This window comes from Lissotriton helveticus, chromosome 4_1 (genome assembly GCF_964261635.1).
Source record: "Lissotriton helveticus chromosome 4_1, aLisHel1.1, whole genome shotgun sequence".
NCBI classification, from domain to species: domain Eukaryota; kingdom Metazoa; phylum Chordata; class Amphibia; order Caudata; family Salamandridae; genus Lissotriton; species Lissotriton helveticus.
Window position 1 is genome coordinate 964,074,706 of NC_136063.1, and position 144,179 is coordinate 964,218,884.

A 144,179-nucleotide genomic window follows, 5' to 3' on the forward strand; every position below is an offset into this window, starting at 1 on the left:
AATCTAGCTATTCTGGCTGTAGCATTGGTGAGACCATCCGTTGTTAGTAATTTAGTCAAAGGTTTGTGGTCACACCAAACAGTGAATTTCCTTCTCCACAAAAATTTCCTGAAGTGTTCTAAGGCCCATACTACAGCAAGTGTTTCCCTTTCAACAACTGAATAACGTTCTTCAGTAGGAGTAAGGGAACGTGAAGCAAACGCAATGATAACTTCTTCATTGTTATCATTGCATTGGGTAAGGACACTGCCTAAACCTTTGCTGCTGGCATCAGTTGTAACAATGGTATTAGCTCCAGGATCAAAACCTTGTAAACCAGGTGCTTGAGCAATGGCTTTTTTTATCTTCTCAAATGATTTTTGACAAAGATTACACCAATTAAACTGTGTTTTGTTTTTCAAAAGAGACCTCATGATATGAGTCTTTTCAGAAAATGTGTCCACAAATTTTGCATAGAATTCTGCAAGACCTAAGAATGATCTCAGATCTTCTTTGGATTTCAGTGCAGGAGCATCTCAAATGGCACTTACCAAACTGGACTTTGGTCTTATTCCTGATGAGCTAACCTCGTGTCCAAGGTAAGTGACACTTCTTTCTGCAAATTTACATTTTGATGGTTCTGCTGTAACACCTTTACTCTGCAGAATACACATTACCTTTCTCAAACGCTCATCATGTATACTCTTGTTTGACCCCATGACAAGGATGTCATCTTGAAAGAATATCACCCTTTGCATATCACCAAATAACTCGTGCATAAGCCTCTGAAACACTGCCGCCGCGGACGCAAGTCCGAAAGGCATGCAGCAAAATTAGAAACATTCAAAAGGGGTACAAAATGCAGTGAGATGTTTACTCTTTGGATGCAGGGAAATCTGATGATATGCACAAGATAAATCGATGGTTGAGAACCATGTAGCTTCCCTTGTTAGAGTAAGCATCTCATCGATCCTGGGGGGGGAAATTGATCAATTATAATGTTATCATTTAAATACCTTAAATCTATGCACATTCGGATCTTACGATTGGAACGTCTAGCGATCACGATCGGAGAAATCCAATTGGACGCTTCCACGGGTTCAATTATTCCAGCACTTAATAATTTATCAATTTCTAATTTTACTTCATCACTTGCAATTAGAGGTATGTGACGCACCTTATGAATTTTTGAAACAGCATTAGGTTTGACTCTGATCTTGTGTGAAAAACCTTGGAGATTTCCGATACCTCCATTGAAAACCTCGGGAAATTCTTTCAAAACCCAATTCTTTGTGGTTTGAGATTCACACATAATCAACACTTGTTCAGGGCTATTAGGGTTTAGGATTATATCAAGCGAACGCTGATCCCTCCAACCCAAAACAGGTGGTCCATCCTCAGCTACATAGAGTTTACATACAGCCCTTCTACCCTTGAACTCAAACATTAAAGATCTAAAGCCTAACATGAGAATTTTCTGTCCAGTGTAACTTTCGGGAATCACATCAGTAGGTTGTAATTGTGGACCAATTTCACCTACAAATTTCTTATCCCAAATAGATTTGGGGATAATAGTAAACGGAGATCCGGAATCAGCTGCAACTTGTAAATCTATACCACCAAAAGAAACCGTACATAATGGTTTGTTATTATCATCACATGTAATGTTCAGAACTACATGTCTAGCTCTGTTGCTTGAAGTATCCAAATCCTCATCACGATAACTCTCATCATCAACAGATAAGTCAGAGTCATTATTCGTTACACAAGTTACCCTTGTTTTCTTTTGAGATTTCCTTCTACGCTGTTTAGTAAAAAGACCAATTAGGCCACAGGCTGCGCATTTCGATGACAAAGCAGGACCTTTATCAAATCTAGCAGTGTGTGATGTACTGCCGCATCTGTAACGAGCAAAGAATTGAGCAGATTTATCTTCTTTCTTGAAATTTGAATTTTGTTGTGATTTCCAATTGTGATATTGTTTTGACTGTCTAACACTAGGATTCTTGTCTCTCCTAGTATCACTGATCTTATTAACAGTCACTGGATCATTTGAAATAGAAACTGCTTTAGCACATCTATCTGAAAGCTCAGCTTTCTTAACCAATGTATTATATCTTTAAGACATGAATCTCCTTCTATCCACAACTTGTCTTGAACATTGTTATTCTTATTGCACATAACCACTTGGTCCCTAATCATTTCATCATGTAGTGGTCCAAACTTGCATTTGATGGCCAAATTTTTCAACGCAGAGACATAATCCTCAATGGTTTCATTTGCATTTTGTTTAAGCTTGTAGAAAGTGCGTCTGGAAACTGCCACACATACAATTGGGGAATAATGATCATCAAGATCTGCAATAGCACATTTAAATACATCAAAATCTCCACTCCTTTCAATGTTATGCATCTGTAAATACACTCTGAGACCTTCAGGTCCTAAACAGTGCATTCAAATCCTTTTTCTTTCTTTCTGGAGACATAATGTTGCCATTATCTTCTAGAGTGGCAATATAATTTAGGAAATATTCTTTCCAATCCAGCCACTTGATAATAGGTTCACCTGGATTCACCAAAAATTCTTTTGGATCACTCAAAGTAATACTCATGTTACTATTTGAAGTAGAAGCTGTAATGTTGCTTTGTGCAGAAGACGCTGTTACTGACTCTCCATTCATTTTAAAACAAAAACATAAAATAAAAATCTGTAATCTTACTTTATAAGAACGATGAATACAATTCCGGGAAAGCACAGGTAAATTCCTTACAATTCCTGTTGTCAGCGTGTTAAACGATTAACTATCAGCTGGAGAAAACACAGCTTAACTACTCGAATTCCTTCTTGTTCGCGCTGAATAAAGAAAGAGAAAGAAAAAATCAAATATGGCCAATACGCTGCGCGACCCTTGCGTGACCTTTGACGTCACTCCGCTGAATCTCCTGTGAAAGCAGCAATGCGTAGGAGCTCTTATGCACGCTCCGATTGTTTGAACAACAAGAAGCAACGATGGCAGCTAACACGCGCTTCGTGTTCAGGACAGTTATCGCCCAAGATTTCAAAGGTACACAACGCGCTCACAAAATGCTGGAATCATTTGAGATCAAAGAAATTGCTTAAAATAGACGCCGCTGGCACACACTTGTCATCAGCATTCAAATTTGCCATGAGCCTGAACGCTCCTTAATTTTAGTTGCTTTCAAACGAAAAGATCTCGCAACAAATAGCAGTCTTAAAGGGCAAATAAAAGAAAACTCACTAATAGGATGATGTAGGAGTAATCTTCATCCAAGTATTGTTCAATTCTTTAAATTTTCCTAGAAATTCGTTCTTTCTTCTTTTGTTAAGAAAAAAAAAAAGATCATTTAAATTCCTTTTGAAGCTTGCACTAAGGGTTCCTGGTCCTCGTCGCCAAATCGGTGTAGCAATGAAAAGTACACCAGTAAATCCTTGCAATTAGGTTCTTTATTTAAACCCCCAGCACAGAGGAATAGATTGTACAGCTGTAAAGATACAGAGCTTCTCTAATAACAGCTCTTTAAGAATGTACAAACACATACAAACAATTCTGGAACTTACTCAATGTTCCACACAATACACAGATCTTAAAGTGATATACTACAGCTGTCCTCTAGTGCCATTGATCTGGTAGAAGCACCATACAACGATGCTGTGAACAGAAGAAGGAAGAGAGTACTTCCTGATTGGCTAAAGTAGTATGTAATGTGGTTATAATTAGTTTTTCCTTATTTTTGTATTATTTACTGTATATCTAATTGGAATTTCTATTGCATATTAATTTGGCTATATTTTTGTTTTTCTGTGAAAGGGGGGGGGGGCGGATTTGTTGTGTATATGCTTCTGTTGTTTCCCTGTTGGGAGCGAGGCATGGAATGCCACTGCATTCTTACGGTGTTCCAGGCCATGGGTCAGTTGCTGCCTGGACCTTGGACTGGAAGCTGTGCTGCCTGGCTCTGGCCTGTTCCTACTTCTGCAATAAACTCCTTACAAGGCGTAACTGCTGTCATAATTCTTAACAACTTGGCACTATTCAGGACTGCGGCAACCAGGATTTAATTCTTTGGCTGTATGGTTACCAGCACACACATCTGCCGTGATGCTGCTAACCATTTGCGCTTTCATAACGTAACGAGTGCATTTCTCACTGATATATTTTTTTTTTCACAACAGATTGTCTCACTGTAGAGTGCTTAGAGGTATGTATTCTGTTGTAAGCTGTCATTTGCACGCGCATTTTGTTCTAACTTCTCACACGTGCTATATGTTCTAGTTTTGTTGTCACGCATCTCTTGAGGAATGTTTACCTTCAAGAGATGCATTTCCTCGAGACGTCTTCAACCAGTAACTTCCAACTGTGACTTTAGGCACTTGTACAGTTGGAGGTTGCTGTGTGCAGACGTGCTCCCGTGGATATGCTGTTTGGATTGAAATAAACCGTTCTATTTCACCTGCTAGACTCCTGACTGTTCCTGCCTAAAGCTAAATCAATCTTCCTTTACATTTGGCGACGAAGGATTGTTTTTCACAGAAAACAGCATATCACCTACTTTGCACGACCTTAAGACGTCCGCATCCATCGTCTGGAAACTTCGTCTCAACTCCATGTCCCGAAAATCCGCTTGAAAACGACTCCCTCGACAAGAAAACTGATATTTTAATCCATTTTTAGGATTCACAAGCTCATTGGCCGTTTCCCTGTGACGTGTACAAGATCTCGGTCTCACCCCAGACAAACGTCATCACACGCATACACGCAGGAGCGTAACCACGCATCGACCCCATTTTGTCTCCTTCCAAAGAGTTTGTGTAAGTTACCATGGTTACAGTTTACCGATCGTGAGGAGATTAACCGATCGGAAGGCGAGAGAACCTTATTCATGAGCAGCGCTTTCAAAATTTAAGTAAATCAAAGTGCATAACTCTGAATTTTATTTCTAATTGAGAGACATAACAATTTTAAATATTTTGGGACGTTTTCTTTTAAAAAAAACAACAAAAAAACAAAAGAGGAGTTGTGATTTAAACTAATTCATTTATTGTTCCAAGCAACATAATTTTAAATATTAGTTAAAATTTTACTGTCTAAAGCTTAAAGAGATTTCAATAACTTTTAAACAAAAAAAAGGAGAAAATGGCTACAAATCAACAGATTGTAACTTTGAATTATTTTTTACCAGTCCCTGGTAAACCAAAAGAACCATGGAGATTTTGGTTTAAAAATTTTGAGAGCTACTTAGTTGCCATAGGAGCGGATGAGTACTCCGCAAAGAGAAAAATGGCAATTCTTTACAGTAATTTGGGCAAAGAAGGAAGACAAGTTTTTAACAATTTACCAAATCCACTTCCATCCTCTGGCAGTGGAGATGCCATGAATGAATATGCTGCTGCAATTTTAAAATTAAATAGAACATTTCTTGAACAACCCAGCGTCATGCTTGAAAGGTTCAATTTTATGAAAAGACGTCAGGAGCAGGATGAGACTGTAGAAGAGTTCATTTCTGCATTAAGGAATCTTGCGTCAGAGTGCAACTTTGGGGCATACTTGGACACGGTTGTAAGAGACCAATTTGTGTACAAATGCTGCCACAAAAAAATACAAGAAAGAATTTTGAGCTGTAGAGACCCTTCATTGTCTGAGGTTTTAGAGATGGCAAAAGGGATTGAGAGATCAATCATCTCTTCAAAATGCATTACTGAAAACATTTCACCTTTTCATCAACCTGACTCGAATGTAAATGCAGTATTTTCCAGGAATAGACCATTTCAGAGACCATTTCAGAGGAGGTCGAGTACATTTCGCTTTCGGTGTGGATCTAAGACACACCTTGGTAATAGTCCTGTATGTCCGGCTCAAGGCAAAAAGTGCACCTTTTGTCAAAGAAGTGGACATTTTCATTCTGTTTGTCGAAACAAAAAAGATTTTCAAATCAATAATATTTCTTCCTTTACAGGTGAAGATTCGGATGTTCAAGTTATTGACTCTGAAATGAAAAATGCAACCATTAGTTCGGTTGATATTGGTGTTTCTCAAGAGGTTCAACAAAGAGGTTTAGTAAAAAAGGAGATTCTTTCTATTCACTTAGTTTCCATTCTAATGGTTGATTCCACTGGTATGGAACGAGTGAAGGATCCTACTTGTGAGGTCATTGTTGATCACATAGCAATTAATATGATGGCAGATTCTGGCGCACCCATGACAATTATATCAGATGTTTTATTTAATACACACTGGTCTTGGAAGATTACACTTGATCCTTTGGATGTTATACCAAAGGGATATGGGGGAAAAGAGATTGAAATGTGGGGTTTCTTCATAACAAGTGTGACTTGTTTGGGCAGATGTATTTTTACAAAAGTTTACGTAGCCACTGATGGAAAATGCATTGTAGGTTGGCAGGATCTTGGCAAGATGGGCCTCAAGTTAGTCCCTGGATCCGAATTTCCTGTACAGATAAATGAAGAAAGTAGTTTTTGTTCAGTTAATTCTGTTGATGTGGAAATTGTAAACAAAATTGTTTCTGAATTTCCAGAAGTTTTTAATGATTCAGTTGGCATGATCAAAAATTACGAACATCGCATTCGTCTCAAGCCCAATGCAGTCCCTGTGATACATAAGTTGAGAAATGTACCTCTTAGTGTAAGGGAGGATTTAAAAAAAGTGTTAATGAAAATGGTAGAAGAGAGAATAATTGAATCAGTAGACTCATCTTTGTGGGTCAGTCCTATTGTGGTCGTAAAGAAAAAGGACTCAAGTATTCGTTTGTGTGCTGACCTTAGGTCATTGAATCAAAACATTTTAGTTGACTGCTATCCTTTACCAAGGATACAAGAACTTCTCACTGGAATTGCAGAGTCAAAGTTATTTACACTTTTAGATTTGAGAAGTGCTTATCACCAAATTCCTTTGACAAAATGCTCAGCAGAACTCACCACATTTATAACCCCTTTTGGGGCTTTCAAATACTTAAGACTCCCTTTTGGGTTAGCGAGCGCCGCAAGCGTATTCCAAAAATTTATGGATAGCGTTTTATATGGTATTAAGGGTGTTCAAGCGTATCAAGACAACGTCTTGATTCATTCAAAGAGTGTTGATGAGCATGTCAGAGATCTGCGAATTGTTTTGACACGTTTCAGAGATGTTGGCACTACTCTTAGTGAAAAGAAATGTAAATTTTTTGTAGAAGAGTTAGATTATTTAGGTCATTCTATTTCTACTACAGGTATCAGACCTAAGCTATCACTTACCCAAGCTATCTCAAACGTGCCCACACCAGAAAATAAGGATGCTTTGAGATCTTTTCTCGGTCTCACTGAGTATTACTCAAGATTTGTTATGAACTATTCCCAGTTGGTTCAACCCCTTAGAGTGTTAATTAAAAAGGAGATTGCATTTTTGTGGAATGCAGAAGCTGATATGGCCTTCAATAACATCAAGAAGGTAATTGTAAACTCGCCTGCGTTATCATCTTTTACACCAGGTCTAAAATGTGGTATTTATGTGGATGTAAGTCAAAAGGGCCTTGGCGCAATTCTTTGTCAGTGGAATGGTTCTTTAGAACATACTATTGGATTTGCTTCTAGGTCACTTAATAGTGCTGAATGCAACTACAGTACCATTGAAAGAGAAGCTCTTGCTTGTGCGTGGGCAGTTGAAAAGTTTAAGGTCTACATTTGGGGTTCTCACTTTTTGCTTTATAGTGATCATAAGCCTCTATTACATCTTTTAAATGGAAATGGCACTGGGAAGGCCTCTTCAAGGTTGGTTAGGATTCTGTCCAAATTGCATGAATTTAATTTTACCATTCACCATATTGCTGGAGGCAAAAACATGAGAGCTGATGCTCTATCAAGGTTGCCTTTAAATGATAATGATAAGGTTCTGGAAGATGATGTAGAGTGTGTTGTGGCCTCTTTAGAAGACTTGTTTTTTTCTCCACTGTCCATTTCAGAAGAAGATTGGTTTAAATGCTATTCAGATGACGATGTTCTTGTCGCTGTGAAGAATTTGATAGTATCCGGTTGGCCCAGGATACGTTCCCTTCCTGCCTCTTTAAAATCTTTTGCGCAAGTATCTGGTGAATTGACAGTAATTAATGGAGTCATCTTTAGAGGTGATCGATGTGTTCCTCCTTTGGCCTTGCGTAAAAAATTGTTTTTGGCAGCTCACCAGGGTCATTTAGGTGTCGGTGGGACGTCACGCAAGCTGAAGGAACATTTCTGGTGGCCTGCCATGGAGGGAAATGTAAATGAATGGATTAACTCTTGTAGTACTTGTTTGGTTTCAGACAAACAATGGAAGTTACAGAATTTACCATTGCACAGTGTTCCAGTACCTGAGGAGGCCTGGAACAAGTTGGCCATTGATTATTCCGGTCCGTTTGAGATTCTTTCACAATCTCAGCGTTACATAGTTTCTATTGTGGATTATCATTCAAAGTGGTTTGAATTTGATTTTTGTGCAAATTCAGATTCATTGTCAGCAATACGTTTCCTGAAATGTGTTTTTAGGACTGAGGGTCCTCCAAGAGAAATCGTCAGCGACAATGGTTCACACTTCTGCTCTGGTGTCATGGAAGAATTTTTAAAGAGCTTTGATGTGAAACATTTAAGGGTTGCTGGTTATTCTCCCTCGTCTAATGGTTTGATTGAGCGCATGAACAGATTTTTGAAGGAGGGCATTCAGACTGCAACTTCCTGTGATATGGATGTTGAGGATTTTTTAAGGGAAAAAGTTTGGGCATACTTAATTACTCCTCATTGTACCACAGGCATATCCCCTTTCAGACTACTAAAAAAAAAAGAAATCCACTTGGTATTGTCTGTCCCTCCTGGATAAAGGATCTGACTTCAGAAAAGACCAAATGCATAGCCTGTTCAGATAAATTAGTTGTTAAAAGCAATGTTGAAAAACAACAAGAAGTGCAGAAACGGAATTTTGATTCCAAAATAATTTCAACCCCAGATTCATTTGTGGTAGGTGACTGGGTCATGGTGAAGACTGTTGATAGAGTGAAGAAGGGCTTATCAAAGTTTTCACTTCCAACTCAAGTTCCCAAAGTATCTAAAGGGTCACTGTTTCTAGATAAAAGAGGGTGGCGCAACAAACGTGCTGTTGTAAAGTTAACTTCTGAACAGGCTAAGAAGGTTCTTAGAACCAAACATGGTGATGAGAGCCCCTCCTGTTCATTTTATGACTTTGCAACTCAGCCGGAAGCTCCAGTCTTAAATGATGTTCCTTTACCTTCTCAAAATGTGTTAAATGATATTACCTTTCCTTCTCAAGACATGTTACAAAATGCGGAAGCTTCATGTTCTTCCTTCCCTGCCCCCTCTTCTGATTTACCTTCTAGGTCTCATAGGAATTGTTCATTTCCTTCACGCTTTAGAGATTTTTATTTAAATTAAGTTTGCTTGTAAATTATTTATTTATTCATTCTATGGGGAGGGAGAAGATGTAGAGTGCTTAGAGGTATGTATTCTGTTGTAAGCTGTCATTTGCACGTGCATCTTGTTCTAACTTCTCACATATATGTTCTAGTTTTGTTGTCACGCATCTCTTGAGGAATGTTTACCTTCAAGAGATGCATTTCCTCGAGACGTCTTAACCAGTAACTTCCAACTGTGACTTTAGGCACTTGTACAGTTGGAGGTTGCTGTGTGCAGACGTGCTCCCGTGGATATGCTGTTTGGATTGAAATAAACCTTTCTATTTCACCTGCTGGACTCCTGACTGTTCCTGCCTAAAGCTAAACCAATCTTCCTTTACACTCACTGATATTTTTAACATGCGGTATTGTTTTATTTAAGGTGTATGGGTTATTTTACGGGAAATGCCCATTAAACAGCTGCAATATTTTGTTCTTGTAGCCACCCGGCCATCTTGCTAACAGAACACCCGAACCAACCACCACTCCCTTTTGCACTCAGGTTCACCGTCCACATACTTTTAAAGCACTTCGAGCGCACAGCCAGAAAACCATTCTTCTTGATTACTCAATTGGTTTTCTGTATTATCAATGACAAGTTGCCAACACAACCCACTCGGCGATTATAGGCAATCAAATAGTAGGAAACGTTCCACTATTGGAGGGAAAGTGTGATGGCGTTGGATTGGTTAATGTCTCGCCTAGGAGGTAGCTCGGTATTCATTGGCTGTTGGGCAATGAAACGTGACGTCGCATTGGAATCCTAGTACATAGCTTAATAAAAAGTGACATACTTTGTCTGCTGCTTTGCCTATTTCTGTCAGTGTGCCGACAACCTGAACCACCTTGTGACTGGTGTGAGCTGGTTCGCAGTCAGTGAGCAGAATTGGCACCAAAGCGGAATTAGGCGCATCAACGACGTTTGACTTCTCAGACATTTTGTGGCGCTTTCCTGCGCCGAGAGCCGTCCGGTCCGTATGTGAGTCACTGCGCGTCAAGCCCTCTTCCGGCAGATCTGCATTGAAGCCGCGTGAGCCGGTGAGCATTATATACAGTGCTGGTGCTAAATGCTAAGCCACATGTGCGCGAGTCTGGGACTGCCCCTCTGCTGTCTGCATAACGGGGGCTTCATTACGCCCGGTCATGATGTCCGGCTCGCCCTAAAGCAGGCATATAATATTATAAAGTGCCAGGAGTTTGGCACTGTGGGGGACTGCAAAGTGGCCAATACAAGACACGTAGCATTACAGTGTATACTAGTTAGCATTCGTAAGTCTCCGATCGGTCGTACGCCTCTCTATACCTTCGACCTGAATACCGGCTTTAAGGGTGCAGCACTTCCAGATTACAAGGACGGGTCCTAGTGGCCAGGTGTATCATTACAGGTAGTAGGAGACAGTAAATTACTTCAAGGGACAACCTTTTGGGATTTTCAATTGCCCATATACAAATTGTTTATAAGCGAAAGATTCAGATAATCGTATGCAGTAGCACAGTTATGAAGTAAACCAGAAAGCCAGGCATGTAGTCTCGGTGTGCAAGTATGCTTTATTGTTGTTTACGTTCTACAAAGTAAATATATCAAATGTGAAGCATTTTAATAAGAGTTCAGGGTGTTATGAGGTTTAAAATTAGTTTTAGGGTTCAGGTGTGAGTTAAGGAAGTGGATAGTAAGGTTAGTGTAATGTCGTGTACATTAGGCCCACATGATGGATAAAGTAACAACACAAACACTGTGTGTAACGTTTTCGGGCTACTGTCGCCTGTCTTGTTTTCGTCTGTCAGATTCCTTCTGACAGTGGTGAGTTTTTGGATACCAGGCAGTAGCCTCATTACTCCACATTTATTTTGAATTTTTTTGTCGCTGTTTAGGTTGTCTTATTGATGTGTGACGCTTTGTCACAGTTGAGGTTTTATCACAAGGTCAGCTCAGTGATGGGCCGCGGCTAGTGGTCAATTTAGTTTGCAGAATTGTCAGCATGTTTTCTCAAAGAGGCGCTCGAACCCTTTTATTTGCAGGCACACGTCACTGTGACGCCTGTATTGGATGGGTGTGTTTAGTGGGAGTGAAAGCCAGTCCTCAAGGGAGTGGCTGGACGAAACACTAGCATGTGTCCGGTAGGACACTACATGTCCTCCCACATTTTATTGGAAAAAATTCAAAATAAGTTCAACCTGTGGATATAAAACAATAATAAACTAGATACCACATGAGCCACCAGGCTCTAAAGTCAAATCAACGGGACAGCGGCGATGTGGGCTGACTGCAACAAACTGCACCAGTATGTCTCTGCCTGCATTCATATTTTAACCTGAGGGGCTCAGGACACAAATGCTGTCTAGGAGACGTCCGGCACTCTGCTAGCCTACTGGGTGGAAACCTGTCCTTACTTTAAAGTTGGTCCACTCGGCTAACGTTGAGGATGATGTGTGGTAGTGTTCAATAATTCAGAAACCGGTTGCGTCAGGAGCGAGTCCATTGTGAATTTTCACTATGGTTTCGCTTGATCCACTGAAGACAGCTTTGCCTTATTGGCACCTGTTGGAGTTTCCATTACACAGCCTGGCTACATCATGGAATCCGTCGATGGGGCAAAGTCGAGTCTATCTCCTGCGCCTGTGGAAGGCCCCTTAGTTGGGTTGCCACAGGACTGACATTAGGTTGTACTTGGGCCTGTCTGACTCGGGGCAGCTGTAATACTGCCTAGGAGCCACTGCCTAGTCGGTCGTGTAACCTCTGGGGTAGATGTGTCCTGGTCAGGAGGTGCTCTCGCTACTGTCGTCTGGATGCAAACCAGATGAGCAGGTAGTCACTGGTTCTTCAGATCGTCACTGGTACTTGTCAACTGATATGGCAACGGTGCAGGACTTCTGTCTGGCAAATTTTTGCTCCGGGGGTGGTAATAATGAAGCACTAGATCTGAGTTGGCATGAGGGGATTGCCAGCCGAGTGGTTAACCTGGACGACGCTAAGAAGAATAATGTATGCTGGAGTGTGGCATTGTGTATATGTGGTGCCTGTGTTTGTATGTGCACAAGTGTGATTTGTGAGGGTGTATATCTGTGGTGCTTGTATCTGCACACGTATAATTTGAGATTGTGTCTATATCTGGGGTTCTTGCTTTTGTATGTGCGCATGTTTGATTTTCATCTGCAGTCAGGGCAGGGGGAGGGCATGTTTCCATTTTTACTAAGTTTGAGCTAAATATATCGGTAAGAAATATATTCTCTTATGGGGCTGGGCTCTAGTGTTCAGGGGTTCTCTCACTTTCTCCAGCTCCAGAGTCTAAGGTAGGGGTCATGCAAAGCCCTCCCTGTGCCGTCCTCCCACTCCTTGTGAGTTTACTCAAACACCCACCACACTTCGATGTCTTTACCACCCTCCTCCATCGTGTTGTTCACAGCATGTTTTTAGAAGAATTGGAGGTTGAGCTTTTCCTTTCCCCTGCTTCTGCTGTGCTCTGTTAGCAAACACTGCACATAGAGGTCAGGCGCCGGAATCCTTTGTGTTTCATGCTGTTAGTCCGTGGCTTGGCTCCTTCCCGTGCCATGGCTGCCCAGCTTTCCCTTCCATGTCCTGCATCATTTGGAACCTAAATGTCCACATTGCCGCATGGAATTCTGGTATTTATCCTTCCTGGTGGAGCGGGTAGTTCTGAGGAAAATGTGGATGCAGCCCATTGCACGCAGCCTGGAGTACACCGATCCTTACTCTAAAACATATTCTCTGATGGCTGGCTGCTTGTTTATATTATTGTGTTAAGCGTTTTCCTCTTTGATGAAGTGGACTCTCATTCATTTAGGGGTGTGTGTTGGTTATTTTAAGGTATTGAGCAGCTTATCGACACTCAGAAGTAATATGGACAGGAGCAATAATGATTTTCTTCTTAATAACAAAAGAGAAAAGCAGGAAAGCTCACTAACATTTGGCAGATCTCCTGGCAAAACCAGAAGGGCATGCTCACAACTTGGCTTCTCTTTCCAGCACCTCGGCATCACTCAGCACCACCTCTATCTAGAATTCATTCACCACTTTGAACACAAACTACCTATCCCTCTCATTCTTTGTTTCTATCTATTCTGTGCAGCTCTGACCCCTATCTATGCAACATGTCACATAATTTCACTACACATCACACAACTAACAATTCCAGTTCAACCCACGTAATTCTACATCAAACCACATCCATCCACTCCAGTCCAAAACACATAGATTAAAGATATTGTCATTTACAATGGCAATAGCTCTAACTCTCACAAATGCGAGACGTATTGCATTGCAAATGTTTATTTTTGGGACCATGCATTTGCTGCACAATCACTCGGCCCTAACCTCTTGCTAATTCCATCTCCCGCCTCATCTGGACCATGTGGTTTGTGTTGCTCCACCACCCCAAACCCTGTGCTACTTCATTTGAAATTCCACCCATTCCACAGTGTGCAACAACCCCCTCCAGGTTGGATGTAGCATTTGTATCCGCACCCCTGTGCTTTTACAGCCTCCAGGCCCTGTACTGCTTGAACTTCATTTGCCTCATCGCTCTGCCTTGCCCCTATAAACTGCCTCCACCGCCCCCGCTCTTTTTTTCCGCACAAACCCCTGCCCTGCTTTTGGCCAACACCCTCCCATCAAGTGCCTATCGTTTTGCCTTTTCTAGCTTTGCTAAATGTGTTAATAAGCCATACAATACTGCTTCTCCTGTTCTACTCCTTACTTATAATAGTCAACTTGGAAACATAATTTCATTGTACAAAAGCCAAAACAATTTTTCTGGCTTTTTAAAATTTTGTGTATTGATACCATTGCATGTAAAAAGTGATAGTTTGGAAAAGATTATATTTTTCTTCGCATGTCATTTACTTTGTTGTTTTTATTAATTTTCTTCTCAGACATGGCATCTTACACATGCATCACGTGTCGTGTGGCTTTTGCCGATGCAGATATTCAGCGCGCCCACTATAAGACTGACTGGCACAGGTACAACTTGAAAAGAAAAGTGGCTGACATGCCTTCTGTCACAGCTGAGAACTTCCAGGAGAGAGTCCTCGCTCAGAGGGCAGTTGTGGAAGAACAGAGTCGAGAAACCGCCACATATTGTGCAGCCTGCAGTAAGCGATTCTCCACGTACAACACCTATGAGAATCACCTAAAGTCCAAGAAGCACCTGGATCTAGAAAAGAGAGCTGTTGAAGCTGTGAGCAAGAAGGTAGAACTACTTAATGAGAAGAACATAGAGAAGGGTCTGGAACAGGAGAGCGTGGACCATGATGCAATGAATACCGCCATTCAACAGGCCATCAAGGCCCAGCCCTCCATGTCTCCAAAAAAGAAGCCCTCTGTTCCAAGCACAGTTGCCGAGGGTACACCCACTGCTGCTTCAGGTGCCCAGGAGGTGCAAGGGAAATGCAGGCCCGAAAAGCCTCCTCGATTACTTTGGTACGAGCAGCAAGCCAATAAACTGGCGGAACATGAATCCGGTAAAGATGATGTCGATGACATGGAGCAAGATGACGAAGAAGGTAAGGAAAAAAATGGTTTTTGCCAAATCCAAAATCAAACAGCTGGAAATGAATGTTTCTAGAAAACATGGAACAGTGGCAGTTTGCTCTCGTAAACTTCACTTTCACTGTCTCCTCAAATCTGTTTTCTTAAATCATATCTCCTTTCATCCTAAACATAGACTTGTAGTTAATGCCCATCTTACTAGTTACTGACCGAATAAACTTCTCCTAAACCAATTAAAGATACTACATGTTGAGCTCACAAATCAATATTATGTTCTCCCTTGACTTGGCGTTAAATATGAGCTCTTAACTTCTTCTTGACATCTCCGAAGATGTGTAGTACCTCATCTAACCGTTTGTGTGCCTTTGTGATGTCTGAATACATTATAAAAAGTATCTTTTTCCACAAACTCAGGAAATCAAGTGTTTGTATGTGCAGATACTATGGGGCTATTGACTCTCCACCCTCACTCAGTAGTGCCGTACTTTTTTCTGCAAACGTTATGTGACTTTTGTTTTAAAGTCTTTATTTTCATTGTTAGTAAAACACAAATACAGTTTAGCACTGTTCCATGGCTAAGTGCATCCTTGTTACTATACACATCATTAGATGTACAATCCAGGCAGCATACCACAATTAATATTTGTATAGTAAAAAAGGTGCTAAGACATGAAAAGCCTAGACGAGCACAAGGTGCAGCAAGTAGAAGATGATTAGGAAATCACAGATCAGGAAGGCAGTAAAAATGCCTGTGTGTTCTCAAGCTTGGGTTCAGACTGTAATTCGGGACATTGCTATTGGTGGGGCTTTTGAGAGGTCAGCACTTGTCTTGGTCGTACTGATAATAAATGCCCTAAAGCGATCCCATATACTTTCCAGTCTGCTATTTATTGGTTGCATGGATGAACAGATGTCCACAAAATCATTGCAACTTTGTTAACCAAGCTGCCATAGTAGATGGTACATGAGTTGCTATTTTGATTTGAGAAGATGGGAGCACTATAGCAGTTAGCTTCTTAATATGGGAATTTTAGCAATGTATCCCAGGTTTGCAATCAGTAGGGACATATCAAGGGGATTGGTTGTAATATCAGAGTGGTTTGAAGCCTGCTTTCCAGTATTCATGGATCTTGATACAATTCCAATCAAGGTGTATGAAATCTGCAGTGGGGTATGCTCAGTGATAGCATGCAGAGCTTATGTTTGAATCACCTCTGTGTAGTTTTGAAGGAGTATGATAAAATCTTATTAAAAAGGTATACGTGTATGTCTATATTTCCTAGAACTTAATTTATTTTGTCTACAACCGTATGCCCATGTCGTGTCATCTCCGCTACAACTCAAATCTAATTCCTACGACCCCGGAGCTTAGTGTCCTGTGTTAATGAATACTTCAGCATAACAAGCATTTGCAATACAATAGGTTTCGCATTTACGAGAGTTTGAGCTATTGGTATTGTAAATGATAATGCCTTTTATTTGTTGTTTTTAAAACAGATAAAAAAGGCATTGTCATTTACAATGTCAATAGCTTAAACTCTCCCAAATGCGAGACCTATTGCAAATGCCTTCGTGCTATAAAAAAATGCGTTAGAGAGAATGTCCTGCCTGCAACAGCAGGGGCAGGACGAAACTATTTGTGAAAATAGTACTCGAAGTCTGTAATTAAAGCCTACAGAGAAACAACACACGTAACCGGGGGTGTCACCATGGAAGGTTACAAAATGAGGCAAGGCGGTACTAAGGTGGGTCTACTAAGGCTATTGACCAATGAACAGCCACAGTTTACAGCGGACAATGACACAAGCCAAGGAAAAATATGTCTGGAGAGTAGTCAGAGATTTAAGTCCCTACCTGAATACAGCATGCCTCGCAGAGCAACACATGCGCTGCCCAGGCTCGACCTAAAAACCTGAACGCCCATCCTCTTGAGTTGGAGAAAGCTGTCATATGCTGTACGAGAGTGACGTTTAGTGGTTTGTTGGTGAAACACTAAGTCAGATTTTACTGCTTTTCATATTCTGGAGTAAATTAATGTGTTCACCATGGAGTTGGGTGCTGAGGTATTAAACTGATTGAGTGTTATAAAGTCCCCATTTATAAAAAGAACTCCCAGGCGTTAGATGTTTTTTTCTGTCTGGATTTCTCTGATGGTCTTTTCTTGTGTCGAGGTTGTAAGAGTTTCTCTAACAGTTGTATATTGGTAGTATAAAACTGAGTAAGGCCATCTTTTCTGTTCGAGTCCCACGGAGCCTAGTGCATTCTGCTGCATGTGCGAATCTGGGAAGAAGGTCTAGGCAGAGCATTGGAAGGTGCAGTGTGTAAAGTGCCTTTCTGTGGCTGATCTTTCTCTGCTGCTAGATGTGGAGCTTAGCAGTCTTGTTTCAGCCAGTATACAGCGAAGTGGGATATGGTAGCCTAACTCTGAATATCCCCTTAGATGGTAAACAGACTCCATGAGATATCTAGGCATCCATATGTATGAGACAGAAACATTTTGAAATTGGAGTCTTTGCTCAGCGACAGGACGTATAGCTACTATTAATGGCCATTTTCTCATAGTTACCATAGTTATCAGTATGACTATCCCAGTGAATAAAGTGTTCTTCTCCAAAGTTCCTGCAGAATGTCTCGACTGGTCTGGTTAACACAACAGAATAGAATGGGACATATTAACGCTTTCGTTTAAAAGTGGGGTTTGCAGTCCGTGCTATGGAACGTTAATATCCATATGCAGACTCTTTTCATCGAAGGGGTGGGGGGGAGAGATTCAGGTTTATTTCAGTTTAACTCCCGAAGTGGTGCAATATTTGATCATTTCTTTGGTTACTAAGGACAGATTGGACTCTGGGTTCTTAATAAATACAAGAATGTCATCTGCATAGAGCCACTAGCATTTTCCTGGTGCAGGGGTGTGGACATTTTTCAAAAATCGACTTGGCCAGGGGAGAAAATGTTACACAAACCTACTTGTCCTGGGAAGGTAACTGCGTGCCCCGCCTATTCCATAAATTACTAAGGGAGGTCTGCACAAAGACAACCTGCACTGCAATCAGTGCAACATACTATGCAATCTATATTTCAAGTGCAATTCCAATTATGCAGTGCATGGTCCTGCACTCTTAAATGCACCTGTTGTAGTGGGTGGTTGTACAGCATGCGTGCAGATGCGTCGTGTGCACCGAACCCAATTATCAACTAATTTGCATGTAACGGTTTCATATGAAGAAAAATAGTACCTAAAGGCAGAGTGCAGATTTATAATTGACTACATTTCTTGAAGTGTTTGGCACAGACAAGACGTTGTCGAAATATGAACCTGTAGGACAGAAGGGTGTTCTCCATCATAGCGCGAACTCATAGCTGTCCAGCTTCAAAAATACTCGGATCTGATGCTCGGATAAACTTGTGAATGGGAATAACTGCACTTCTTGGCAGAGCTTATGAACGGTTACCGGGGCAGCAAAATTACGTAGCAGATGTGCCTGTGGCTCACTGAGGCAGTATTCGTAAGTACAAATACATTTTTTTTTTTTTTAAACATATTTTTATTGCAGAGTTAGAAACCACAGGATACAAACAATCAACCCGTGCCCCCGCGACACCCCACTGTCCAATAATAAATCCAAACTGTACACAGCCATTCAGCCCGCATCCCGGAGGCCGGGCGGCATGTTGATCCAAGCAATAGGAGAAAATCACAGTGCAAGTCCCACAGGGACCATGGTCGAAAAGCCATCGTACGTATCTGCTTTTTACCCCCCCCCCCCACAACAAAATCTCCGTCAGCCATCCCAAAACTAATGCAGTAACATCCCGCGCTTCGGGGCTCCCCCTAAGCGCCCCCGCCCCAACTCGCCTGGCCGCTCCCCCAGCCCTCCCCCACTGCCACAGCACGCAACCTCCCTAATAGAGCCTAGGCACCCAGGCTAGCCACCCCCTAATGGCTTCCGTCCCACCCCAAGTCCCACAAACCAGTCCCCCCCAAGGCCCCCCCCCCTGGCAACTGCTAGGAGTACCCCTCGCCCTGTCGAGTTGGATGGATCTACCACAGCGCGGAAATTAGCTCTTCTGTGTGCGCCCCGTGGTGTCCACCGGCTCAGTTCTCTCCATCCCCGTCATCCACCATAGAGTCACGCAAGGCCTGCACCACCTGCTCCCATGCACGCGCCGCGTCCAGAACCCTCTCATTCCCCAACTTAACAGCCTGTTTCATCCGGAGCACACTCTCGCAAGCAGACCACCGCAGCAATTCATTCCTCCACCTACGCAGCGAGGGCCCCCCCCTGGACTTCCAGTGCCACGATATCTCCCTCTGCGCCAGTATCAGACCCAGGTCAATAAATTTGCTCGTCACCTTGGTGCGTTTGGTGTGCGGGAACCAGAGCAACAGGCACGCCGCCATATCAAAGTCCACCTCCCTGGCAGACACTTCATTCAGGAGTTCCCCTACCTCTGCCCAGTAGGTCCCCAATTGCGGGCACCCCCAAAACAAATGATCCATGTCCGCACCCAAAGACGAACACCGTGGGCATCGGGCATCCGGCACCCGGAAGTACCGCTGTAATTTCTCCGGGGTTAAATAGGCCCTATGAAGCACATAGAAATGCACTTGTTGAAAGCGCGCATTTCTCGTGCCCTTCCACGTACGCCGCAGGATGTGTCCCCACGCCGTATCCGGTATGGGGCGGCCCACACTCTCCTCCCATTTAGACTTGAGCCCCAGGAGCGGCTCCAGACCCTCATGCAGCATCCTATTATGGAGGCACGTCACAGCCTTAACCGTACCAGCTGCCATCACCACATATTGGCACGCCATAGTCGTCGTTGGTTCTACGAGCCCCCCTTTCCAGTGCTTCTGTACGGCAGCCACCACTGCCGCGTGTAGGAGGAACCCCCCGTCAGGCAGCCCAAACTGGTCCCGGAGCACCTCAAACTGTGCCAACGCCCCATCTATGTACAGGTCGCCCACCACCTGCAATCCCATCTCTTCCCAAGCCAGCAACGGGGACCAATCACCCCCGTGCGGCAAGGCCGTCAGCATGCCGATCGGAATCTCCGGTGCATAAGGCCGCGAAGCCCTCGCTCTCCGAAGGCTCCTCTGCCAACACAAACGGAGCGTCCTTTCCTCCACGGTGAGGGCCCGCAACTCAAGCCTCTGCTGCATGATAATATAGGACAACACATGGCGTTGCATCCCCCGATCCCGGTCCTCCTCCGGACCCCTGAACACCCTAGCCACGTTCTGTGTTAGAACCTGCAGCTGTGCCGCTAGGTAATACAGCTCAAAGTCAGGCACAGCCATACCCCCTTCCATCTTCGGGCGGAGGAGCGTGGTCAGGGCCACTCTACGGCGGCCATGCCCCCACAGAAAGCCAATAATCATCGACCTCAGGTCTCTGAAGACCCCTTGGGGAATCCATATGGGCAGCGTCCGGAAATAATAGAGAAAGCGGGGGAGTGCCACCATCTTCAGAAGGGCAATCCTGCCTAGAACCGTCAGCGGGAGGGTCGACCAGAAAGACAAGCTGCCCCGCAGTGCCCGGACACAACGACCAATGTTGCCCTCCAATAGGTCTGCGGTAGCGTGGTAAATGCGAACACCCAGATAGGTGAAACAAGATGGCTCCCACACCACGTCCAAGTCTCCGTCAGGAGCAGGTGAACCCGCTCGCAGCGGGAACACACAAGTCTTCGCCCAATTGACCTTAAGGCCCGACAGCCGGCCGAACTCCGACAGCAGCTCCATAGCACCGGCCAACGCCCGGGAGGTGTCAGCCAGGTACAGGAGCAAGTCATCCGCATAAAGCGATATATAATGCCACTGCTCGCCCCTGGCTATCCCCAAGTACACGACACCCGACCTCGCATGGACCGCTAAAGGTTCCATTGCCAGAGCAAACAACAGGGGAGACAGAGAGCACCCCTGCCGCGTGCCCCTGCCCACCGGGTACGCCGCAGACACCAGGCCGCCCAAACGTACTCTCGCCGTCGCCGATGCATACAAGACCCTTGTCCACCTGCGGAACCCCTCGCCCATACCAAACCTCTCCAAAACTCCGTCCAGGAACGGCCATTCCAAACTATCAAAGGCCTTCTCGATGTCTACAGATAGGACCGCAGGGGCACCCTCCCCGTCCAAGATGGCGTCCATTATCCCCACCAGTCGGCGAACATTCAGCGCCGTGCTCCTCGTGGGTATGAACCCGGCCTGGTCCCTATGTACCAGGCCCGTCATATACGGGGCCAGCCTGGTGGCCAGTATCCGGCTCAGAATCTTATAATCCACCGTCAGCATGGACAGCGGGCGGTAAGACCGCACGTCCGCTGCGTCCCGGCCTGGCTTCAGGAGCGGCACAATCAAGGCCTCCCGCATGGATCCGGGCAGCGCCCCAGCCTCGAATGCTTCAGCATACACCGTCAGCAATCTGGGTGTCAAAATATCCGCATACAGCTGATAAAATTCAATCGGTAATCCGTCCACCCCGGGCGTTTTGTTGCGGGCCATATGCTTTATGGCCGCCCGTATTTCCGTGAGCGTTACCGGGCCGCCCAGTTCCTTCGAGTCCTCCTCAGCAAGGACCGGAAGCTGCCTCTCCCCCAAGTATTCCACAATGTCCTGGACCCCCACCTCCAGCTGACTCTGGTACAGTTCCTCATAGTACCCCCTAAAGCACTCCAATATCGCTGCCTGGTTGTACACCATCTCCCCCTGCGCAGTGCGAATGCCGAGGATCGGGGAGCCCCTAAGTTCCGGGTTGGCCAGTCTGGCCAAGAGGGTACCCACCTTGTCCCTTTCCGCATGCGCCCTGACGATATACTGCTTATAGTCATAGCATCGCAAACGTTCCGTCTCAGTGGCAACCACCTCCTTCGCTTCTAATAGCTGGGCTTGTAAGTCCGGTCTAGCCGGCCTGCGGCGCTCCAGGTCCCTCAACCTATCTTCCGCTGTCACGAGGTCATTCAACACAGCCGTGCGAGCATTCGAGAACCTGCCCAGACACACTCCCCTCGCCACCACTTTCATTGCGTCCCATTCAATGGACCTACTCGTGGCCGTGCCCGCATTCATTCCGAAATAGCTATCAATGCCTTGCCGAACCACGTCTTGGAAGACAGGATCCTCAAGTGTCTCCGGCCGAAGCCGCCACGTTGGTATAACTGAGCGCTCCCTCTGCCACTGAATGTGCACCAATAGGGGATTATGATCTGAGATAGTCCTAGCTAAGTACTCCGCATGGGAGACCAACGGAGCTAGGGATCCACCACAGAGCACCGAGTCAATCCTGACATGCAGGTCATGAAGCGCAGAGTAAAAGGAGTAATCCCTGGTCTCCCTGTGCCGCTCCCTCCAGACATCCAGCAGCCCCCACCTATCCTGCCAGTCCTTCCTGTGCGCGGTCAGCCTGCGCACCGGGGAGTCCACCAGAGGGGGATGGGACCTATCCAGAGCCACATCAGTAATCGAGTTAAAGTCCCCCCCTAGCACTATCGGGCCCGCCAGGAAGGAGGCTAACGCCCCTGAGAGGCTATCAAGATATCGAGCTTGATCAGTGTTTGGCGCATACACACAGCAGAAAACCACATCCCGGCCATATAACCTCCCCTCCACCGCCACAAACCGGCCATCCGGATCCACTACTTGATTCAGCAATTGAAAGGGTATCCCCGCCCTCACCCAGATCAGCACCCCCCTGGCATACGCTGAGTAGGTGGTGCCAAACACCTGGCCCCGCCATCTTTTCTGCAAGGCAGTACATTCCTTCTTAGTGAGATGAGTCTCCTGAAGCATAGCAATCTGAACCCCCCTGCGTACAAGATATGCATGGACCTTATGACGCTTCACCATAGTTCGCAGCCCCCGGACATTCCACGTTAGGCATTTCAGATTAGGTAATGTCCCCATTCCAACTTCGTACAGTCCAAATCAAATAACGAATGTTCATAACCCCCCCAGTGCAGTTGCCCCCCCCCAAACACACCCAAAACAGAAAAACTTCCCAAACCCCGCTCCCCAGGACAGAGCACACGAACCCAATGTCCGCCCCCATCCAAACCTTGAAACAACTTCTCACACTCATAACCCTGTGGTCTCCACCACAGGCGGCCTTAAGGGCCCAAGGGGGGTGAGTCACCGCCGACCTCAGCGAGCGGAGCCCACGCCCCGCGCCTCCATCCCTCTTGAAGCACAGATCCCCCCCTCCCGGCGTCCCGGCCCCCTATCAACAGGATACCACCCCACCATGAAGTCCCGATCTAGCTCAATCCAACCCAATGTCAGCCGCAAAAGATACCATCCGAGGTCTGTGGGGTCACCTCCGGCCCCTTCGAACTGTCCGCTTCTGAAAGTTCCTCTCCCGACCTGCCGCCTTCTCCTCCCGAGTCAGTGTCCGCACGTTCACTGTTCTGTTGCGACCCTGTAATGGCCGCCGTCGCTGCGAGTGCATCCCTCTTTTCCGCCGCCATTTGGGCCTCCCGCCTCTCCCGTTGGCGCCTGTTGCGGGATCGGATGCGTTGCGATTGTCTCACCCGGGGCTGCTTGGGCTCATCTCGCCTGCTTTTATGCGATCTGTCCGTACCCGCCCTGTACAACTCCAGCCATTGCCAAACCTCGTCCGGAGTCTGAAAAAAGTGCGTAGACCCATCCAACATGATCCGCAACTTAGCTGGGTAGAGCAAGGAGTACTGAATGCTTTCCTCCCTGAGCTCCTTTTTCACTGCCAGGAACGACGCCCGGTTTTTCTGGACCATTTGGGTGTAGTCCGGGAAGATCGTAACCCTACTATTCTCCACGTCATAGGGGCCCGACATCCTGGCCCGCTGAATGAGAAGATCCCGGTCTTTGTAGTGGAGGAGTCTCACCACCATCGGGCGGGGGGGGCGACCAAGCCCCGGTGGGCGAGCAGGTACCCGGTGGGCCCTCTCTAGCGTAAAGAAAGGAGTGAGCCCCTCCGGCGCCACCACAGTGCGGAACCAGTTCTCCATATAGGCCACTGCATCCTCCCCCTCAATCCGTTCCGGAAGGCCGACGACCCGCACGTTGTTCCGCCTATTACGGCCTTCTGCATCCTCCGCCCTCCGTTCCAACGCGTCCAACCGGGCCAACATATCAGTGATCTTATGTTCCGCGGCCACCACCGACGGTTTCAGGTCCAGCAATAGTTGGTCATGGTCCTTAACTTTGTCCGCTAGCTTCGCGTGATCTGCGCGCAGCAGCCCCAGGCCCACGGCCACTTGGGCGATGTCTTGGTGCAACACGTCCTTAGTCGAGGCGATCGCATCAAGTATGGCATCTAGTCGCTGGTTCAGCCGTTGGTCTCGATCGAGCTCCGAGGAGGGACTCTCGCCCAGCTGGGTGGAAGTTGCCGAGTCCCCCTCAGTGCATCCCGCGGCCATCGACCCACTCGTCGCCGCCATTCCAGAGTGCTGCGTCACAAGTCCAGGAGCTCGGTTACCGTCAGCGCCCGTGGGCAGCACCGGTCGCCGGCAGTGCAATGTCTCCACCGACACTCACAGGCACAAGAGCCACGGCCTGCGACGCCCACTCCACTCGGCCGCCCCCACGGGAGCCTGAGGGGAAGAGGAGAAGTCCCAAGACGGTATCCAGCTAGGGTCCCCAAGCTCCGGACGAGCCAAGGCAGCGCACCACGGCCTCAGATCACAGTCCCGCCGACCCTAGCGCCCCAGTCAGCGGCTTGCAGGATCTCTCGCCAGGATCCCTCGCCAGTCGGCGACAACTCGGCTCAGGGCTGAAGTTCGGGGCCTTCCGACCTCCCCGCCGCCATTTTCTTCGCACCCTCGGCAACACCTCAGCCGCTGCTTCAGCACGGTCTCCTCGGGGGCGGCAGTCCCCCAGCAGTTCATCAAGTGCACCCAGCTGTCCCCTCACACTTCAGAGGGCAGGAGAGTCGTCTCCGGGCCGCCCAGGGTTCCGAAAACAGGAGAATTAGCGGGATCCTGCGCGGAGCTACGAGCTCACGCCGCCATCCCGATCGGCGTCCAAGCCACGCCCCTCGTAAGTACAAATACATGAGGCAGTAATAGGCAGTTAAAATAATCTCTCCTTTTACACTTCTGGTCTGGTGTAGTGTGTTTATATTATTGTGCACTCATGCTAGATCTCTGCATCTTCTCCCACACAGAGAGCATATGCAGCACCGGCAGTTGCAGTGCAGGGTTCTCTCTTGCATATAGCAATGGCAGCAGCTGATTAAGCTACCCTAACATGAAAAAGTGCAGCTCACCAATTGAGGTTCAAATGTATCTCTCTCAGATATGTAGAACATGTACCAGCAGTGAAATCTTTATACTCCCACAGCTGGAAAGCAAGCATTTGTCTCACAGCGGAGGGAGTGTTAGGCTAAAAAGACAGAAAATCTAGCAGTGCAGAGCTGAGCATCATCGAGACAGGGGCTAGTGAGTAACTGCAACCCCTCAAAATCTCATGTCACACCTAGCAAGGACGCCTAGGCTCAGTCACAGTAGAGTTGGTTACACTGTCCTGACCTCTTGGATAGTCAAATGCTATCTGGTGAATGAAGTGTGTTTATTCTTCAGCTGATTTAGATCCAATAATAGCTGAACAAACACCCAGAAGCGCCACTACTTTATTTTACTATCCTCTCGGGACATATCGGGACTGGTAGCTTAGTGGACTAATGCGTCCACTGTAGGGCTCTGTTTTTGACCTTATGGTCACAGGTTTAAATCCTGCTGGGTCCACTCAGTCTTTCATCCTTCTTGGGTTGATAAAATGAGTAACATGGAGTTGGGTAACAATAAACATCTGTTATTCAGCGCCAAGATACCCTTCTGGGTGAACTTACGCTTAAAAATGCACATGTTAGGTTATCAAGCCAGGGCACAGGCCGAAACACTGTGGCACTTTCCGTACACCTCTTGTACTGATCGTGGTAAAGCCAGAGTTCATGATTCTTTCCTTTCACCTTTAAAACTGGGAAAGGTTCAGAATCTGCTTCATCTGTGAAAGGAAAGCACCATGCTTGTCATGTGAACCTGGTGTGGGTATTTTTTTTTTTTGCATTTTTTTTAATATAGCACGATCACGACCCAAAAGTATTGGAGTGCTTCTCATGAGCAGCAGTTACATTACACAAGGTCAAACTCATTTTTTTAGGCCAGAGCAAATTAAGTGATATGCCCAGAATCACAGGATGTTTAGCAATGCTGAGACTTGAACATGGTCCCCAAGGTTCAAAGTCAGCAGCTCTGGCTGTAACTGAGGTGTTGGGAGCTGGGTGGGTATGTGTGGGGCAGAGGGATGGTGGTTGGTAAAATGATGAGGCAGACCCACTCTGTCTTTAAAATAAGGGGACTCTTTGCTCCCTTCACTCAGACTGGAGTCTATGACAGGAGGCCCTCACCCTACCCCTTCTCCTGCCCTGCTCTCCAAACCACATGGCAGCAAGTCCTGAATACTGTATTCAGAGACTACTGAGAGTGCAGCAGTGGTAGCAGGCACAGCCTGCGAGCTATCTGCTCAGCGGTTGAAGTGCATTAAAAAAACATTGGAACTGTGATATTGCACGAAACGGGGGAGGCAGGGTTAGAGAGTCTGGGGCCGTGGTCAAAATAGTGGCAAAAACCCCCCAAATATTTTCAACTTTTTGTGGTCTTTCACCTTCTGGCAACTACATGTATAATAATGGACAGCTGTAGTTGAAAGGAAACTTATGTTAATCAGTGGGACATTAAGAAATCTCTATTAGTTCATGCACTGACCAACCCATTAACTATTAACACAGCAAGCAGGATTCTCTCTGACAGACCGTCCTTGGCACTGGCACCCACATGTGCAGACTGCACATGCAACCCTATGCAAAGGAGACTGTGCAGGTTTCGCTGCAGAGTTCTGATGCTAGCTACAAGCATCCATCCAGCAGGTCACTGAACTCCACCAGAGACAACAAACTGTCAAAAGAGCCGGGCCAGCCCTTGATTACTTGGGGTAGAGGTGGAGGCTGTGAGATACCTGTACAATGGGTCTCTGCTGAAGGAGGTTCGGGTCACCGCAGGTGAAAGTGGCGATGAAACAGCTCTTTATACGCAGGGGCCTGTCCTGGAGGCTTTGATGCCAGATAGTAGAGACACTGAACCAGTGACAATGTGGGGTTATGACAGTGAGATCCCCTGAATATCATGTCTGTAGTCAGAATAAAAAATAATGTGGATGGGCGAGTGCAAGCATCGAGAGGGATTTTGGGCTCGGCATGAGGTTCAGGGGCAGCAATAGGGGGAGGACAACAGTCTAAACATTCTTCATGTACCTCTAACGTACCCAAGCATTGAGGGCTCTTTGTCTAAAGATAGCTTGAGAAAATCTGATCACGTCACAGGCAAACTGTGACACTTCCTGATTACAGCCTCCATTCCCGATAATAGGACAGGTAAAGAGCTCGAAAGTCTGCTGTAGTGATCGATTTGTAACCTACTTGTCATAGATGGCTATGAGTATGGTGGTTTGGTGGGCTTTTGAACCTGCTACCACATACAAGGTAAAGAAACACCTGCAATGCCCTTGCTCCGGTCCCAGTGGGTTAGATCAGCAGGGTCAGTGTTTTCTTCAGTGTGATCTGTTTGCCATGTGCCTGTCTCTGGCTCCAAACCCAGTACGCTAGTTTGAAGGGTTGATGCACCTGCTGGAGAAGGAGAAGGGGAGGGAAGAGGGAGAATCTGAGCAATAGACTGCATGTGAGCCTGTATGTGGAGTAGTGTGGCTCACTGGTTAGAGGCGGCAGACCCGGGAGCAAAAGTCGGCCCGGGACCAGGGTTCAATTCCAGACGCGGCAGGGTCGTGGACTTGGGTCAGCGGACTCGATAATTCTCGCTTCGGTGCTTACTCTAATGTAATGTATGTATGTAAATGTATTTATATAGCGCAAATCACCGACACGGTATCTAAGCGCTTGCTTAGGGAACCCGTCCTGGTATTCCCCTGTGAGATACCCCGGCAGGGTATCCACAAGGTGAAAGCCAGGCATCCCACCACGAGGGGCTGTAGTGGAGATTAAGCAAGCTATTGCCCAGAGTCGCAGAGTGTGACCCCGTGAGTCAAGTAGGCACCGGAGTGAGAATTGTTGAGTCCGTGGAATTTTTTGAGCCCGAGACCCGCCGAGGCGGGGAATCGAACACTGGTCCACGGCCGATCTCAGCTTCCGGGTCTGCCGCCTCTAACCACTGAGCCATCCCTCTAATCAGGGGTTCCACTCGGCAACTCTGGGCATTAGGTTGCCTAATCTCCACAACGGCCCCATCAATTCCAGGGATGCCTGGCTCCACCTTGGGAACTCCCAGCCGGGACCATCCCACAGGGAAAGCCAGGACGGGTTCCCCAGAGTTATACAGCGCCAGGAAACCTATGGACGGGTAGCAGTGCGCTTTACAAGCTCAAATACATTTACATTTACATATTAGTGCAAGGAAGTGTGGAGTAATTGGTATCTTTAGTGCATGTTTATTAGTTGATATAGTCTCACTCTCTGAAGCAACGGGGGATTACAGAGAACATTTATATAACAGCAGGAACACCCTACCTTGAGGTGCTTTAGCAAGAACTGAATTGTGTGCATGGAGTCTGTGAAGCCGGTGCAAGGACTAATAGTTAGTGGGGCATTACTGGGCTGTGCACTCCTATACTGTTCATTTTTATATTTTATATATTTTTTTATGACACACAGAGCCTGAGCACCAGGGAGAGAGTAGTTTTAGAACAGAATTGCACCTGTTACAACCAGAATATAACCAAGGTGTGCAGGTTCCAAGACTGAACGGAGTACATTTCACTATGATAAAGTACCTAAGTTTGGCTGCTGCTAGGCGACTCGTGACTGGGAGCTCATGGACCGCTACTTCAGAGTGCTGGGGTGTCTCGTGCAACCTCTGCATGCCTCCTGTGCTGCCCACAGGCAGGACATTTTGTGCCAGGTGAGTGTCCGGGGAAATTACCCGATTTTCAATGCAATAAAATGAATTCCACAAATTCCGTCGTAGCTCGTAAATACACACAATTATCACAAACGACGTTAGAGCACTAGTTGGAATTTTTAGGTCTCGCCTACGCAGCTCGCAAGCACTACTTAGGAGGGACCTCTTGGCATCGCTCTGTACTTTCTTGGAAACTCGTGCATTTTTTTCACTGTTTCCAATGAGTACTCGTACATCCAGAGCGTTTGCCTTGCGGGAGCGAACAGCGGCGCCATCTGTTTGCAGCTATCGCACCTGCCGCTGCTCGCTCCCGCAAGGCAACCGCTCTGCATGCACGAGTACTGTTTAGCTTTCGCTGCCGGGGGGGGCGCTTGTTACTGTTTTGCATACGTGTGCTGTGCGCAGCTATGATAGGCCCCAACAGGATCCAATCAGAATATACTACCAAGGGGGTCAGTGAGTTCGCTACTCTCTAATTGGCCGCTTCTGCAGACCAGGCTTATTCATACCAAAACACGCAAGGCATTAGTTAACCGATTGATCTGCCACCTATCACTTTGCAGCCTTGGTGTATTTTTTGTGTGCATTTTTAAGTAGCGCTAATTTAACCCGAAGTAATCGGAGCTCTTTACGCTAGCACCACTTACATAAACACAAAGACAGATTGTTTGTAGGCACGCAGAGATTAAAATAATATGCCTAGAATGACAGGATTCTGAGCCGACGCGAAGATTCAAACCTAGCTTCCCGTTTCCAAAGTCGGCAACTCTGGGCGTTTCTCCACATCTGCTCCTTAATAGCCTAATGAATCCTGGGAGTCGTAGTCTAGCTGAGCGTTAGTTCATACACTAGGACTAACAAACCTGGAAACAATAAGGGGTACATTAAAGGACCAGGATTGAAGAGGTGTGTTTTTGGCGGCATTGAGCCATCTGGTAACATAACTTAAATTTTTTTTTTTGCACTCTGTGCTGTGAGCAGTTGAGAGGCCCCAGCTGGATCCAATCAGAGAGTACGACCAAGGGGTCAGTGAGTTCACTACTCCCCTATTGACCGATTCTGCGGACCAGGCTCATTCATAACAAAACACTCCTCTTTTTCTTATTTTTTTTTAAAAACAAGTTTATCTTTCACGCTATTTAGAAACATGATACTCAGCCGAGTTCTTGGAAAGCGCTGCCCCGCTGGGAATTTCTTTGACTTAAAGGGTAAACTCCAGGCAGATGTAAACATTCCATAGTATTAAAGTGTTATTCTTCTCTTCTTGCAGGCTCTACGCCTTTTAGTCAAAACCTTTGCTGGCTCCCCTTTCCTTCTCAATCTGATGGACTAAATTCCTTGAAACCAGAGGCACCCTACTGTAAATACAATAAGCATTGGCAAAGCCAATAAAGTTGGCAGCCTTTTAGTTTTGTAAATGCCTGAATAATCTGTCATGGTTCTTGTTAAACCTTTTGAGGGGATAGTTGCTAAGCTGTCGCCAACATTGGAAAAAAACAATGACTGAAAGCAAAAGTAGATTTGGTCTTAAAAAGCACACTGACATTGCAGTCCTTGGCAGTGAAGAGAACTATTTTATGTGTATGTTGTAATTTTAAAGAGCAGAATGCCATCACACCGTGAAGTTAGCCAGTGGCAGAAGTAAGCTGAACTTGTGCCCCAAGCTGTGTGCTGTAGACGCCTGAAGAACAAGCGTGGGCAAAGCCAACAGGTCTCGCCTTTGGGACCTTATAAGTGTTTAGCCATGCAACAGTTGATGTTGTTGCACCAAGGGTATTGTGCTGATAACTAAACACTTATAAGATCCTAAATGCGATACCTATTTGCTATGCCAATGCTTGTTTTTTTGTTTGTAGCCTCCTACAGAAAGCAGATAATGTGTTCCTCTGAGCACGCAACATATGTGCAAAAGGGGGAGGGTGACGGGCGTCCTCTGATCGGACTGATGTGGTTTGATCCATACAAGTCAAAAAGTTAAACTGCAAGTATTAAGATGCGAGAAACATCTTAGTAGGGGGCTTTGGGGAGGAAGAGACCAGGCCGATGCACTTGCAGCACGTGGCTGCAGGCACACTCACGAGCCAAGCAGTTATTTCAAAATGTGGTTAAACAGACACATGTTCTGAAAAATAGCAGAAAAGAGAGCATGAAACATGGGCTCGTGAGAGAAAAATAAGGCAAGGGAGAGTGAATGAGACCAATAGTGTTCACTCATGTCACAGTGTGTGAAATGTGAGGCGCACACACTATTAGCCCACCAATTAATGAGTGTCTGAAATATGTGACTGATTCGGGACACTGGAATTTCAACATATTTTCGTCTTTACATTTATTATGTAACCGCATACAGCGGGTCACTGTTCACCACCTCCAATTCTCATCCGGCAAAAAGTGGACAAATTCGATCAGGCACTTTGCAGTTAACAGATAGCAGATTCTGTCCCTAAAGCAAATTAATATAAATCACCCATCTGCCCCACCACTTTTAAAATCCACCAGCCGTTACGGGTAATATGAGGTAAAACTAACATATTGCTTATTTGCACTAATGCTACTGTGTGGTGAGGCTCCGATAATGATCACAGGAATTTGAAATGTTTACAACCAGGTACAATTATTTAAAGCCACATTTAGTATAATATGAACCATTGCATTAAGGAGCTCCACTTAAAGAACAGTCAGCTCCAAACCCCAAGTTAGCACGCTCTGTTTTCTCTCATGGAATCTGAACAGTAACATAATGCTGTTATTTTTACTGCAATTCTTTGAGCTCTCAGCAGGATGTTTGCATTTCTTCTTTCCTACCCGAGCAGACAGGATAATGTTACCCGTACTCCTACACCCCGCCCGCTGGTTCCGCAAGCTCACTTGGCATTAACCAAGTAACACTAATGCCACCCTTTCTCCTCACCTCTGTCCCAGGTTGCGCCACAAGCAGCGAGATATTTCTGCTACCCTCTTGTGTTAAAATTGAGACCGCTTCCTTGTGGCCATTGAGCTTGAGAAAGCGAGACACCCGATTGCTGAGACTACCGCTTGTTGAGACTGATGTTTCAGTCCCCCAGCCAATCACTGGCTAGAGCCCAGTCATGGGCTGCTAGCCAATCACAGGCCTCAAAAGCGTCTCCGGCCCTCTGTCTGCCTTTCTGATTTCCTGCGAGTCTCAGAGTGCCCACAGCCTGTATTATGTATGCAGTTTAATTTCTACCTGTCCATCGAACAAAATAGACATTAAATCTGCTTGCCCTTGGTAAAAATCAACATGGCTCGGGCGTCAGGCGATATGATTCCCCCACCCCTGCTGGTGGGTATTGATATACAGCAAACACAAGGAGATGATGGACGGAGTGCTGAAACTTTTCAGACACTCAACCAAAGTCACAGATCTGGGTTGAATCCATCATCAATCTTTAGCTCACTTCGCCATCCAGTTCAGACACAGCTATATGCAAATCATTTTTGACCCTGTGCCTCATGGGAACAGTCCAGCCCGAACTGCCAAGCCAGGTCTTCCCTGAATGGAGAAAAGCATCCTGGGACCGGTTTCAGGGTAACACCCCTCATCGTCCAGGCTAGCTTGAATCCATTGTCAAAGTGAGCAAGGTACCCACATCTGGGCATACCCTGCCAACTTAGGGTTAACAAAGCAAACACAAGGAGATGATAAACGGAGCTCTGAAACTTTTTAGCCCCCCCCCCCGTCACAGATCTGGGTTGAATCCATGAGAAACAGCGTCATGACCGTTTTGCATATGGCGGGGTCTCAACTGGGGCGGAAAAGCGAGCTAAAGAATTATGAAGGATTCCACCCAGATCTGTGACGGGGGTGAATGTCTAAAAAGTTTCAGCACTCCGTCCATCATCTCCTTGTGTTTGATCAAACAGAGAACGCAGATCTGTCTGAAAGGAATTTAAAAATTATTTGTTGCTTCAGTCTAGAAATCTTGTGCACTTATGCATGTCATGCATTCCTACACACGGGATACACAGTAAGCAATGTCTGGGGTCATCTCCTCATTGATATGCTCATGTGCTGCTAACGCAGAAGAAAATATAGCTTTTTAAAAGCATTGTGCATTCTCTGTCTTTTCAAGGAAATTTCGTAGAGCTTAGTTTTGTGAGTCCTTCTTTATAAAGTAAAGTTCTAGTAAGACGGGTAGGCACAGATACTTCAATTGGATTTTGCGGACAGAAACCCATTTTCTATAGGTTTGCATAGTTGTTCTGTTGTCTGCCTATCTTTAATGAATTGAACCCTTTTGTTTTCTCTCTATCCTCTCAAAATTAAAGAGACTCTCTGGTCCTTGCTGTACCCCAGACAATCTCTATCCAATTGGGAAGGAAGGCTTTAATTGACCGTCTTTACCCCACAGTTGTCCTAAATTTGGTCCAGACACCAGAAGCCACCTTGAGGATTAATAGTGCTGTTGCAGAGTTGGCTGGTCAAAGCGTCTCATTACTAAATGAGCGATCAAAGTTTGATTCGTCACAGCATAATGGGTATTATTTTTGACTAATATAAATTGATTTTCTCTATGTTGATACCTTCTGACAGGGTTGTGGTGCAGACTCGCTTAAACCTTCACACAGCAGAGCTGTATATTTTTCTGTTCTCTCTTGCAACATAACATAAGGCAAGTAAGGGAGTGAAAACGGAGCCAGATAAATCTCTGCAGAAGTTCTAGTTTCCTGATGAACCACACTGCTTAGTATGGCATAATGTCAGACAAAAGCCAGAAAATCACTATAAATTTGGAGGACAAACTGTCGCTCGTCTATGAGGTCACTAAGACTCATGGAGAATTGAGATCCCTTCGAGGCATTGGAACTCAGTATGTGAATGCCACGGGATTGTACAAATAATCTGAGGGAACTAAGATGTTAACCTAATATTAACAATAATAAATATATTGACATAATAATAGGACACCAAGAGTGTCTTTAATTTTGTGAGCCATGGCGATGGAGCGCTTTCTCGTAACTAGAATACATCCTGAAGTGACTAGCAGGGCACTGAGTTGTGCACACTATTTATAGTTGCAAATTATTCCTTTCAATAGTTAGATTGATTATTCACATGCGTAATGTATCCTAGACCCTAAAGAACCTTATGTGGCACACAGCTTATCTGCAAACTCACTGTTCCAAATAGACTTAGTAACATCTTGTTACTGTTGTGTTTACACCAGGGTAACAATCAAAACTAGGTTTTCTTTTTTTTTCTTCTTTTTATTGACATGATCATACCAGCGTCTGTTTAACTGCAGAACTATAACCAAACAGAGTACACAATCAAACTTGCTAAAAAGTTAAGTACTTCAAGTTTACACCGCATTGGGAAAGACTTTTCTCTTCAAGGAGATTTCCCTTTCCGTTCCGAGAGGGGCACCCCTGAAAGTTCACAATAGAACAAATTAAGGAGCACTACAGTAGTGCAACCAAATTAGACTCGTTCAGCAACTTAAACGGACATTTATTTTGAAAACCTTCACGTGCCAGTGATGTTTGGGTTTCACAACCTTATCCGAGTCAGGATACTTGGATACTTTAGAGGAGGCTGCCCTCTAAGCCTGGTGCAAGCTTGCCAAGTGAGAAACTGGATATCCTTGCACATGAAGTAAGTCCGACCTTTTACAGCGTGCTCCTGTCAAATGTGGGTCGTTAATAATAACCCTAAACTCTAATAAGTGGCCCATCAGACACACTTTTGTCCCCACTCTTCCTGTGTAACATTTATTCAGAAGTATCAGCGATATATATACCTTCTCTGAATCCGAGGAATGGCATACGTCAATTGATGTTGACCTATGCCGTTGACTTTTTTTTCTTTTTACATATCGCCTACTACAGGTCGCTCTTGCTAAAGTAGTCTCCCTCAGGCAAAACGTTAGTGCAGTTAGTGTGTCAGAGAGAATTTTGCAAGGGAGCACATTGGTTATTTCTAAGAAACCGGGGTTGCTGGAAGTTGAGTAACTTTTTATTTGTTTGGATACTCTAAGGAAAACTATTTTTCGATGTAGTGATACAAAAAGAAGCGCAAGAAGTTTGTACACAGACATATTATTCATATATTGGTGCTAAATTCCAACGTTCCCCTTTTTTGATTTCCTACTAATTCTTCCTAGCTCCCTGGACATGGCCTTTAGATGCACCCTCATTTACTTAAATTGTGTAGTCTCAAGATCATCAATCCTCTATTTTCTGTTATTAGCCGAGTAGTTCTAGTGGGGGTAATATTAATGAATATACTGTGACGAGACTGAAATATTTGGGTTGAACCCAAGTTTTCTGTCACTGGTATCTTCATGAATCACCCCCTACCAGGTGGGCCGTCTGTATTGTAATACGACATGTAGATGTTTAAGGCTTGTGTCAGTGGCCTTACAAATAAACTGTTGCTTTATTTTGCATACCGATATTATGGCTAGCCTTAGCTAGCTTTATTTGACCACAGCAGGAAATATGGCTTCTTATTGCTTATAGAACCAGGCACTGCGTAGAACCTTCTTGGCTGAAGGTTGTCTGGAGGGCTTTTTTCCACAGTGCCCTATGTAGCGCAAGTCTTATCAATTCGTGGGAAGCTGTGGACAGTCATGACCTCTGATTCAATGTAAAAGATATTCATTTCTACAACAGATAAAGTCCTTTATCATTGTATAGTGCTGTAATGACTGTAATATCTTGATCTGGTTAAATGCTAAACACCAACTCGCTAATTATGCCAACATGTCTACGAGCATCACAGAGGAAGAAGAAAAAGTCTTCAAGTAGAAAAAGGAAGACGTATGTAAAATACTAACCAAATCCACTGGTGCACCAGGTCTAACATCCTAAAACTTTCTTTGTCTACATTGGTGTTTGCTAGCCTTACTAATACCTGTGTTGATGAATCATATATGTCTCGTAGACTGCAGAGTCTTCACTTTGCACTGGAGAATTAATACTTTCTATTCAAATGCTTCTTTTCACCTCCATTTTCAGAATGGTCACCATCTATGATCTACAAGGGATGTGATTTGAGGCCCTCTGCTTTAGTCTAAATGCAAAATCTCTTCGTATTTGCTCGTGGAAATTCCATATACTACAAAGATTTGTACCATACTAGGATACCGGAGGAGGTTACGGTTACAATAAAACACACAGAACTTAATAATTTTTATTTTGCTGGTTTTAGATGTTATGAGTGTCGGTCAGCACCTCTTGCCCTCTATACTTGTGCCCTAACAGGGACATTACATTAACACCATTTGAGGTAGCTTGTAGACCTATCTTATTATTTCGCAAATCTGGGCGTATTGTTACGGAACCCTTTCAAGATCTTCAGGGATAAGCTTGTGATGGGACTAAGTGTTAAAAGGTGAAGCAATGCTATGAGTCGTACTTTGATTGCATTGTTTGAGATCTAATAAAATAAACGTGTGTAGTAAGAAGTAAAGTGTTATAGAAATAGTGAAAATATTTATTATTTACCCTGCTTTTATTTTCTGTTTTGAAGGCTGGGAAGATTTGGATGATGATGATGATGATGATGATGAGGATGACGATGATGATGGACTTGATGATGAAGAGATGGACCCAGCAACAGATGTATCTGACAAGGGTGCCTCCGCGGTAGCCTCAGCTGCTCCGGAGGGTGCACTGCCAGTCACAGACTGTTTGTTCTGCCCCCATCATTCACACTCCCTCATGAAAAATGTGGCCCACATGACGAAAGTGCACAGTTTCTTTATCCCAGATATAGAGTTCCTGCAAGACCTCAGGGGACTGATAACATATTTGGGTAGGTACTTTTTGTGTTGAATATCTATGCAAGATGGATGTCGCCACACAGGTAGATTTTAGATGTGGATGCATGAAATCTCAGTATGTTATTGTTCTTGCTGTTTCGTCTGAATAATCCTTAACATTTTGACTCCTAAGGGTTTGAGACTGTTAGCTAAGTTTATTTTCCACAAGAAATTGCAGACCGCCTTTAGCGATATCTGTACAGGTATGTACTTTTACCAAAAAAATAGGTTGTTTGTGAAATGATGTGGCATCAGCATATAAGATCAATCATAAACCTTAATCATCACTGCAGTCAAAGCGTTGTTGGTCTGGCATTAGCCAAGACCTTTTGATTTTTTTTAAATTATACATTTTATGTACTTGGAGGGGCTTTCAGCGAGCCCTCTTAATCTATTGGTCTGTTGCTGTGATTTACATTTTTATTCTGCCCACGTCAGTATACAACACGGGGCAGTGGGTCAGCTTACTTTAGCCATTGGCTAACTTCACTGCGAGTGTTGGCATTCTTCTTTTTCACATTGAGCAGATCCACACAAAACCGCTTTCTTCCGCACTAGGGGCTACTGTGACAAAGTGTGCTTTAAGAAGCCACAGACTGTTTTTGCTTTTATGCAGTTTTGCTTTATTTTGGCCCTGGATTGGCAGCTCCTGAAAGTTTTACAAAAAATAAAGTAACAAAACCAATATTGGCTTAGGCAAAAGGTAGCCCCCCACAGCCTGACCTATTGTCGGTCCCACTGCTTGTTCTTAGTTGTGACGTGAAGAGGTATTACTGAGTCAGGGATTCCAGTCCATCTTTATTACGAGCCCCTGCCTTTGGAGCATTAATGGAGTTTAATTAGCAGATCAGTTAATGTGGGATTGATAACGTCACCTGTACGATTGGGCCGGAAACAGCCGACTGAAAATCTGAGTCGATGCAGATCAGGAATGGGTCTGGTGATTCCTGCACTAGGGTTCGAGTTACCCAAGTCCTTGTATAATAAACCACTTCTTGTGGTTTCTGAATGGAAAGCGACATATTTACAGGTACACTGATCGTTATTTTAAGCTTTAAGAGATAGCTACTGGCACCGTGTAAACAGCCAGAGAATTCCCCAGAGTGTTGACAGGATTCTTAAACAAATGATGGTTACTGAAGAATGCCTGCTGCAAAAATGAAGAGTTTACCCGTTTTCAAGTAAAGACACACTTCACATGGTCTGCTCTGCAGCAACTTCCGGCACTAAAACTTTAACTGTTATATTTTTGTAGACGGCCATAGTAAAGGTTGTTGCCAGTCACAAGTTATGTCATCTATGCAATACCACTTAGTTTGATTCCGCTTTGGTGGTGGAGATGGTACAGATATTGGACCCTATTAGGCCTGGAAATCCTTCAGACCACCTGACACCTAAACATCTGTGAGTGATCTGGAAAGCAACTAATGGAGACATTTCTTGTTGTCACTTTTGGCCACCCCTTGTGCCTCTAGTGACCCTGGCTAAATATTGTTTCTTGGTTGCTTGGAAGGCTTGTGACCACTTTATACAACACCACTACTGATTAACGATGTGTGATAACCCGGAGAGAATACATGCCACAAAACAGGTTTTCTCCCACCCCCCCTTCTCCTTTTGGCTTCCCCTCCCCAGGCAAGTACACATCTATCCTTGAACGAATAGCGGTTTTGATTTCAACACTGTTTTGACTGAATTATTGCAAGGCAATTGCTGGTTGGCCATGCATATTATTGCTTACCCTTGCTGGTCCACTCCGTAGTAATGCTTAAACATTGTCCAAGCTAACCCACAAAGCAAAAGGCCTATTTGTCCTAAGTGCACCCAGACACTTTCTACTGTTAGCAGGCAGTCCGGCATATCCAATGTCATAGTATCCTTGGATGTTATCTCGAGTATTTTATATGCAGTCACAATTGTCTCTTCTGTACACATCTCATAAATACAGATGCTTCTACTGACCTTGCATCTGGGGATTATACATTATTTCCGCTGAAATTGAGCGTAACATGTAGACCCCATTAATACCGGGCCCAGTTCTGTAAATTTTCTTCCTTTCAGGCAAAATAACAAGTGCAGCAATGCACTCATTTACAGCCTGCCTAAACTCGTCCCCGTAGCACCTCTAGAGGCCTCAGATACATAATCTGGTCATCACAGGGCCAGTAACACCAGGCTTCTGATAATGGCCCAGATACAGCTTTGTCGCAGTCTTTATGAGGGCCTCGCAGTTGAAATCAAAACCACTTTAGAATGCTGCTCAGTCAAAGGTGTATACCTCCAATAATGTTCAGGCTGCTGGTGACTTGAAACTACTTGCCTGTTTGCATTTTCGTAGCTGCTAATATATTTAGTGTCGAAGTAAATTGGTGACAGAACTTTTTAGCCATAATCTGCTGCTATTAGGTTAATTCTGATGATTTTGAGCTTATTTTTTATTCTAAATTGTTTTTACTGTGACTTCTTCTACTTTTGCCCTTTGTGGATCCAGTCATTTGTTTCGTATGCGTGGCAATCGGTCATACTCTTGCCTTTTTCTTCTCCTTCAAAAGCTCTTAAATTTGGGGTTCCTCAAGGTCCCTCATTGAGCCCACACTATTTAATGCTTATGTTACCTTTGGCCTCCACCGTTGAAACCTTTGTCATTTGGGGGATCTCCTATGCGAATGACACACAGCTTATTTTTCCGAGTGTAAAAAAAACAGTTGGGCAGCAGGCCTTTCGGAGATGCTTACTAGAGGTGGTGGAATGAATGAATAGGAACTGTTTGAGATGTCATTCTTCTAAAACAAAGATTCTCATATTGCTCATAGCACGTATAGCTGGTCCAGTGATTGGTGGCCAGCTGAATTATGCCCAGCCCCAACCCCTACCTCTGTAGCAAAAAATCTTAGATTTAACATGTAAAACCGTTTTCAGATTAGTGTTGCCTCATCAATCCCAAAAGTAACATTCAAACCATAAACCTTCAGCTGAGGAATCTGGAACAATATGTGTGTTTTTTGACACAATATACTGATGTACACCGACCTCTCTGATGGGACCTGATGTACTAGTCTTTCAGTCCTTTTTTCCAGCAGCTGAGCAGAGTAATTGGTACGAGTATGGCTCCCTTTTTGTTTGACTTTAGATTGAGTTGCTATGTCTGCAGTGTTTATATGTCATGGAAAGCATGTAGATTAAGGTTTGCACTTGTACTGAAAGTCCTATAATAGAGATCAGCATAATGTTTTTTACTTAAATGTTTTATTATGATTTTTACAATAGAAAACCAGCAGCATCCACATTAAGGTAGCCTATAGCCCATATTCATCAAATTTTTTCTATTACACAGACCCTTCAGTGCGATATATCTGTAATGAGATAGTACATCTCGACTGGCCATCCTGCTCAGTAGGGATATAACTCTACTAAAGGGTCCATAATACTTTATCCCTAGACATGTGTAGGACACACAAAGCTTCAGCAAATTCAAACAATTTTTTAAAGTTGATAGGTGTGGCCTCACACCACACCCGGGCATCATGCTTCATCATCGGCCACACCTCATTCACCAAAGAACCTTACAATGGTGAATTGGCTCCTCATGATGATGAGTACCTTTTATAATGTGGGTGAAAATGGAAGCGGGATCTAGACTCAATAAAAATCCCTGTATCTTATCCCAAGGGTTGTCCTTTAATGTGGATGGGTCTAGGGGATGATTAAAAACTGAAGTGATGCGCAGGATTAGTTAGTATCCCTACATTAGTAGGGGTTGACATGTTTCAGCCTATAAACCAGCCCTCAGGTGAGTCCCAAGCTTTTTTTAGGACACAAGATTCCAATTTTACTGACTCCTAATTCTGAACAAACATTAACAATCATATGTCACCAGGCCCACAATGCTTATTTGTACGGTCCTGTAAACCAGCATACACTGGACATGGATATTTTATGGATCCTGAAAATTTAGAAAGCATATAACATTAAATATCATAATTGCAACCTCATGACTGGATTACATAGACAGACCAAACAAATAAATAAGACATCATTTTGTGTGTCTCTTGTGATCTGCTAGTCGTAATTGTATGTTCACGCGTGTTCAGTGCACACAGCAAGCCACTGCAAACCTGTGTGGGTAGTGCAAACCATGCATGACAGCACTCGTACTGCTCATCATTTCCTTACCCTAACCACTACTACATGAGTCCCCTTGGAGTGGGGAATCCTTATAGTTACACATTGGAAAGTAAAGACACTCAAATTAATTGAAATTCTGACTGGAATATGTGTCTGCCTCCTGCGGTACTTAGCACTTACTTTGTCAGAGGTATTGCCCCTCTGTTTCACCTATACGAGTATAGTGAACCCTCCGATTGTTAATCCGCCATGGAATGGGCTAAGGATTATAAGTGTCACTTCGAGTCAAGCTTATCTGCAACAGGGGACAGAAGTCCGCCCACATGTGCAGCAGCGCAAGAGACACGTTGACATCAAGACGTCATGACGTGCCTTACGTATGGCCCGGAATGTTGAAAGTTGAAGTGCTCCTGGTCTGTTCTGTGTAAGAGTTGATCCAGCAGGACACCAACCTGCGGACAATTATCACTAAGTCACACACACTCTGGCCAATTAACCACACTCACTTACTGAATCCAGTTCATAAACCACACCGGAAATCAATTTAGGGCTTTTCTATATGTCCATTAGCCTAAAGGAATTTGAACATATTTAAATTCTAACCCCTTTCTTCCTCTTGGATCATTTTTTAGTTGAGTTAGAAATGGTAATTAATGACTTTTAAGCATTTACTTATTTAATTTAATAACCAGAGACTCCATTCTAGTTTTAAAAATGTTATAGGAACATATTTAGTGAATCAAATACAAATTACAGTGTTAACTCCATCATTCTGGAAAGGTAAATTCCAATTGCCTAAATTAGACTAATAGACCTTAATAACTAGTACCTCAGGAAGAGAGGATAGAGAGAAAAGGTACATTGAGACATTACAATTATATTTACCTAGGATGGTGTGAGATCAGACCCCTCTGGCCAAGAGTTTGGACCCCACGAATTACCAGGTATTGGTTCAGGACAGGTTTAAGACAGGACAGATCACCCCTTCTGGATTCAACACCAGCGTCAAACCCCTCTCAGATACTAGTTCCCTCCTCGAAAATTCTTCCTCACCTCGTTCCTAGTCCCTCGCCTCCTTGGTCCTCTTCCGCACTCTAGTTCCTAAATTTTATTTGAAATTTCGAAGTCTGTTTCAGGTAGTCAATCAGCGGTCGTCTAAGCTGCTTGATTTTGGCTTTGTGCCCCAGCCTCTCTCTAGTTTCGTTTTTGCTGCTGCTGCCATTTTGTTGTTGTTGTGCCTCGAAGACCGTACCCTACACCTCGCCCCGCCTCCCAGCTGATCCTCCCTCCCACTGATTGCATAGCCCTGCTCCCGCCCTCGGTAGCGCTGTGACCGTCCTGACGCTCTCAGTAGCGGTCGCTCCCCACGCTCCCATCTCTACTCCTGGTATCGTTTGAGCTGCGCTCTTTGCTATCATCAGAGAATTGTACATCTGCTGGCTGCTGTGTATATTCGCGCTATATTGCGATAAGCTTTGCCGAATTTGTAGTAATAATTATACCTTCAGCGCTCGCTGTGTTGCTCTGATTTATAAGTCCATTGCTTGTGTTGTGCTTTGATTATTTGTAGCGCTTTATTCAAAGATCGTCTAAGCTGCTTGATTTTGGCTTTGTGACCCAGCCTCTCTCTAGTTTCGTTTTTGCTGCTGCTGCCATTTTGTTGTTGTTGTGCCTCGAAGACCGTCCCCTACACCTCGCCCCCGCCTCCCAGCTGATCCTCCCTCGCCCCTCCACTTCTCCACTTATGACAGATGCATTCGCGCGCAGCGGAAGCGCCCCATGCGCGCCGAAGGTGCGCCAAAGGTAAGCCCGTTTACGCCCGACCGCGCCTGGACCGCGCCCAGCGCCAGACCCCCTGGCCCCCGCAAACAGCACTCCTCCCGCATAACGTATGACGCCGCCACCCTCTTTGCCCTTAACCCCGGACGCACACCACAATGCTACAATGCTGCCCCAGGACGTACCCACGGTCCCTTCGCCTGCCACTCCTGCAAGTTCACATGCATCAAGACCCACACCAAATCCACTAACTCCAAACACAGCTCCGACTCTAACCACCTGAAGTGCATCCTGCTGAACACCCGCTCGGTCCACAGACACGCCACTGAACTCTGGGACCTACTCGACACTGCTTCACCGGACATCGCCTTCCTTACTGAAACCTGGATGAACGCATCATCAGCACCCGACATCGCCATAGCCATCCCGGACGCTTACAAGATCATCCGGAAAGACCGCACCAACCAAACAGGAGGAGGCATCGCCATCGTCCATAAGAACACCATCAGAATCACGACCAGCTTCGACGACAACCTTGCAACCGCCGAACACCTCAACTTCCAGATCCACACCGACCCCAGGACCACACTTAGAGGCACCCTCATCTACAGACCACCAGGAACCCGTACACAATTCAGCGAAGACATTACTGACTTCATCAGCCCACATGCCCTCACCTCCGAGAACTACATTCTACTGGGAGATCTCAACTTCCACCTGGAAAACAAAAACGACAGCAACACCACCACCCTTCTGGACAACCTGGCCAATCTCGGACTCAAACAACTTGTTGACACCCCCACCCATGTAGCCGGACATACGCTCGACTCTATCTTCACCTCCTGCAAACACATCTCCTTCGATCACACCACAGCTCTCCATTGGACGGACCACAGCTGTGTCCACTTCAGCTACAAAAATACCACGACCCACAACCCCCCACAACCTATTCCTCGAAGAAACTGGAACAAAATCACCACCGACCAACTCCTCACATCGCTCAACCAAAACCCTCCCGCCCTCTCATCGGACCCAAACCAAGCTGCCACCAAACTCAAACAATGGATCACTCACAGCGCTGACGAATTAGCACCCTTGAAAAACCAACAAACCAAACAGGGTAGAAAAAAGGCCCCCTGGTTCAACGATGACCTTAAGAAATCCAAGAAGCTATGCCGTACTCTCGAGAAAACATGGAGAAAAAACCCAACCACTGACAACCTCACCACTTTCAAGGCAGCCACCCGCAAACACCACCAATTGATCCGATCCACCAAAAAATCAGCATTCAAGGATCGACTCGACAACAACGCCCTTAACAGCAAGGAACTATTCAACATCGTCAAAGAATTTACCAACCCCACCGCAGCCTCAAACGACATTACTCCCTCCAAGACCTCTGCGATTCGTTATCCTCTTTCTTCTACAACAAAATCGCCGACATACATAACAGCTTTGAGAACATTTCTAAAGAACAGTCCACTCCACCCACCTCCGAACCTAAACCGCTCCCTAACTACCTTAGCGCCTGGAACCCAATCACCACTGAAGACACCATCCGCCTAATGAACTCCATCCATTCAGGTTCACCAACCGACCCTTGTCCCCACCACATCTTCAACAAAGCAGACTCCATCATCGCACCCCATCTCCGTGATGTCATCAACTGCTCCTTCAACTCCGCTACCTTCCCAGAAAGCTGGAAACACGCCGAACTCAGCGCCCTCCTGAAGAAACCCACAGCAGCCCCCTCTGAACTTAAGAACTACCGCCCCATTTCCCTCCTCCCATTCCCTGCCAAAGTCATTGAGAAAGCTGTCAATAGCCAGCTCGCCGCCTTCCTTGAATCCAACAACTCCCTCGACACCTCACAGTCCGGCTTTCGAGCCAAACACAGCACCGAAACCACCCTCATTGCAGCGACAGACGACATCCGAACGCTACTGGACAACGGAGAAACAGCTGCCCTCATCCTACTCGACCTCTCCGCCGCCTTCGACACAGTCTGTCATAGCACCCTCATACAACGCCTCAGCAACATCGGCATACAAGGAAAAGCCTTGGACTGGATCATCTCGTTCCTCGCCGGGAGAACCCAGAGAGTCAGACTCCCCCCCCCCCCCCCCCCCCCCATTCAAATCAGAGGCCACCGAAGTCATCTGCGGAGTACCACAAGGTTCATCACTCAGTCCCACCCTCTTCAACGTTTACATGAGTCCCCTCGCATCCATCGCGCGACAACACAATCTCAACCTCATCTCCTACGCTGACGACACCCAGCTGATCCTTTCCCTCACCAAGACCCTAACACCGCCAAAACCAATCTTCACGAAGGCATGAAAGATGTAGCCGAATGGATGAAAACCAGCCGCCTAAAACTTAACTCAGACAAAACGGAAGTCCTCATCCTAGGATCATCCCCCTCTGCCTGGGACGACTCATGGTGGCCACTGGCCCTGGGCACAGCACCCATACCTACAGACCACGCACGTAACCTAGGCTTCATCCTAGACTCCTCCCTCTCAATGTCCAGACAAGTCAACGCCGTCTCATCCTCTTGCTTCAACGTACTTTGTATGCTCAAAAAAATCTTCCGGTGGATCCCCACCGAAACAAGAAAGACTGTAACCCACGCACTAGTCACTAGCCGACTAGACTATGGAAACACCCTCTATGCCGGAACCACAGCCAAATTACAGAAAAAACTCCAACGCATCCAAAACGCATCAGCCAGACTCATATTGGACATCCCTCACCAAGCTCACATTTCCGGTCACCTGAAAGACCTCCATTGGCTTCCCGTCAACAAGAGAATAACGTTCCGTCTCCTCACCCACGCACACAAGGCCCTCTACAAACTAGGACCCGAATGCTTCAACACACGACTGTCCTTCTATACACCCACCCACCAACTAAGATCCTCCAATCAAGCCCTCTCCGCAGTTCCGCGCATCCACAGATCCACCGTGGGAGGAAGATCCTTCTCCTACTTGGCGGCCAAGACCTGGAATTCTCTCCCCACCCACCTTCGCCTTACACAGAACCACATCTCCTTCAGAAAGGAACTTAAAACCTGGCTGTTCGATAAATAATGCACCCCCTCCCCCAAGCGCCTTGAGACCCTCTGGGTGAGTAGTGCGCTATACAAATTCCTGAACTTGAACTCAGACAGCATGTCTATCCCTCAGCGTTCTGGCAGCGATTAAGGCTATTGAGTATTGCTAACTGTGAGAAGTTGGCCTGATATATAATGTTTCCAATTCTGGAACCACTGTGTATCAGTCCAAACTTCCCTTATGGTGTCTGGTTGTAAGTCAACCTTATTAGACAAGCTATCCTAGGGGTAGCATGGACTAAGCAGCCTAAAGGCTTAACTTAAGAGGTCGTGTTAAGCGAGCTGTTTTACCACATACAATCCTGTAATATCAAATGAAAGGACACCACACAAGTATATATTATAAAAATATATGTATTTATTACTAAAAACAATCCCCAGTATTCTTTATGAATAAAGGGGCACAAGCGTTAAATCAAAAGCACAGTATAACATACAAAGTTGCACAATTTTGGATGAGGCCTAGGGGCCACTCAAACCATATACTAAAAAAATTGTATAAGAGATACCAATCGATCAGTGGTTAGGCCTAGGGCCTAGGGAATCGCTGGGAGCAGTCAGGACTAGCAATGCTGAAGTCGGGAAAAGCCCGCGGGATTCGGGTGCAGCACGTAAAGTGCGGCTTGCATCAATGTAAAGTCAATGGTGCGTAAAAAGTTACAAAGTTAGAGATTAAGGACACTTCCGCTGAACCTAGAGGAACAAAACTTAAGACACAGACCCTAGAGGTGTGTACCAGTGTGGGAACACCGGCGTTGCAATGTTACCTCACCCACAGGAAGTGGGTGCACAGGGTCGAAGTTGAGTCGGGTTTCGTCACGCAGGTTCTTGGTGCTTGGAGCTGAAAGGGCTGCAGGCGAGGTGAAAGAGAAGTGTCCGGTGAAGTCCAAGGGTGAACTCAAGTCGAGAAGTACCTGAAAGCAGAGGGGACAGAGTCTGGGTCACTCAGCAGTGACCAGGGTGGAACCAGGATGGAACCAGGCAATGTCGGGCGCACTCAGGTGGTTGTCGAGGAGCTTCTCTCCGCTGCCACGTGGGCTCTGGGGCATCTGCGACGTCCAGGAGCGGGTCACGATCTGTCCCACGTAGGCTCTCACCGCCGGCGCTGTCGGCTTCAAGATTGGAGCAAACAACACTTGGTAAGAGCAATCCACGCGAAACCGGGAGATTGCTTCTCACTCGAACCAGGAGGGTCAGAGTGGGGGCTCCTTTTCAGGGGAGCTGGTGCAAATCTGGAGCAACCAGAATCGCAAGTCGAATTTCAAGTTTCGTCGGTACAGGGGCCACAAGCCGGCTGGCAAGTGACCGGACCAACGCGTTGAGCCAAATGGAGCAGAAGGGCCCCACGCAGCACTCGTCGAGTGGGGAGGGCTGAACTTCGGTGCAAGAGTGGCTCAGGGTCGGGGCTTCTCAAACCCCGGTGCACAGCTTCGAGGGTCACTCGTGGGCTGCACGGTCAGCGTCTCGTGGTCAATTCAAGATGGCATGCCCCACGCTTCCGGTCGCCTCCACGGGTCTCAGCTCTGCAGGGACTGTGGATCGGGCTGTTGGAAGGCAGGCAAGCTTGATCTCGTCGATCTCTGTCGCTCGAGTTCCGGCGGGAACTGCAACAAAGCAGACGTCGAAGGCTGGATGGTGCCTGTTTGCACAGGGTGGTCACTCCTTGACCACAAGGGAGATTCTTCAGTCTTCTACGTTGAGCAGGATGTCGAAGGGTCCAGAGTTTCGTTTCTTATGTTTCATCAGGATAATCTGAAGTGCATTGGCACTGCTCCCACTCTTATTCGAATCTGGGGGGCTGGATTACCTGCTAGGTCCCCTCCTATGGGTGGGACCCAGGAAGTGGGTGGATACACCCCCTTCCTTTGATCCTGGCCGCGCTGGGACGGGGCTGGAGTGCCCCAGAACCGGTTTGGCCGGATTATGCAAGGGGCAGCCTTGTGCTCCCCAGGCACTGTCTGGTTTCTTTCAAACCTCCCTGCTACAATCCACTATCTCCTGTCTGAGGGGGTGTAACACCACCCTGCGACAGGAAACCCTTTGTCCAGGCCCCCTTGGCTGAGTTTCGGTCAGCTGCAGGGGGTCAGACCTGTGTCTGTGGCAGAAGCATCCATTTTGTGGATGTGAGGCTCTTTTAAAATTAACCGCATTTCAGCAAAGTAACATGTCTTCTCCCTCTAGAGGGGTGGAATGCTATCCCCGTCGCCAGAACTGGCGAGGGGATAGTATTCCAAATCGCATGACACCTTACACGACATGTTTTGATAAAGCCAAACCAAAGTTGCTATATAACCGCGAGGATTATAATGACTTAATAGTATATGGTATGGCATTATCCTGAAACAGCTTAGGGATTTGTTCCCGACGGCTGCAGACAGGCTCAGCTCATGCTAGAGCTCCATCTCACATTAAACCACGCACTCTGCCTCCAGGATTGATGAGGCCTTCCATAGGAGTGGCTCACAGGTTAATATGTGTCCAGATATAGGTATACTATACCTAAGCAAGGGGTGATTACACCACCTTGCCCCAGCTGAGTGATCAGCCAGTTGTATCAATTTAAGGACCAGCCAGGGGTGGCAAAAGATATGCTGCAGCCCCTGGTAGGCCTTGGTGGCACCTATGCCCTGAGCACCTATAGTGCATGGTACAGGGGCCGACAAGGAGTCCATTTCCAATTGTGGTATGTACCTATAGCACATGTATTAATAATTTAGAGAGAGAACAGCAGGCTGGGGGTCTGATTAGCAGGCCCACAGCCTCAGTAGTCGAAAATCAGTGAAGCAAAAAGCAAAAATTTGGGGTGACCATAGGATAGCAGACCCTACTCTCCTACACCCCCCCCCCCCAAACGCAGGGACATTAAACTAACCTTGACCAGATAAGTCTTCATGTTCTAAGTGGAAGTACCTGGAGAGACCATCTGCATTACCATGGTCAGTCCCTGGGCGGTGCTCCACTGTAAAGTCCATCCCCTGTAGGGAAATGGACCACCTGAGCAGTTTGGGATTTTCACCCTTCATCTGATTTAGCCACAAGAGGGGCTTATGGTCTGTCTGAACTAGGAAGTGAGTTCCAAACAAGTAGGACCTCAACTTCTTCAGGCCCCAAACCACAGCAAAGGCCTCCCTCTCAATGGCTGACCAACGTTTCTCCCTGGGGGTCAGCCTTCTGCTAATAAAAGCAATGGAGGACATGAGCTTGCTCATGGCCACAGATGGGGAACAGGAGGAAGAGAGTGACCCTCTCCCAGACCGGCTTTCTCAGAACCCTGATGATGGTTCAGTTGATGGAGTAGCCTTGGCAGGCAGCCTCACTGACCAGCAACAGATGGACTGCAGACAGGTTTTACAAGCCCACAGACACTTGTTTTCACTCACACCCAGCCAGACAAACTGGTGCACCCAGATCTACAGGCAACCTGACCATGTCAGGGATTGTATCAAGGCTGAGGTGCACAAGATGTTGGAGCTTGGAGTGATTGAGCCATCAGAGAGCCCATGGGCCAGCCCAGTAGTCCTTGTGCCAAAACCTCATACCCAAGATGGAAAGAGAGAAATGAGGTTTTGTGTGGACTACAGAGGCCTCAATGCTGTCACTAGGACAGATGCACATCCCATTCCAAGAGCAGATGAGCTCATTGACAGATTGGCTTCTGCCAAGTTTCTGAGCACATTTGATTTGACAGCTGGCTACTGGCAAATCAGACTAGCTGAGGAGTCAAAAGCCAAGACAGCATTCTCTACCCCCAGTGGACATTATCAGTTTGTGGTGATGCCCTTTGGTTTGAAGAATGCACCTGCCACCTTCCAAAGGTTGGTGAATCAAGTCCTTGCTGGGCTGGATGACTTTTGTGCAGCTTATCTTGATGATATTGCTGTCTTTAGCTCCACCTGGGAGGATCACCTGATCCACCTGAAGAAGGTTCTGGAGGCCCTGCAAAAGGCAGGCCTGACTATCAAGGCTACTAAGTGCCAGATAGGGCAGAGTAAGGTTGTGTACCTGGGCCACCTAGTAGGTGGGGGTCAGGTTCAACCACTGGAGAGCAAAATCCAGACCATACAGGACTGGGCTCCTCCAGTTACCCATACACAAGTCAGAGCCTTCTTGGGCCTGACTGGGTATTACAGAAAGTTTGTGAAAAACTATGGGTCTATTGTGACACCATTAAATGACTTGACATCCAAGAAGATGCCAAAAAAAGTTCAGTGGACAGTTAGCTGTCAGAAGGCATTTGATGACCTGAAGAAGGCCATGTGCTCTGCACCTATCCTGAAGAGTCCCGACTACTCCAAACAGTTCATTGTACAGACAGATGCTTCTGAGTTGGGGGTGGGAGCTGTGCTCTCACAACTTAATCAAGATGGTCAAGACCACCTGTCCACAAATGCTTTCAAACGATTCACATGGAGCACCCTGTGGGGGCTCCTAGGGGTTCCAAAGTCAACCAAGTAGGTGACTTCTCCCTTCTTCTCAATGATAGGGTAGGGTCCAGTCCATTTGTCCTGGAGTGCTGCTGGGGCCACTGGCTCCAACACCCACACCTTCTGCCCTGGCTGGAACTCCACCAGAACAGCCTTTTGGTCATGCCAAGCTTTCTGTAAGTCTTGACTGGCCTCCAGGTTTTTGGATGCTCTTTCCATATACTCAGCCATCCTGGAGCGGAGACCAAGTACATAGTCCACTACATCTAGCTTAGGCTTTTTGAGAGGTAACTCCCATCCTTCCTTCACCAAACATAGTGGACCCCTCACAGGGTGGCCAAACAAAAGTTCAAAAGGGCTGTAGCCAACCCCCTTCTGTGGGACCTCTCTGTAAGCAAAGAGCAAGCAGGGTAAAAGAATGTCCCATTTCCGCCTAAGCTTCTCTGGTAATCCTTTTATCATTCCCTTGAGGGTCTTGTTGAATCTCTCCACAAGCCCATTGCACTGTGGGTGATAGGGTGTGGTAAACTTGTAGTTTACTCCACATTCCTTCCACATTGCTTTTAGATAACTAGACATGAAGTTAGTACCTCTGTCTGATAATACCTCCTTTGGAAAGCCCACTCTTGAGAAAACTGCAATGAGGGCTTTTGCCACCACAGGTGCTGTGGTGGTCCTCAGGGGAATTGCTTCTGGGTACCTGGTGGCATGATCCACTACCACCAGTATAAATCTGTTCCCAGATGCTGTTTGAGGATCCATGGGACCCACATTGTCTATTCCAACACGTTCAAAAGGTACCCCCACCACAGGTAGTGGTATTAGGGGGGCCTTTGTTGTGCCACCTGACTTACCACTGGCTTGGCAAGTGACACAGGAGCGACAAAACTCCTTGACATTTTCTGACATATGAGGCCAGTGAAAGTGTGAAACAAGCCTGTCCCACGTTTTGTTCTGGCCTAAGTGTCCTGCAAGGGGGATATCATGGGCCAAGGTAAGAAGGAATCCCCTAAACTTCAGAGGTATGACCAACCTCCTAGCTGTACCAGGCTTGGGGTCTCTAGCCTCTGAGTAAAGGAGTCCATCATCCCAATACACAGTGTGGGTACCTTGGGCATCCCCTGCAGCCTCAGCAGCAGCCTGCTGTCTGAGGGGTTCAAGTGAAGGGCAATCTAATTGAGCCTGCCTCAGGTCTGCCCTTGAGGGTCCCCCTGTCCCCAGAAACTCAACCTGGTCAGGTTCAACAGGGCTCGAAAAATCCCCAAAATGGTACTAGTCCTGCAGGACAAGTACCTACAAAACCGTCCTCGACCTTACTGCAACCTACTTGACCTCCGTCTCTGAAAGCAGAGCAAATGTGACAAGATAACACAATTTAAATGCATCTTTATTGCTCATTAACTTTGTGAGCAATAGAAATGCCTTTAAATATTGTTATCTTGTCATGTTTGCTCCATTTTCACAGACAGAGGATAAAAGTTGGTTGGCTTTCCTACTCGCCAGAAAGGGCGAGTAGGACCTAAAAATAGCTCGACCTTGTTAAATTTAGCTCGACTATGCAAGCGGTCGAGTGGAATTTTCGAGCCCTGTTCAAGTTCCTCAGAGACAGTCTCCTCTTGGACTGCAGAATCAGTTTCCTCTGAAACTTGATCCTCAACCTGGGGCAAGGTGGAAGGCTCAGCCTTTCCTCTCTTGCTCCTTCTCTTGGGTTGTGGTTGGTCTATTGTTTCCAGATCCACCACTGGTTCAGGAAGGCACTTCTTAGCCTGAGACCTTGTCACGGCAAGGACATGAGCTGAAATCCCTAGCATTTCTGCATGAGTCCTGTACTCCACTTCTGACCAAACTGAGCTTTCAAGATCATTGCCTAACAGACAGTCTACTGGGAGGTCTGCACTCACAACAACTTTCTTTAGGCCATCTACCCCTCCCCAGGAGAAGTTCACAACTGCCACACTATGGGAAGTAGTGGAGTTGCTGGCATTGGTCACTAGGTAACTTTCACCTAGTACAATCTGTCCAGGGTCCACAAAGTCAGGTGTCACCATTGTGACACTGGCACATGTGTCCCTGTAGGCCTGAGCCAGTTTCTCATTGATTAAAGGTGTCTGCCTATATTTGCCCAGGTTACTGGGACTCACTGTAGTGGACAAAGCTAGGTCCACATCATATAGGAGAACTGCCTGAGTAGGGATTCTGACTAGGCCAGATCCTACTTCAGTACCCAGGGTTAACCCTACTACACACTTTGGCTGTGTTCCACCACTGCTTACTGAACTAGGGGGTGCAGGTGCTTTAGGAGCTGCAGTGGTGGGGACTGGATTTGTCTTGGTGCATTCACTGCCCCAGTGTGAAACTGATTTGCAGTTATTACACCAAGGTTTCTTTGGGCCATTATTCTTCTTTTTCTTGTTCCCATTTCCATTTTGGGGACCACCCTCCTTATTATTAGTTTGGGGGCCTGAAGACTTCTGGTCCTTTTCTTTATCTTTCTGATTCCCACCCTTCTGGTCTGTTTTCTTCTGGTCACAACCTTGGTTCTGGGGTTTCTGCTTAATCCTTGTTCTGACCCATTTGTCTGCCTTCTTTCCCAATTCTTGGGGAGAGGTCAGATCAGAGTCAATAAGGTATTGATGCAACAGCTGGTTTGTACAGTTATTAAGGATCTGTTCTCTCATGATAAGATTGTACAATCCTGTATAGTCTGAAACTTTACTTCCCTGCAACCAACCCTCCAGAGCCTTAGTGGCACAATCCACAAAATCAGTCCAGTCCTGAGTCTGTGGTTTTTGGGTGTCTCTGAACAACAACCTGTATTGCTCAGTGGTTAGGCCAAACCCTTCAATAAGAGCACTCTTCAGGACAGAGTAGTTTTTGGCATCCTCAGGTCTAACTGTGAGGAGCCTGTCCCTCCCTTTCTCTGAAAAGGAGTACCATAAAATTGCAGCCCACTGATCCTGAGGAACCTGCTGTACCATGCAGGCTCTCTCAAGAGCAGTCATCCATTTGTGGATGTCATCCCCTTCCTTGTAGGGGGCCACAATTTTTGTCAGGTTTCTATTATCATAGCTCCTGTCTTTTTCTCTAGGAAATATGCTGCCACCAGTGGCATCTAAGCCACACAATTTCTGCTCTCTTGCCAAGGCAAGTCTAGCTTGAGCCAGGGCTACCTCCTCCCTCTCTATTTGGAGTTTGACAGCTCTCATCCTGGCCTTATGCTCTATCTTTTGTGAGGCAGTCGTGCCTCTCTGAGATTCTCTGGAGGCACTAGAAATATGAGAGTCCCCTGATGGAGATCTCACTCTTCTGTTGCCTGGGAGAATGCTCTGGTGGGACCTGGGGAGGTGCTGGCCCTCTCCATTTCCCAGTAGGTTTAAGTTGGCCTGGTTAAGCCTGGCAACTACAACCTGGTTAACCCCTTGATCCTGATCTTAAGGTTCATCTAAGTCTGAACCATCCTCCTCCTCTTCCTCCTCTTCTTCTTCCTCCTCTGGAGTGGTATCAGTTACAGGGGGGTTCACTCCATCTCCTGACTCTAAGGGAACTGCATTCGCCTTTTCTAAGTCATCCTGTTCTAGAATGGCTATCAGGGAAGGACTGGTGGGACTTCTGCCCCTTTTTAACCCTATTGAGATGCACAAGGCAACCAAGTCTTTGTGGGTTAGCTTGTCATAGCTGGAAGTTGCCTTGGTAAGGTCAACTGTCACAGAACCAGACCCTGAGGCCTTTCCTGTGTCAGGCATGACTCTAGTGTGGTGTAAGTGATGCACCTACCTACACTAAGTGTTTCCCTACTGTACCTTACTAGTGAGTTGTAGTCAGGGTGTGCTGATCCCTTTACTCTACAACTACTAAGTTCAGTAGAACTTAATATGCTAAGCTTTTGATTTATATGTACCTAGAGGTACTTGATGTGATCTTTCAATTTGATAAAAAGATTGCAATGGTAAAACAACAGCAAGCTCAAATCCGCACCGCTGCTCACCAATGTGAGAAGTTGGCCTGATACACAGTGGTTCCAGAATTGGAAACATTATATATCAGTCCAAACAACCCTTATGGTGTCTGGTTGTAAGTCAACCTTGTTAGACAAGCTATCCTAGGGGTAGCATGGACTAAGCAGCCTAAAGGCTTAACTTAAGAGGTCGTGTTAAGCGAGCTGTTTTACCACATACAATCCTGTAATATCAAATGAAAGGACACCACACAAGTATATATTATAAAGATATATGTATTTATTACTAAAAACAATCCCCAGTATTCTTTATGAAGAAAGGGGCACAAGCGTTAAATCAAAAGCACAGTATAACATACAAAGTTGCACAATTTTGGATGAGGCCTAGGGGCCACTCAAACCATATACTAAAAAAATGATATAAGAGATACCAATCGATCAGTGGTTAGGCCTAGGGCCTAGGGAATCGCTGGGAGCAGTCAGGACTAGCAATGCTGAAGTCGGGAAAAGCCCGCGGGATTCGGGTGCAGCACGTAAAGTGCGGCTTGCATCAATGTAAAGTCAATGGTGCGTAAAAAGTTACAAAGTTAGAGATTAAGGACACTTCCGCTGAACCTAGAGGAACAAAACTTAAGACACAGACCCTAGAGGTGTGTACCAGTGTGGGAACACCGGCGTTGCAATGTTACCTCACCCACAGGAAGTGGGTGCACAGGGTCGAAGTTGAGTCGGGTTTCGTCACGCAGGTTCTTGGTGCTTGGAGCTGAAAGGGCTGCAGGCGAGGTGAAAGAGAAGTGTCCGGTGGAGTCCAAGGGTGAACTCAAGTCGAGAAGTACCTGAAAGCAGAGGGGACAGAGTCTGGGTCACTCAGCAGTGACCAGGGTGGAACCAGGATGGAACCAGGCAATGTCTGGCGCACTCAGGTGGTTGTCGAGGAGCTTCTCTCCGCTGCCACGTGGGCTCTGGGGCATCTGCGACGTCCAGGAGCGGGTCACGATCTGTCCCACGTAGGCTCTCACCGCCGGCGCTGTCGGCTTCAAGATTGGAGCAAACAACACTTGGTAAGAGCAATCCACGCGAAACCGGGAGATTGCTTCTCACTCGAACCAGGAGGGTCAGAGTGGGGGCTCCTTTTCAGGGGAGCTGGTGCAAATCTGGAGCAACCAGAATCGCAAGTCGAATTTCAAGTTTCGTCGGTACAGGGGCCACAAGCCGGCTGGCAAGTGACCGGACCAACGCGTTGAGCCAAATGGAGCAGAAGGGCCCCACGCAGCACTCGTCGAGTGGGGAGGGCTGAACTTCGGTGCAAGAGTGGCTCAGGGTCGGGGCTTCTCAAACCCCGGTGCACAGCTTCGAGGGTCACTCGTGGGCTGCACGGTCAGCGTCTCGTGGTCAATTCAAGATGGCGTGCCCCACGCTTCCGGTCGCCTCCACGGGTCTCAGCTCTGCAGGGACTGTGGATCGGGCTGTTGGAAGGCAGGCAAGCTTGATCTCGTCGATCTCTGTCGCTCGAGTTCCGGCGGGAACTGCAACAAAGCAGACGTCGAAGGCTGGATGGTGCCTGTTTGCACAGGGTGGTCACTCCTTGACCACAAGGGAGATTCTTCAGTCTTCTACGTTGAGTAGGATGTCGAAGGGTCCAGAGTTTCGTTTCTTATGTTTCATCAGGATAATCTGAAGTGCATTGGCACTGCTCCCACTCTTATTCGAATCTGGGGGGCTGGATTACCTGCTAGGTCCCCTCCTATGGGTGGGACCCAGGAAGTGGGTGGATACACCCCCTTCCTTTGATCCTGGCCGCGCTGGGACGGGGCTGGAGTGCCCCAGAACCCGTTTGGCCGGATTATGCAAGGGGCAGCCTTGTGCTCCCCAGGCACTGTCTGGTTTCTTTCAAACCTCCCTGCTACAATCCACTATCTCCTGTCTGAGGGGGTGTAACACCACCCTGCGACAGGAAACCCTTTGTCCAGGCCCCCTTGGCTGAGTTTCGGTCAGCTGCAGGGGGTCAGACCTGTGTCTGTGGCAGAAGCATCCATTTTGTGGATGTGAGGCTCTTTTAAAATTAACCGCATTTCAGCAAAGTAACATGTCTTCTCCCTCTAGAGGGGTGGAATGCTATCCCCGTCGCCAGAACTGGCGAGGGGATAGTATTCCAAATCGTATGACACCTTACACGACATGTTTTGATAAAGCCAAACCAAAGTTGCTATATAACCGTGAGGATTATAATGCACTTAATAGTATATGGTATGGCATTATCCTGAAACAGCTTAGGGATTTGTTCCCGACGGCTGCAGACAGGCTCAGCTCATGCTAGAGCTCCATCTCACATTAAACCACGCACTCTGCCTCCAGGATTGATGAGGCCTTCCATAGGAGTGGCTCACAGGTTAATATGTGTCCAGATATAGGTTTAGATATAGGTATACTATACCTAAGCAAGGGGTGATTACACCATCTTGCCCCAGCTGAGTGATCAGCCAGTTGTGTCAATTTAAGGACCAGCCAGGGGTGGCAAAAGATATGCTGCAGCCCCTGGTAGGCCTTGGTGGCACCTATGCCCTGAGCACCTATAGTGCATGGTACAGGGGCTGACAAGGAGTCCATTTCCAATTGTGGTATGTACCTATAGCACATGTATTAATAATTTAGAGAGAGAACAGCAGGCTGGGGTCTGATTAGCAGGCCCACAGCCTCAGTAGTCGAAAATCAGTGAAGCAAAAAGCAAAAATTTGGGGTGACCATAGGATAGCAGACCCTACTCTCCTACACTAACTATCCCAATTATGCCTTCTGGTGGCATGTTCCGCCCCTAAATGTTTCAAACTGGTGTAAATTGTGTTTTCTGAGTGGACAAACCAAGGGAGATGATCGTCACACCATACCAAATTTATTACTTTTCTAAAGAGTATTGACTTATATTCCCACCCATTTCATTTGTTTTTCCAAGCTTTAGTCCCACCCGTTTCTTCATTGAAAATAAAACCTTGTATTTCATTTGTACATGTGTTCATCGAGTCTTCAGGATGTTCCGTCCGCTTTCTTTATGAGAAAAGATCGACCATAACCATGTTCCAAAGCTTGCGATCATGACTTCAGGGTTTTTGTCTGAGTCTGCGCACGTTACCCTCGTGGGTTTCAGCCTCGTCTTTCGGTTTAGGCCCAATTACGAACTAACAGAGAAGTAAAAAAGACTAGATGTTAGATTCAAATAAAATGGTTTCACTGTATACCACTTATGTCTACTCTAATCTCATTTAATTAAAATAATTCTTTATGCATTAGCACTTAATATAAACGCAGTTTAGTGTTGAGCAAAGCAGATGCTTAGCATGTGAGTTCTGAGGCGGCCATTTTGGACATTAGTGCGCAGAAGCAAAGCTTTCCGTCCAAGCGTTATGACATCATGCCTTTGGCGCATGCGCAATTTGTTTCCTGCGTTTTTTTTTTTTTAGCACTCATTTTAGGCTCAACCAATTACTTGGTGGTAGACACATATGCAAGCTTCCCCTACTTCTACGTTGTATATGAAATTGGTGTAAATTAGTATAAAAAACACATTTTAGTGCCTTATTATGATTAAATGAGAGGATTCATCCATCACGTTGCTTTTACGCAAATCCTTGCTCTATCAGGGTGATGCTGGAAATTCCATATGCATGTGGTGTCATGTCACAGCATTAGAACCCGTAGTGTCGGAAAGAAGCAGTTGTTCCTTAGTAATTATGTTTGGCCCTCGTTCTTAATTTTCTCTGAAAGATTGCAGGAATGCCTTCTTTTTGTGCGTGGTCACTCCAGAGTTTTTGACTTTTACTGGGCCCTAAGTTTTTTGCTGGCTTTAGAACTCTGTGACCTTTACCCCTGCTAACCAGTAGTAAAGTGCCTATGCTCCCACCTTTGAAACATGGTCAAATTGAAATTTTTCTAATTTGTTTATTTACCTTGCCTATAAGTCCTTAGTATGTGACACAAAGTGTACCCAGGGCCTGGAAGTTAAATGCCATTAGTGGACTTCAGCACCTATTGCGCCATTCACTCAGTAACAGTGCAAACATGGCTACAGACATACCATTGTAGCCTGACTAGCAGTGTAAAAACTGCAGTTCGTCCTGTCAAAATAAAATAAACATCTTTTGCCTGGTAAAAAGCTTGCTTTTAGATAATAATAAGTCACACTTGTGTAGGCCATGTAGCCCAAAAGGAAGAGTGCTAGGTATCTAAAAGTAAGTCATAAAGAAATATTATATTAACGTGTCCTTACAGTGACTAGCATCCAAAATCTATTTTCACTGTGGCAGGCCTAGCAGTCCTAGGTGGAAAACTATAGTATAGATGAAAATACTAATAACATATCTCGGATAAGGGGCTTGTTCGTAAAATTAAGACTACTATTTTTAATAGTTAATAAAAATCAAACTCGATGGTTTAAGTCAAACTTTTAATAAATATTAAGGAAAAGTAACTTTTAGACAGATGCCTTTCCCTTCCTGAAGTTTCTGGAGGCTAATTTCAATGTATTCCCCAGCTACCCTCTGCCTGTCCTTGGCTTTAATAGGGTGTGCCTGTGGGGGTTATATTCCTCCCAGGAGTTACACAGTAGGTCCCTGTGATTGACAGGTTGACCCGATTGCTGAGCTCTGAGGAGTCCTCCCTGCCCAAAATAAACTGGGTGGGGCATGGGCCTCTTTTTGACAGCACTGTGTCAAATCCTACTTGACAGCTGTGCTGAGCTAATTATAACACTTGTGCACTTGAAAGAAAGGGAACAGGATGCCACGGAAATTCTTGTGTATCCACTGGCTGGTTGCTGTAGAATTCTGGTTTTCTCCAAGCAGACGTCTGTCTCTGAGGTAGCCACTGCAACCACAATAAACCCACTCTGGATTTTAATGTTAGTTGTGATAGGACACTAGGATTGCCATAGTACACACACCCAGCCCGCAGAACCCAAGTTTAGTGTATCCAAAGAAGTGGATAGGGTTGGCCTTTGGAACTATTACCCCTTTGGTTAGGGTGTGTCAAGGAGTCATCCCACCCCCTAGGTAGTGCCAGGCATAAATGGGGCACCTCCAGGCTCCCACTTCAGACAGAAATGCTGGCCCTGAGGAAGAACAGAAGAGGAATGGACCTGCTGTCTGCGACCTGAGAGCAGTCGTGAAGGACTGGACTGGTCTCCTATTACACCCAGCAAAAAAAAAGTGGACTCCATCAGGCTACATTATTAAGACAGAATACTAGGAGGGTCGCTTGAATTGAGAGTTTGTAAAAAGAAAATTAGGCCAGTTCTCGGAAGAGTCAGAAGTCTGAAACGTGTGGTGGCTACCATTACCTAACTGGATCAAAGGTGGAGTAACTAAATTAAGGCATGTGCTAGAAAGATTAGAGCTTTGAAGTGGATAGCCGAACCAATCGCTTAGGATTTTAAATCAGTTGGTACAACATTTTCCAAAAGAGTCAATCCTTGGTGGATCCAACTTGAACTTTATGTCCATTGTTAAACAAAGTTCCTACATACCAAGGGTCGGAATGTGGCTCGATTCACCACAGAAACAGGATTGTAGAACTAGGATGTGCAAATAAGAGGGAGAGGATAACGAAAATGCAGGCCAAAAGATTAGATTTATTGATGGCAGATTCAGGCTTCACATTTATACAGACCTGAGTTAATCAGATTGGTGGAATGACCAGAACTGCAGCGCCTGAAAAAGGAATTTGTCCTTTTGAGGGGAAAAAGGCCTTCCTTTGCTTTACAATCTGATTGATTGAGTTGTGAATGGTGGGAAAACATAAAAAAAACTTCCAGTGTCACAAGGCAGCACCTAAACTCTTTACCATGGGCAGACAAGAATGTGAGTAACGGTACACTGCCCTGATGGTCCTACATTCTCCAGTAACCATAAGGGGTGTGATCAGACAAGCATTACTTCCTGCTATGGCTTGTGAATGTGCGATGTTGACAGCAGTGCTGTTGGTTTTGTTTTATAAAGCATTAGTATAGTGCAATGGTCTACTTTTAAAACTTCTCTTTCCCTTCCCCTCGACCTTTTTTACTGAGGTCATAGTATTTCATACTATGTTCCCTATTGGTTATGTTTGAAACATACTCTCTATGGCATTTATAATGTAATTCAGCATTGGTGTTCAGATTGTTTTGTAGTTTGTAAAGAATGCTGAACATCTCCTAATAGTTAGTATAAAGATTTAAAGCACAAAATTAGAAGATTGAAAAAATGTGTTGTGATTAAACAATATATATATATATGTTGGTGTACTAGGGTTCACCCTGGTGGCACACAATAATTCTAGGGATATACATCTATTGAGGTTACCTCACCAGAGAACTATTGTTACAGGTAAGTAATGTTTTTGTTTTTTTCCTTTTCTTTAAGGTCTTAAAATATGTTTATCAATCACATGTTAGCACTAATATTGAAGAACGTTATAGACTTGGGTCAAGATCTAGGCTAAACATATGTGCACAAAATCTCTGATCAATTCCCCAAAACCACATTTCTTCATATTTATTTAATAAGAACTTGTAGACAAGCACTAATGGCGTGCCTAAGCTCGAACGATCTATTAATGAATTCCGCTTTTGTAAAATTTTTATCTGTGATTGCAAAAGGCCTTAAGGCAAATTTTATTTAGAGTTCCGCTTTTTAGAAGACTAGTAAAATTATTTGCTTGATGCTCTTAAACTTTTTTTATTGTTGAAGATATTTTAAAGTGTACTTTTTTGTAAGATTTTAATTAATCAAACAAATAAACTTGAACTTGAACATATTTATTTAATATACCTTTTTGATTTTAGGGGAAAAGGTTGGTGTTGGGAAAGTCTGTCTTTGGTGCAACGAGAAGGGGAAGTCGTTTTACTCTACTGAGTCTGTCCAGGCTCACATGAACGACAAGAGCCACTGCAAGCTTTTCACAGAGGGAGACGCAGCCCTTGAGTTCGCAGACTTTTATGACTTCAGGTAGGAGAAGTTTTCCCAGAACTATAATGCATTATTGGCTTTTAGTGCTTCAGAATCTTCCTGCATACTTGTATCCTTTCCTGTGATCTTTTACACTCTTATTAGCTTTCTTTGTCAAGACCCAGTAACGTGGTATGTTTGTTGGGAGTTGGATGTACTTTTGTAATGGTGAGAAGCTCCCTACCGTCTAGTGTACCACAGCATCCTTTTGTTCTTTCATGGGGCTCCATGTGCAAGACTAGGAAACTGGGTTTTTGTTGCAGTTGTCCCCCGCTCCTCCCACATTTTGCCTCCTTTTTTTCCTTTTTAGGTACTGGGTGCTGTTTTTTTACTCTGACAGTACACGGAGGCCTGCTAATCAGACCTTAGGGCCAGTGCTCTGTACTTAAAACAAGGTGATGTTTAACTGTACACAATTATCAAAGGACTTTGGTACCCCTGTAAGTCCCTGGTAAATTGTACCCCCTGGTATCTAGGGCATGAGTACCAAAGAGGGTCCCTAAGGGCTGCAGCATATCTTATGCCACCCTAAGGGGCCCATACACAAATTCTACGCAGACTGCCGTTGCAGGCTGCGTGACCTGGTGCAAACTATATTTGAAAACATGACATGGCACACTCCTGTGTGTGATGCCAAAGACACTGCATGGGCTACATGTAAGTAACCCCTACAGCAGGCTTTGAAGTCCTAAGGCAGGGTGCATTATAGCACAAGTGAGAACATATCTGAATGAGCAGATCAATCAGATATGCCCCTTTAATGTCTAGTTCCATTACTGGATATTACAAGTGAGCAGGGAAGCCATCTTAAGGTATGTACTGGACACTGGTCAAAACGAGATTCCCAGCTACATAATGGCATCACTGAAACCTATGGTATTTTGGTATCAAACACCTCATATTAATAAATCCACACTGATTCCAGTGATAGATTTATTAATACATGCACATTGAGGGTGTCTTAGAGGTACCCCCTGAACCCTGCTAGTACTCAAGTGTGCCGGCTGACAGCAGGACAGCTGAAATATTAGCATGTCTAGAAAGGGAGCTTCAAAGAGCACACCACAAGAGATGTGCAAGCCTGGCTTCCCTCAGACTTGGAAGACGCTCCCCCCCCCCCCCCCCCCTCCCCCACCCCCCCCCCCCCCTGAGACCCATTTGGCACCAGGCAAGCGCTGTGCAAGGAGGCGTGTTGCCTCTCCAGGCTAGTCACCTGCACAAGGTGGGCAGCCTGGAGTGAACATGAGGGAATTCCACCATCTTGTGTACGGTGGAGTTAGGAACTCAGGGACAGGGTGATGCCCACTACCCACAGGAAGTGGTTATCTAGGGGGGTGTAGTGACCCCAGGGTAAGTAGCCCATTGGCAACTACCCTTCACTCCCCTTAACACCCCTAAATTGAGTACTTAGGGGGCCCCCTGGAACCATAAAATCAGATTACTGCTGGAAACTGAGGAAGAAAGGACTGAAGAGAGAGAGAGAGAGAGAGAGAACTGAAGATGTGCACCAAAGGTTGGCGCAAAACCCTGCAGGCTGCTTGCAATTTGACCATCTCTGGGACCACTTCACCAAGAGCTGAGAACCCTCCCAAAAAACCCTTGGAGGAGTGCTCAGCATCTCAACAACTGGAAAAGATCTCCCCTTAGAGTAGATGAGCTGCTCCCCTGCAGGTGCCACAAAGCATCTGCTGGTCCACCGTGTTGCTAGCAATCAGGCATTCTGAAGGAGTAGCATGAAAGGATAAAGGTCTTGGTGCTCCAGAAGGTCCGACCCATCTCCTTGCCAAGTTGGGAGACACCAGGACCTCCAGGAGCCACCCAGCACCAACACCCTGGATACTGGAGCAGTTGCAACAACCAAGGATTGTTGGTGGTTCAGTCCGGACTCCAACTGCACAAAGCAAGACCTACTATTGAGGGACGTCAGGATCCACCAGGCCAGCTCAGAGAGTGGCCCTGCTGCCCTGTTCCCCGACCAAGGTGACCTTCTGGTGCTGTCTTGGACCTTGCCCTATACTTACTTTAAGTCCAGAAGAACAGTCCTGGAAGTCAGTGGCAAGTGGCCATTGATTGATTGAATAAAATTTATATTGCGCGGACAGTAACCCGAAGGCCATATGCAGTATATATTTTTCTCCATAGGCTAGCATAGGATTTTTCAAGCTAGTTCTTGAAAAATCACTATCTTGAAAAGGACTTGCCCAATTGCGATGATCTTGGTGTCTAAGTTCATATAAAAATCTGTGTTATTTTTATAAATTGGTGCTGGATTCCTTTATTGAGTATGTGTCTCACTTACTCTGTGTGGGCAATTAATGCTTAACACTATCCTCGAATAATCCAAAACTGCTCACCAACTCCTCTACAAAGGAGAGAATTTGGGATTATTATTATTATTATTATTATTATTATTATTATTATTATTATTACCCCTGTAAACCAGTAAGGGTTGCCTGGACTCTTTGCACAGTGTACCTCATTTTGGTGCTCTATATAGTCCGCCACCTACCTACAACGCCTGCATGTCGATCTTTGGTTTGGCACCACATATGCTTTGGTTATAATTTAATACTCTAGCTTTTTAGGTGTTTTGGTCTGCTTAAGCCCGCTGTATAAAACACTGATGTAAACTTTAGCCACTCACCTATAAAACGTGACATTTTATGACCCAGTACATCCTTGTACTAGTTGCAGAAAAGTCGTTTTTTTAACTTTACTAAACATCTATATCTCTAAACTGCTTTGGCCTGGGAAGAGAATTACGGGCTTGCCTGTTGAAGAGCTGGACTTTGTGACCTGATTTACCAGAAGAAGTGCACAATTTCCAGTTGATTGTAAGGACCTCCTTGAGGACAGCTCAAAGTATTGAAATATTCCCACAGTCCCTGGGTTACCCCAGGCCAGTTGTCCAGGAGGAAAGAACCAATAAGGACACGTGGGTTGAGAAGTTTCTGCGTGACTTGTCAGATTTACAATGGTGAGCTTGCATCAAACCCACACCATATGGGTAGGATCCCCAGCTTACTTCACTGCAGGCCCAAAGGGAATCAGGAAATAGTGAATCTTCACACTTGACATCGGGTCTGATCCCAGTGGTTGGAAGAGATTGTCCTGAAAACTTTGTTCTAGCCCTCATGTTTTGTAATAGATTTCTTTCCCTTTCTTGTCCATAGGTGCTCACCCTGACTCTGGCTCCCATTAGCTCTATCTCGGTGAGCGTTCTTCCGTTCTTTTGCTTAAGGACTTTATGTAAATCTGAGACAAGCTTCTTAACCTCCTTTTAGGAATGTCCATCTCTTGAAGGGAGCCAGGACTCAACTTGCATATGACCTGGTGAAGACTTGCATCACCCAGTGTTAGACTTCCTGGTAACAATATCTCTCTTTTCTGGGAGGATGAAGGTTTGCGTGAGATGTTTGAATGATTGCAGTCCTGGCTCCTTAGACACATTCCCTATCCTTTAACAACCCTACTCCCTCTATACATCGCACATTCTTTAACAGCTGCTGGAGTCAAATCTGGTTATTGAGGATCAGGGTAAGTGGGCCGGGGAACATAGTGAGCCCCATCTGTTTTGAAACTGTCACACTAAAATAATGATCATGGTCACTGGCGATTAGTAGAGGCCCCAGGTTGGCTGTTTTTTCCCAAGCCATGGAATTCTCTTGATGCTTCCCCCTGTGACTGCCTCATTCAACAACCACTTATGTTTCTTTGATTCTTCTTGTCCCCAAATGCAAGCTGTGTCGGCTGAAAGTAGTGCATTATGTTAGGAAGCCCTATCCTCCATCTTTGGGTGATCTCCATTCATCTGGCTAGTTTTGCGGCTTCCTCCGCTCATACAAATACTTCTGCTCCTCCCTGGAGTTTTTTCAAAACTACCTTATAAGATGGGAGTGGAAGCGTTTGAAATACTAAAGAATTCATTGCAGGGACACCACCTTAATTGCTGCAATCTTCCCACACCATTAAAAACAAATCACACAAAAAAAGGATGCCAGTTCTGCAGGTCGTGGCTCACTGGTTGTAATAATTAAGTGTCGTTTATCTGTATTATCTGGTTAGTTGAGTCAGCAATTTGGATGCCTGGGTATTGGCAATTTCATCACTCATTAAAATAGTAATTTAGTTTTGAGCCAAGCTGTTAATTCCTTTTAGGTTGATAGATATATTCAGTATTTTGGGCTTGGCCACGTTGATATTAAATCCTGATATACCATCATATGTATCCAGTTCCTCTATTAGTGCTTGTATAGAGCACACTGGATTTATGAATTACACCATAACGTTGTTTACGTACATTGTGAGAATGTGCTTCATTCAACTTAACCTTACTCATCGTCCTTTCACAATTATTCATAAATTTGACTGCTATCACCTCCATTGTTGGGGCAAACAATGGAGGGGAGTAACCAGCCTTTCCTTGGGCTCCTCTTTATGGGGATTTGCAGGAAAACTTCAAGTTTTCCTGTACATTTAGTGACATTTGATGAATTTCACTGCATTGGCAGGCGATTAGCATGCTTGGCTTATGCTTTTTACTTTTATATTTGTGAGGATTTGTCAGTGGAGGTACAGTTGAAAAAGATGGGTCAAAAAGTGTTCATTTTCTATTAGCCTTGGCATCTATTAACAAATTCATTGGAAATATGGCAAACATTTACTGTGTTTAGTCTTCTGTGGGTATAGCGGGGTGCAAAAATGTTTTTGTGTAAATAGCTTTGGTATTGTGTTGATGAACAGGCTTGAAAATTGACAGCCTTTTAGAAAGGTAGTCCCAGTGCAAGTATCTCTGGTCTCGTTGCATTTTGAGGCAGACAAATTCAGAGGGGAGGTAAAAAAAATAATTGATCTAAAAGTTTCTTGGATCTGCAGGACATTTAACATATTTAGCTTACTCATGGTGTTTTACGTTTAATGTAAATCAATCAGTTGTGGGCACAATACAGGTCTTAAATATTTTAATTTTCTGATAACTTTGGTGCAGTTTAATGAATCTTTGAGGTTTTGCGTGCTGTTACCAACCTAAGCCTCGTGCAGTTGTTTCTAGTTTCGATTACAGCAGCAAAGCAAAAGGGCGCTCCACGAATCTGAGTAGGTGATACATTTGGTAACATTTCATGAAACTTGACATGTTTAACTTCTGATATGTGGAATTTCATTCTGCTCCGTAAAGGGTGGCGTAGTTTAAAGGCGTTTGGGGTTATTGTTCATTTGCTTGTATCTTGGGCAACCTTGACATATCTGCACTAAAAGTGTCTGGAATTTGCATGGTTAATGCAGACTGACAAAGGACTATTACAGTTAAAGTGAGTGGTGGTTAAAATATATATGATTTACTGATAACCTTGTTACCATTTGACAAGTTTCCATGAAGGTTGAGATGCCAGAACTGGATTACATTTGCAGTCTGCATGTGCTGCTGGCGATTGGTTGCATGAAAGGTTGGTTGCTTGTGGCAGACTACCGTTGCACATGACCAAAGGCTACTTGCAGCAGTTAGCCATGAGGCGAGTAGCGCCGGGTCTGGCCTGGGGCCAGGCCCTCCATGTAACCTCACTGCACACAGCTGAAGGCCATTGAAATCATAGTGGAGGGAGGGGGAGGCAGCACCAACAGGATACAGAGGCATTATAATTTCCACCACACATACTAGACAACCACCAGTAAAACACTTTACCATTCTTCACTTTAGTGATTTTACCTTAATGTATGTTTAAAGAAAACCTCTGAAATTTACTTTAAATGGTTAAAGGTTACATAGTAAAAACAAAAGCCTCTGAAATGCCTCAGTTTTCGCTAGCTCTGCACACCATACTTCATATCCATGCCATTCAAAGCTTAACTCGCACACCAAATGGAATGCTGATGTCCACTACAATATTTATAACATTAAGTAAAAGGTCTTCAGGATTTATACTATCACTGCACGCAGGCACAGTTTGCGTTATACTGGCTGTACCCTACACAGTTTATGACACATACGGCTCTGGAGCATGATCTTGCGGCTCATTAGGGGACACAAACCTGCTTGATCGATTTACCTACTATCAGTTTCAGGCGGCCATGCCTACCTCTTATGCTTCCTTCCCTGCAACGCCCCCCATACTGCCTGCACTGGTAAGGCTTCTTGGGAATCCATCCCCGGCCAAGCTGATGACCAGATTGTACTCTGACATGCCATGTACTATCCCTGTTCGAGCCCCCTCTGCCCATTCGGAATAGGAGACTCTATTGGGGGTACCCATCCCACAAATGTGTCGTTGTGCGCAGTCGAGAGCACGTTTGCCCCAATTACAGGCTGCGGCTGATTCAGTTAAAATGTTTGCATAGGCTCTACCGAACACAAAAGTGGCTGTGTAGAAGGGAGCTCCTGGAGAAGGCACAATGCATCAGATGCTCAGCCTCCTGCTCAAATTTTCTGCATTTGGCATTGGACTGACCTGACACTCGGTGATAAGGGATGCAGTTATGGATGCTATAGATGAGATGACAGGGCTCAGATTAGATCACACACACCATTCATCGCCCTGCTGTAATATATAATGGAGGTCCCCTTGTAGCTTCGCAAGCTGGTTGCACTGCTTCCGGGAAAGCGGAAAGTGGCGATGTGCAGGGGTTGCAGACCATGGCCTCGGCTGGAGGATTGGCTGAGGGACGCTTCGTACTCCCAAAGTCATTGGCGACTTACTGGGATTTGAAGCTGACCTCCTCCCGCCCCAGAGATATTTGGGAACCATCCCGAAGTCATATGCGCTTGCGCACTTCGGCTGAGGATACTACAGAATAAGTTAGTGGTGCGGCGTTGTGCAGCTGTCTTCAATGGGCTGAGCCGGAGGAATGCCAATATATATGAGGTGGCTGCTAATGGCAAGTAGCAAGGCATTGGCTAGTCTCCTCTCTCCAAATAGACATGCGCTCAGGAAGCTGGGCGAGTAGGGTCAGCTACTCTCTTTTCTTCGCTTTCTTTTCTTCTTTGCCTTTCTTCTTTCATATATTCCTCTGTCACCTTATGACCACTGACTGACAAATTGGCCTGCTCGGAAAGTTAATATGCAGTAACTGTTAGTAAATATATTGGGCAGTGAGATGTGTTTATCAGGATCTATAAGGCGTACTGGTGGCAAAGGTTTATTTCTGTACTCTGTACATGGATTCTGTTCACTTTTGTCGAAAATATAATAAACCGATTGGGGGAAAAAAAGTAAGAGGACATCCGATCACATCTTTAAATATAAATACATATATAAATACATAATTATCATACTATATATAATCATGTCATCCATAATGTTAATAGTAAGATAATGTCAAGTCACTAGTTAGATCATATGTGTCATTTATTAAATCTGGTATATCAAGAGCGATGCCATTATCAGTTCGTTTGATGTGCGAGTTAACATTTTGCATGGCAAGTATGCAGGCTGTGCTTTGAGGAGGTATCCATACATGGGTAATTCAGGGGTTTCTCTGTTTTCTTTTATAAACATAACTGAACTTGAACTGTGAGTAAACTGAATAAATATATATGTTGTGTAGCCATCCATGACTCATGCAAGGCTAAGTCTTCAGCAATAATTAGCATGTTGCATTTTTCATGTATTGTGTATTCTGTGGTGTTTTTAGGTCTTTCCTACATGCAGCTTTATCTGTTTGTTGACAGGCCTATTGCATCCAATATAAACTCTCAGTGGGCTTTGGGCCTGCCCCTTGTTCATGATTCGATGGCTCCGCCCACGTCGCCCTGGCACAGACCCCTTGCATACGCCACTGCTGCACCGGAGAACGCTCCTCCTCCCACCTTGCTGCCAAACGTTTGGAACACCCCCTCAACCTTCGCGCCCTCGCTGACCGACTTCAGGAAGGGCCTCAAGATCTGGCTCTTCGATTGTGACCTGCAGCAAGTGCCTGGTTACAAGCACAACCAGATTGATTCTTGTCCACATTAGTTCCCTGTACCTCATTTCATGGCTTTCCTCCATTTTATTTATTTTTGAAACTTATAGAGCGCTCAGCTACCCCCAGCGGAGGTGTCTGGCGCTAGGACAGTCGGCAGTTGTTTGTATCACTATGTGGCTAAGAGTTGGTGAACAGCCAGGTCTTTAGATTGTGTTGGAAGATGGATTCAGATTCTGTCATACGCAGGGGCAGCGGTAAGCTTTTCAAAGTTTTGGCAGTAAATACTGCAATTGCCCAGCCCCCCATTCTGGAGCAACGAAACCGGGCAGTCATCAAGAGGCGAAGGTGGTCTGATCTGAGTGAAAGGTAGGACTGAACATGCTTAAGTCGAGCTCTGAGATAAACTGGACCCTGACCCTGCATAACTCTGAATGCCAAGACCAGTGGTTTAAACTGAATGCGTCTTATCACTGGAAGCCAGTGAAGCTTCTTTAAGTGAGGTGAAATCGAATGGCGATATGGAATGTTATAAATCAGTCTTGCCGCCGCATTCTGAACGATTGTTCAGCCGTTTAATCAGGTAGGGTGGTGCCCCAGCATACGGACTGTTAGCATAGTCTAGGTGTGAGATAATAAGAGCATGAATAATGATCCGGCGAGATTCCAAGGGGAGAAAAGGGAAAATTTTGCGAATCATGTGTAGTTTACCAAAGCACGTAGAGGAAACCAAGTTGATTGGAGAGTTACAGGACAATTTATTGTTGAATCGGATTCCAAGATTCCTGGCTGAGTCCACCGGAACTGGAGAGGGATTAAACTCAGATGGCCTCCATAGTAGTGGCTGAGGGGGGTCTTTTTGATTAAAAAAACACAGCACCTCAGTTTTATCCGAGTTGAGCCTAAAAGTGTTTGATGTGATCCAGGTGAAGATGTTACACAGGCAATGTCTGAAGTTCGCAAAGGCAATATCAGAGTGATCCTTAAATGCAAACACCAGTTGTGTGTCGTCAGCATAGGAGATCCCTCTGACTCCACGGGAGAGAGATAGACATTAATAAATAGTGGGTTCATTGCAGAGTCCTGCGGGACTCCACAACTGAGTGGTCTCTCCTATGACACAAATGGCTGAAAGGGGACCTGTTGAGTGTGGTCACTAAGGAAAGATCTAATCCAGGACAGAGGGGTGCCCTGAATCCCAAGACTATACAGTCTCTCAAGCAAAATAGGATGAGAAACTGTGTCGAATGCCGCGGACAGGTCGAGGAGTACTAGCATCGCCAGCATCCACGCATTTCCGAATGGTCTCCGAAACCTCCAGAAGAGCCATCTCGGTACTATAACCAGATCTAAATCCGGACTGCAAGTCGTGGAGGAGTTGACTGGACTCAAGAAAACTAGATAGTTGATCCTGAACAACTTTTTCCAGGACCTTGGCTGGTTTAGGTAGGAGAGAGAGAGGACGGTAATTTTTAAAAACAGACGAGTCAGCGTCGGGTTTTTTCAGAATAGGAATTAACATGGCCTGTTTCAAGGTTGAAGGGAAAATAACAGTTTGCAGGGAGGTGTTCTAAATCAAGTTCAAAGGCGAAATAATAAGGGGAGCTAGCGAGCTAAATAGTTGTGCTGGGCAAGGATCCTTAGGAGAGCCTGATAAGCAGGCGAGCAATTTTTGGAATGAAGTATCAATGGGGATGGCTTGAAAAGATATGAATGCATCACCCTTAATTGCCCCGGTATCTAGGACCGGAAAATCCGGGCTAGGGCTAAATGTAGAGTATATATCTAAAATGTTATCATGGAAAAAGTCTGATATCCCATTGCAAAGTTCTTGACTGGGGAATCGTGCTAGATAATGCGGGAGTTTTGGAAATGTCTTTCACTAATTTTAAAAAGAGTTTTAGAGGAGTTATCTGCGGAATTGACTTTCATACTCTTACATTTGTCCCATCCAAGGACCATTTCGATATCTCCGAATTTTAACTGGATGATGTATCTTTCCACCACAGAAATGAGTCCTTGCATTGCAGTGGATGTAGGACTATTTTCTCTCCCTCTTAGTCTCCTTTCAAACCCTTGCTTGCTTTATTATAAAACATAAAAATAAGTAGGCTCCCACTTGTTGCAGTACCAGTACATATTGGAAATTTCATGTTTGTCCATCACTAATAGTTTTCTTGGGATACCCGATAATATGAGCACAGCCTGGACATTGGGCAGCTTTTGCACAATAATTCAGTCATGGTACAAGATGAGGTCGCCCCTGTATAGAAATTTTGTCCGTGTTCTACACCTTTATAATGAAACGGATATGAATACTCCTCTGCTTCTCGCATAGCTATCAATCCTACCATTCATTTTCTCAGGCATCTATATTAACATCAGATAAAGACTACCAGCATAATTTGCCATCACAAATCACTCCGTTATACGGAAAAGGGTCCACCCTCAAGACAATGTCTATTGTCTATTGACAAAAATAGGCTTGCTGGGGTTTCCTAATGGCCATCAACTTTTAATTCTTTTTTTTGTTTGCCCGAAGCTAGTAGCTACTCCACAGCAGTCCATACATTAAAGGTACCTAGAACTAAGGCACTCTAAGCCATTAGATGTGTGAGAAATGAGTATAGCATCATCTGCATAACGAAGCAGAGGAAGCTATCTAGCCCTTTGAGTGGGTTCATTTCCACATCAAACAATTCACCTTATCAATGCGTAACAGAAATTATGTCAACAACAAAGTGGACGGACCCGATATAGGAATCCAGATACAAGGATGAGTCCATGCCATGCACAGGAATGGAGAAAAAAACAGTTGGTATCCCGTGAAGGACCGTAATAGGTATCGATGGCGGACGGACTTCCTTGATGAATGTGTGGCTACAGGAGTTTGCCCCCTCCTGGATCATAATTAGCTGCCTAATCTTCGTAGCTTTTATTTTATACCCAACGGTGGTAACTGTAAGTACGGCGACAACCCCGCACTCAGAGCACACCTTAGCATGTGTGCTGATAATTTCACGTGGTCACCCAATCTTTGACGCACTTCACTTGTCTTGGTCCTGAAGAAAGCCTCAGTACCTCTGTTGAGGCTGAAACATGTTGGCCTTTCTATGGGGATAATGAAGACCAACTGTATTTTCGCGAGATCCCCTTTCTGCTTTAAATCGTGCCCTAAAACCTCAGGAATAAAGCAGTGATTGAGGATCCTAGAGGTACTTTTAAACTGCACTAAAATCGCCCCTCACACAAAAAAATACAACCCGCTCCGCTGTAACTCGGGCGTCGTAGCACAGCTGGGTTGGAACCCAATGATGAAGCATGCCACCAACTAGGTGTGAGGGTTTTTCTTCAAAACCTACAGTTTTTTTTCTCCATTCCTGTGCATGGCATGGAGTCATCCTTGTATCTGGATTCCTATTTAGGGTCCGTCCACTTTGTTGTTGTTGATCTAATTAATTTGGGGACAAGGACGTACCAAGCAAACACCAGGAGATGATGGACGGAGTGCTGAAACTTTTCAGACACTCACCCCCAGTCACAGATCTGGGTTGAATCCATCATCGTTCTGTAGCTCACTTTTCCACCCCAGTTCAGACACAGCTACATGCAAATCAGTCTTGACCCTGCGCCTCATGGGAACAGTCCAGCCCGAACTGCAAAGCCATGTCTTCCCTGGACCTTAAACAAGCATCCTGGGACCAGTTTCGGGCTAACAGCCCTCATCAGCCAGGCTAGCTTGAATCCAGTGGCAAAGTGAGCAAGGCACCCACGTCCGGGTATACCCTGCCAACTAAGGGCAAACAAAGCAAACACAAGTAGATACCCCCTGCTTTCCTCTCTCTCTCTCTTTATTGTTGTTTAACATAAATTATGAGCATAGAGGGTGCTAAGACACATTTTTTCCCCACTGGATGGAGAGGCACACTCCTTTCCCCTGATTAATTCTGACTGACTTTAAGTTTCTAAGCCAGAGAATTTACCACACGTTTGAGAGAGTAAATTGTATCCTTCTACTGCTTAAAATCATGGAACTGCTTTTTTCTTTCCTTATAGCACTCAATGGGAGCGTATATTCTTTCCTTCTGGCTCTGCCTCTCCTCTGTGTGCTGTAACACCTTTTCATGTCCATGCTGCTCACAAATTGTCAGTTGCATCCCCCATCCCATCCTGTCACCCTCAAGGTTTTTTAAATATTATTAAACCTCCCTACATCTTGTCCATTGCTCCTCTGCTCACTACCACTTGGCGGGGTGCACTTACTCCTTCTCCCACGCTTCAACATTGCTTCTCTGGCCCCTCTGTAATATATTTTTTTATTTACTCTCTAGGAAAACCAGCAGCTACTATTTACCAAAACAACATCAAAAAGCATTAACAAAGCCAAAAGGCAAGACTAATTGGCTGTGCTAGTGTTTCTAAAGGGTGGTCAGATTGATAGCTGATAAGAAGTCAATAAAGATGCAGCGCTAAATCCTTCAATTTACAGGTTGTAGTAAAAAGGGCAAAGCAGTAATAGCTGTGGAATGTTCCAAAGTTTTATCATTTAGAACTTGGCTTCCATCCATATCCAACTAGTACCTATGAAATTCTGGAGATTATAGATTTTGTAATGTGGTATTTTGTGTGCAAAGATTTTGACGTTGTTAATAGTGTATCACACTTGGTGGGAGTTATAGGGCATTTTGGAATGCTCATTGTGATGCCACGTGCTAGTACATTATGTACTTCATTGTGTTTCATATTCAGAATTGCCATTACCTCCATGCTTATGAAAATTTGTTTCACATCACTAAGAGTGTATTGTGGCGTTAAAATAGAATGCAGAGGTGTGGAAAGTCGGTAGCTCCTTGGAGAATTGCATGGGGTTATTTTGAGGTTTTATGCTTTAACCTCCCTTCGACGTGAGTTTCTTTTTTACAGCATGTAATATATATGTATGTGTGCATATATTAAACTTCAACAGTTCAATCAGTGGCATTCCTTGTTTCACTGTACAAACTTGTATGGTCTCCCAAATGATGTATTCTAAAATTATTCTACAGCCAGAGTTAAATTACGCTTCCATGTTCTACAGTTGGAAAAACCTGATTAGATATTACTGGTTTATCTTAACAGGGCTAGTTATCCTGATCACAAGGAAGGAGGGGACGTGGAAATGCAAGAGGAAGTACCGGTTGAGAAGAATTTGGCATATGATGATGAAAGCATGGAACTGGTGCTCCCTTCTGGCAAGTAACAAATTACAATCGGTACAGTGTCACCAGTAGTTGTCAGTGTTCATAGCGTTTATAATCATTCCATATAGGTATGCATTTTAAATCTTTCTTATACGTTCTTGTGTTTCTTGTCAATTTATACATAAAATATACAGTTAGGTGGGGTTGCATCACAACACATACACCCTTATAATCTCCGTTAGTCACTAATATCAGATAGTGTGTCCTCTGGGGGGGGGGGGGGGGCGGCGGTTCACATATATTTCCACAGAAGCTGTTCCATTTTCCCCATATTCAGCCTATTTTTTGGGCATCCTCTATGAACCTATACTGCTTTTTCAGTTATCATCGCATTATCCATGTCTTGGCACCAATTTCTCTGGGTAGGAGTCTGTCCTATTCCCCAATTACGCGCTATGTTTCACTTTGCCAGTGCCATGCCAAGGGTTACCCATTCCTGGTCCGAGTGATTAAGACCTGTTGGCTCCCATATGTTTATAAGACAGCGTTTTGGTTCCGGGAGAATTTCCACCCCAGTGACTTGTGACATTATGGTCATGACTGCTTCCCAGTATGACATGATGTGAGGGCATTCCCAGATGGTGTGGAGAAATGTACCAGGGAGGCCACACTGTCTCAGGCAAAGCGGTGTGTCAGTGGTCCTAATTTATGAAGAAGTGTACATGTGTAATATGTTCTGTGCAGGACTTTTGCATTGCAACAATCTTAGCCGTGAGGGGATTGCTACCTCCCTGGGGGATGCCAGTGCTTCCTGCCAATCTGCCTCTTCAAGTGTCCCTAGCTCCTTTTCCCACTATTCCTTAAGGACTATCATGGGGTCTGGCTGATTGTTTACTATTTTCCACCATACTAGGTTAATGGCTTTCTTGTGCAGATGGTCTGTGAGGAGTCTGTCTTCCAGAGGTGAGGCTTCTGGTACTTGTGTGCCCTGTTGCAGGGTTTTCTGGAGCGCATGTTTAACCTGCAGGTATTGAATAAATTCTGTATGTAGTAATTGCGATTCTCCTATTAACATGACTAGAGAATCTGGATTTCATTAAAGACACGGAGGCTGACATTATGCATTATCCTTTAATGGATTTCATTAAAGACACGGAGGCTCACATTATGCATACAACTTTTAATGCGTCTCTTAGCAGCCGCAAACCTCATAATAGAAAGGTTCCATTCAGAACATACATAAAAAATAAACTCCAAGAGCCATCAGAAGACTGCCTCTTTTAAATGAGGAAATTACAGAGAAGTCATGAAACAGCAACAAGTTCCAAATACAGAGAAGTCCATAAAACTGCAACAAGTTCCAAATTTTCAAGTAACTTCTGAGGAGCTTAGGATGAGAAATTCCAAACAAGTCGAAGTTCAACAAGGATCCAAACATCCCAGGATTTAAGATGGATTATCTGAAAAGCATAAAAAATGTGTAAATTCGGAGTAAACAAAATTAAAGGATAGGATAGAAACATTTCAACACAATGAAAATCCAATAATATATAAGCGGTAAGTGATAATGAAAGACAATTGTAAAGAGTACAGTTGAAACAAATACACCTCACATCCCAAGGAGGGATGGGTGGGATAATGTGAGCCTCCGTGTCTTTAATGAAATCCAGATTCTCTAGTCATGGTAATAGGAGAATCGCAATTTCATTACAAGAACGGAGGCTACATTATGCATGTTGGTAGCTTTGTAAAACTACATCAGACATATGCTCTATAGGTTTGCAGTAATGTCGAACAAAAGTGCTAGCGTTTGACCAATCAGCAGCTTTAAGAATATCATCTAATTTACCTCCAGACCAGAGTGATTTGCTGGCCATAGCACCTCTTATAGAATGAGCTTGAAATGTACGTAAATTAATACCAGCTAAACCGATAACTGACTTAACCCACCTAGAAATAGAGCTAGAGGAAATAGCTTTATGAGGTTTAACAACAGAAACCAGTAACTGATTTACGTTTGGAAAACCGAGAAGGGACATTCTGTGTTCATACTCATGTAAACAATCGACAACACAAAGTTTAGGACAGGAGTCAAAGCGGGAATAGAAGATAGAATCGGACATAGTCTTAGTTCTTCGATAAATTTGAAATTTAACGCCAAACATGTTGAAAGATCTATTAGAAATGTCTAATGCTTTAACATCGGAGACCCTTCTACAAGAAATGAGACAGAGAAGAGTTGCGAGTTTGAAAGAGAGAAACTTTCTACAAAGAAAACTGTTGTGAGGCCAAGAAATAAAGAGGTCTAAAATGAAATTAACATCCCATAGAGAATCATATTTCGGCTTTGGGGGTCTTCTTAGACGGATGCTCTTCATAACTCTACAAATAATAACATTCTTACCTACCGTCTTACCATTCACCAGAGTATGGCCAGAAGAAATTGCAGATCTATAGCAATTGATGGTTCTATAGCTTAGACCTCTATCAAATTGTTCACATAGGAAATTAACTATGTCGACAATAGGTGGCTCAAGGGAATCCAAGTTTCTTTCCAAGCACCAACGAACCCATGTTCTCCAGATGTTGTTATATCTGTAATGGGTTCCCGGAGACCATGACTCAGAGAGGAGAGTCGAAGCCGTTGTCGAAAGTCCTGAGACTTCGTTAGATCTCCTGACACTCTCCAAGCAAGAAGGTTCAAATTCCCTGTCTGTATTAGAGGATGAATTTCGCCATCTACGCCTATTAGTAGATGATCTTGGCACGGGATTAGGAAGGGGGTATCGTAACTCAGTTCCAGAGCTGTTGGGAACCATGCTTGAGAGGGCCAGAAGGGAGTGACTAGAACAAGGCAGCACTGATCGACTCTGACTTTCTGTAAGACTCTCTGGATCATCGCGAAGGGGGGAAAGGCATAGGACCTCAGAGTCTTCCATGATTGAAGAAATGCATTCACAGCTAGAGCTGCGGGATCGGGCATCCAACTGAAGTATTTTTCCAGTGGGAAGGTTAATCTGCTTGCAAAAAGATCTATTTCTAAGGTTCCCCAAACCGTATTGAGCAAATTGAAAATGGAAATGTTGTTTCCAATCGCTGTGATCTCTGAGGAATCTCGAGTTCCAGTCTGCAGAAATGTTCGTTTTCCCAGGAAGATATTCCGCTTTTAAGGCAATCTTGTATTCTAAGCAGAACATCCAAAGTTTTTTCGCCAGATCCGAAAGGTCTACAGATCTCGTGCCACCCAGGCGGTTTATATAGGTCACCGCCGACATATTGTCCATCTTCAAAAAGAGCGATCTCCCTTGTAGGGAGTGTTTAAAACTCATTAAGGTGTAAAGACCAACAGTGAGTTCCAAATAATTTATGTGTTGGGATGATTCTTCCCGCGACCACGTTCCACCAGTATTCTGGTCTAGAAGGCAAGCACCCCAGCCATGCAAGCTGGCATCTGACTCCAAAACGAATTTCGCTTTCCCGTTCCAGGCTTCCAGATTTTCTAGCCACCAGTTCAGTTCTAGACTGGCATCCTTGTCTAACGAGATGAGGTCCTCGTACCAAAGACCGGATCTTAGAGCTCTCCCTTTCGCTCTTTGGAGAGCTCGATAGTTCAAGGGTCCAGGGAATATTGCCTGGATAGAGGAAGAAAGAAGACCGAGGAGTCTTGCCAGACCCCTGAGGGGAAATTATTTGAGTTTCAGAACACGACGTATTTCTTTTTTGATTTTCGTAATTTTTTTGGAGGGAAGAAGGAGACACTTGGATGTATCCACAGTGAACCCCAAAAATTCCATCAACTTTGAAGGAGCCAAGACAGATTTTTCTTTGTTGATTATGAAACCTAAATTTTCTAGGAGGTTCATAACAGTTTTCAGATCTTGGGAGATTTGAGAAAGTTCTTGAGACATAATTAGAATGTCGTCTAGATAAATGATCAAACGTATTCCTCTTTCTCTTAGAAAGGAGGCAATTGGTCTCATCACCTTGGTAAAGCACCAAGGGGCTGATGAAAGACCGAAAGGAAGGGCCTTGAACTGGTATAAACGATCTTTCCAAATAAATTGTAGAAAGGGTTGGTGAATTTCCGCCATGGGAATGGTGAAATAGGCATCTTTCAGGTTTAGTTTTACTAGCCAATCTCCTTCTAGAAGAAGATCCCTTAAGAGGTGAATCCTTTCCATTTTGAAGTGTCGGTACACCAAATATTTGTTGAGATGTTTTAAGTTTATAACTGGTCTCCACCCTTTGTCTTTTTTCTCTACAAGGAAGAGTGTGCTTATGAATCTGAGGTCCTCCATTGGGACTTGCATGATCGCCCCTTTTTTGAGCATGGAAGAGATCTCTTCCTCTATTATACTTTGTTGTTCTGGGGGTATCTGAAATTTTTTGGGAAGAAACTGTTTTGGGGTGTCTGTGAAGTCTATTTTGAAACCTCTGACGGTGTTCAAAACCCAAGAATCTTGAGTGATTTTTCCCCAGTTCTGGAAAAAGAATCTGAGTCTCCCTCCCACCTCTGAGGGGAAAGAAGGAGGGACAGGAGGGAAGAAGTACTCACTTAATGTGGTGTCACTGGAGGATTGTCCGCAAGATCTGTAACCTCTTGAGCGCATGCTACGTCCTCTTTGCGGAAAGAATTGCGAATAGTTGGTCTGTTGGAAGCCTCTTCCAAAGCCTCTTGATCTTGATGAGGGCCTTTGATTATATTGGCCGAAAGAGCGGCCCCTTGTTCCGGCCCGACCAAAAAGGTTGTTGTTAAAAACCTTACACATATTCTGCTGTACCTTATCTAAGGCTGTAAACATGGACACATATTTTCCCAGATTTTTGATGAGTTCTTCACCAAAGAGAAGACCTTTCGGATTTTGAGATGTCTCTTTATCGGCCAAATCCGAAAGCTTTGGATTAATCCTAGTTAGGACAACTCTTCGTCTCTCAGCATTCAAGCCGGAATTGGCATTTCCGAGGAGGATTAAGGCCCTTTGACTAAGGCCTCTTATTAAATCAGTGTTAAGTGGGGTTCCATTAAGGTGGCTCTCCTCTGATGCATCTATAATTCTTGCTAAAGGGCCTAGGACATCTAGGACACGGTCCTGGCAACCTTTAAGAGACCTCTCCATCCCTTTGCGAGGGTCTCGTCCAAGTTTAAAAAGAAATTTTATTAATTCAGGGTCCAAATTAGGGGTTTGGCACACCTTATCGTCAATAGAAGGTCTTGCACACTCAGCCCGCAGGATATTACGAGTATTGCGCTCGAGGGGAAATCTTAACCATTTATTAATGAACTTAGCCATGTGATCGTGAGGCCACCATTCAGAGCTCCTAAGATTAAGGGGTGAAAACATTTCCTCCCCAAGAGGGTCAACAATGGTATCTTTAGGAACAGAAGAAGAAGAAGACTCTGGAGGGTTAAAGAGATCCTCATCATAATCATCATTCAAATCTAGCACGTATTCGTTAGGTGTGCTATCGGAGTTATCATCTCCATAATCATTATTGAGCATAGGGTCATTAGCACTTAGATTTTGTGTGCCGCTAAGGACACCAGAATATCTTGTGCCGCGAGGGACACCATAATAAGTTGTGCCGCGGTGGACACCATGATATGTTGTGCCGCGAAGGACACCATTTGGTTTGAGGTGCGAGGACCTCCCAGATATAGTGAGGTGCGAGGACCTCCCACAGTGCTTATAGGGGGTAAGTCTTGTAAATTTGTAACCTTTTTTGTTTTTTTACCCTTTGATTCGTAAGCATCTTGATAATGACCATCAATAAATTCATCTTCATTAGGGGAGATGGTCCTCTTTGAAGATAATACTGTGCTCAAAGGATTGCGCGGATGTGATTGCGCTTTATTACATTCAACACCAGGGGTAGGGGCAGAGGCACCCTCAGAGTCAGAATCAGACATGTTTCCCCTTTAATTTATTTATTTATATGTTTAAATATGAGAGCCAGGAGCCTTGATAAAGTAAATGGTTCCCCTGTATAGTAAATATTAAGGACTTGTACTAAAAAATAACTTCAAATTAAACGATTTTGAGTTAAATTGGTAAAAATGCTAAAATGACTAAATTTATGTAACAAATAAGCGAATTTCGGTTGAATAAATAGGTCAGTGTATGAGAGGATGTACAGCTGATCACGGAGGTCGAGTAACGAACTCGTAGTCTCTCGCGCGCTCAGCTGATGCTTGGCAACCACATGACGCGATGCATTGTTATAATGAAAGAACCTTAGCAACGCGCTTACGCGACGTTGTTCCTCCCGAGGTCCTTTCCTCTACGTTTCAAGGTTAAGCTCGAGCTTGCGCCTTCGCCTTGGTTTTGTAACGAAACTGTACGATAAATAGGCACGCGAGTGCTAAAACGGTGAAATAACATACCGAAGGTGGCGATTTATTGACTATGGTGATTTTCCCAATAAAAACGTGAGTTCCCAAAAGAAATCCTAATAATCGGTATATAAAAATAGAGATAAGCAGGCTAATATACTTACGTGGGTGAAAGAGAATAAACCATTAGGACAAAAGGACATAAATTACATAAACAGTAATCAATCATTAACATAGCAGCTATACACAAAATCCGTCCAATGAAAAGGAGGGAAAAGGGGGATTTCCGTAAATTGGAAATCAGTATGGAAAGAAAAGGGAAGGAGGAGGGAGGGAATATTAAACCAAACCCTTGAAATTTCCTTCAATTAAAGTATAATAACAATAAACAAACAATGTGAAAGGCAAGAAGTAAAACGTTACTTATCTGCTCAGAGCCGCATTTAAAAGAGGCAGTCTTCTGATGGCTCTTGGAGTTTATTTTTTATGTATGTTTTATGTATGAATGGAACCTTTCTATTATGATGTTTGCGGCTGCTTAGAGACGCATTAAAAGTTGTATGCATAATGTGAGCCTCCGTGTCTTTAATGAAATCCATTAAAGGATAATGCATAATGTCAGCCTCCGGTCTTGTAATGAAATCCGGAGGTGTCCTGCAATTTTTCAAATGGGATGACTTTTCCTTTTTTCCAGATATCCCATACTTTTGTAATGCCTATTAGGTCTCATTGCCGGAATCCCTTAGAGTTACTCAATTTGCCTAGTCACCGGGTGTCCCAGATAGGCATAGCCTGTGTTATTACACCCTCCCATCCCAGCGCGCGCTGTGCCTCAAACCAGATTTTGATTGTATGTTCGGTTGGGCCTGTAAGTGTTGGTAGTCGTTTTTTATTGTAGAGTGTCTCCATAATTCCTTCTTTTTAAAGTAGATGTCTGTCCATGCGGAATGCAGGCTGCTCTTGTGGCACGTGAAGCCACTGGTTTATGACCATGAGTTGCACCGCCCAGTAGTATCGTTTAACATTATGCAGGGCTATTCCCCCATCGTACCACCCTTGCATGAGTTTATGTATTGCTATCCGACTCGTTTTACAATCCCATAATAATTTGGTCACTTCTGCATTAATCGCTGTGAAATATGCGGGCGTTACTGAGAATGGTGTATTTTGAAGGGCATATATAAAACGAGGAAGCGCTATCATTTTAAAAAGAGCTGCTCTTCTTAGCAGCGTTATGGGCAGAGAGCGCCAGTATTTGACCTTGTTTTGGAGCTGCGTCAGTGGCCTTGTGAGATTTTCTGCAATAAAGCGTGCACGGATATGTGTGATGTATTCACCAAGATATTTAAACCCTTCACTAGCAATTTGTATAGTGCAGTGTCGTGGGAGTTTATGCGTGGGTCCGCGTAGCACATACACAAGTGATTTTGCCCAATTTATTGTGTATCTTTAGGCACGGCCATATGCAGCGCAAATATCCAGCAGGCTATTTATGCGTCATGCGGGGGGAGCCAGATAGTGGAGTATATTATCTGCATAGAGCGAGATACGATCCTCCCACCCCATCGCCCACCGCAGACCCTGGATGACCAGATCTTGCCGGATCCATGCCGCCAGGGGTTCTAGCACCAGTACAAAGAGCAACAGAGACAGGGGCAGCCCTGTCTCGTCCCTCTCCCCAATGGGAAATCCGCTGATATGCGACCGTTTACCACCACCTGAGCTAAAAAAAAAAAAAAAAAATTAAATGGCACAGTGGTTTAATAATTTGGGGCAACTACCACCAGCCTGGCTGTACGGGCTGCCACAGGGGGCTCCATTCCCCATCTTGCAAAACGCCAGGAGGTGCCGACGTCTGTTTCCCGTCCGCAGCCACATTCTGTCTCCGCATTTAATAGCACAGTTGTACTCTTGCGGTGCGGGACACCTACCGTCAGCCTAACTCTACGGACTGCCACAGGCGATTCCATCCCCTTCTTGACAAGCACCAGGATGTGCCGTCTGTTTCCCGCTCGCTTCCGCATCTTGCAGCAGCGCTTACTAGCGCAGTTATACTCCCACAGGACCTGCCCTGGCTAAGGGCGGGCCTGTCTGCACCCGAACAAGGCCGTACCTGGCCCACCCTTTTGGCTCGAGGAATCCTTGGTCAGATACAAATCCAGTAAGGACTTTCCTTTTGTACTATTTTATCACCTAATCCAAAAGTGCTTGGTTTTAGACCTACAGAAATACCTAAACCATGGGTAAGTGGAAACGAGTCCAAGGTCCTGCCGGTAAAAGCTCTAAAAGGGCTACAGCCACAAATGCCATAACTGTCTAACTGGTATATTGTGCCTAATAAACAGTGAAATTATCTATGTGTAAGAAAGGCTGGCTTCAACCAAGAACACAGCTAATTATGTTCTGTGTAGTGCAATTGTGGAAGCTATTGGGGAGATATATTCATCAATTGCAGGGCCCCCAAATGTATCAGTTGTTGCCTCTGTGAAACAAGTACATTGAACACTGAAGAGTTACCCTATGTCGCAAACATGCGACTGGAAATTACAGAACTGGCCCCTAACCATGAGCCAAAATCCCCACTGGCAAAAAAGAGTAGGCAGTCGGCAGGAGCAACTAGTTTCAATTTCACGAAGATTACCAGGGCTCCAGCTATAAGTGGGAAAGGCAGCATCGCAAATGGACTACATAAAGAACAAGAGTGTACCCTAACAAATAACATTGCGATGATGATCAAGCGTCCATGTTGAAATTGGAGAACTTAGAAAGAAAGCTATGACTTGAAATTAGAGAAATCAACACTTGAGTTAGCTGTAAAAAAACACACCAGATACAATTCAGAATGGTGATAAATCGCAAAATGATCGCAAGGCTACTGTAGTCATTGTTGCTGTGGAAACGGAGAACTCACTTTCAAGGGGATCAATGATCGCACTGCTATCCAGCAAGACGCAAAACACTCACCCAATCAGGGATTCCCTGGAGGCTCACCCGACTATCTCATTTACTTCATAGGAAACTGCATTTGCAAGACAACCGGGTGAGGCAAACAAGGGAACTTTTGTGACTGTATCCGAGACACTTCACATTTGTTACCGGATGTAACCCACTATGTATTTATTCTGAAGGATGTTCCTAAATTAGACTTGTATACAGCAGAAAACTGGTGTGATCTGAAAAATAAAGTTGTACACTAGATGTCGGACCATAATTGTAATATCAGTTTCCTATATAATGAAATAGTAATGGGTGACTGGGTTGGGAACTCTTGAAAAACCAGCCATAGTGATTGTATTGTTGTTAGTTTTCGCCACCTGGTTGTGGTAAAACCTCTTATCCCTAACCTATGTTGTAGACCACAGTCTCTGGACAGCTTATTTTACAAACCCCCAGTAATAGATCTACACCAAGGGCCCTTGCCCCAGCTCCAATTATGTAAAAGCTGGAAACAGATGCCCAGATGGGGTCTGCACACGACTAACCACAATAAATTTGCCTTGCTCGATAGTTGCAGCGAGCTAGATTGACAGCTGGCCCTCAATGAGTCAGAGGCTGACCATAGAGTGCTGGACGACCTGATAGAACAACAGGAAAGGGCGGGTTAGGGGGGATTAGGGGGGATACAATGTTAGTAAAAAAATTCCTAGGTAATGCTCTAGTTATTAGATCATGGAATGTTGCCAGAATCAAAAAGTAAAATGGAGAATAAAGGATGGTTGAGTACTATAAATATCTCTCAGCTGGTGTGCCTACAGGAAACATGGGAAGTTTCAACATCAATGGTTTTACCTCAATCACTTCCCCAGCATTACCCTCGAATTGCGTGTGGGCTAAAGGAGGTTTAGCTGTGTTAATTTCAACTACAGCACAACTAACCTTAAGGAAATCTTACACCAAATCTTTCTGCTTTCAGTTTCTTCACCTACGGACCAATGAGAAACCGGATATTATGCTCATTCATTTCTATAATAACATATATAATAATACGAGGAGTAGGGTTATAGCGGACCTTGAGAATGAGCTGGAGAGTTTTATGAATGCTTATGAGGCAAACTGTATTTACATCTGGGCAGGAGACTTTAATCTAAGTAAATGTCAGCTCTCACCTAGTGAGATTTTTGGGTATACGGATGGAACAGGTAGTAGTCAGCTACATTTCCCATATGGCGAGACTATACATGAGTTGATATCAAAATAAAAATGAGAACTGCTGGAATAAACTACTGATAATGAACTACCCCTTTAGAAACTTTCCAAGAAAACGATAGATCCTCTATTATGGATCATATTTTACTCTCTGAAAATAGTTTAGGGCTATTTAACTCGTTCAGGGTCAACCCTAGTACATTCAGTGACTATTTCCCCTCAATAATTACCCTAAATCTCAAAACAGACCCAATGGAAGGGCCTCAATTAGCAGCACACATTGAACCATCGCGTAATAATGGTATAAGTCCGAAGTGAACAGGGACAAATGAATCTGATTTTATGGATCGGATTGTAAAAGACAACCTTGATGAATTTCTTATCTGTACAGAATAGGATGTAAACCTGACAAGATATTGGTTGTATTTGGCAAAATAATTGCCGCAATAGCTGCTAGATTAAGAATGTACATAAAGGTACCAACAAACCGAATATTGGGTGGTTTGACCACCCTTGTACCTGGACTAACCAAAACCTCATGAAAGCACTCTAGATAATACCGAAAATAGGGAGGAGGTCAAAACGCTAAGGCTTATCTATAAGCAAATGGTGGACAGGAGGAAAAAAGAACTACAAGAGTGACCCTGGGCTAACAGAGAACAAGCAGCCGTAACTGGACACCCTGTACTGTTCTAGAAAACCAATAACCAGCCATTCCTGAGGGATAAATTGACATCCACGGTTGAGGCACTTGTTTTGCCAGCAGACTAGATTAGTCATTTCGGAGGGATCTTCATCCCCAACAACAAAAGGGTAGAAATGCATTTAGGCGTTAAACATCCATTAGCATCATCACACCTAAAGCCAGTAAGTATGGAAGCAGTATGCTCGCAGTTGAAAAATGTGCATCTGGGACAGTCCCTGGCCCGGATGGGGCCCTAGTAGATCTATTTAAATATTTGACCACGCTGTGGGCTCCAATTTCGGCTCAAGTGGGTTATACAGCAGCCCAAGGGTGTTTCCCTCCAACCTGGACAGAAAGTATAATTGTGCTGATTGATATTCAAGAAAGGGGACATACTAAATGTTATCAACCAAAATCCCTTCTGGGCTCATCTGCTAAACTTATGGGAAGATTCATTCTAGAAAGACTGAAAACCTGGGCAGCAAACAACCTGGTTCTGACAGATTCACAGTATTGGTTCAGAAGGGATATTGGCACAGTGGAACAATGCTTTACTCTAAATCTCCTCATTAGTAAATATGTTATTACTATGGAAGGCCATATCAACCCACCTCTGTTCTGCAGATGTGAGCAGCGCTTTCAATCTCTTAAATCATGCAAGCTCTGGGATACAATGGTAAAAATGGGTGACCCACCCCTCCCCTTCCCCCCCCCCCCCAAGATATCATCTCACATTTGTCACAGTTGTACGACTCCTTGACAGCACATGTACACTATGGAACTAAAAGGGAGTGCACTTCAAGATGTTGAGTCACAAGAGGCATTAGACAAGGCTTTGCCCTTGCTCCTTTCTTGTTCTCATTATATATAAATGGGGTAGACCGATTATTGCAACAGGTGAACGCAGATGCCCAGAGAGTTGGTAAGTGACACATACCCTTCTATAAGCAGATGATGCGGTGTTGCTGTCTAGAGCCACTAACGCTTACAACGCTTAAGAGGCAACTTTAGTGCATATTTGGAGGAGATAGATATGAAGCTTTTCATAATGGTATGTGGGAAAGGAAAGTCAAGAAAGAAAACTCATCACGTTGGGGGAACAGCATTCGCAGAAATACGAAATTCCACTTACTTGGGCATCCATTTTCCCCCTGGTGGACAGTGAGGTTCCTAGTTGAGAATTGTGAAATGAAATTCATAAGGACATGTGAAGCCCTGTTTAGATTTGCTAAAAATAAAATAGGGAGCAAATCTGTAGGAGAAATGTTGCTACTATATAAAAGTAAATGCCTATCATTAGTCACATATGGGGCTGCATTGTGGGGCCCGACAAATAGTACGCTAATACAGATGCAGGAGAATCTTTTCTTGCACAGACTCCTGGAGGTGCCACGTTCAATATCGACTTATATTATCCATAAAGAATTAGATGTACCCTACTTAAGAACATGCAATTCAAAGAATTCCGATTGTTATCTGACACAGAATATGAAGCAAAACGGTTACCAAGTTCACTAAAGAAATTATAGAAGATTGCCTATCACTTGAGCATCATGGTAAAATTACCTGGCTAGGGCATGTGAAAAACTTGTTCAAAGAGAAAGATGAAAACATTAGTGCAGAGGACCCCACCAGTATCCTGCAATGTAGTAAAAAGGAACTGAAAATGATCCTCATAGGGAAAAGAGAAGCTGAACAAGACATCCCTGGAAAATCAAAGACCCATATGTACGAAATTTCAGACTTGTGATTCCTAAATAGCGAATCCGAGGAAATCACTATTTTCAAAAATAGCAAATTGGAATTACAAAAGTTGCGACTTCCTCATTGCGATTCCTACGAAGTTGCAATCACTATTAGGAAATCCCTATTTAGGAAATTGGTAAATTGTGATTTCCTAATAGGAAATCACAATGCTGCAAACAGAATCCTGGAAGCTTCTGTGTGCTTTATTTATCCCACTAGGCCTCATCCAAACTTGGAATGGAATGGAATACAAATTGTGTTGAATATGTTCTCAAAAGTGTCACATTGTATCCTTAGACTGGTGGGACATGGAATGGTTATATCATCATTTTATTAATTACCCCAACTAATACGGCATAATTTGGTTGCCAGCCATTGGCAGCGATCAAAAGAGGAAGACTGTGATGTCCTCAGAGAAAGGCTTCCATTAAGGTGTGATACTCAAGGCTGCTATCACACAAGACTGTCCTAATCACAGTGGTTTCTCCCTGCCAACATCCCTGAAATCAGATGTAGGTAAGAAAGAAAACCTCATATGTGAGAGCACTAAGCCTCCAAGAACATGCAAGTAAAGGCACAGAGGTCACGCTTGTAACTGCTGTCACAGTGGAAGGCAGCAATGATTATGTGATCTGGTACAAATGCACAATGGCCGAGGTCGTTTTTGAACACGCAGCCTTGGTGGCCTAAGATATCACAAATTGCACTGCCGCACCAGGAAACTATAGAGCCCTTCCAGAGTGGGGAGCAGTACCGTTATACAGATATCAGAAAAGTTAGACATAAGTGATAGTGTGTTAGAGAAACTATGAGATAATGGATATTAACAAATGTTTTATCTTCTGGAAAGCAAACCTTTTTGAATAGCTAATTAAGAATTTGCTACCTCTCTGAAGGTATCAGACATGATATATCTCTTCTGCGTTGCAGTCCCAAAACTCTGCCATTGCTCCAATTTCCTACACAGGCTTCAGGTAAATGCACCTGGTCCCCGCAAGGTACTCATGCAAGGCACTACAACTAGATGGAACTCAGGTGTTACATTTTGTTTTAAAAACTGCACAAAAGTAAGAAGTACACACACACTAATCAAGCGGCCGTGTGAAAATGAATAGCAATGCCCACTTAAAGCCCCTCAGGGGTATTTTGGGTGCCGTTTTGATGTTTGCGCCAGGTTACCACCAGTTTGAAATAGATGGTAATAGCATTTCCTGAATGCCCATTTCGCAATAAGGAAATGCTGTATAAATGCAGTTTTGGAAATTGCAACCAGGAAATCCCTATTTGCGAATTCCAATTTAGTGATTTCGAAAATGCGATTTCTCCTGGGTAGAAATCACATTTTGCTACAGTGTATATGCCTTTTGTACATACTGAAAGCCTTTTTCGCATTTAGTAACAGCCCGAATTAGCTTTTCTGTTCGTTAAGAAATGCAAAATCGTTTTGTACATTTTGGCATAAATCTGGCATATGCAGATACTACTCGGGACACACGGAACAAAGCATCCAAAGGTATCCGATCATCAAGACTAACACAGAGGACAGATTCTACCTCCCTGGACTACAGTTAGGCATTATTCATCATTTGGTCGCCTTCCCTAAAATGGGGGCATGGGATGAAAGATCACATATATGCCCATGTGATGGGAAAACTATCCAATCTACTTTGCATTTGATGATGATCTGCGATTTCTACAAAGATGTTTAATAAACACCTCTGTGGCCACTGTTTTCCCCCATGAAATGTATTTACTACCAAGATGGTTTTAACTTTTTATCTGGAAAATGTTGCTACATGTTAGACCGTCTCCTCATCAATCAGGAGAAGGTAATATATTTCACATTTAGAAAGATTAACTTGTGACAAAGAACATTGATGCTAATGTTGACCATTCCAACACCTTTTTGACTTATACCTTGTCATTTACATAACTCTTGCACTTATGTACATCGAATATCCCTTGCACTAAATGCAGCATATCAAAATGCACTTATGACTACTAATGGGTTTCTCTTATCATCGTGATCTAGAGAGGATGCTGGTTTTCAACATTGTCGATTTTTATATATATATATATATTTTTCTTATTTATTTGACTTCCTTTGCGATCTTGCATGTTTGATTGCTTTATACAAATATGCATTTTACGAATATAAGATTGAAAAGGAACACATTTTTAACCTGACTATAACAAGATGCTAATTTGTTATAAGGTTTTACAAAAAACATATTGTGTTTTTATCCAGTAGTTTGTTTTTATTATTTTATGGATTCGTGTTAATCCGGATATTTATGACTGGATTTGGTTTAAAATATTTTGTCTTTAGTCCCATTGCCTTGTGTAGACTGGAGCTTGTAAATTTTAAAAAGTAGCTTTTTGAACTAGGTGCCTTTCTTTATAATCAAGGGTTGATGGTGTAGGTTTTTGGAATGCTTCCCTAGATTAGGGAGCCCTCTCTCCAGGATGTTCTCTCAGTTTATTGTTCTTCCTTCAGTTTGTCTCTTTGGGTTACTCACAACTGCTATGCACGCTCAAAAGCGAGTTGTTCATAACCTATTCCCTTATTTTTGTACTCTTCATTTCATGCAGATATGTCTTAGGAATGTATAGCCATAATTCATAAAATAGCCATCTCATTTGGGTGTCTGTTAAACAATGTATTCTCTATTGAGGTCTCCACATTTTTGTTTACCAGAAGACCTCACAGAGCGGAGTGTGCTTTGTTCCCTGTCTGCACTTGTTTTACGCTGCTGACACTCAGTGGCCTCAGTGTCAGAGGAGATGAATTCGAATCATCTGCAGCTGGTACCATGCATGGAAAAAAATAGCAAACTGGATGGCTAACCGCAGCCTAAAACTGAATGGCGACAAAACGGACCTAATGTTCCTGGGCAGCGGACCATGGACCTAGATCAGTTGGCCAAAGTGCTGGGGTCCATCCCCCACTCTGAAGCCATCCATAAAAAAACCTGGGGATGTGGTTAGACCAGAACCTTTCCATGGAAACACAAGCCAGCAACCTGTTTTTGTAAACTATGGATGATATGTAAGATCATTGACCCTATCCCAGAACAGGCTCAGAAGACAGTGGACCAGGCCCTAGTGGTCTCGAGACTTGACTACAGCAACTCCCTGTACCTGGGGTCCCACAAGTATGTGGTCAGTAGGCTACAGGTTGTCTAAAATGCTGCAGACAGGATGCTCCTGAAGATCCCCAGACAGGAGTCAGTAAGATCCTCTCTGAAAAATCTGCATTGGCTACCTATTCAATCTGGGGTTAGGTTCAAAGCCCTCTGCCTAGCCCACAAAGCCATGCTTGGCAGAGGTCCAGCCCTCGTCTCCCCTTATGTCCCCAATAGGTCCCTCAGGTCTTCAGCTAACTTTCTTATGAACATACCAAGGATAAAGAGAAGAAGATGGGGTGGGAGTTCCTTTTCACACCTGGTCCCAAAGCTCTGGAACTCAATGACCACGGAACTGAGATTGGCCAAAGATGAACAGAGTTTCAGGAATAAACTAGCACTGGGAAGCCCTTGGACAGCCATGCGCTTTATAAATCACTTAAACATAAACATATTCAAATTATCTTATATGTCAGACAGCATTAGACTACCACCGATTTTATTATGGGATTCCATTTGGTGTAGGGACACTGTACATTTAACACAAATTATGATAAAAAAATTGCTTGAAATTTAACAAACACAACATCAGGTGGCTACAATATGTAAAGTCAACCCTGACCTCCCTTGAGTTAGTGGAATTATTCATTGACCCAAGTGCATGTTCGAAGATTAGGAAACAGAAATTAAAGGATACCTTTATATCTAGGGCCACCTATCACCGACAGGAAATAAACCGTGCAAAACAAACAATTCTTCTATATCAGTTGACTCTGTCCATCATAGAGGTGGGGTACTCCTCTCTAGAGAGTATTAGATTATTACAGCATAGATACATTTTACTATGGCTCCGACTGAACCTAATCCCCCTGATGTTGGGGTTTCCTTAAAGAAGATTTAAGCACTCTGAATTGACACCGTGCCCACGCAATAACCAATCACAGCAGACTGACTTGCATACATTTTTGTTTTGTGAGCTGTATAAGAAAGAACAAAATAATTATATATTTCCGATTTAAAGGTGCCATAATTTTAGGCAATGTCGAATAGCTTTATACTAAGACCCTTTCTGACCCCTTTGTATGTTTTTCGATTGCCACATTCTTATGGGCTTGCGAAAGACAAGGAAGCTTATGGGACACGAGCCCTCTTTGAGGGTATTAGAATATAAATAAGCTGTACTTCTACGATTATTATATATTGTCACCATGTAGCCCATAATATATGGGTTTTTTTTAAGTTTTAAAGATTTTAGTGATGCACGGCCTGTTTTATGTCATCTTTGACATGTACCCCATGAATTTCTATTAATTATTTAGGTAATTTTATTGTACAGATGGGTAACGTTTTGGAGCCACGCAAGGGGTCTTTTATTAAATGAATTGGGCTTACCATTTTTATTATTGTTATACTTTGTATTTGTACTTTTTATGATGTGTATTTTAAATAGATCGAATAAAAGAAAATTGATTGATTGATTGATTAGTTGATCAACATGTGAGGGACACAGCAACCAATAGATCGGTGGGGTAATAAACTTAGGCCCATCTCAGGTGAGATTGTGTAAGCTCTTGCAAGATGGAAAAGGGTGTCTCTTACCCCATCTAAAAAGGCAAGATTTAATTCTTCAAGGAATACTGTATGAGCAGATGTCAGCATAAAAACTCCCCAGAATAAAAGGTTGCAGTCGGGTAATATGGAAGCAAGCACAAATGAGTGGGTGGCAGTGTGCAATTTTGGAATTCTGGTGTTGTTTATGTTAATAGTGTTTTTTTTTTTTTAATCTTATCTGGACTAATTAGAAATTTGGTTCACTTTTCACAGGTGCAAGAATAGGCCATCGGTCCCTCTTGAGGTACTACAAGCAACATTTTGGTGTCAGCAGAGCTTTGGTGGTCTCAAAAAATCAGAGAGCTGTGGGCAGAGTGCTGCAGCAGTACAAAGCCTTAGGCTGGACGGATGGGACAGGTGTGTTTTTCTTGGATTTGAAACATTTGCCCACAGTAGGAGTACAATTTTGTTTTTAAAAAAACCTTCAAACTTTCTGTCTACTTGTAAGTGTCGAGTTAGGATTTTGAATGTCTTACCAGAACTATAAAGGAGTGTATGATCCCGATCTTTCTATCCCACTGTTAGTGAAATATATGGGATTGTGTTCAGCCAGAAGGTGGTTGGTTGGGTGGGGAAGAGAGGGAGAGAAAGAGACAGGCAAGAAGGTTTCACCTAAGCAAACTGAAATGTGTATGTTATCTTTAATCGAAATCTGTCAAACGTTTCTCCACTGCAATATAGAAAATAGTACTTGGCTCTTTAATTTCATTTAAGGAAGTAGTCTGTGCATCAGCCTCATATATGCATCTATATATACAGTATGAATGCATTGTCTTCTTGGGCATGTTTAAACAACACCTGAACACCTTCACTCCCCAAAAGGTATACGATTAGGAAATGTTGCTGAGTTTATCAAACTGATTAAGATGGTCAGACAAGGGCAAACTTAAGAACTAGAGTAAATGTACAATTCAGAAGTGCTTTATGTTGAAAGCAGCATGTTCCATTACCGAGTGGCAGTTGGTAAGCCTGGAAAATGCTTGCTAATGAAAATATTAGCAATGATCGTTCCCTGTAGGCTCTCTGGAAGCCATGGAAAGTATTTGCCAAAAGAAAAGTTAATTGACTATTTGAAATCTAAAGTATCCTACTTTTGACACATGGCCCATTTTCATGTTTTGCCCTTCTCCATGCCTTTAGGTGCTTCGCTGATGCGTGGCCGTGACATGCAATACGTCCAGAAGATGAAATCACGCTGGATGCTGAAGACCGGAATGACCAACAACTCCACAAAACAAATGTATTTCAGGTCACAAGTGCGATTCTGAGGTCCCCATCTTAGCCTGTGTGGAACCCAAGTTAAATACATAAATGGTTCTGGTTATTGCAATGCCTGTTGGTGGATTAAATTGATAAATTGCATCGAATTACCTTCTTTCTTCCGTGTGAAAATACTACATTTGACATTGTCAGCACATCTTGCACCGAAAATTGTTTTCTTGGTTCTAATTGTTCTCCCCTTGATAAGCTGGTGATCAGAGAGACTGTATGTGGCATCATCCAACACTGAACGCATCTTTCCCTCCATGCAGATGTATTGGCTAATCTTCTGCTGTGTCATCTCGTATCATGGGGATGGGCCTCGTCGTTTGTCTAAACTCAAGCAATTTGAGTTCGCTCATGTGTTCTTCTCTTTATCAGTGGTACTTCATGAGTGCTGTGGGACAGTGGTGATCGGGTGCTGTGATACTTGGCTCTTTGGTCCTCAAGAGCTCTGTCGAGCTGGATTGCCATGGGACTGTCAGTGTTTGATTATGCAACAAATATATTCTTGAATGATACTGGATGTTTTACTTGTAGTATTAATGAGAAGATCACTACCAGAAAGGAGATAACCACACTTGTTCTGTCATTTAACCTAAGTTAGCAATGCGTAGATTGATCACGTTTGGGTATACAAGATAACATAATGCCCATATTGCTTTCCATTACAATAAAGCCTCATGACAAATGTTTTAATTTTGATGCAGTAGTAGTAAAGCCCTGTGCATAAAAAAATCAGCGATCTTAACTTTTTCTTTTTGGTTAAGTGCCACAGTATCTGTGAATGCATTCCTCGCAGTGACCATCTTTTTGCACACCTGTGTGTTGTGGAATGTCAAAACTTGATACTTCAATTTTGGACGATTATTGTCCATTTCCTCAAACTTTCCAGTTTAAAAATCATACACTACTAACGGCCGAGTTGAAAACTGTGCTGTGCCTCATGCGTTCTACCATTCCTCTAAAGTCTGCACAAATCCTTAATAATGGCTTGTTCCACAGCGTTCAATCCCTTTCCATAGTAATGAGCAGTGTTCCCTATTAAGATTAATTTTAGTCTGTCATCTTGTCAGCATTTATATAAAGCCTATCTGTGCTTTCTATTGAATTGTAATTCACTGCAGAGAATGTTTGGATGGGAAGAGCTGACATTGTAATTCGTAGGCCTCACTGAAGTGCCATACCCTTTCACCTTTTTCTCAGTTCAGTCTAGGTTTCTGTACTTTGATATCTTAATAGAGGTAACTATTAGGGCACTTTATCCTAAAATATACTGATCCATTATCCTCACCACATATTTTCTAAGGTTTTACAACAAGCTCCTAAGTATAACCTACTAAAATGCCTCAGTTTTGGGTAAGACAGTTCCCTTTGCCATCAAGTGAAGCAGTCTTGTTGGGGTGGTGCGATATGGCTGTGGCAGTAGTTATGATTATCAGATCACATGTTTAATTAACTCTGACCCTGGCAGCAGCAATCTTAAGCGAGGCACAGGTATGGATTGTGGGTGGTTACAATTTTCTAAGTATTGCAATGTGTTATGTTAAAGTAAAATGTCAAATAGAGGAAAACATTGATATTTGATTTAAGAGCTCTGTAATAAGTAGGTGTGCTCAGCTTACGTATGATTAGAACCAGAAATATGTAAAACTCCCATATCACTGGAGAGAGAATATTTTGTAAATGTCTTCACAAAAATATTAAGATATAAGCTTTTATTATATTATATTTACATTTCCAGCCAAGGCTAAATTGTATGTGTTGTAATATTGCAACTTATTTTTTGTAAATAAAAATTTGATACAATTTACATTAATTGCTATTAGAGCCTGGTGATTTTTCACCCAAGTTTGATTTTTTTGAATTTAATAAATTATAGAATTAAAGTGCGTAATCAAACTTTCTTTTCCAATATGGTTTTGCTCACATTTCAGCAGACTTCACAATCACCATTACTTGCACTTAAATCAAACTTCTGTATGTTCCTGTACTTGAGAGCACGAACTTACTTGAATAGCAGCGAATGAACACCAAGTCAGTCCTATTTATGAGTGATGCGCATTTGTAATTTACTGTTCGTCCAAACCTATAAAATACTTAATGACGTTGACCACAGAGCTTACTGTTGCATAGCTTGTGTTTACTATCTGAACTCATGGTTCATTGTAGAAGTCCACAGCAGCTGCTTTTGTCGCTTCCTTGTCCCCCTGTATATGTGATGTAATTTACAGTGCATGAGTATTGCAGAATGACTAGTAGTCTTAAGTGCTTTTCAGCCTGGTAAAACTGAACCATTCCTTAAACGTTTGTTTTTGACATGATAACCTCACTTCTCCCATAAATATAATACCTAAATGTAATTTGTTCATAATAAAAGTAATTTGCCTGTGTTGGGATCAAATTGCCTTTGCAAGATTTTCAATATTGTGCCGTGCTGCCCTGTTATTCAGTAAGTGAAATCAGTCTGTCGATTCACTGGAAGCCCTCTGAGTTTTGCTGTACTGTTTACCAAAAATACCCCATTGAGTCATACTCATGGTTCAATCTTTTGACAGAAGTGGGAATGAACTCTGCAAACTTTAGTGAGTTTAATTCTTTTTTTTTTCTTAGTTTTTTGGGTAAATTGCTACTTTCATTGTGTGTTTGGTGCTCGGGGCACAGATGAGACCCCAAAGAAGGGTGCACAGGGTACTGCTCGTGTGGATGCCAATCATGTTTTTTTATCTAGTTTGCCGTGCAAACATAAAACTACATGTTAAAAACCCCACAAAACAATTTCCCTTCATTTGGCATGTGAGATTACTATAATGTCCCACACCAATTGAAAGAAAAATCTTTCTTTGGTTTTAAAGACCTGGTTTGATGTTCGCAGGGCAAACTGGGTAAGAAAACATTGTTGCCATCCACAGAAGCAAGAGTACCTTGTGCCTTTAGTTTTCAGAATCCTTGTGCCTTTAGTTTTCAGAAATTCTTTGGTTTGGTAGGTTTCCCCAAATACAGCACCTACCACCTCCTAAAAGGACTTTTGGAAAGGGCCTTTGAAGACCTTTCCATGGTTTTTGTTCCATCCCTGTCCTCAGTGATATGTCACACAGAAAAAGTCTTTATCTAACTATATGTTTAAATATGTACAACGTATCATATATTCAAATATTGACACTCTAACTGGACCAAAGAACAGAACTTCTAGCACATCATAAAGAGTCTGTACATTATTTGATTTTATTTTTCATATTTTTCTTTAGATAAAAAGACAGTTCCTATAGAACATAGGCTAGCAGTTTATAGAATACATTAAAAAATGACAAACTTTTTTTTATATAACAATAATCGAACCCAAAGAAAGGTCCCATTAACAATCAATCATTCGCAGCACACACTCAATATCACACAGCATCACAAATACATACGTCGCACTTATATCAAAGAGAAACTAAATGTACATAAAGGCCCTGCACAATATGTAATCAATTTTCAAAACTCAGTGTACAGATGCTCAATTTTATACATGATTGTACATATTTTGTTATATTTTCAAAGATGTAGCATTTGAATGATGCAAAAAGGAAGGGGATCTCTTTTAAAGCGCCGACGTGCGTTTCGGTGAACCACCCCTAAATTCGGGTACCACCTTCTTCGGGGTGTGAGAAGCCAGTGTCAAAAGGACTAGAGATGTAATGGGACCTGCTGGATACAAAATAATATAATGTAGTGATATATTTATTAAAACTGATATTAAACCATTCGTTTATAACTTTTGTCTTTGATTGCCCATCTCACACAAAGGTCGTCAGTACAGAGTGTCAATTAAGTTTGATTATACAAAAGAATATAATGTAGTGATATATTTATTAAAACTGATATTAAACCATTCGTTTATAACTTTTGTCTTTGATTGCCCATCTCACACAAAGGTCATCAGTACAGAGTGTCAATTAAGTTTGATTATCATATTAGGAACAGCACTCAGTGATATGTCAACCCACACCTGCTTGTATCAGGAAAAGTTTGGGAAATACTTAGTGGTAGGACTTTTGCTGTTATCTGCATGGAAATGTGACGAAATTATGTGTATTTGGTATCAAGTTGGGCATTCTAGTTAAGAAAAAGTAATGGAATCCACACAGTTCACACCATCTGAGAATCCCTCAAAGTGTCTAATTTTCAGCAAGGTATGAGGTTGGTATGTTTCCTTGGATGCTACCTGACTCCTGTCCCGAACCCGACAGGCACACACATTCCGAAGAAAGGCCTTTTCTGAAGAGACTTTGGATGTCTTTCAGTGGTCACGTTTTGGGGCTTTTTTCTGGTCTCTACAATAGGCCCACCTAAACATAACCTTTTTTATTGGGAGAAGAGTAGGAACTTTGGGTGGAAAGCCTGCACATTCTGAATCTTTCCATCAAATTAACGTTGGGGAATTCTGTATTTTTTAAACAAAGTTTGACGTTTACCGTACAATCTGGATGAGAACAAGTAGAAGGATCTGGACAAGCAATATCTCCCTGGACTCTGAGTGATCAATTTCAGAAGTCTTAAAGGTTGATAGGTTTGCCTGGTTGTTGTCCAGCTTTGGCCAATTACAGCTTACCCAGGTCTCACATGGCAGGCCCACCCACACAAGTGAGTACTGTTTCTATTGAAAGAAGTGAAGAAATTCATCCCTACATTTTTCTTCAGAGAAATGTGAGGCAGTTCTGTATTTGTACCCAACATTTCACATCTGCAAGTCGTCCTAGACAACACAAAGTAGTGGGATCCATGCAAGCCTAAGCACCCTGGACTTCCCAGGACTTAAGTATTCAAAAATGTTTCCTTGGTTATCGGCTGTTGTTGTGGCCAAATGTGGCAGGCATCCACCACCACGAAATGCTATTTTTATTCCAACATCATTACCTCATAGCAAATGGTGGCATTTTGGGTCTTTCCTGTCTCTGAGATAAGCCAACCAACAAATATGGTACAATTTTTATCAGTATCAGTTATCAGCAGAAGTGTTGGACTGCTGTACAGGAGGATATTGGTTATTATGTGTTACATGTTTCTAGATTGGGTTCCAACTGCGAGTGTCTTCAGAAAATAACTTTAGAAAAAATGCACTGAGCTCACTTGGCATTGAGGCAATCTGAAATTTGGATTGGTATAAACAACTGCTGTCCCTAAAATTAAATTTATGGCTCGATTTCAAAATTTCATATCTTTCCTATATACCAATTTTTAGTCACTTGATTTTCTCTATTTGTTACGATGCAAAATGTAAATCTCTGTGAACCACGGCTCAGTAGATAGCTCTGAGTTTTAAAGATTTTCCAAAATTGTATATTTCATAGATTTGCATATTCCCCGTCGTCAGGCTGGGAATCTATGGTTCTCAGTAATAACAGCAGTGTTGCATACACTTCAAATAACATTGAAACAGTCTTAGACTATGTTGTCTGTTCAACTCATTATGTGACCCAATCTCTGGCCAATGATATGAAGGGACTCAGTCCTACAACTCTTCCCAGAGGCTGAGCAACTCAGAGATTTTTATAGCCAACGTACAAAAAAAGTAGGGAAAGACTCCTTCCAAGTTGGCTTTTTTTTTTTTACCACAGATAACCAAAGTTGCAACACTTTTGTTTCAGGTAACTAACTTCTTGTTCAATAGGTCGTCATAGAATTACATATTTGAATGGTGATTACTTTAGTAATAAAGGTATCATGTACATGCTAAAGATAGCAGTAAAAAATAAATTTAAAAAAGGGCCATTCCAGGGAGTCAAATGCTTTTCCAGCATCCAACATGATAGCGGCCGCCGGAGTGTCAGTGTCAATTATTTGCAGCACCGTAAACAAGGTACAAAGGTTGAGAGAGGTGGACCTATGGGGGACAAAACCAGATTGCGCCGGAGCAATGATGGATTCCATCAGTAACGACAATCGTATAGCAATGACTTTAGCCAAAATGTTATAATCGGAATTTAAAAGACAGTGGTCTGTAGGAGCTGCATAGTACGGCGTCCTTTCCGGGTTTGGGAAGGAGAATGATTACCGCATAGACCTCAATCAATCTTGGGACCAAAATGTCTTTATATTCCTTATAAAAGTCGGCCGAGAAGCCGTCTAATCCAGGAGCAGAGGAGCCACGAAGCGTATCTATGGCTTTGATAATGCTATCAGGCGAAATGGGGACAGCCAAAAAGTCCTGCATATATCTTTCAAGGTAGACCAACGCTATCTCAGACAAATATTACCCCTGCTCCCACAGGTTCAACCAATCTGTAGAGTTACCTGTGTTTTTCCAAAACCCTGACTGTGGCAGAAAGAGCTCTACACACACTTGATGTTGCAAGAGCTCTTCCCTACTATATAGATAGGACTAAATCTTTTCGTAAAACAAAACAATTGTTTGTATCTTTCTCTCTACCTCATAAAGGCAACCCCATCTCTAAAGTTGGAATTGCAAGGTGGATTGTAAAATGTATTCAAATATGCTATCAAAAAGCAAAATGTACATTAACAGTTCCTCCTAGAGCGCACTACACACGCAAACTAGGAGCCTCTATGGCTTTCTTAGGGAACATCCCCCTAGAAGACATATACAAGGCAGCAACATGGTCTACAACACACACCTTCACTAAACACTACTGTGTTGATGTGCAAGCCAAGCAGCAAGCTGCAGTAGGCCAAGCTGTTCTAAAAACTCTTTCAAACTACTGCAACAGATACAGGTGACCACCGCTAGGGGAGACACTGCTGCACAATCGATGCAAAGTGTAGAATCTCCAGCTCATATGCCTCGAACGGGAAATGCTACTTACCAGTATGCATCTGTTCTTGGCATGTAGAGCTGCAGAGTACTACACGCCCTCCCGCCTCGTTTTATCTTACTTAGATGCACACACATGGTCATCTTTTCTTCTACTAACTCCATCATTTCACATCATTGCGAAAAACAGTCTAAGAATGGAGCCGATGCCCATGCGCACTATCGTCCAAGGGAGGAGTCACCTATCTTGTGACTACAAAAGACTTCTTCCAAGACAACAACATGCAATCATCCGAGCCCAACGCCAGGTGGCGATCTAATGCAAAGTGTAGTACTCTGCAGCTCTACATGCCAAGAACAGATGCATACTGGTAAGTAGCATTTTCCTTTATTATCCTTTTAAGAAATTACCTAAAATTCCACAGTAATTTAGCAAAATGTTTTTTTCCTCTGCATTTTTTGTGAACAACTTATTATGAAAGCAAAAAATCATCAATCTTGCTTTCAAGCTTCTGCAAATATTTGCATCGAATCAGAGAGCATTCTGGGAGCATTATATGAACCCTTATATTGTTTAACATTGGAAATGTATACACATCTGTTTTTACTGGAGCCACTGTTCATAGTGCAGTCTGAGCTTGCAACACTTATGAAAACTTGTCCTTGACCCCAGACGTCCTGGGAGTCGGCTGTAGGAATTTCACTCCCCTGATCCTCTGCTCCCATTTTAGGACCTACTTTTCCTTTGTTCTCCAGCACTCTACACAGCTCGTGCGTTTACCAGCTCAGTCAAAATACCGTTCCAACTGTATGGCGCGCTTCACCGCTCCCTTGACTTGCTCGTTTTATTTACGATCGAGCACACCACTGTAATGTTGCTTCTGTGATATCCAGTTGTTTGCTTTACCCTTCCGCCTGCACCATGCGTTTTACTGCTCCCTTGCCTCCTACACCCGCCTTGATTTCAACTCCACATGTGAAGGGACCACGACGGTGCTGCGCCTCTTCAGCACAAGTCAGATTTCAATGCATGCTCTTTAAGTCTGATTTGTGACCAAGGTACGATTGCATCTACAGTTTGAACTTCAACCAAGGATTACAAAACTACATGCTTTGTTAATGTGATTTTTGTATGTGTTTTCAGTGGAACAGCTTGCCTCCTAGTTTGTTAAAAGCTTTCCTCTTTATTCTTCCCCTATGCTTCCTTTTATTACACCGGGAGAGGATGTTGTGTAACTACTTGAGCGGCCGACTTTGAAGCTGGGGAACTGGGTTCGAGTCTCTGCGTTAGAGCAACACCCTGCGATTCCGGGCTTATCACTTTCTCCGTTCCTAAAAATGAATGAAGTCAACTGATGGACATGTACAGAACTCGAATACGTTCGGGTCGAGTTTGCGCTGTAGAAAACTGCAAAAAACAAAAAAGGTGGTAAGCTGAATACTCTGGAATGCAATTTAAAATGGGCATGATATTTTTATTTGTTGTAATAATTTTGCAATCAAAACATTACATACCGAGTTAATTCACACTCTCACACCTATAGCCACTCTACAGGCTCAGGCTTCATGCTTTTTACTTCGCTATCAGCCATACTGAACAGCAGACATGCTGCTATTCAACATGGCAAAAAGACATTTACATTGGCCTTGCCAATAGCTCTGTTTGCCGAGACCTATTGGCTTTGCCAATGCTTGTTTTCCATATTTTAGCTATTTTGTTATCCGGCCGCTCCAAGGTGGATAACAAATGCTGAGTACCTTTATTAATCCCCAGCATGGGGTAAAAGGATGCACATTTGGCCTGAATATCTTTTCTGGAAAAAATTAAGCCATAGGCAAGAACTGCCACAAATGTCTACTCAGCAGTAGCAAAGCCAGTACTTCTGGGTATAGTTTGCTAATGCATGCTGCATTATCACATTAGAGCAAGGCATTCAAGAGGGAGCATGAAGGAGCAGAGTATGCTATAGCTTTATAGGCGTCCCTCAAGCAGTACAATGCAAGCACTGGATTTGAGGTGGTAAGATACACCCAGTGAGCAGCTTTAAGTGTGAGATGAATACTCCACTTGGCTGAGCTTTGAGTCAAAAAGTGATTGACTGTCTCCAGCGTATGGCTAAAAGAGGCTTGTCGAAGAAAGCCAATAGTTTAAAAGAGGGAACCCGAACCCCACTTTATATTGTTGGCAGTAAGTCTTTCACAGTTGTGTGGTCAAAACCCAGACCTAGAAAGGTGATAAGCACAGAAAAGGCTTCGCAGCAGCTACAGTTTCTTCGCAAGGGGGTGTTGTTCCACCCTAATAACCCTCACAATCTGCTGCAGAGGCATTAAACATGAAAAATAAAATGCCAATGAAATGATTTCATTTGTATTTTATTTTTCACGTTTAGCCCGCAATCAGTCTCCAGCTTAGAGGACTGGAAGAGCAAGATGGACCCTCCAAAGTACGTCAGTTTGGTTGGCTCTCTTGAGCCAGCCAAAGTGATGTGCACTTTGCAGCTCTCCACTCAACTTTCTTAGCTGGGTGGAGACCAAGCACAGGCCTAAAAGGCATGAAGCAGCGTCCAGCCAGGATACTCCACCCAATCCTGGTGCTGCTCTCATGCTGGTGAGAGTAGAGCTAGGATTTGTTGGTGGAATTTCCTGGAGACGGGAGTCCGCGGATCTGAGAGAGGACGGACCAAGGAGGACGTTAGATGTGCAGCAGGCAAGGTAAGTAACTTAATTTTTTAATTATTTGCCACTTTGCTTGCCTGCATCCATGCACTCTCCCACCACTTAGTTGCCTACGCGCCCCACTGATGCATATACATGCCAGTCACCCCTACTTAGCAGTCAAGTGGTTAAACTTTGGCCATCAACATATTTTTGCTCACCTCATTTTGTACCTTACCCATACTATTATCACTTAGCACCTCACTATGTATTTTCTCAGTACCCGTTAACCCTAATATACTAAAATATAAAAGTAGATGCTTTGTATTTTAATGTTTCTGTTTTCTATGTCCTTAAATGCAATTATGGAACCATCTCAAATTAAATGCTTCAAAAATTGAAATACTCACATGTGGTGATTGGAATAATTATAACCCACTCTGCGTTTGGCCTGGCGATCTGGGACCACCTCCTAAAGTATCTAAGGAAGTAAGAAACCTTGGAACTAAACATAAAGAATTCCCTTCATGACCTAAACACTTCTGCTGTTTGAAACAAAGTTTCCTTATTTTTATCAACAAAGTTTTCTAGAAACACAAGGTGACAACATAATATTTTATCAACAGTTTTTTTTAATAAACTCTCTTTTTTTCTTTTTTTGCAAACTTCTTTTTGTTTCAAAATTCTATTTTTTATAATAGTTCCAATATACATTCACATTATTTTATCCAAATACATTTACAATTATTTTATCAAAACAAGAGTCACAAATCCTATAGATAAAAAGGATCCACACAGGAAAAAAGAAAACTTAACTTAATTTCCAACGACAATCTCACATATCTCTCATACATACGCTCTCAAACATACTGCAATCATCCCTTATTCTACGTCTGAGGGATCACTGATTGTAATGTGATCTTCTACGCTAGGTCGACGCGTTTCAGTGGAGTAGGACCACCTTCCTCAGGACCTTTAGCAGAACAATCGTTCTTTCCAATCAAATATAAATTCTGTGCGGATATCCCAGTCCAATCTGTGCAGGGAATTCTTGATTTTAAATTATTCTGTAAGTCAGAGAGACGCGTTCCCTTAATTCACAAGCAGTGGTTCTCAATCTATAATTACTGGGAGTTTCTTCAGTAAGGGGCTTGTCAGAGTTAGGGTCCAATTCTGAGACGGCGAGGGCTCAGTTCAAAGAGTCTCTGGTAGCGCTCAATAAATCATATGTTGTGGCAATTCCAAGACAACGTATATTTCTTGTATTTACCGTGGTTAAATGTACTGTTTATCCTGTAGGGCACTATTGATCCCTCATGTGGTACGATGGTAGATTGACGGCTCTTCTGTATTATTTTTCTTCCATTTGTTAGAAGTATGCCATTCAATCGTCTCCGTCTGTCGTCCCGTCCGCTCTCAACAGACGGAGACGATTGAATGGCATACTTCTAACAAATGGAAGAAAAATAATGGATTTGGATAAAATAATGTGAATGTATATTGGAACTATTATAAAAAATAGAATTTTGAAACAAAAAGAAGTTTGCAAAAAAAAAAAAAAGAAAGTTTATTAAAAAAACTGTTGATAAAATATTATGTTGTCACCTTGTGTTTCTAGAAAACTTTGTTGATAAAAATAAGGAAACTTTGTTTCAAACAGCAGAAGTGTTTAGGTCATGAAGGGAATTCTTTATGTTTAGTGTTACACTCCCCTCTTTCCCTGACCTCAAAGTATAAATAGAGGGGGTCCCCTTTTCTATGTTAGAAACCTTGGAACTGCCATGGACTCAAAGTTTTCAATGAATGCCCTAGTGGAAAAATTAGCAAGGCCAAGCTTCATTACAATGAAAACTCTGCGACCCATCTTCCCCCACCTGGGATTTCCACAGACGTTCCAGGCTACTGTCTTTCTTGTACTCCCTAAACTTGATTACACCAATGTCGTCCACCATGGATCATCTTTATCAATTATGAAAAGACTACAACGGATTCAAAACTCTGCTGCTAGACTACTCCTACATGTATAGTCACAAGCCCACTCATCTCCCCTGCCTTGAAGCACCCTACATTGGTTACCAGTTGCCAGAAGATCCCCCATTCGATCTACTTTGTATCACCCACTAAGCAATAAATGTTACAGGACCACTTTTCATCAGGAATAAAATCATCAAATGCCTTCATAAAGATTAGCACCTCGCCTCAAAACCCCACCATACAAGAAAAAGACCATAGGTGGTACATCTTTCTCTGTTTAAGCAGCCAAACTATGGAATTCATTACCCCCAAAAATAATATTTATGGATAACTATCTTCTCGTCGGAAGACTACTCAAGAGTTGGCTTTTTCCTACATAACCACCATACTAAAACATTAATGTACAGCATACCTCTGGATTTGCCAATATTTATAAATTGATTATATGTATCTATGTCAATTAACTATGGGTTTTAAAATATATAGATATTCTTTAGATTGGTTTAACCAATATATATATTATTTATGGTTATATTCTATGCTTAACATGTTCATAGGTCACTGCATAATTTGTATATGTTATTTGAGTATATGCTTATGGGTCTCTGTTTTATTTATCACAATATGTAAATATTATCATCACTATGTTATCTGCAAATGCTTCACTATTGACATATTGAGGAAAAGAAAAAGAGAGGTATACACAATACAGAGATTGCCTTCAAGTACAGTAACACTTGAAAGTCTGAGTTGATACAATACAAATGTAAATCTCAATATATTATCTTCTTTACACATGTATACCCTTCCTATGTAGTCATGTATCCATATATTTATTACTTTACTACAACTGTAGAAGAAAAAAACTTTCGCTCTCTCCAATGTACTGCTCTGTCTCACCTTATACCTCTTTCAATATATCATCTACCTCCACTCTCTGAATCATCCCAAACCTCATTCTACTACTATGATCTCCAAAAAAACGATTTCTAGACTCTTCTCTCCTTGCGCACCCTAAACCTAATTTTACTACTATGATCTATCAAACAACCCTTTCTAAATTCTTCACTCATGTATCCCTCCTTTGACTCATCCCAAACCTCAGTTTACTACTATGATCTGCCTAATACCTTTCTAGAGACTCTTCCGTCCTCCTCTCTTTTTACTCATCCCAAAGCTCATCTTACTACTACGATCTCCCAAATACCACTTTCTAAACTCTACTCCTTCTATCACACATGTATCCCATTCAATCCAAATAAGACTCACATGTCCACTGCTCAAATTGTCATATTTTCCTATAATAGTCCACCACTAATCCTTTTTGGTTCCGGAGTAGTGTGCTACTCGCTGAAGAGAGCTTTGATGCCTCGGCAGAAGTAGTTTGCGCCTTATAAATACAATTACAATCTAAAAAGGGAGGAACACCTGACGCAGCCGTAGAAGGAGGCACAGAGGAAGGCCACATGATGTAGTTGCATGATTGTGGAGCATTTTTCGGATTGTATGACGGAACAATGCAAGGATATACTCTGCATGCCTTTACCACCCAATTTTTACCCGACATTTGTTTACATCGCAGATTCTTTTACAACGTATGACTTTACCCTGCATTGTATATATATATATATATATATATATATTCACTGAAAAAACCATAGGTTATAGACCATATACAGTTAGGAATTAGCATTTACAAAACCTTGAAAATTCACTGAAAAAACCATAGGTTAGAGACCATATATAGTTAGCTGGACATTTTATTGACATAAAACCAATGAAATTCCATATATAGTTAGTTGCACTAACTATATATCGCGCACCCGCAATCCACTGCTGATGATGTCACATATTACATCATTCATGACATGGTCAGTGACATCACTGATGACATCTCAAATGACATCACTGATGACATCACTGATGACTACATCCAGTGACTGTGTGTTTCTGTAAAGTTTAAATATGTTTTACATATTGAAGAATGAGAGGATATATAAGTGTCTGGATGAAAGATTCAGTAGGTGCGTGACTGACTGTATGATTGAGTGATTAAATGTGTCTTACTGAATGCATGGGTTAGTGACTAAACTGTCTGAATGTGGGCAACAATATGTCTGGTGTGTAAGCTACTGCATGTGTTGATCAGTAGCTATACGACAGGCTATATGTGTTATTGATTGGTTGCCCGAGTATTTGTATGGGAGACTGAGTGTGTGTGTAGGTAGCTGGCATATATAAATGACTATACATAAGAGCCACTAATTGTGCGAGTGGATGTATGGATCATTGTGTACTTGTATCAGTAATTGTATACCAAAGTAAGTATATGTTAGTATATGTTTTAATAAGTAAGGTGTTTTGTGTATAACTGTATAGTTGAGGAAATGGAAGTGTGATTGAATCTTTGCATGACTGACTAGATGTGTGAGTAACTCAATGGAAGAGTGGCAGAATGTGAGTGTCTGTATAGGTGTTTGAGTGCAGATGATAGTGTTGTATTGATGAGTGACTATATGTATGAGTAATTCTATGGGTAAATGAGTGGATGTGTGTATAGACCTAGGAATCAGTGTGTGCATATGTAGTAACTGGTATTGGTGTGTCAATGACTTCAAGAATGGTTGTCTGTGTTTAACACTGGGTGTATCAAAGGTAATATTAGAGTGTGAGGACGTGCATCGTATTATCACATGAATGATATCATCAGTGTTGTGATCAGTGATGTCAATTGAGATGTCATCAGTGATGTCATCAGTGATGTCACTGACCATGTCATGAATGATGTAATATGTGACATCATCAGCAGTGGATTGCGGGTGCGCGATATATAGTTAGTGCAACTAACTATATATGGAATTTCATTGGTTTTATGTCAATAAAATGTCCAGCTAACTATATATGGTCTCTAACCTATGGTTTTTTCAGTGAATTTTCAAGGTTTTGTAAATGCTAATTCCTAACTGTATATGGTCTATAACCTATGGTTTTTTCAGTGAATTTCAATGGTTTTTTAATAGCAAATATCAAAACCTTTAAAATGTATTCTTCTTTAAATCGAAAAATATATTTTATATGTTTTTAATACATTTTTTTAATGTATTTTTTTTTTTATTATTTTTTTTGTTTCGCTCCCGGTACGCGAACCGGTGAGCTTCCCGTTAGCTCAATTTCTTGCCGGGACCCGGTCCGCGAACCGGTAAACGTTCCGTTTGCGCAACTGCCGCGTTACGAAACAACATGGTGACGCGTCGCGTAACCGCAACGTATCGCGTTGTCGCGTAATGCGTCATATGACGCGTCGCGTTAGCGCACCCGGAAGTGCTCCGGTACGCGAAGCGAGGCGCGAAGCGCAGCTTCCCGGAAGCGATCCGGGACGCGGCCCGGAGCGCGTAACGTAAGCATAACAGGTCATGTGACTTGTTAATAACACTTTTCATTGGTTCATTTCACTTTTGTTTCCTAATGTTGTTAGGCTAGGTCATGTGACCTAAAAATAACACTTTTCATTGGTTTAGAACTATTTTTTTTTCCCAAATGATGAAAACCCCTCCTTGTTTTTACCTCATTCTTACTTTCTACTTCCAGAGAGCAAGACCTATTTTTGACAATGGCTTCTGTAATAGCTGCAGCTTGTGCTTCTCAGCAACCACCACCACCACCACCACCACCAAAAAGACCACCTCCAACACTGGACTTTGGTAGAGAGGAAGATAATGAGGACGAAGAGGAGGAGGAGGAGGAAGAGCAAGTAAGGCAGTTCCTGCCAGAAACACCAAGGCAGAGCCATATTAAAGAGCACTACATATGGCAATTTTTTAAAATTCCACCTGGACAAAAGAAGGTCAATGCACCCCAGGTGTCTTGTTTGATATGTATATACTTTCTCGTGGCAACCCCAACAAGAAATACAGCTTTGGGAATCATACAATGATTCGCCACATGGAGCGATGGCATCCTAATAATCTTTCCCAAGCACAAGTAAGGGATCTTGCTGCCAACCCCCCAAATGTCATCCCCAGCACCTCCAGTGGACAAAGCTCATTCGCCGGACCAGAAGGCCGAGAAATAATCCACAATATTCAAGCTCCTTTTGAACACTACAAAATAGTTTGTATATATTGTGGAGGAACTATTTGTTATGGAGAGAAGAGTATTACTTTGATTAACCGAGCTGGAGAAAATCATAAATGCAACAAGATGAGAAAACAATGAATCCTTTTTATTTTTTTTTGCTCCTGTTGAGACATGTTCAAACCCTACTTTTTTGTTATTTCCCCTAAAAAAACACTAAAAAAACACAAAATATTTTTCAAAAATCAAAAAAAATCAAAAAATTGTTCAGAAAATTAATAAAAAAAGAAAAAGAATAAAAAAACAGTTCTTTTCAGAACTACCTTCCATTTATAACAAAATTGCTAAATTTTTTATACCCTGTCTTTCTTTTTTCCTCATAGTACGCTCCCCAGACCGCTTCCCGGTGCGCGTACCGGGCGCTCCCCACGCAAAAAAAACATTTTTTTTTTATTTAAAGCCTCCACATCAAACCTAGGGGGTCAGGGAGGATCTACTATGCCCCCCTTATGGTCATTTCCCCCTTTGTTTTGGCCTCCTCTTGTCTCTCGATCCTACCGAGAGACAAGATGGCGGCCGCTCCGGACTGTTTAGAATGTTGACAGACACCGGAGAGCCAATCAGCTTCGCTTCGCGAAGTTCCGTTACGCGTCCGGTACGCGAACCGGGGCGCTGCCCGGAGCGCGCTTACAGATATATATTTTTTTTTGAACGTTAATTTCTCAAAATCCACTGGAGCACATATATTGAGACCTAGCAAAGGCACATCGGACTAACAGTCCCTACAATTTTGCCAAGTTTCGTGCAAATCCATTCAGCCGTTCGGGCTAAAAGTGAGGCCAACCGCCCTATGGAAATTAACATGGGAAAAACGCGTTTTGGGACCCCCCTTTTTTCTCGGCCCCCCCTTGACGAACCCCCCCAAATTTTCAGGGGCTGCTCAGAAACAAAATGTTCAATTTTCCTGAAAATATCAGCCAATTCCGTCCACAAACGCCAAAGTTATTAGACATAGAATTTTCAAAAATCCCATAGAGAAAAAATCCTAACTATATATACCTACTGGCGACCGCCAGTAGGTAATATATATATTTATATATATATATATATATTCACTGAAAAAACCATAGGTTATAGACCATATATAGTTAGGGATTAGCATTTAAAAAACCTTATTTTACTCACACAAAACCATTGAAATTCCATATATAGTTAGTTGTACTAACTATATATCACGCACCCGCAATCCACTGCTGATGATGTCACATATTACATCATTCATGACATGGTCAGTGACATCACTGATGACATCACTGATGACATCTCAAATGACATCACTGATGACATCATCCAGTGACTGTGTGTTTCTGTAAAGTTTAAATATGTTTTACATATTGAAGAATGAGTAGATGTAGAAGTGTCTGGATGAAGGATTTAGTAGGTGCGTGACTGACTGTATGAGTGAGTGATTAAATGTGTCTCACTGAGTGCATGGGTTAGTGACTAAACTGTCTTAATTTGTGCATCATTATGTCTGTTGTTCTGTAAACTGCTGCATGTGTTGATCAGTAGCTATATGAGTAACTATATAGGTTATTGATTGGTTGCCCAAGCATTTGTATGGGAGACTGAGTGTGTGTGTGAGTGGCTGGGAAGTGTATGACTCTGTGCATAGATGTATGGGTTCAAAAGTGCATGTTGGAAACAGCTGTATGGGCGGTTGACTGTGTGCATGACTGTATTGGTGAGTGAATAGATATCTCAGTGCTACATGTCAAATTAAGTACATATGTAAAATACAGTACATGTGAGAGTTGACATATATAAATAACTGTGCATAAGAGCCAGTGAATGTGTGAGTGGCTGTATGGATCATTGTGAACTTGTATCCAGGATTGTATAAGTGAGTAAATATGTTTTAGTATTTGTTTGAATAAGTAAGTAAGGTGTGTTTAACTGTATAGTTAAGGAAATGGAGGTGTGATTGATTGTTTGCATGACTGTCTAGGTGTGTGTGTAACTTCATGGATGAGTGACAATCTGTGAGTCTGTGTTTACACTGAGTGTATCTAAGGTTATATTAGAGTCTGAAGAGGTTCATCGTATTATCACAACAGTGATGTCATCAGTAATGTCATTTGAGATGTCATCAGTGATGTCATCAGTGATGTCATTTGAGATGTCATCAGTGATGTCATCAGTGATGTCATTTGAGATGTCATCAGTGATGTCATCAGTGATGTCACTGACCATGTCATGAATGATGTAATATGTGACATCATCAGCAGTGGATTGCGGGTGCGTGATATATAGTTAGTACAACTAACTATATATGGAATTTCAATGGTTTTGTGTGAGTAAAATAAGGTTTTTTAAATGCTAATCCCTAACTATATATGGTCTATAACCTATGGTTTTTTCAGTGAATTTTTAAGGTTTTGTAAATGCTAATTCCTAACTATATATGGTCTATAACCTATGGTTTTTTCAGTGAATTTCATTGGTTTTTTAATAGCTAATATCAAAACCTTTACAATGTATTATTCTTTAAAAAGAAAAATATTTTTTACATGTTTTTTATACAATTTTTTTTTTTTTTTTTTTTGTTTCGCTCCCAGTACGCGTACCGGTTAGCTTCCCGTTAGCTCAATCCGGAGGCGCGACCCGGTACGCGAACTGGTAAACGTTCCTTTAGCGCACCTCTCGCGTTACAAAACAACATCGCGACGCTTCGCGTCAGCATGACGTTTCGCGTTCTCGCGTAATACGTCATATTACGTGCTACGTTCGCGTACCCGGAAGCGCAGCGGTACGCGAACCGGAAGCGATCCGCGGCGCGGCGCCGACCGCGTAATGTAAACATAGCAGGTCATGTGACTCGATAATAACACTTTTCATTGGTTCATTTCACTTTTGGTTTCCTAATGATGTAATACAAGGTCATGTGATCTAAAATGGACACTTTTCATTGGTTTAGAACTTTTGTTTTTCCCAAATGATGAAAACCCCTCCTTCTTTCATCACTCTGACTTTCATCTTGGTGAGAGAAAGACCCTTTATTGAGACTTTGTGATGGCTTCATTAGTAGCTTCAGCTGGTGCTAGCCCACCACCTCCACCAAATCCAAGAAAGAGAGGACCACCTGCAGAAGTAATTCTGCAAGAAGAGGAAGAACAGGAAGAGGAGGAAGAGCATGAGTTTTTGCCAGAGGAGCCCAGGAGGTACAATCGACAGGAGAATTATATCTGGCAATTCTACAGAATTCCTGAGGGGCAAAAGAAAGTGAATGCTCGTTACGTGTTTTGCCGCATATGCGGTGACAGATTGTCAAGGGGCACTGATAAAAAATATAGTTATGGCAATCATACTATGCATCGGCATATGAGTAGGTGGCACCCAAATAACTATAGTGCTGCCCAGCTACGTGACCAACAACAAAATCCCCTCCAAATGGCAAGAAGATCGGTGGTTCCAGAGGTGTCGGGACCAGAGGCGAGGGAGGTGATTGCAAACATCCAAATGTTGTTTGGGCACGTAAAACAAGTGTGCGTGGAATGTGGCGCTTTCATCTGCTACAGAGAAAGTAGCATCACTTTGATTTTGCGAGCAATTCAAAATCATATTAATGTTTGCACAAGACGCACCAAAAAATAAATTCTTTTTTTTTTTTTGCTCCTGTTGAGCCCTTTATAATGGATCGTTTTTGTTTCCCCCCCCCCAAAAAAACCAAAAATTTTTTAAAAACGTTCAGAAAATACAAAAAAAGTAAAAAAATGTTCAAAAAATACTAAAAAAAATATAAAACAACAAAAACATTAAAAAAAAGTTCTTTTCAGAACTAACTCCCCATTATAAAAAAATTGGTAGAATATTTGGAACTCTGCCAACCTGTATTTCTCTTAGTTCGCTCCCGGAGCGCTACCCGGTACGCGTACCGGAAGCTAACCAAAAAAATATTTTTTAAAAAAGAACAGTAACTATAAGGGAAGGAAATACACAGTTATGTTAAAAGAAAGACAGCTCTAGGGAGTAAACTAAGGATACTGTTACCTACAATCCACTGTTGATGATGTCACATATTACATCATTCATGACATGGTCAGTGTTTCGGTCGAATTATGATACAAGATGGAGGGCAAATAATGTTCAGAATGGGTAGAAGGGGGCACGGTAGACTTATCTTGACCCCCTAGGTTTTGTGAGGGTGGCTGAGGAGGCCCATATGTGCGGAAAAAAACAAAATGGTGGACTCCCGTTACGCTTAAGGTTCGCGTACCAGGGCGCTCACCGGTTCGCGTACCGGGTCGCTTCCTGGGAAGCGCACCATCAAAAAAGGTGGGAAAGTAGTTCACAGAAAAGCCACTGGAGACAATTTCACCAAATATAGAATAGCTCATACTACATACCAATCCCTACCATTTTCACAAATTTGATTGGAATTCCATTTAGCCATTTAGCCTGTAGTCCTCTCTAAATACCGTGAGGTAAATTACTTCACAAAACACATCTGAAGTGTTGGAATTGACAACCAATTAAAATGTTACTTTCATTTTCTACTTTTTTTACCTGACATTTGATTGGTTATGTACCCGAATATATATAAAGGAAGAGAAGGAAACACAGCCATTTTGACTACTACTTCCTGGTGTACATTTCATTTGGATTTTCATTAATAACTTCAACTTCTTTTTAAAGGTAAGTTGTTATTTTTAAAACTGAAGTATATTGTGCACTTTAAGTTAATATGGCAAACTTTTTCTGTTAGTTATATACTATCCCTCTGTAGTACTTATAAATTTAGATACACTTTTTTATATTCCTACTTCCACTCTGATACTATACACTGCCCAAAGATAAATTCTCTGATAAAAACTGCCTATCTAAAATTAATCCCAACAGTGCCCTACCTCTACTAATATATATTTTTTTTATGCAAATTTCAGGAAAAATGGAAAGTGAACAAAACATTTCATTTGAAATTGTCCTTCCAGAGTCCAACACAGAAATCATTGATCCAAATGAGATTGAATTTATGGATGAAACATGGGACCAAGAACTACTGCAATGTGTGCAAGCAGTAGATAACCTCCTTGCAAATGAGGACATTTTACAACCTCAGAGACTACAATCTATATTCCATGATTATGAAATTTCTGACAATGAAATGTTAGAAAGTTTAATAAATTATGAAACACAATAAAAAAAGTTTAAAAAAAAAAAAAATAATCAACAAAACCAACAATCAATTAACATACAGCATTTGAAAAGTCTATCATTCATTTTTTATTGTGATACGCTCCCCAGTACGCTTCCCGGTTCGCGTACCGGGCGCTAACCACGAAAAAACAAAAAAAAAATTTTTTTTTTTTTTTGCTTAGCGGGGCCCCTTTAAAGCCTCCACATCAAACCTAGGGGGTCAGGGAGTATCTACTATGCCCCCTTAAGGTCATTTGCCCCTTCGCTTTTGACCTCCTCTTGTCTCTCGATCCTACCGAGAGACAAGATGGCGGCCGCTCCGGACTGTTTAGAATGTTGACAGACACCGGAGAGCCAATCAACTTCGCTACGCGAAGTTCCGTTACGCGTCAAGTACGCGTACCGGGGCGCTGCCTGGTCCGCGCTTACAGATATATATCTTTTTTTGAACGTTATTTTCTCAAAATCCACTGCAGCACATATATTGAGACCTACAAAAGGCACATCGGGCTACCAGTCCCTACAATTTTGCCAAGTTTCGTGCAAATCCATTCAGCCGTTCGGGCTAAAAGTGAGGCTAACCGCCCTATGGAAAACTCAATGTTAAAAACACGTTTTGGGACCCCCCTTTTTTCTCGGCCCCCCCTGGACCAACTCCCCCCAAATTTCCAGTGGCTGCTCAGAAACAAAATGTTCCATTTTCCAGAAAATTTCAGCCAATTCCGTCCACAAACGCCAAAGTTATTAGACATAGAATTTTCAAAAATCCCATAGGGAAAAAATCCTAACTATATATACCTACTGGCGACCGCCAGTAGGTAATATATATACATATATATATATATATATATATATATATATATATAAAGGAATTGGGGGGGCGACCCCCACACCCCTGAATTTGCCTTAAATGCGTGGTAAAGACATACGTTGTAAAAGCATGTTTTCTAAAGACATGTGTGGTAAAGGTACAACGTGGTAAAAATGTCTTTGTAAAGGTGGTTTCCCCATTGTTCGTCCCAGTGAGTGGCCGGTTGTATCTATGGACACAACTGCCAATGCCGATTTTGAAGCAGTTGTTTCTTCCCCTGGAGGACCTCAATAAGAGCAGAGATCTTACACTCCCCCAGCCTGACCTCTGACTCTCTGGAGAACCTCTTCTTAAGCTATTGGCAGCATAATTTGGAAGCGCCTCAGGCTGGATAGTTGAGGCTTGTCCCAGCACAACACTGTGCATGGCGCACGTACACGGCCTGACCACACAGGGTCTAAAAACTATCCCACATTCACTGATACATACAAATTAAGAGACATGGGGTGGTCACAGCAGGGAAGGAAGGACAATGAACTCGCAAGGACCACTCAACAAGCTGGAGGGGTAACAATAGCTTGTACCACCAGACAAGAGACATCTCATGTAATTAATGACTGGCTTCTCCTCGCAACACCAGTAGCCCCTAGTTTATCTACTGGGGTGTGCATCGCTAGCTAAGTGGATATGAGTTCCAGCTTAGAAGCTATAGTGGGCTGCACCACTGCTGCTCTCTTTGCAGTTGGGAAGAACAGTCCTAGTCAAAATAAATGAGCACAGTTGCTTTCCGCAATGAGGGTCCAGGCCTATAGGGCCAGTGGAGCATTTGCTATGTTCTAAGAGATTCTTACAGAACTAAGGAACTTAATAGTAAATCAAACAGCAAGTGCCACATTGTCTAATCAGGTACTGGAGCTCCAGCAGAGTCTTGAATTGTGAGGACACCCCAAGCACTCAGGAAGCCTCGTATGTTTCCAAAGAATTAGCTTTGTTATTATATATACTGAAGTAGCAATCTCTTTAATGACTGAGTATCTGGAGGAATGGCCCCCACCCCAACCCCCCAAACTATCCGCGGTGGAAGCAGTAGAAAGGGCCAGCCGTGTTACTCCCAAAGAGGTAGAGGAGCTGATTAAGAACCTGCCAAGGGGCAAAGCAGCTCGAGAAAAGGGCTTCCTGTCTGAATGGTATCAGACTTTAGTAGAGCAGCTCATGGAACCGATGGCTCAAGTCTACAGTTGTATTCTAACAGGGAGCTGTATACCCCCTTTTTGGAGAGGTAATATTAAGTGTTTTTTAAAGAAAGGTAAAGGCCCTGTTAATCTGAACTATTTTCCCATAACAATTCTCAAAACTGATTACACAATTTTGGTTGAACTAATTGCCATAAGAATAGCAACACAACTTCCACAAATATTCATAAATCCCAAAACCGCTTTATGCTTGGATGGCAGCTTTGTTCTAATACTCTTTTTTTTTTTTAGTGATCGCCCTTGATTATGTTGCTGTAATAGAATTCCTGGTGCCTTCATTTTTATTGATGGAGAAAATGCTTGCAGTTTAGTTTGTTGGATCTTTTTGTTCTCAGTATTGGGAAGGGTGGAGTTCTCTGACAGATTAATGAACACTTTGAGGAACGTACACATTGGTGTTAATGCCTCTCTGACAACCAATGGGGAAAGTTCTGAAAGATTAAAAAATTCTTGGGGTACTAGGCCAGAGTGTCTCCTGCTCCCTGTTTTATTTGCCCTTTATATTGAACAGTTGGCCATAGCTATTAGATCTACGTTGGAAATTCAGGCAATTATGCCTGGTGCGCCAATATTTAAATTAATTGCTGACGATATTGTGGTGTATTCTTCCTCCAAGCCCCAATCAATTGCAGCTTTATTCAATGCCATTGACAGTATCGCAGAAGTTGTGGGATATAAGGTTAACAAATACAAAACTGAGCTTTTATTATTCAACTTCTCTTCAGGAACCCTTCCTAGGGAACTAGGCGCTACCTATAATAATTGTCCCAGGCGATATTAAAAGATTTAGTTCTAGCTCAGCCAAGCTCTGTTACCATCCCTGCAAAGAACTTGGGAGTATGGTTTGGGGAGGATCTGAGATTTGAGGCACACATAAAAAAACTTACAGGGGTGTGCTTCGGATCTCTCAAGGCTATGAGAAAGTTCTTTCCATATCTTCCATCTTCAGCAAGAGAGTCGGTCGCGAGGGCTTTAATACTATCACGGCTCGACTATGCCAACTCTCTTCTTAGTGTAACGCCAGCCTTCCTAGTCGCCAGATTACAGATCATCCAAAATGCGACGGCAAGACCTTTGTGCAATGTGCCCAGTAGAGAGAGCAACGAAGCCATTTGAAGGAACTACATTGGCTGCCGGTGATTCAAAGGATTACTTTTAAAATCCTAACACTAGCATTTAAATCAGTTAATGATCTTGGGCCTGCCTATCTGAAGAAAAGATTCAGCCACTACACCCCCACTCGATCTCTACGCTCAGCTGATGGTAATTTACTGAGTGTACCCCGCTTTCGGTGAGTGCGCCTTGGAGGCCAGTCAATTGCCGTCCTTGCGGCTTCGGCCTGGAACACTCTGCCTTTGTTCTTGAGATCAATCCAGAATGTTTTACCTTTTAAGAAGGCACTGAAAACGCATCTTTTTAGATCTGCTTATTAGACCTTTTTAATTTCTTCTGTTTCCTTTTGGCCACCTGCTTGTTTTTTCCTTTCGCGCCAGGATACTCTGGTAGTAACAGAGCGCGTTATAAAACAGCTAAAATAAATAAATAAATAAATAAATGAATAGGAGAAGCTTGATGATCTGTACTAAATAAACCTATATCCATTAATTGCAAAAATTCCATCAATATTAAATAGTTGGGATCGCTTGCCTATTTCGATAATAGGGTAGCAATGATTAAAATGAAAATACTCCCTATTATAGCATTTCAATTATTTGCCCTTCAGATTTTGATTCAGGATAAGACTTTAGAAGGCTAATTTAGCTAATTTTTTGGGAATAAACATTCTCCCTGTATTAGTATTGAAACGTTAAGCCTCACTGAAGACAAAGGAGGGCTGGTGATACCCAATCTAAGGTTTTCCTATTTCGCCAACTTCTTTACGCTTATTTCTAGGCTGTTTCAACAAAGCTATTCCACATTTGAGTATTTTTGGGGGGGTTCAAGTTGTAGACACATTTATGTAGTCTCCTGTTAAGCTACAACCAGTTCACAACCCCAAATTGGTATGGTATCGTATCTTGCCTATGTATTCTATATATTTTTCAAAGCTCTTTCATTTTTTTTAATACCTAGCGTTAATGCATTAACTATTAGATTCCATACTCCCGTGAATGACAAGGTGGGAACTGCAGCGTAGGAAAGCAGTGGATTGCCCAAAGTAGGTTCCTGGCTCAGCAATGCCAATATGTTGACTGGAGAAGCCTTACACTTGAAAATGGAGGGGCAGGGAGAGTGTTTTCTCTTTTTCTCAATCAAGTGCTTAGTGCCTTGAAAAACATTCATCGGCTGGAATTGCAGATTGGTTGACCATATTTTCAGGAAATGTGGGTTCCAGCTTAAAGTTATCTACTGGGTCTCTTTCATGCATACACAGAAGGCCATAGACGTTGTCATTTATGATTTAATGGTTGGAAAGTAGCAAATGGAATCATCCTCACTGATTAGTTACTTTGACTGGGAGGAAGTAAGCCAATTTAATTCCTGCACACTCAAGGTGCCTATTTGACACGTGTACAGTTATTCGACCCGTGGCAATTCTGTTGTCTCCGGTGTCTTTAACTAAAAGAGATCCAAGTATATTATCGGCTTGCCCTAAATGTGGGGAGGAGGGCTCTTGGACATGCAAAGTATTATGGAAATATTGGAAAGCTATACATAGTAGCTTGCCAAAGTTAAAATCTCCTGATGCAATGGCACTTTTAATGGGTGGATCAATGCACCTTGGGGTAACCCCCAAATGGGCAAGGAGGGCTTGGTTTATTGTTAGCTTGATTGCTCGGTCCATTATTACAACTTATTGGGTATCAACCACAATCCTGACTTTTCATCAATGAAAAGATAAACGTGGGCTTAGTCCACAGAAAGGAGAACATTTGTGCCAAAAGAGCTGGTTTTCTAAATAAATGTAATAAAACAAGGATTTCTAATTAAATTGGTCACAGACCAGGCGATGTAGGGCTTGTTGTCCAATATCTTATAACAATTAATTTGTTTGTATAATGAATGAATTTACGGATGACCATGTGAAATGAAATTCGCTGTGGGCCAGGATTGCCATTGAATTTTTGTCCTTATGAACATAATGACATTTTTATTTTTTTGCAGAGTAGACTGGTTTTCCACATTTAGCTACCAATGAATTAATTGTTTGTATATATTCAACTGAAAAGTCAAGTGGAACCAATGTATATGTTTCTTTTCTAATTGAATGTTTCCCTTCTAATTGGATGTTTCCCTTCTAGGTAACTTATGCAAATAACAAAGGTCCCCCGATTCTTCATTCAGATGCCAACGAAGGCGCAGGATCCCCAGCACACCAACAAAACGTGCTTAACCTTGTAGGCCCATTTGGAAGGTACAGCATTGAGGTACTGGGTTTTTCAGAACCGGTACTGAACCGGCAACCCAGCGGTGCCAGGGTACACCCAAAGACCTCGGGTTCTTTCCTGATTCAGACCACAGGAACTCAGAGTCTTCTAGGTGAAGTCAAGGATTGATTTTATTGGCTGCAACCAAGGTAACAAGCGTCCTAGAAGTACAACACACGGGATGTATATTCTCAGGAGACTGCTCAATTTCACAAAGTCAGGCTTCTCTTTTTATACGAAATATTGTGCTTTAGGCAAACATTCTTCGAATTTACAGTACACTTATTCACATTCTTTGTTACAAAGGAAAAGCAGAGTCATGATGACATGTCCATATTTCACTTCGTCCAGCCCACAACAAATCACCCGGCAAGGCCCAACATTTCATCAGATATCGGTGGACCCCAATAAAAACGGGCACCTCCCCATCATAAAGCAAGTGAGAGAAAAGAGCAGGGACAGGTGTGAGCAAGATTCGGCAGGATGTGTGTGTGTGCTGAAAAGGTTTTATGGCCTGTTGAGCCTTGATGCTATCTCATTCGGCCACTGGGAGAGGAACTGACCAAACAGGTTCGGCCTGGGGCAATGGTTTCAGCTTTGCCTAGCCTGCCTAGGTCAGAGAAAAGTCAATCAAGGGGTACGTGTCCTTTGGAATCGAATTTAGCTATATTATAAGCCTATGTAAAGGGCAACTCACAAAATGGCTGCTGTGCACAAAATGGAAGCCAAGGGTTCAGAACGAAAATGACGATTTCGAGGTGAAATCGTCACTCGAAATTGACGAAAATGCTTGTACATAGTGTACTCGTCATTCTCGGTCTTTTGATACTAAATTCGTCATGTTACGACGAAGTTTAATTCTCGAGTCCAGACTTTTTACACGAGTCCAGAATTTTCAGAACCACAATCCCTCCTTTTGCCCTTACATAGGCAATTTAACCTAATCTCATGCTAGTCTGAGTCCAGGTCTATATTCCTAAAGTCATTGAGATGTTGCTGTAACATCATTCTAGTACTTAGTTCGTCTCTTGATACAGGTTTCCTTACACATGATGTGACACAGAGGCCACATATTGCAGGAGCACACTGCACGCACAGACAGAACAGGAAAAGAATGGCTAAGACCATCCCAATGACCATCAGAATTTTCCATCCCCAGCCGGATATCAGTTCCCAGAACCACCCCATTAATGACCAATCTCCTTTAGCTACATGAATAGATTCGGAAATCTTATGCAGTTTAGAGATGGCCTGGTACACTGTTGGAGCGTTATCTGGGATGAAAACACAGCAACTCGATTGGATCAATCTACATACCCCACCACGGTCTGCAAGTATGACATCTAATGCGACCCTGTTCTGAAGGGTCATAAGTCGATACGACTGGAGCTCAGCAGTCAAGTTACTAAGGGCACCAGCAGTTTCAATCACGGTGGACTCAACTACCCTTGTCAATTGCCTTATGTTCCTGCTGTTAGCCATGGATCCCCAGAACGGCAGAAAACCCTTTGCAAAGTCCCCAAATTCTTGACCTGCAGTGTCTTCTTCACTCAAGACACCTCTAACTACCCTTGTCTTATGGTAATCTGCCGCTGCTGTGTAGGTGGGAGGCAACAGGAATGAAACAAAACATGAGCCTGAAAAGTCAGGGGGCAACCATGTATAGGCTCTATCATGGCAGATGAAATAGGTACCCTTAGCTGCTAGAAACGAAGGGGAAGTCTGGGCTGCAAAAACATACGTTTTAGTGCAGATACTCTTCCCTAACTGAGCTCTGGGATTCGTGCCATTACCTTGCAGACACAGATGACCCTGATGGGGTACAATCCAAATCGGGGAGGATCTCTTAGCCTGCTGTTTCTCACTCAGAGTAGCTCCATATCCGGTTATGTTCCATCCTATGTATACTAGTGTCTCATCTCTCGGGATAGTCTCATAAGAAATACCTTCCTTAATCATGTCTACTATACCCTTAACTAGAGCACTATTTTTAGGATTGTCTGTTATAGAACGTAGGGGGTAGACTTCATGCGCATATATGAACATTGTTCTGTATGCCCACACAGAACCATTGTGACTGAATGGCAGGACCAGATAAGGAATACCTTTATCCGTTGTGTGAGGCATAAGACCACACACCCAACAGTTAGTCGTGTTCATTACAAGTTGGTGTTGGTGCAAGAGCTGAACAAAGGAGTTATTAATAAACTCTAGTCTCCTATCTGATTCGTGTTCAGGAAGGGGTTGAAAAGAGTGTGGGGAAACAGTAGAAGGAGGAGGTATAGGCGATGTAGTGGGTGCAAATGTTACTTGAAAAGAGAATAACACATAACTTATTAAAAATATCATCACACTGAATAACATAAAAATGCACAGTATCAAGAAGCTTTTCCTTGTCATTACATTACACATCCTGTGTTTAAAGTTCATTTCCTTGGCAGGTCTCTCCATCTCGGAAAACTCCATCCTCTCTAAAGTGCTGCCCGCGACGGGAGGTTGATTCTGCTAAGAAATGCTTCTGTCAGTCCAGGGCAACTCCCTTAGACCAACCAGAACTGCCGACCTAACGTCGTCAGCTGCACCCCAAAGACTTTAAGCAATCACGGACCTAGCAGCGGAACCCGGATGGTGGTTCGAAAAACAAAAATAAGCAAGTTTTCTCAGATGGGAGAGCTGCACTTAAAAAAATAGTACTTGGAGGAAAAAAAGAAATATATTTATTTGTCCATAGGTCTCGGTCTCAAATTGTAACGTTTTCTTCCAGGTACTGTTTGATCCTGAAACAGGAGTTCAGGCTCCAAAGTGTTCAATCGCTTTGATGGTGGCACTGCTGGTTGCAAAATATCGTCACTCTCTTGTTCAGTTAGCGTTCCTTTTACACGTGCATCACTGAAAGGTAGGAAACGTGGCACTTCACGACATTCTCTGCACACTTGGGAATTCCTGCATTTTGCCATACTGGAGCCAACAACTTACAAATCCCTTTCACACTGATGTGAGCCATTCCATGAGCCATTGTAACCACTGCAAGCACATATGCATCGGGTAACAACCATCTCTGATGCTCTGACAATTCAATCCAACAGCCATTTGCATCCATTCTACCCGTACTTTCTCTCCACATGCTCAGTTCTTTCTCTGTGGCTTCAGCTTGAATGGATTTCACACTCTCTATCGTGTCTTCACATATTCCAACATCACCAACCCATCTTGCAGGGCCTGCAACATACATTCGGCTCATCACATTCCTTGCAGTTTCTTTCGCGATTTCGTCAGCAAATGCATTTCCACGACCAACATCATCAGTCACCTTCTTGTGAGCACTACATTTCACAATCGCCACTTGCAGAGGCATGGTCAGTGATTCAAGAAGCTCATTCACCAACTGACCATGCTGAATCTTAGCTCCATGCGAAGTCAGGAACCCACGTTCTCTCCACAGTCGTCCAAAACTATGAGCCACACCAAATGCATACTGACTGTCGGTATAGACAGTCACTTTCATTCCTTTTGATAGCACACATGCTCTTGTAAGTGCAATCAATTCTGCTGCTTGAGCTGAATTATGTGGAATACGTGCAGCTTCAACAATTGTATGCAAAGTCATGACAGCATATGCTGCAGTCGTGTCACCATTCGGAAGCTTGAAGCATGAACCATCCACCCACAATGTACCATCACATTCAGCAAGAGGAGTGTCCCTAAGATCTATTCTCCCTTTCGTTTCTTCTTCTGTTCTAAGAAAACAATCATGCTGTTCTGAAGCATCTAATTCCTCTACAATTGGCAACAACGTAGCTAAGTTTAAAGTGTTGCACCTTTTTATGTGCACATGAGTCGCTAACAATGTCAATTCGTAACCTGACAATCGAGCACTAGTTAAGTGCTGTGTCCTGGTTCTGTTTAACAACATGTCTACTGCATGTGGGACCATTATGACTAGCATGTTATTCATCACTAGACCAGCAGACTGTCGAATAGAAACAGCTGCTGCTGCTGTAGCTCTTAAACAACTTGGCAACGCTCTAGCTACTGGATCCAAAGTCGACGAAAAATATGCACATGGACGCTGTTTGTCCCCAAACAACTGAGTCAAAACTGACAATGCACAACCTTCCTTCTCATGGACATATAATGTAAAGGGCTTACTGTAGTTGGGGGTACCTAACACAGGAGCCGAACATAATGCTGTGCGCAATTCAGAAAAACTTTTCTGACACTCTTCAGACCAGGGAATGGGATTGGGTGTATCTTTACACGTTAATGCCACCAAAGGTTTGGCCAATAACGAAAAATTTGGAATCCACTGTCTACAGTACGATGTAATGCCCAAGAAAGCACGCACTTCTCTCTGTGTTCTTGGCACACTCAATTTCGCTATTGCCTGAATTCTTTCAGGGGTCAGTTTCCTTCCCTCCTTCGATAAGAGGTGACCTAAGTAGGTCACTTCTTGTCGGCAATATTGTAATTTGGAAAGTGACACTTTGTGATGCAAATCACACAGATGACGCAACAATGACAACGTGGCTTTCTTACATATTTCCTCAGTATCTGCAGCAACAAGCAAATCGTCAACGTACTGTACAAGGGTAGCACCTTCAGGTAAAACAATCGTATCAAGCTGTGTCTTTAGAGCTTGACTATATATTGATGGACTTTCACAGTAGCCCTGAGGAGCGCGTTTAAAGCGGAAACTGCGTCCTCCTAAACTAAAGGAAAAAATATCCCTGCTCTCCTCAGCAATCGGGATGCTGAAGAAAGCATTCTTCAAGTCAATCACCGAAAACCAGGTAGCAGAAGCTGGAATCATAGTCAATATTGCAGTAATGTCGGGGACAACTGGAAATTGTGGTACAACTATTTTATTGACCTCTCTAAGATCAATCACAAATCTGTACACAGGTGGCTGAGAGGGATCAGTTCGTTTTAAAACAGGCAGAACAGGGCTATTGCAAACGTTGCCTCTTGTCTCTTCAATCACATCTTTTTCAATCAGTTCGTAAACGATCGCTAGCAAAGCTTTTTCACCTTCACTAGAAATTCTATATTGGGGAATTCGTGGCATTCTAACATTGGCTTTCAGTGTTACAACATATGGTGGTATTTCCAAAAGACCTACATCATTAGGACCAGTAGCCCAAAGAATATTAGGGAGAGATGACAATTCTGTTGGAAGTTTGCCTCTCGACAAATACATTGGAGAAACCACTTTCTTACCCAGTGTAAGTTGTACTCCAGAAGGAGAACAGTACAAAGTTGCATGCAATCTTTTTAGCAAATCTAATCCTAGCAAGTTTTCACCACAACCTGTTGTCAGAATAAGGGGTGCTTCGAATTCACAAGGTCCAACAGAAAGGGACAAAGGGTCAGAAATCGGATTTCTAACTGGGGCGCCAGAAAAACCTACAGAAACGTTCATTTCGCCAGACAAAGGTGCGCCAGGGAGTTTGGAGTGCATAATAGAACTCTTTGTAGCACCAGTATCCAACAGAAAAGGCTCTGACACACCTGATGTAATCACCTCAACGTAAGGTCCACTCTGATCTACTGGAACTGAAACAACTCCCTCTCTTTGTCTATGGCTGTCCTAGCAATCATTACCTTCCCAATGCTCATCTTCTGTATAGTAGTCATCAGTATAGTACTGAGCTGTCCTACCAGATGCGTTATTCTGCTGATCAAACCTATTCATCGAATTTTGAGGTGGAAGAGACTGTGTGTTCTGGGGGAAATTTCCACGTCCTCTACCTCTAGACGCTTGCTGAACACCTCGACCTCTTACACCAGAAGCACCAGTTGCACGCTGTAATAAAATAGGACAACTATACTTGAAATGACCCTCTTCCTTACAATATGAACACTGATTGGGGCCTACAGGGACATGTGGTTGAGTATACTCGACTCTTTGCGAGTTCCTCTGATACTGTTGAGGCTGCTGATAATTATTCTGATAGTTAATCTGACCACTATTATTTTGACCACCACTATTCTGGCCACCACCACCACGTGGCGGATATGCTTGCTGTAACAAAACCTTCGTTTTCAACTCTTTAGTTTTCTTTTCTGCTCTATCTTTCTCGTCTTTGTCTCGATTTTCGTAATACTGTGCAGTAGCCAATATCTGTGCTGAGGAGGAAACTGCCCAAGAACTCTCTGAATCTTTTAACTTTTTACACAACTCGGGAAGCAGATTGTGCACGAATTTATCGACGAACAAACGCTGACCACCTTCTGTGCTCATATCTTGACCACTGTGGTCGACAAAAGTCTCTTCAAACCTGGTGAAGAAATCTGACACTGTTTCATCTTTCTTCTGCTTACATGCAGACAACTTATCCCAATTTACACGTATTGCAGGCATTATCGTTTTCATGTAATCAATTATTTTAGCAGGAAGTTCGGCTACTAAAGGCTCAGGTTTAGCACCACCAACTTGTCGGGCATCTGCAGCAGCAATATTAGCCCATGAGTCACCTAATTCCTGATCATGATCTGTATGACGAATCTTACCCCATAAAGGCTGTGGAACAACATTCCCAAATAACATATCGATATCGGCTAAATTCATGATACATGACCCAGCAGTTTGTGACAACTCTTTGTAATACCCTGCAGGATTTTTACGGGGATCAGGTAATGTCTGTTTAAGGGCTAAAACTTCAGCTCGCCTCCATGGGACATGTACCCACACACGCTGGAAATTAGGCTGAACAGGTGGGTTAGCTTGTAGGTCCCCTTCCCTCCACTGTGGGGGAACCTCTCTCATGGGGTACTGTCGCGCCTTTTTCCTACCATGCTCAAATAGCGACTGAGAAGGGCCCCCCTTACTCCGATATGACAACAATATCTCAACCGCTCTCTTGACATCGCGACCTACAATCATGCCCTCTGCGAAATTGAACCGCACACGACACAATTCTTGTGGGTTGTATTCCAGATCATTGTCTTCCAAATCCTCACAGAGAAAAACACACATTTGTTCAAAAACATATCTCTGCGTCGGTGCTTCCCATTGACGGAAGACTTCCATGACTGACTCTACATCATACTTTACAGTGTCCATAACCCATTTATGCGCTAAACGATTCAGTGAATCTCTCTCTTGATAGTCAGGCAGTTGACTTCGCAACTGTCTTCGTCCCATGTTAGGGGTCGTAGTAGGCGACCCGAAAAGAGGTGAGAAAAGATTAGTAACAGTGTTGGCCATTTTCTGCCGAACGGAAGGAGAAACTGAAGGAAGAACGGGTGGAAAAACAGGGTGAGATAAGGCAGGGGCAGAAGCAATAGCAGAGGGATCATTAGGAGAAGTAGAAGGTGCACTAGGCAAAGTGGTAGAAAGCACAGGTGAAACAGATGTGATCGGTGGGCCTTGAGGAGGCTGCACCAAAGGAGCAGGAGCCAGCTGAAGAACAGCTGGTGGGTGCTGTGGAGGAACAGGAGGCACAGGTTGTACAACTAAAGGTTGCGGAGGTGCCGTGGCATTTTGCGCATAGGGGGGTGGCGAACTTAATAAATGCGACATTAACGGATCTTTTTCACGCTCTTTTGCTGCCTCTTGCTGAAGAGACGGCAAAACTGGATAGCATTTATCTATTACCATTTTACGTTGCCTGTGCAACTGCTCACTTATCTGTTCTTCTTCATTGTCTTTAAACTGCATAGCAGCTTGCATTATCGAAATTCCCCCTTCTCTCTTATTTTTCTTTGCTAATTTAATTTCCTTTTGTTTGGCCTCCTTACGCCATAGGCGGAAAGAGTCAAACATCGCCGGCCGTGCTTTCTTCTTAAAAAGTTTAATTTCGAGGTTATCTAAGATTTCTGTATCAAAGCTACCATATTGGGGCCATTTTAAAACACCATCTTTTCTGGTGTATTTGATCCACACTTCGTTGTACGTGATGGGGCCTACTCCATGTTTTACATATAATTCATAAGTTGGAGTTCCAACCGGAGGAACCCGACACGAGTCCTCCAATCGGGAGTCCCTATTATTACAACCAAGACAAAACAAATTTCCAAGTCTAAGACCAGGCATCTTCGCTCTCTAGTCTAGCTCCAAACTTCAAAGGATTATCGATTACGATATTCTCGTGAATACACGAGTCCTTCGGCTTTGGCACTTGCAAGTTCCAAATAGATCCCAAAGGGATACCCAAGACTAAGAACCAACTAAGGACTGGGAGACGCTCCACTTATACTTAACTGAGATATCGATGACGTCACCAGAAGACTCGTCTTAGTGTTTCGCTCTACCAAACTTCAAGGGTCCAAATCAGGGCGATAGCCAGGGCAGCAGTCCTTTGTAGCCTTCGGTAAGCGGGGAACCTCGCAGCAAAGACTTTCGGACCACGTCGACATGCAGGGGTCGATGAAGTGGATGGCCTTCCTCCAGAATTTTCACACGAAGCTCCTCACGAACCTCTGGCTGGACTGGTACCGTTGGTATCGCCCCAAACGTTGGGCGCCAACTGAGGTACTGGGTTTTTCAGAACCGGTACTGAACCGGCAACCCAGCGGTGCCAGGGTACACCCAAAGACCTCAGGTTCTTTCCTGATTCAGACCACAGAAACTCAGTCTTCTAGGTGAAGTCAAGGATCGATTTTATTGGCTGCAACCAAGGTAACAAGCGTCCTAGAAGTACAACACACGGGATGTATATTCTAAGGAGACTGCTCAAATTCACAAAGTCAGGCTTCGCTTTTTATACGAAATATTGTGCTTTAGGCAAACATTCTTCGAAATTACAGTACACTTATTCACATTCTTTGTTACAAAGGAAAAGCAGAGTCATGATGACATGTCCATATTTCACTTCGTCCAGCCCACAACAAATCACCCGGCAAGGCCCAACATTTCATCAGATATCGGTGGACCCCAATAAAAACGGGCACCTCCCCATCATAAAGCAAGTGAGAGAAAAGAGCAGGGACAGGTGTGAGCAAGATTCGGCAGGGTGTGTGTGTGCTGAAAAGGTTTTATGGCCTGTTGAGCCTTGATGCTATCTCATTCGGCCACTGGGAGAGGAACTGACCAAACAGGTTCGGCCTGGGGCAATGGTTTCAGCTTTGCCCAGCCTGCCTAGGTCAGAGAAAAGTCAATCAAGGGGTACGTGTCCTTTGGAATCGAATTTAGCTATATTATAAGCCTATGTAAAGAGCAACTCACAAAATGGCTGCTGTGCACAAAATGGAAGCCAAGGGTTCAGAACGAAAATGACGATTTCGAGGTGAAATCGTCACTCGAAATTGACGAAAATGCTTGTACATAGTGTACTCGTCATTCTCGGTCTTTTGATACTAAATTCGTCATGTTACGACGAAGTTTAATTCTCGAGTCCAGAATTTTTACACGAGTCCAGAATTTTCAGAACCACAGCATGATAGGCTGAGTTGAGGTTAAAACTACTCTACACATTGAATTAACTCAATACTTAATGTTAGCTTACCTAACACACTCTCTTTCCTTATTGTCTGTACACCAGTGATTATGTTGGAATACTGAAGAAGCCAGAATTAGTTTTGAGCTGTTCAGTTTGAATGTGGCAGCCCTGCACTCTTTAAATTATGTTTACTAAGATACACCAGAAGCTATCATAATTTTGAGCAAAGAACAGTAAATGTACAGCCTTAGGAAGAAATCTGAGTGTTGCCAGTCATTCTTTATGACATGAGAGTTTCTCTACTACTTCACCCATGATTGGAGACTGCGCTCCTCTCTCAGATTGGTCTCTCTTCACTTTCCCTGCTCTTTAAGAATTCAATATAGGCGCCTGCTGGAGGAAAAATATATATCCATATGTATGTACTATAGTTCGTTTTAATTCTCCCCCGCACTATGTCAAACCTACTGAGCTATATATTTCTGTCCCTGACCAAGCTCCCTGCTCAGGTTCTCCACAGTGCTTTCCCCTCCTTCCTACAGCTATTCCAGCCCTGCACCAAGGCTATCTGCTGACCTCTTTGACACCTCCACCAGCTGTGCAAACAAACCTCTCTGAGTCACATTAGGTCTAGCTCCTGGCTCACACATTAAGTTTAGTTTGTCAGGTCAATACACAAGAAAGGTTATAGCTTCCTTTAGCCTACAAACAGTCCACCTGTTCAAATATCTTTATTTCGGCCTAAATGGCCATAAAGCACAGATAAAAATACAGTACGTAACATTTGATTAAAAAGAACGATCATTACACTATGTGAGGCAACGAATTACACATAATTGGTACAGTTTTCTGTTCATTTATGCCTACACTACAGATCTGTATAATTGGGACGGTGTTCCTTTCAGTTTGCGCATATGTGGCAATTCTGTTTTCTATATGTTGCATTTCTGTAAAAGTATATAAAGGCTGCATAAGAATGACTGGCAGAAGAAGCTTGTTCTAAGCTGTAACACTGGTATGTGCGTCTGCCTTGGCTATCCAAAAAGCTGTGCTACCTGCAAATGCATTTGATCTGTTCGGAGCCCTGCCTGGTGTCTGTGTTTTGTTTGTGTCACTCTGAGGAGGGTTGGAAAAGTTCTTCCCTAACAGATGGTGCTGTGTCACTCAAATGCGTGGAGAATCACACCTGGTAAGTACCTTGCAGCTGTGGCCCTCCAGTACATTAACCTGACCTCTCTGGAAATTAAACAGTGGTCTGATGAGAAAACTGAGAGTTTATCTCCATATCAATCAGTTGATTGATAGTGGTCATTACAGGACAGCCTGAGTTGGAGGAAAATGTTTGTTTTTTAAAGGAGACCCCTGGGGCAAGGGGTAAAATCCTTCCAGAGTGTAGTATGGGAGGCATTTGATTATCAGTTGGCACCAGAACCCAGGGAAATGATTTTGAAATGTGCACAAAAATAAGTTGTTGATCAATAACTGTATATGAATTATGTGTTAGCTGGTGGTAATGAGCAGCTAGGTTTCCTTGCATTGTTTCGTTGAATAGTGTATTACTACATTGGAGAAGCAAAGTGTTTGTGTTGTCTCCGATTTATCAACAGCTGTTGGTTATTCAATTTCTCTCTCTCTCTCTATCCACTGCCTAACAACTTTTCTTGCAGTATACAATTGTTGTGTTTATCTTTCAGGTTATAAATTGTGAGTGAAGGGTACAATAGGCAATGGCAAGTTTAAAGGAAACAGAGGTGCCGAGACCTAGTATGTTGAAAAAGACAACAAAATTGTTTAAATAGCTGGCAGGAAAGAAAGGTTTCAAATAACCACCAGGTAGCCCTACAGCTCAGGTTGTAGAAGATACGAATTGTCTGGAACACGTAACACCTTTTTGCGTAAAAGTTGACATGGAAAGGGAATGAAAAGAGGTGGCCTCAATCTGGTTCTCTTGAAATATAGGATAATAAATATTTGACAGACTATAGAATTTCTGAGTGACCCATCATAGGATTCACACTATATAAGTGATTGCTTGCAGCAGTGGCATTCAACTGCTGAAAGAGATCTCTCCTTTTAAAGAAAAAAGGCCAGGAAAATGTGAAACGGCCACAGTCTCCTAAGACAGAGTCTGGGGACTGTTCTGCAGTAGCTATGTTGAACAGTGAGTGCGCACAACCTAATAGAAAGGAACTAGAACTAGCAAACGGTTGGCCCACAACCTATAGCCATTTATTAGAATTAAGTATGTGAAAACAGAGCAGCATTTTTTGTCACTATGTAAAGTAAAGTCCACATTTGTAAAGCGCACAATCACCCGTAAGGGTCTCTAGGCGCTGGGGGCCGTCGGGGAGATTAAGCGAGCTATTGCCCAGAGTCACATGGTGCTGGGCTAACCTGCCGCCGGAGCCGGGGATGGAACCGTGGTCCCCAGATTCCAGCGTCAGTCGCCCTGGCCGCGGCGCCACACCTCTCCCTCTCTATGTAGACACTGTGGCTTTACAACAGCTGAAGTAGACAGGGTTGAAGCAACAGCAAATGCCACTACTTCTAGGCTGCTGCCAGTGCTTAATTTGTAAAATATGAAGTGCAGGTGCTCAAATGTTTGACGGAGGCCCCACCTATTTTTCTCTGGCTCCACCCACTTACACTATTAGCTTCGAGTACTCAACCATCTCTTGCTCCGTCATCTCTCTCTCGTTATCTGACCTCGTCCTCACCCCTCTTTACCTCCGTCTCTCTCTGCTTCCTTCCTACCCTTCCTCCCTACCCTCTTCTAAGTTATTCTTCACCTCACCTCCCTTTGCTGCCATACTTCTGATAGAGCGCGCGGGTCACCCGACCAATAATTTCGCCACTTCCGGCTTCGGGCCCATATATTTCAAATCACCATATACATTGATCGGATGACCTCACGGTCTGCTATCAGATAATTGTGTGAGTTCCTTTCGTTATTCTTCAGCGTACCCGACTTACCATCCACCGATGCGGGTACCTATGACCACAATGGATCAGGGAGCTAGCTGTAAAAGGAAAGGCAGCAAAATACAAACCCAACAAATAACATTCAATAATCTTTGTAAAATGACCACGGACAACTGGAAGTTTTAAAGTCTTTATCTAATTTAGTAAAATTCAGAGAGCATCAAATTCACAGTAATTAAGCAATCGATAATCAGAATAACAGAAAGTACATAGCTGAATAGCAAATAAGTCAGTGCAACCATTTATAAACTAATGGAACCAGGACACACTTAAATGAAGGATCCAGAACTAAAACGTTTGAGATGAGTCACTAAAGATGGGATAGGCTTTGATCAAGACTAGTATTCTAGAATTATTTCAAGCGAATGAGACATGAGTTTGGGGCATTTATATAACTATAGGAGAGTCTATGGAGAAGGACACGCTATGCTTTAAGGCAAAAGTTCTTTAGACAGTTTAAGTAAGGAGGTTCTAGACCATATCAGGAAATGACAAACTGCAATGCAAAATATTATTTCTAACAAGTAGGGTAACATAGGAACACGTTATGAAATAAATGCAAATGACTTTATGATTCAATGGTTGCGGGAGAAAGCATGGAAAATTTAACATATGCAAAGGTATGTCTTTATTGAAGCAAAAGACAGAAATTCAGAAAGGTGCAAGATTTAGAGTTTTCAGAGTGATATTTACCTAGACTGGTGTGGAAACCAAACCCTGGCCACGGGTCTGTTAAGGACAGGAAACCCTCAAGGAAGGATACCCCTCAATGGACAGCAGGTGCAGAATGGACACCCAGGACAGGACAGGAAACCCTCAGATTAGGAATCAGGACAGGACCTCTCGGACAGGACCCTCAGGACAGGACCAGCACCCGCAGTTCGGAAGCAACGCCTGCGCTCCACCCTCTCTGCAGCTATCGATCAAGACCCCGATTGGGTCAGCGAATTCCCCAGCAAAGTGCTTCGCCAGCACTTAAGGTTCAGTAAAACCTTAGTCTATGGTCAAATTTCGGACAGAGTGCTCCGCAGCGCTCTGTATCTTCAATCACCTATTGAGTGCGTTGGGTCAGTGACAGGTCAGCTAAACCAGACAAGTCGGACGACTTCCCTAGGTGAACCCAGGGTAGTTATACTGTTTGGGGACGGTGTACCACCCCCCAATGTTGCAAAGTGTCAGAATCCCTCAATTTGGATTGGTCCTAAGGTAGGGTCTGGGTAACACACCAATCAGAATAGACTATTTGGAGGCCTAATTTACATCTCTGGGCACCACCTAGCAAAATTGGGGTTCTCATGAGAAAGCCGCACAGAATACAATGAAGAGAATACATTTTGGTTACAATTGAGCATAATCATGATGCTTCTGCTGGGTGAGGTGTCCCTTTCCCAGGGTGGCTCTGGCATCAACCTTCTTTGGCCTGAGTTCAATGCCATAGCAACTTCTGGCGAGTCTGCGCAGAAATACCCTCCAAGATGGACTCCCCAGCCCAGCACCCCTCCGAGTCGAGGATACATGAAAAGTAAGCGAAAACAAATTAATACATAGAAGTGACGGTATGAAAAACACATCATTGGTCTTGTACTTCAAACTTATCATTATAAAAATATACTATGCAATTTAAATGTTAGCAACATATACACTGTCACAAGAGCAACTGCACGAGCAGTACCACGTTATTGCCAAAGCTGTGTATTACGCATGCGCACCCTTTCCCACCAAACTTATAACTACGTCAGGTCACGTGAGTGTGACTGACGCATGCGCACAAGCAATTTTCCAAGCGGCGGCCATGTTTTAGAGACATGGATTAGTTGTATTAGAAATACACGTACGCAAGCTTCCTCTACTTTGTTCGAATATGAAAATAAAAGATTAGTAAGACGTACAAATTCTATTAATTGATTACACACAGGCGAGGTTCTTGACTCGAGCAAGTCGCGATGCGAAGCTTGCTCTATCAATCCCCTCTTTGATGATATTTACTATCATCACAAAAATAATGGAACCAGATGCCAACTTCTTCACACTTTATACAGCTCTATCTCTTCCAACAAGCGATTTAGTTTCTCTTTCTCATTTTTGGTAGGGTGAGAATTTTCACCTTTTTGTATATCTGATTATTCATTTCCTCTAATTCAAGCTCATCCACACTTCGTTTCACTCCTCTGGCATTCACTTGATGCTTTCCGGTGTGTTTACGACACTTGCAACAGACAAATATGAAAAATAGGATAAGACCTATAATTCCAATTGGCATCAGTACCTTAAACAATAAGCTTTTACCTAAGCTAGCAAGCCAATGACCTACATTTGAGAGACCATCTACCAGTCTCTTCCAGGCACTGTCAACCTCGAGTGGTTTGAGTTCCTTTTCCAAATTAGTAATGTTTTTCACATATCTTTTGAGCTGCACACTTTTGTCCGGAATATAAGTGCAACAATGTTGCGCCTTCAACATCCGGCAGACTCCGCCCTCCTTTGCTAATAAGGTGTCAAGAGCAAGTCTGTTCTGCAAAACCATTGATCTGATCGCAACCATTTCGGTATTGACCAGCAGAAATCCATGAGCTGTGTCAGTAGACAACACATCCACTATGGTGGATAATTTGCAAATTCTGTGAGTGTTCAGAACCACTCCCACTCCAGGTATCAGTGCACTGAAAATACTACCCATTATTTCACCTACGCTTTCTCTTTTACTACGCACTAAGCCATTAGTATTTTCATTGCTTCCAGCAACTTTATTCACATGGTATATTTTCGGGAAGACAATACCAAAATAGCAGCTTCCATACCAGTGATCCGGCAATTTGAAATAAGCCTTGTCCCCACATATATAATAAATTCCAGGAAACACAGGCTCTGACCCATTTTTGAAACCCCATCCTCCAATTACCTTGTAATTATGTTCACATTCACTGGAACCAATGAAAATGTTATTATAATAGCTAGTCTTCTCGCGGTGAAGACATAGCTTTCCCTTCCTTTCAAAATCCAGCAACAGAGCAGGTCCCGCCCCACCCTTTGAGGTGCCTTCCATGTCCTCAGCCCATTTTGGCGTTTTCTGTTTTTCGTCATCTGCCTTTCTTTTTATTTTTATTCTCCTCTTCTCTGCCATGTTCAGGAACATCTTTTCCTGCTCACGCAAAGAACAGGTCAAGTTATCTCTGTGCGCGTCAGCTATATCTATATTGCCTATAGTCAGAAAGTATTCGCCCATGTAGCGAGTAACGTCACTTTTAGTATGTACAGGATTCAAGTTCCCACGTATAGGAAGTTCAGAAAAGATCACGTCATTGTTAGAGTAATAGTACTGTAACGGTCCTCTTTTGTAAAATAAGCTTGCTAAAATGCTACAGGAGATTCCATATGTCAGGGGCAGGTGATGGTATGTCACGCCTTCAGCTACAGAGGTAGGTAGCTTCATACAGACATAGCAATCTTCAATTTCCATAGTCTCTACATAGTGTATTAACAAGTTTGCGAAAACATTTAAATGTGTCTTATTCTTAACTCCATGATAATGTAGTCCTCCCTCATCTGATGCTTCTAGGTCTCGTTTTGTTTGTCTGAGTGCTCTCTCATGTCTTGCTACACTCTGTGTTGTCAGTTCTTCATTGTCAGTATTTACAATCTCAGTAGGGTCAACATTAGTATTTTTGCTCAACGCAAAAGGAATGAAAACTGTTAGTCCTATCCAAACTAATATCACTATAATTATACTACATACACATACCTTGCAGCATGTTTTGCAACAACTGCGACTAGGTCTACCACTCACGTTTGAATCAGACATTTTGGCTCAGAAGAAGTTTCTCGACCCCTCTTTGTGTCTTTACACGAGTAGCTTACTTTGTGCAAATTCACGGTGGCTCGTTTTCTTCTTCGGCAGAGTACTCAGCGACTGGTTCTCCGTCGCTTTCGTCAGTTATATCAAGATCTTCAAATTCTTCCAAAAAGAGCGTCCATTCAGGAGACTTGTACTTTTTGTTTTGTCTTTTTATTCGATCGCTCCTTCTTTTGGAAGTGTCTTCTGGTTGTTCTGCTATGCGAGCACTTCTCCTTTCTTCTGCACGTTTTTCTTCTACCGTTTTTATCCTCAGTCTCAATTTCTTTATGAATCCGGGCTCAATATGCTTTCTTTTCTTAAGTCTTTTAGTTGGCACTGAGACTTCGTTCTCTTCTCTTGCCCTTTTATTTTCATTAGTTTGGGGCAATTCTGCTTCTTCTTCCCTTCCTATCTCACTAGTTCCAGGACTTGCATCTATTTCTTTTGCCTGGTGACTAATCTGGCCTTGTTCCGGTGAGTTTTGTGTTTGCTTTTCAAATGTCTCTGTTTCTGTTTCCTGAACACGGTCTTCTAACCCTGTCTGATCCTGCTCGAGCACTTCGATCCCTTGATTTTCTTCTGCTCGAACTGTTACACTATGTCTAGTCTGTCCCTTTTCGACATCAGGAGTCAGTGGAGGTGTATCAATTATTTGCTCAGTCCCTGTCTGACCTTCTCCTTCCTCAGTTTTGATGTGAATCTCAATAGCCTGAGGTTCTTCGCCTGTGCCTTGCTTTTCCTCTCTATTCCACTCTCTACCTTCACAAATTCGCTCTCTTGTTCTGATTGGGTCTTCGGTGAGGTCAATCAAGGGTATCCACTCATCTGGCCATATGCTTGGCAGCTCGTCATCAGCTACTTCTGGACCAACTTCTGGGAACCCTTCAGCAGGCTGGACTCTTGGTAGCTCGTCATCAACTACTCCTGGACCAACGTCTGCGGACCCCTCAGCTTGACTGGTACTGGGCTGTACGTCGTCAGCTACTTCTGGTCTGGCTTCTGCAGGCCCCTCTACTGGAGGGCCTCCTTCTCCAGGCTCCTCGTCTGGTAATACCTTCTGGGTGTGGCTGGCGTGAATCCAATGGGGAACACCTGTACACTTCACTGCTGTGGTTGTTACCAGGATCACTTGGCGCTTCGGTCCCCACCTTGGTGCCAGGCAGCTCGACCGAGTATGCTTCTTTATTTTGACCCAGTCCCCTGGAACCAGTTTGTGAAGAGGAGTCGTTGGATTGGTGACGGCGTCTTCTCCGATCTGGCGAGAGATATAACGTACTTGGTCACCTAATCCCTTGCAGTATTCAAGCACCAAATCATCAGTAATACTCAACAATTTGCTTCCTGGTACCCATGCTTGTCTCATCACTCTTCCCATCAGGATTTCATGGGGGCTCAGGCCTGTCTTTCGGTCTGGAATACTTCGGAGTCCCATCAGAACCAGAGGCAGGGCCTTTACCCAGGTCATGCCAGATGCATCACACAATTTCGCTAGTCTTGTTTTGATAGTCCCGTTTATTTGTTCCACTACTCCAGATGCCTCTGGACGATATGCACAGTGGAGTTTTTGCGAGATCCCAAATGCCTTACAGAGTTGGTCGATCACATCATTCTGAAAATGTCGGCCTCTATCTGATTCAATAGTGACTGGAACCCCGAATCTAGGTATCCGTTCTTTCAGTAAACACTTGGCTACTGTCAGTGCGTCATTTTGGGGAGTAGGGAAAGCTTCCACCCACTTTGAAAATAGGCAGACAATGACAAGGACATAACGCTTCCCCTCACAACGTGGCATGGTGATGAAATCAACCTGTATTCTCACAAACGGACCCCCTGACCTCCCAATTTTCCCTAGTTCCACCATTGTTCTCTTGCCTGGGTTCATCTGTTGACATGACAGGCACCTCTGGCAGAGGGATTCTGCTACTTTCCTGAACTTTTTGCTATACCAAGTCTGTTGGAATACCAGAATCATGGCGTCCCTACCAATGTGTGATCCCTCATGTATCAATCTCGCCATTGTGCCAAGCAAGTGTCTGGGTAACACAGGCATACCATTTGGGCCCAAGATGACACCATCCTCACGTCTTGGTCTACACCCTTCTTCCTTCCACTTCTCTCTCTCTTGCCAGGGTGCCGCCTGCTGCCATTCTCTCACTTCATCCCATGTAGGCACTTCTTCAAACACTCGAAGTTGGCAGCTGTTTCCGGGCCCCCCCCGTTTTGGATTTATGATCAATCGATCCCTGGCGCATAATTGTGCCACCCGATCAGCAAAATCATTTCCCAAAGATACAGGGTCAAAGTCCTTCTTATGGGCAACACACTTGACCACTGCCAATTCCTTTGGTAATTGGATTGCCTCTAAAAGGTCTTGAACAACTTTTCCATTTCGAATAGGGGTACCTGATGAAGTCAGGAACTCCCTCTGTAGCCATAATTGGCCAAAGTCATGCACAACTCCAAAACAGTACTGACTGTCAGTATACACTGTTAGGCGTACATTTTTCCCAATTTTGCAAGCTTTTATCATAGCAATCAATTCGGCTACTTGTGCAGACTTTACTTCAAATAAATAACCTGCTTCTACAATTTTAGTTAAGGAGACTACCGCATAGGCAGCACTCAGGCCTCCTTGTTTATGTCTTAGGCATGAACCATCCACAAACAATTCCATGTCATGTTTAGGCAAAGGTGTTTCTTTAATGTCTGGGCGTGGCTTTGTGCAGAATTCTGTTAAATCAAGGCAGTTATGCTCGTTTTCCTCCCCATCTTCCATATCCATTGAGTTGGGAAGCAGAGTGGCGGGGTTCAGAATGTTGCACCTGACAATCGTTATATTTGCAGCACCCACGAGAATCCTCTCGTATTTAGTCAGCCGACTAGGGGTGAGATACTGAGTTTTCGTTCTGGTTAGCAAAATTACCACTCCATGTGGAACATACACAGTTACAGGATGTCCCATGACAATGGATTCACTCTGCTCTAAACTTGTGCAAGTAGCAGCTACTGCTTTCAGACATCCCGGTAATCCAGCAGCCACTGGATCCAGGGTGGCAGAGAAATATGCCACAGGCCTTCTGGTTGTGCCATGTTCTTGGGTTAGGACGGACAACGCGCAATTATCGCGAGTGTCACAGAACAGGGCAAATTCCTTGGAATAGTCTGGCATTCCCAACGCAGGGGCTGTACACAGACAATCTCGCAATTTTGTGAAGGCTGTTAAGCTTTCATCATCCCATTCTACAATATCTGGTGTTCCTCTCTTGGTAATTTTTATCAAGGGCCTAGCTAGGACTGTAAATCCCACAATCCATTGCCTGCAGTATCCTATCACTCCAAGGAACATTCTGATTTCTTTCTGAGTACGGGGTAACTGCATCTTTTGAATTATTCTCACTCTTTCTGATGTTACTTTCCTGATGCCTTTCTCTATCTGGTGCCCCAGATATTTCACTGATTTTGCACAGAACTGTAATTTTTCAGGGGCCACTTTATGTCCCTTCTCACTCAGGTGATTCAGTAGGGCAATGGTGTCAATCACACAGTCCTTATGACTTTTGGACGCCACCAAGAGGTCGTCAATGTATTGCACCAAAACAGAATTTCCAGGTAAGACCAAAGTTTCCAAGCATTTTTTCAAGATCTGATTAAAGATAGAGGGGCTCTCTGTGTACCCCTGGGGGACCCTGTTCCAGACATACACGTGACTGTTGAAAGCAAATGAGAAAAGAAATTTGCTGTCTGGATGCAAGGGAATGGAAAAGAATGCATGACACAGGTCTATCACAGTGAACCACTCAGCATCCCAGGGAATCTTATACAGAATCACTGCTGGGTTCGGCACAATAGGACAACAAGGAACCACTATTTTATTTACCTTTCTTAGGTCCTGCACTACTCTGTACTTGCCACTAGGCTTTTTGATGCCCATAATCGGTGAGTTGCATGGGCTACTCATTACTTCCTGTATGATGTTTCCTTCTAGCAATTTTTGCATTTCCAGGGCAACACCTGTTCTCACTTCTGCATTCATTCTGTAGGGTTTAGTATTAGGGTATACTGCATTGTCCTTGATGGCTATCTGTATGGGGTCTACATTTTTCATTAATCCTACATCTTTTCCGGTAAAATCCCATACCTCTGACTTCACTGTTTCTTGGAGTTCTTTGGGCAAATCCTGCATGGTCATTCGTTTAATTTCTGAGTCAGGTCTGATTAACATTAATTTATAAATGCCATCTTCATCTGGGGTCTGAATTTCAACACCCTTTGGCGTGCAAAAGATGGTACAGTTCATTTTGCACAGCAAATCACGTCCCAGTAAGTTCACTGGACTGGTGTCATAAACGACAAATCTATGCATTTCTTTAAAGTTTCCAATTGAGATCTCCATGGGCTCGGTAACAGGAGTACTAATTAATTGATTAGATACACCCACTACTTGGATGGCTTCTCCCGAGAGGGGTAGGTTTGGAACGTCCACTGTTCTCACAGTAGAACGGGTAGCGCCAGTGTCCAACAGAAAAGTGACATTGTTTCCGTCAACCTTTCCTTCAATGTATGGTCCGGACTGGTCTACCGGCAAGGAGGCGCCAAGTACGCACTCCTCGTCCTCCCCTCTCAGGCCCCGTCAGTACTGGTCATCACAAAGGAAGGTATCATTTAGTAAATACTGCAAAGTTGCTGTATTTCTGTTCTCATTACTTTCCCAGACTTCTATGTCATCACCCTGCGTGGATTTTCCCTTAAATACTTGTTTTGGTGCTCGGGGCAACTGAATCGTTTTTACCTGTTGTTGGGTCTTTCTTGGTCTTTCATTCTGCGTCTGTGGAGTTAAATCAGGTGTTTTGGAGTTATCATCCGGCAAATAGGGACACTCGTCTCGCCAGTGTCCAATTTCTCCGCACTGGTGGCAGGGAAATTTCTTCTTAGCCTCCTCCCTGCTCATTTTGGGCCGGGGCTTTCCTCCTCCCCCACCCCCAGGACCTTGGTTCTGAGTAGTTTTGGTCATTTTATTCAATTGTTTTTCCTGTTGTTCTGCGAGCTTCACTTGAGCCCACATAACCTTCTCCTTGAGAGCCTTTTTCTTTTCTGCCATCTCGTCCTCACAGTACTTTGCGTACCGTAGGACCTCATCCATCTTTTTTGTATGCCAACAGATTTTGTTATCTTTTATCCACTGACAAATTTCGGGTCTTAAACCATTTACAAACCTGTAAATAAAATGTGTCATATCCTTCATCTCGATGTTATCTATACCACTGTATGTTTTGAACACCTGCAACAGCCTTTCATAAAAGGAGTGCACTGTCTCGTCTCTTTCCTGCGTGGTTCTGTCTATCTTGGTCCAATCAGTTTCCTTTGCTGGCACTTTTAGTTTCAGATGCTGAATTACTTGCTCATATTTTCTCATCACTTCTTTCGATGGTTCCCCTGTTTTGTCATCTCTCGGGTATTCCTCACTAGGCCAAGCTATGGCTATTTTACACTCGGTCCATAGATCTACCGGGACCACAATGTCGAAAAACCCATCCAGGTCTTTCCACAGGCATTTTTGCACCTTTACGAACCTTTCCACCTGCCTATACCAGTCAACTGGCTTCTCGCGCAATTTCGGGAAATCGTTAGTAAAGGACACAATATCCTGTCTGGACCATGGAACGTGCACATACTTTCCACCTGGTACTTCGCGCATAGGGCATAACTGTTCTGGTTTTTCAGCTTCTTTTAGCAAGAATTCGGGAGTTGCCTGCCTAGACCTGGCCTCATCCTTTTTCTTGGCCCATCTAGCTTTCCACCTTTCCACATCTCCCCATTTTTCCAATACTGTCAATAGTTCTTTGACCTGGGCTTTTTTCCCCGACATATTCAAGTTTTCCAAATCTTTGTCTGAGAAATCTGCCCTGTATGGTTTTCGCAGCGGTTTCGATCTTGAAATATCTATTCCCATGCTAGCAGCCGTGTCTGTCAGTTTTTCATGAAGTACTCTGGTACTTCGGGTGAGACTTTTGCAGATAAACAGCATTTCGTCTTCAGAGTAGGTATTTAATCTGTCTAATCCTACGTTTCCTGCCATCAATTCCTCTATTTCTATTCTCAGTTTGTAGAGATCTAAAGGTTTCGTTGGAGACGCTTGTTTTTCCAATTCTTGACTCCATCTTTCGATTTCTTCAGGAGTCACCAATGTGACACTTTTCGTACCTGAGGTCGATTCCATCTGAATTTCCCTCGCATTAAAAGTATTATGTCCTTTCGGTATCCTTTTTCCAGTCTTTCTAATGGGCAGATCTAGCAGCGAGACCTCCGACTCGCACTCACTGGTCTGGCATGACAGGAGTAATTACGGGAGGTTTCGGACTTCCTTGACGGTCCCCGTACAACGGAACAACGGGTCCGATAGTTACTGGGATCGTTAAGGCTTCGGGACTTGCATTTAGCTGTGACATTTTCTGTATTATCTCAGTTCTCTGATTTCCTAATGCTTCGCGTTCCTTTTCTTCTAATAACCTGTCCAAAATGTTTCCATGTAACACCTGCGGGGTTAGAATGGGAGCATAACTCGGGGCAGTGGGATGTGTCTCACTTGGTCCTCCGCCATAATTAGGTTTCTGAAACAAACTTCCTGTGCCTAGGATTCTCGGATCTTCCTCATTCTGGGGCTGTAATAACGGCATTCCTGAACCCACGGACCTCACCTCACCTCCGTAAGGGGGACGAGGGCAAAAATCTCCTTCACGTGAATATCCCATTTCCCCACCTACAGGTCTCCTGGGGTAAATACTCCGGGTTTCTATGGGTCCTAGATTCTCAGTATAAGGAGGAATTGGATAATCCCCTCCTACACTTGCGGACCTGACCTCTTCCCTTTGTAGGGGTCTCCGGGGAATATCTCCTGCACTCGAAGGTCGGTGTCCCTCATTCTAAGGAGGCGGACTTCTCATGCACATGTCATCTAACAATTCGTCATCTGACTCTCCCAGGGGCCCCCAATGTTTGGTCTTTTCTGTTCTTTTTCCCCCCCCAGGAGGATCTTCTGCTGGCATCATGGGAAACAGTCCCTCAACAATCATGCTCTGTCTCCATTGTTTCATCTTTTTGTCTCGGGTTTCTTGTCTCAGTTTTGGGTAATACTTAGTCAGCCCTTTATCCATTCGGGGCTTTTCTCTTTGGAAAGCCTCAATCTCCCATTCCTCTAATGCCTCATACTGCGTTAGTCTCGGTCTGGGATGTAATTCATTCATTCGGGTTCTTAAATTGAATAGGATCCTACCATTAAAGGTACCTTCTAACGGAAAGGCCATTATTCCGTCGTCTTTTGTGTATTTCACCCAATTTTCTAACCATACACATGTATTGTACCCTCTGTCAAACATCATGAAAGAGGCAGGAGTATTTGGTGGTGGAATAACAATGCCCTCTCTAGTTTTAATCGGCTTGTCCTTTTTGAAGTAATTCTTTACCTTATTTACAAGGGACATTTTTCTCTTAGTTCCGTACATAATATCGTATCTATTAGCCTTCCACTGATCCCTTTCAAACCCTTGGTTTCTTGGATCGGGTCTAGTCTCTGGAGTATACGAGTGCCACATACGATTTCTACGCTTAACTTTGTTTACAAAATTACCTCCAATCAGAATGCGTCTTGCAATTCCGTGCGACCAATGGGTGCACGCGTTCAAATATTTTCGGCCAATGGGTGCGCGGCCTTTTCGCGAGACAGTTCCCACGCTTCGGCGCTCACCCCTCCTTCACAATTCCAGCCCCGCTACCCGCCCGCTGTTTCTACCAATCCCAGCGCGGCACAGAGTGACGTCAGAGACGCTTCGCGACTGACTCCCTCCCTTCACAAGGTAACGGAAACTTTCTTTCTTTCTAAAGTGCTAGTGCTTGGTTATTTTACAACGAATACACATTCGCCACAGTGCTCAAGTGTCTAGACAGGAAAGAGTTGTTTTACTGCAAGTAAACTACTTCCATTTACTTTTCACACGCTGCTGGTAGATCTCTTCCGCCTACCCTTCACTCTAGCATCAGTGAACCTGTTACTTCCCTAGACCCATCCACTCTTTCCGGGATATATCCGAGTCTAAGGTTTCCCAGCGGACCCCTTTGCTTTCACCCAAGCTCCGATGAACCTGCTACTCTTCCGATGTGACCCTTATTAGGTTACGCCACTATGGGAATTTTGCCAATGAACCTCGTTACTAACATTTATTCACACATGTATTCAGAAAAACCCTAGTTAGTGCTTCCTGGTTCTACCTAACCTGCACCTAACTTTCCTTGAGCCTGCGACCTCAAGGCAAATGGATTCTATTCACCACTTGCCATTCAATTCCCCGGGGAGTTCCGACAACACTTAACAAAACGTTTTACATACGCATGGATTAACACCTTAGGAGCTCGTAAACAAACCTCCCCAGTGCTGCGCTGTCCATTATCCAGTGCTGAACTGGACGTCCAGCGGTCGCACGCAGCACTGGGGAGGTAGTGCCCGTGACGACCGTTGGCCGACGGCAGCACCTAAAGGGTTAATACATATAACAATATAAGAACAAGAAAAACAATTTTCAAACAATTCATAAATTTCAAAAACAGCGCATTCTCAAGAGAGTGATCAAGTCCCTCGCAATGGCCGCTCTTATAGCAGCAATACTGTTTAGCAGCTACCGGCTTGGCTAGCTTAACTAGTCCTACCTAACCTTTAACTATTCCCTAACCATAGCTCTGCTACCAGAAAAATACTGATAGAGCGCGCGGGTCACCCGACCAATAATTTCGCCACTTCCGGCTTCGGGCCCATATATTTCAAATCACCATATACATTGATCGGATGACCTCACGGTCTGCTATCAGATAATTGTGTGAGTTCCTTTCGTTATTCTT

At 43.5% G+C, this 144,179-nt stretch overlaps 1 protein-coding gene across 3 annotated transcripts; it reads left to right on the plus strand.

The window, feature by feature from the left end:
• Window positions 1-10,171: 10,171 nt before the first annotated feature.
• ZNF622 (zinc finger protein 622) lies at window positions 10,172-95,418 on the plus strand. 3 transcript variants are annotated; one of them, XM_078687578.1, is made up of 7 exons: window positions 10,172-10,463; window positions 14,316-14,945; window positions 36,371-36,655; window positions 60,872-61,034; window positions 74,049-74,161; window positions 91,968-92,111; window positions 92,895-95,418. In XM_078687578.1, exons 2-7 carry the CDS (start codon window positions 14,318-14,320, stop codon window positions 93,020-93,022), a joined length of 1,461 nt encoding a protein of 486 aa, XP_078543704.1. In that variant the 5' UTR covers window positions 10,172-10,463; window positions 14,316-14,317; the 3' UTR covers window positions 93,023-95,418. The 3 variants fall into 3 exon arrangements, with proteins under 3 accessions (XP_078543704.1, XP_078543706.1, XP_078543707.1); XM_078687580.1 differs by having other exon boundaries at window positions 10,445-10,810; XM_078687581.1 differs by lacking the exon at window positions 10,172-10,463 and adding an exon at window positions 10,666-10,796.
• Window positions 95,419-144,179: the final 48,761 nt, after the last annotated feature.

Excerpts from the sequence above, each read along its gene's own strand:
- ZNF622 (XM_078687578.1), top strand. The coding sequence starts at position 14,318 with ATGGCATCTTACACATGCATCACGTGTCGTGTGGCTTTTGCCGATGCA. Across the intron at positions 14,946-36,370 it reads GGAGCAAGATGACGAAGAAG|GCTGGGAAGATTTGGATGAT; the intron begins GTAAGGAAAAAA and ends TCTGTTTTGAAG. Across the intron at positions 61,035-74,048 it reads GCAGACTTTTATGACTTCAG|GGCTAGTTATCCTGATCACA; the intron begins GTAGGAGAAGTT and ends TTATCTTAACAG.